The 121,896-nt window shown below is 43.6% G+C and overlaps 4 protein-coding genes across 20 annotated transcripts in view; 2 read left to right on the top strand and 2 right to left on the bottom strand.

Annotated features, from left to right (window-relative positions):
• Positions 1 to 1,655: 1,655 nt before the first annotated feature.
• KRCC1 (lysine rich coiled-coil 1) lies at positions 1,656 to 20,113 on the bottom strand. Of its 12 annotated transcripts, none has more exons than XR_011503890.1 (6): positions 19,857 to 19,995; positions 12,693 to 12,804; positions 7,252 to 7,338; positions 6,693 to 6,798; positions 6,149 to 6,323; positions 1,656 to 3,063 (listed from the first exon to the last, which is right to left on the bottom strand). XR_011503890.1 is itself a non-coding variant. In XM_070511790.1 (6 exons), exon 6 carries the CDS (start codon positions 3,039 to 3,041, stop codon positions 2,271 to 2,273), a length of 771 nt encoding a protein of 256 aa, XP_070367891.1. In that variant the 5' UTR covers positions 3,042 to 3,063; positions 6,149 to 6,323; positions 6,693 to 6,798; positions 12,693 to 12,804; positions 14,873 to 14,925; positions 19,857 to 19,996; the 3' UTR covers positions 1,656 to 2,270. The 12 variants fall into 12 exon arrangements, 9 of the variants coding, with proteins under 9 accessions (XP_070367891.1, XP_070367890.1, XP_070367888.1 ...); XM_070511790.1 differs by lacking the exon at positions 7,252 to 7,338 and adding an exon at positions 14,873 to 14,925 and having other exon boundaries at positions 19,857 to 19,996; XM_070511789.1 differs by lacking the exon at positions 7,252 to 7,338 and adding an exon at positions 14,873 to 14,925 and having other exon boundaries at positions 6,149 to 6,261; positions 19,857 to 19,996.
• Positions 20,114 to 27,737: 7,624 nt separating this feature from the next.
• On the top strand, positions 27,738 to 71,668 carry SMYD1 (SET and MYND domain containing 1). Of its 2 annotated transcripts, XM_014852782.2 has the most exons (10): positions 27,742 to 27,951; positions 44,121 to 44,297; positions 47,512 to 47,725; positions 50,188 to 50,318; positions 52,375 to 52,413; positions 55,508 to 55,697; positions 62,795 to 62,887; positions 64,973 to 65,136; positions 66,121 to 66,289; positions 67,619 to 71,668. In XM_014852782.2, exons 1-10 carry the CDS (start codon positions 27,815 to 27,817, stop codon positions 67,775 to 67,777), a joined length of 1,473 nt encoding a protein of 490 aa, XP_014708268.1. In that variant the 5' UTR covers positions 27,742 to 27,814; the 3' UTR covers positions 67,778 to 71,668. The 2 variants fall into 2 exon arrangements, with proteins under 2 accessions (XP_014708269.1, XP_014708268.1); XM_014852783.3 differs by lacking the exon at positions 52,375 to 52,413 and having other exon boundaries at positions 27,738 to 27,951.
• Positions 71,669 to 80,875: 9,207 nt separating this feature from the next.
• Positions 80,876 to 90,782, bottom strand: FABP1 (fatty acid binding protein 1). The gene is made up of 5 exons (XM_014852779.3): positions 90,624 to 90,782; positions 86,280 to 86,500; positions 84,536 to 84,708; positions 83,144 to 83,233; positions 80,876 to 80,994 (listed from the first exon to the last, which is right to left on the bottom strand). The coding sequence occupies exons 2-5, from the start codon at positions 86,344 to 86,346 to the stop codon at positions 80,944 to 80,946; spliced, it is 381 nt and encodes a 126-aa protein (XP_014708265.1). The 5' UTR covers positions 86,347 to 86,500; positions 90,624 to 90,782; the 3' UTR covers positions 80,876 to 80,943.
• A 28,532-nt stretch (positions 90,783 to 119,314) lies between these two features.
• The window catches only part of THNSL2 (threonine synthase like 2), an 18,212-nt gene continuing 15,630 nt past the window's right edge, over positions 119,315 to 121,896 (top strand). The window contains exons 1-2 of one of the 5 annotated variants that reach the window (XM_044772805.2): positions 119,349 to 119,421; positions 119,804 to 121,896. The exon at positions 119,804 to 121,896 is cut by the window's right edge and continues 1,407 nt beyond it. The gene's annotated coding sequence lies outside the window, so the exon portion shown is untranslated. The other 4 variants (XM_044772804.2, XM_070511786.1, XM_044772807.2 and 1 more) reach the window with 4 other exon arrangements.

Below are 121,896 nucleotides of genomic sequence, written 5' to 3'. Positions count from 1 at the left end.
TGGTGGTCACTGGAAACCTTGACAAGAGCAGCCTCAGAGGAGTGGTAGGGACAGAAACTAGATTAGAATAGATGGAGGAGAAAATCAGAGGGGAGAAAGTGTAGACAGCTCCTGTAGACAGTTTAGATGTGAAAGAGAAAGGAGATAGCTGAAAGAGGATGTAGGGGTCAAGGGAGTTTTTGGTTTTTTTTGAAGTGGGGAAACAGAAGCAATGTTAGCATACTCATGGAATAATCCAGTAAAGGAGGAAAGATTCATGGTGCAGGAGGGAGTCCTTGAGAAGGTAATGGGTGTAGGATCCAGTGCCTGAGGGGAGGAATTTGTCTTGAATAAGAGCAGGGACATCTTTATTGTAACAGGAGGGCAGACAGAGAACACAGTACCTGAGGGAAGTTAACAGATCTGGTGATAGGACAATCCGTCTGAAGGCTTCTGTTTGCTCACTAGAGTGTGAGGTGAGGTCATCAGCTGAGAGAAAAAGAGGCACCAGGAAGGGAAAGGTTTGAGGAGAGAGCGGAGAATATAAACAGACATCTCTCAGAGTGCGAAACTTCCTGGGGAAACTCCGTGGATTGGAGGTTTATGGTCATTAGTTTAAAATAAAATGAGCCACCTACTCTGACTTCCTTCCTCCTCCCCTTCCTTCCTTTCTTCTTTGCTATCTGGGGCCCAGTGAGGTAGGAGGCTAGGTAGGTGATGACCAGAGAGGGGTCAGGACTGAGGAAGGCAGCAGCCCAGCAAGAGTAGGGAGACTGGTTACACACAAGAGGATTGAGGGAGGGGGAAAAATATATGATTTAAAAAATGATTAAAAAGATTTTAGCAAAATAATTTAAAAAATATTATAATAGACATGTAAACACATTGAGGAATGCAAAGAGAGTTTTCTTTTTTTTTTTTCTTTTTAAGATTTTATTTTTTTTCCTTTTTCTCCCCAAAGCCCCCTGGTACATAGTTGTATATTCTTTGTTGTGGGTCCTTCTAGTTGTGGCATGTGGGATGCTGCCTCAGCGTGGCTTGATGAACAGTGCCATGTCCGCACCCAGGATTCAAACCAACGAAACATTGGGCCGCCAGCAGCAGAGCACGCGAACTTAACCACTTGGCCATGGGGCCAGCCCCACAAAGAGAGATTTCATATCACAGAATCTTGTTGTCATCTAAAACATTTTAGAGGCTAGTCCTTCTAGTCATATTTGATAATGAGGAAAATGAAGTTCAGTGACTTCCCCAAAGTCATATAACAACTTGATGGCATAACTGAGATTAGAATCCTGGGATTCAGATTCCCAGGTCATCACTCTTTATATAACAAAACAGTGATGCTCAAATACTTGATATGCTTATCACAAAACAGGGGATTATAAGAATGAAAAGATAGGCTAAGAAAGAACAATCTAATGGAATTTTATTTCTTATAAATTCCTCTTTCTTCAACATCAACTATTTGGAAAAATTGTGGTCATTCATAGATTTATATCCTAAAAACTGGGTTTAAATATGAATAAGCAAGGTATAATAGATAAGGAATTTTTACAACGGTAAGTGTGACCTACCCAAAAGATCTCCCCTTAAGTACAAACTACTCAGTTATTGCTCTTTCAAAAGAAAGTTATCATTGAATGGGAACAGATCACTGACACAGAACAACAAAATGCAGAAATTAGAACAATTTATTATAAACATTTCCAGAATATAAGCTGATTTTGTATAAAGACTCTTTGAAGCTTTAAAACTATATGTAACCTTTATTATTATTAATCATTATTATTATATAATGTATTTCATTTTCCCCACATTCCAATCTAGAAAACACACTGCAAGTTAGATTTAACAAAGGAAAAAAAAATCAATCTAAATTGCTTCATAGAGAAAAACTAATGAATATGAAAATACCCCACCCAAAACTAAAACAAACCCAATCAAGAAATAGACTCTGCAAAGCCTCTTAATCCTCCAATTTAAAATAAATGACCTCCCGAGAAAAAAATACCTCCACTATCATAGCAATTTGATGAATAAAAGCAGTGCTACTCCCATTAAGAGAAATTATATTATATATAAGAAAAATGTAATAACGCTTTTAGAAAATGAGAAAAAGTAATTTCCACGTTGGAGAGTAAGCACACTAAATACTTTCTGTTCATTGGCCTTTGTTAGAAGTTAAAGTATCTGTTCACATGCAAAAAGTGATACGAACATGAACATTATAACACCAAGGTCCTCAACTATTTTTTCAATTTAACCTCGGGAGAACCAACTCAAGAGCTTCAAAATCCAAGGATAGACTGGTCCCAAAGCATCTCCTCCTCTGTTCTTTCTTTGCCTTGTTCCTTTTTCTCTTTTCTATGCTTACGTTCCTCTTTCTTAGAGGCTACATCTCGGCTTTTTTTCTCCTTTCGATTCTTAGGCTTTTCTGTACTGACCCTGACTGTTTCCCTCTCTCTTTCGTTTCTTTGGATGCTCTTGTGTGTGTCTAAATCTATTTCCTCACAAGGTTTTTTCCTCTTATGCTTGGGCCGCTCCTCCTTTGGTTTTTCTCCGCCTTCCCCGGGGTGCCTTTTCCTCTTCTGATGTGTCTGTTTATGACTGGCTTGATGGGCACTGGTACTGTTTTCTGAGCAGAGGTGTTTGTAACCAGATTCTACACTGTATGAGCTATAATTATACTCTTGCTGACTAAGGTTCAAGGGTACTGGTTTTTCTGAGAAACAGTCCCTGGTGAATTGACAGTAGCTCAGGGAGTCTAGTCTCAACCTGCTGTCAGGAGCTGGTAGCCACTGAGGTAACTGGTTTTCCACTGTTTGTGAGATAGTGCAGGATCTTGGGTAGGTCTGGACAGTTTCAGACGGGAGTCTTTGATCAAACATTCTATACCTGGGTCTGGAATCAACCTCTTCTTTGTACCCACGGGTTTCCAAATAGTCCTCTCTCATCTTTCTGAAACAAGTCTTTGGCTCTAAGCCTCTGGCTTTCTGCACTCTGATATAATCTTCAAGTTCATCTTGAAAAGAGTCATATGTCTTCTTTGAATGCTTCATTAGGTTGACAACAAGGGAGTCTCTGTAGAGAAGATGGGAGAAAACTCTTCTTACTAGACTATTTTATTCTGAATATCTCCTTTGCTCTTGAAGAGAGCTTTGAAAAAGAAATCAAAGAAGCCCAAACAAATTAAAACCTAATTCAGCATAAACGTTAAATATCAAGACACCATATGCCAAAAAAGAGCAGGAAGATAGTCAAACATCTCCCAGGCCACTCACAAGTAACTTTATCCTTCTCAGAAGTGGAATGAAGAGGGAAGAAAGGAGCTGACATTTGGATTCTGTTAGGTCTAAAAATGTAAGGCATGTACGGATGTGTGGTACACATCTGTGGTGGATGATGGCCTGATCTAAATGTTCAGATATTTTCTAAAGTTCTGATTAATCAGTTTCTTGTACACTGATTTCTAAGAGAAGTAATAGAACCATAGAGAAGTAATTTGACCTTTAAAATCTTCAGTTTACTCAAACAATATAAAATAAACATACATACTTACCTGACTACAATACTATAAGACTTAGTAATAAAAGGATGTTTACAAAATGGTTTGGGAATGCTGGAAATTAGAAATTCAGCTACGAGATAAAACTACTCTTAGGTATAGGGCACAAGGGAAGGTGAGGGAACAGAGTTCCGGATCTTCTGTACAGGGCTTGGATTTCATTCCGCTGCTTCTGATTGGTGAAAAAAGCATTCTGGAATGCCTTCTGGTTTGTTCTCTCTCTATTAAAGTTCTGGTGGGAGGGTTAAGAGAGAAAATGGAGGTGACAGCTGAGAGGGGGTAGGATTCATGTAGAGAAAAGTTTCGGAAGAAATTTAAACTAGATATGCTAGTTTTTGTTTGCTTGTTTGATGCCTTTTTGGGGGGCCAGCACTATTCCCGAGTCTCTTTCTTTCCCCCACCTCATCTCTTGCATTAGTATAACTATAGCAGAAAATGTACTTACTATGAGATGATAATGCTCTAGACACTTTTGGTGATATATTTTACCTCCAAAAATTAGGAGGTAGCATAACCCACGTAGAACTGAACATTTCTTCCCTTTAACAGAAACAAATAAGCCTGACATAACACTCTAAAGTCACCAATGATCAGCTATCTTTTCTCGAAATTTGAGATTAAAAATAAAGTCTAAATGAAGCCTAATTTGGTGAGTCAGAAAATTTACCTCCTATTTAACTTAAATAGTATATAAATTCTGAGTAGAATAAAATAATGTAACAAATATATGATTAAACATGGGCAAAACATTTAAATAGACACTTCAGAAAAGAATATATACAAATGGTCAATAAACACATAAAAAGATATCATTAGTCATCATGTCAATGCCAATTAAAATCACAATGAGGGGCTGCCCAGTGGGTGCAGCAGTTAAGTGCGCATGTTCCACTTCTCGGTGGCCCAGGGTTCGCCGGTTTGGATCCCGGGTGCGGACATGGCACTGCTTGACAAAAGTCATGCTGTGGTAGGCATCCCACATATAAAGTAGAGGAAGATGGGCATGGATGTTAGCTTAGGGCCAGTCTTCCTCAGCAAAAAGAGGAGTATTGGCAGTACTCAGAGCTAATCTTCCTCAAAAAAAAAAAAAAATCACAATGAGATACCACCAAGCATTCAATAGAATGACTGAAATTAAAAGAATGACAACACCAGTGTTGGTGAGGATGAGGAACAACTGGAATTCTCATACATTACTGGTGGGGATGTTTACAACCACTTGGAAAACAGTTTGGCGGTTTCTGAGGAAGTTAAACATAGACCTACCATATGATCAAGTTATTCCATTCCTAGATATTTACCCAAAGAAAAGGAAATATTATGTCCATGCAAAGACTTATACATGAATGTTCATAGCAGTTTTATTTGTAATAGCCCCTCAAACGAAAAAATCCAAATGTTAAACAACAGGTGAATGGATGAATAAGTCATGCATCACTTAACGACAGGGACACGTTTTGAGAAATGAGTCATGAGGTTATTTCGCTGTTGTGCGAACGTCACAGAGTACTTACACAAACCTAGATGGCACAGTCTACTACACACATAGGCTGTATGGTACTAATCTCATGGGACCACTGTTGTATATGGGGTCTGTCGTTGACAGAAATGTCATTATGCAGTGCACGACTGTAGTGGTATATCCACACAACGGAATACTATCAGTGATAAAAAGAAATGAACTAGTGATACACTCAACAACATGCATGAATCTCAAAATAATTATGCTGAGTGAAAGAAGCCTGACAAAAGAGAACATAATACATGATTCTATTTACATAATGCTCTAGAAAATGCAAACTTATCTATAGTAACAGTGGTTGCTTGGGGACAAAGCAGGATGAGGTGGGAGGGAGTAATATAAAGGGCATTTTTTGGGGTATGGATATGTTTACTACATCTTGATTATGGTGACCATTTTATGGGTATATACATCTATCAAGACCTATCAAATTGTATACTTTCAATAAAAAGTCACTAAAGGATTATAAAGATGTTGATAATTGCTGAAACTGGATGATGGGTACATGAGGGTTCATTATACTATTTTCTCTTCTCTTATGTTTGAAAAATTTTGATAATAAAAAGATTTTAGAATTAAAATATATCATAGCCACTGGGATGGCTATAATAAAAAAGACAGATGATATTAACTATTAGCAAAGAGGTAGAAAAATTGGAAACTTCATTCATTGCTGGTGGGAATGTAAAATGGTGCAGCTACTTTGGAAAACAGTTGGGCAGTTCCTCAAAATGTTAAACATAGAGTTACTCTATGACCCAGCAGTTTCACTTCTAGGTATATACCCAAGAGAACTGAAAACCTATGACCACAAAAAAACTTGTACATGAATGTTCACAGCAGCATTACTTAGAAAAGCTAAAAAGTAGAAACAACTCAATGTCCATCAGCTGATGAATGGATAAATCAAATGTGGTATATTCACACAATGGACTATTATTCAGCAATAATAAGGAATTAAGTACTGATACATAGTACAATGTAGATGAAACTTGAAGACATGCTAAGTGATGAAAGAGGCCAGTCCCAAAAGAACACAGATGATGCAGAGATCAATAAAGAGATGAATGGAACCTTACCCTTATCACGCTGAGAACTTGGTGGAGAAATCTTATCATATTCACCCATTAATTGTTTCAGTTTTCTAGCGTGAACTTTCCCCAAATAACGAGAATGTGCAATAACCGGGGAGCTAAAAAACATGATGCAGAGATTACAAAATCTGTTTTTGTCCAATACTCCACTCCCAGTCACCTGAAACCAAACACAATCTTGTTATACAGATTAAATAATTCAAAGTTTAGAATTACATCATCAACACAGATCAATCATCTGAAAATTTACAAAATCCATCTTAATTTCTTATCATTTGCTTCCTGTAAATCTGAAGTAAAGCTAACTTTTTGAGCATGTATTTGACCCTGGAAAAATAAATATTTTGTTTATTTTAGAACAAAGTGATCTCAAATTTACAACTTTAAATTTGAAGGTAGCATTCATGATTTTGAATATATTTAGTGTGAATTAAGAGCTTAAGAATACAGTTTCACTTGCTTTCAAATCAAAGTATCAGTTTCAGTAGAAATAATCCTATGACTTATAAGCCTTTTATTTTCAACCTACCTCATAATGTGAGATCCTTTGTGATTCAAACTATATCATACTCCTCATACATCTTTCACAAAAGGTATCTGTAAAAAGTTCAATCTTTGTTCATTCAATGTGGTGTCTATGAACACAATAAAGGGAGATAAGACAGAAGATCATGTTAAACATTTAAGGTAATATTTTCAATCTTCAACTAGATATCATTTTACATACCATCTGAAATCTTAATTTCCTAAGTGCCTGCAATGCTTTAGTACTAGCTTTTTGCTCATTAGAATGAAATTTTAGTATGAAAACATTTAGTAAGCCTCTAATATTTAATATGTTTTTATTTAGTCCAGAAAATGCCATTATGAAGGAGAAGTTACTGGGGTACCAGTAGGAGTCTGGACTTTATGGAAATGATCTAGGGTACAAGTATTAAAAGGCTGGGTTAAGAAATCCAGCCTTGGCATTTTGTGTTTTATAGTAGAGAATTTCAAGAAATGCAGTCTACTTTAAGATAGCCACTGATTCTAGCAATACCACTAATGTCATCTGAGAATCACATGCAGGAACCACAAACCATTTTTACCTGTGGTAGGCAAGCATCCCCCATAGTTGGTACAAACACGACCACGAGCAAGGCTCAGTAACCAAGGCTCAGACAAGCCACTGAAAGCTATGAAACATATATTACTTCATAATTAAAAACTCCATAAAAATTTAATTTAAAGGTTCTACAGGATATCTTCAACTTAAGCTTAATTTTCAGTACCAGTGTTATGATTAAAAAGGTTTGCTTAAAAATACTATGTATTCAAGAGTTGTAAATCAGAAACATTTTAGAAAGGACTTGAATATTTTAAAATATTTCTCTAATATATATAGTATCTCTCTAAATTATTTTTGAGTTGTAAAGGGTATAATTTCATTACATTTGACTCTAAAGTCAGCAAGGTAAAAAGTTAACTAAAAAGGCCTTCAGAACCTCCCTTGATTTGGAATTAATAATCACAACCTGACCACGATGATGTGACATGATTTTTCTATTAAAAGTTTTTAATAAGAATAGGTAAATATTGTCTTTTGGTGACAAGCAAAACTTAGTAGAGATGGAAAATTTACTGAAGACTGGTCATTTAGAAGCTCAAGATATCCTAAAACAGAACAATGATTTCCCTCCTGGTTCAACCCTTAATACCAGATTTCCCATTTCTAAAAGCCAATGTTTTAAGCTGACACTGAGCTAAGAAACTTGGAGTCACCTTTAACTCCGTCACCCATCAAGCTCTTACTTTATTTTTCTTTATCTCTATTAAATAGTATCAAATTCCCAAACTCAAAATCTCAGCTATTTTTCTCCCGATCAAGTCCTGACTCATGTCAATTCTAGCTTTATAATGTTTTTTCAAAGCTATCCCATCATTTTTCAAGTCCCATAACACTAGTTAGTTCAAGTTTTCCATGCCTTTGGGCTTCATTAAACTCTATCACTATTAATTGAGTTTTGTCTTCAGGGTACTGTGGTGGGTACTGTGGGAGCAGGATAGGAAAAAAAGAGATGAATATTTATTGACTACTACATGCCAAACAAGATAATAGATTTTTCTTTCAGTCTTTTACCTCTGTAAGGTAAGTAGAATTTGCCACATTTTCAAGATTAATATATCAGGATTCAAAGAAATTAAAATAACTTGCTGCATGTGTTAACTGATAGAGCCTGATCTTAAACTTATTTTTACACAGCTGTTCTATACATTGGGAATTATAAATAAGTGAACAAGACAGTTCCTAATATCAAGGAATTTACAATTTTGTAAAAATGATAGGCAAAGAACTATAATGCAGGACAAAAATGTGTTAAGTGCCTAAGACACAGCAAGGTACAATGCCTTCCTGCTGAGGGGTTTGGGGAAGGTTTTATGGAGAATGGATTTGGATTGATCCTTAGGAGATGGGTAAAATTTAGAGAAAAAATATGTGAAGAAAGGGTATTCTGGAAGAGGGAAGGACATTAGAAAAGGCATATCTGCTTTAGATAAAACAAGGTATGCATCAATGTAGCCAAGGACAGCGCTGTAAAGGTGGAATGGGGCCAGATCATAATAGGCCTTATTTGAGCATTTGGGTTTCATTCTGCAGTCAACAGGCGAAGAGACTCAAAACGGGGATATTGGTTAGGAGGGTGTTGCATGCAAGAGATTATTGGGCTGAACCAGAAGAGTGGTAGTGGGAAGGGAAAAGAATTTAAGACACATCGTACAGGTGGAATCAAAGGAATTTGTGCTAACTGGGGAGAGAGCAGGTAGAAGAGAGGAGAAGCACAGACAACTCTAAGGCTTTCATCCTGAGTAAAAGTTACCTTTGTCAGAGAGGATAACAAAGAGAAAGAGAAGAGTTACTATTACTGTTATTGCTGCTGCTACTATTTCCCAGGAGGAGGGAAGTAGGGAGTGGAGTAGAGAAGCATAGTGTTCAAAAAGATGGTGAATTTGATTTTGGAATAAATTCAGATTCTATCAAATTCCTAACAACTTTCACATCTGTCCTTTCCTTTCCTCTATTCCATTCCTCTGTGTGTTTAATTCCTCCATGTGAAACTGGGTTTAAAAAACTTGCAAATGTTCCATGTCCCTTGAAGTTCCCTTCAAATTAAGATTACAAATTAACATAGTTGGGCACTTGAACTAATTGTATATGTACCAAATTTCTATGAACATGGTGTGCAACAGGAACCATTAGAGAAAAGAAGGCAAGATAGTAAATTCTAGGTGTTGTAGAACTCTTCCCTCAGAAAATTTTGACGCTAACCTTTATTCCATCTGCATAGTGAATACTATTTACTCACTACAAAGCTTGTAGCATTCTACAGTTTGAAGAACATAGACTTTGATTATTATGAGGTACAGTAAAATTATCACTTCCTCTGACCTGGCCACTATTTCCATTCTTACCATTTTATTTAGCTTAGCCTTTTTTTTTTTTTTTTAGCAGGTGTCATATTACAGATTTCCACTGACCTTTGTAATTGCTAAAATCCTAGAGGTAGCATCTCTCCTCCTATATTGGCTATCTTCTCCCATCTGGTATATAACATAACCGATTTCTTTTTCTAAATGCAAGACTTTATACTTCATCTTGTTACGGGCTTAGGCCACCATTCCTATCTATGAAGATGTTTAAATCTTGACATTCGCTACGGTTCCCATAGTTTTTATATGCATTCAGTATATGTCTTCACCCACGTCACTGGTAAAAACTTTAAGAAGGAGAATAGCAGGATAATACCTATGACATGCTTCAAAGAATCCAACCTCTTTTTGCATCTAAGATTGATCCGTTGTTCACTAGCAATCTATGGTTCTAATCAGAAAGATATTCAGGATTTGATAGAATCTGAGTTTATTCCAAAATTAAATTTGGCATCTTTTTGAACACTCAATGCTTCTCCACTCCACTCCCCACTACCCTCCCTTCTTATGGGTCTGATTATTCAAATCTATTTGTGCTAAATAGAGGTCTTATTTTTCCATTTTGTTGCTATTTGAAAGATATTATGACATGCCCTCCCAAATTGTAACCATTCTTTCTACAGCAATGGTTCTAATCTCAATTATTTGACGAAAGCATTCTACAGGCAGGCAGGTGAACTTTTATTGCCAGGAGCTCTAGAGGGTATATAGCCTAAAGAGACCAATCACAAAACAATGCATTTCAAGTTTCATGGTTTACTTATAAAAACTCACATAAAAACTTCTTTTATATAACATGGATGTTTTAAGACTAGAGTTCAAGAAGTTCACTCTAGTCTTAAAACATCTACTTTACATAAAAAATATTTAGTTAATCTTTAAATAAAATGTGCCATTTAAACTTCAAGTACTCCTAGCACACTGCTGATTACCTCAAAAACCTCAGGGAATCTGAGTATCCTCATTGAAGAAATACGGTCCCACAACATTCCTCTGACCTACCAGTAGATCTTTCACAAAAGAAAATGAGACATGACATCACTTGTGGTTTTAGTAAATCCGTGTTACCTTTTAAGGTTCATTTTTTTTTAGGTTCCTTTCAAAGTATTACATTCACAAGTGATCTGTTCTGTAACACTTATCCAGCATCGCCCTTACTACGTATCAGGTACTGTCTAGGCACTCATAAATAGTAATTAATTTTAGGGGCCGGCCTGGTGGCACAACAGTTAAGTTTGCATGTTCTGCTTCGGTGGCCCGGGCTTCACTGGTTCGGATCCTGGGTGTGGACATGGCACCGCTTGGTATGTCATACTGTGGCAGGTGTCCCACATATATAGTGGAGGAAGATGGGCATGGATGTTAGCTCAGGGACTACTCTTCCTCAGCAAAAAGAGGAGGATTGGCTACAGATGTTAGCTCAGGGCTAATCTTCCTCAAAAAAAAAAAAAAAACGCTAAAAAAAAACCTAATTTTATCCTCTTAAGACCCCTATGGGCTAAGTACTAATATTATCCACATATATATTTTTTTTTCTTGAGGAAGACTGTCCCTGAGCTAACATCTGTTGCCAAGTTCCCTTTTTTTGCCTGAGGAAGATTGTTGCTGAGCTAACATCTGTGGCAATCTTCCTCTATTTTGCATGTGGCATGCTGCCACAGCATGGCTTGACTAGTGGTGTTTAGGTCTGTGCCCTGGATCCAAACCCGCGAACCTTGGGCTGCCAAAGCCGAGCACGGGAACTTAACCACTATGCTACTGGGCTGGCCTGTTATCATCTGTATTTTATAAAAGAGGAAACTGAGGCACAGAAAAGTTAAGAAACACGTCCATGACTGCAGTTAGTAAATGACAGAAGCAGTCTGGCTCCAGAATCTGTGTTAACTGTTATGCTCAGCTGCCTTTCTAACTCATGTAAAACTTCTCAGTCCACATTCTAGAATCCACTCCTCCTCTTTTTAAAAATGGAAACATTTTCTGATCACCAGGCTTTACATATCTCTCCATAAAAAAAATTAAAAGCAAGCCATAAAATGAGAGAAAATATTCCCATCTCACATATTAGACAAAAGACATACTTAGAATACATAAAGAACTCTTATGACTCAATAGGACAAATTCAATTTAAAATGGGCAAAAGATCTGAACAGATACTTTAGAAAAGAATATATATAAACAGGCAAGTAAATGTGAATTAAAACCACAAAGAGATACCACTACACCACCACTAGAATCATTAAAATGAAAAGGGCTGAAAATATCAAGTGTTGGTAAGGACGTCAAACAAATGGAACTCCCATACATCGCTGGTTGAAATTTAAAATGGTACTTTACAAAGCAGTTTGACAATTTCTTTAAAAGTTAATCATCCACCATATGACCCAGCCATTCACTCATATGTATTTGCCCAAGAATAATGAAATAATATGTCCATGTACATAGCAGCTGTACATAAATGTTTATAGCAGCTTTATTTGTAATAACCAAAAACTGAAACAACCCTAATGTCTCTCAACAGGTGATTGGATAAACAAAATGTGGCATATCCATACAATAGAATTACTCAGAAATAGAAAGGAACAAAATAGCAATACACACAACATGGATGAATTTGAAAGTCATCAAGCTAAGTGAAGGACACAAAAGAGTATACTGTATGACTCTACTTATAAAACGTTCTAGAAATGCAAACTAATCTATAGTGAGAGAGAGATTAGTGGTTGCTGGCAACAGGAGTGGAGGGAGGGAAGGATTATAAAGGGGCATGAGAAAACTTTTGGGGTGGATGGAAACATTTAGCATTTTGTTCATGACGGTGGTTTCATGTCAAAAACTCATTGAATTGTACACTTCAAATATGTACAGTTTATTGTAAGTAAAATATATCTCAACAAAGAGTACTAGAGGAGCTTAAAAACATATAATGGATGTTTCAGAAAAAGAAATAATTCTACCTTAATTTATTAAACTGGATTTTTCAATATTGGCTTTGTTTACAGAAAGATCATCTACCTAAGAAAGGCAAAGTCACCTATGTGGAACAACTGTCATTGTTGTTTACCTCATTGCTCGGAGGAGCCGGACACAGGGACTCTGCAGTCAGTTCTAGCACTTATCAGCTGTGGCAGCTTGGTCAAGTTTCTCAGCCTCTCTATGCCTCAGGTTCCTCATCACTAAAATAGGGATATAACATATACCTCAGAGCTGTGAGCCTTAAGATTAATATATGTAAAGTGCTTAGAAGAGTGTACGGCATACAGCAAGCACTGTAGGAGTGAGCTATTTTTATTGTTATTAAGAATTTCGTCTATTTAATTGACAGTGAAATGTTCTCTCAACCAGTTATTCTAGTAACTACAGAAAGCGCAATAAAGGAAAGGTTATGTGTAAACAAGGCTGGAGTACGTGACAGGAGTACTTAATTCTTTCTATTTCAAGCTAACTCATGTTTTAGAGGGACTTTTTTTAAATGAAAGTTGAAAGTTGGACTTGATCCTTATTGTCTCTCCTGATTGCTCTGATTCTAAACCAACTCTGAAGATTTCAGCTTATGTCCTGTGTTAATGTGTGCCATAAATACTTAATACCCCAAAGAGTATAGATTATCAAGCAGAAACACCTAGGGATCTTAGCTATTTTACTAGCTATTTACAGGCTAGTATTAGGTCCCAAGCAAGAAATAGTTTGTCTTAACTGAAATTCATCTAGAGTATTTTTCTTAGATGTATCTTCTACAACTCTTGTAAAAAACCTAGCAAAACTCTGAAAACTTGGATTCCTATTTGTACCGCACATGCACCACAAGCCTAGTTATAGATGAGCACCCACAGCGCCATTTACTTGCTCATTTACTTCCAGGAAAGATACCATAGTGTGAAGAGGAAAAATATGGAATCTTTTATTTTGGAGAAATGAAACTATGCAGGTTATTACTCAACAGTTGTACAAGGATTGGTCTTTTCATTTTATGTAACAGTATGTGAAGCTGTCATGAAAGTTAAACTAATAAAAACACTGCACATCAACCAGTGTGTTAAATATGAAACACATTGGGGCTGGCCCGGTGGCACAGCAGTTAAGTTCCCACGTTCCACTTCTCGGTGGCCCGGGGTTGGCCGTTTGGATCCCGGGTGCGGACATGGCACCACTTGGCATGCCATGCTGTGGTAGGCATCCCATGTATATATGTGAGGAAGATAGGCATGGATGCTAGCTCAGGGTCAGTGTTCCTTGGCAAAAAGAGGAGGATTGGCAGCAGTTAGCTCAGGGCTAATCTTCCTCAAAAAAACCCAAAAGCAAACAAACACACGAGTAGTATGAATTACTCATAATTCAAAACTGTCTAAAAGGAGCTTATCTAAGAAACACTGTACTTTTCCTAATTCTAGACCTATCAGAGAGAACTTATTCCATTCTAACCCCTCATTTAGAAATTGCAAAACCTGAACTTTTGCATTGTATGAAATAACACACAAACATTTTAATGTGTCACGTTTGATGAATAAACTGAATTTGACTGAAAAATTTAATAAAAATTTTCATGCCCCACAGCACATTATCTGTGTCATGACATGGCATTAAACATAATACAGCATAAAGGTTTTCTTTTTGAGGAAGACTACCCCTAAGCTAACATCTGCCACCAACCGTCCTCTTTTTGCTGAGGAAGACTGGCCCTGAGCTAACATCTGTGCGCATCTTCCTCTACTTTATATGTGGGATGCCTGGCACAGCATGGCTTGACAAGCAGTGCCACGTCCGCACCTGGGATCCAAACCAGGGAACCTCGGGCCACTGAAGCGGAACATGCAAACTTAACTGCTGCGCCACCAGGCTGGCCCCCCATAAAGGTTTTTTAAAATGTTTATTAAATGTCTTTAATTTTCGAATAAAAACATTTTTGAGCAAAATTAGGATGTTAATTTGGTTAGTTTTAGGTGTAAGTAGCTCAATTCTTCCCGTTTAATAAATACACCAAATAAATGACATGGTCCTATATTTTTAAATCTAATTCACTAAGAAGTATTATATCTCCATTATTTGCATCTTCTTTCTCTCAGCAATGTTATGTAGCATTCATTGTATTTTGTTAAAGTTATCCAACAGTATTTTGTTTTTTGTTGCAATAACAAATAGTATTTAAAAAAATCTCAACTTCTAATTACTTGTTGCTAACGTTTAGAAATACTATTGATTTTGTATACTGATCTTGTATTTTGTGCCCTTGGTAAACTCACTTACTTTAGTAGGCTTTTCTTAGATTCCTTGGGGTTTTCTACAGATGATCATATCCTCTGCAAATACAGACAGTGTTATTTCTTCCTCTCCAATTTGTACACCTTTTCTTTCTTTTTCTTGATTGTACTGACTAGGATCTCCAGCATAATACAGAATGGAAATCCTAAGAATGGACATCCTTGCCTTGTTCCTGCTCTTGAGTTTTGCAATCTTTAAATACCTTTATAATCTTAGGAAAGACTAAGCAGAGCACAGCATTACGTTTTAGGAGACTAGGTAACTGATTGTTATCTTTGCCAAAGCATGTTGTTTCATTCCTTTTTAACCCTGAAGGTCAAACCCCATTTAAGTTTTTAGAGATCTTAACTGTGCTAGAAATGCAGCCATGTACCTGTTAGCATCTTGAATACTCCTAGCTATATTAGTTATTAACTTTGCCTTTCAGGAAATGAGATTAACATCTGACCTATGAGTTTGCCAAGCTCTAGCTATTTCACAATAATAAAACAATCCCCAAAATAACTAAGAGTTTACTGTGGCATATTTCCAATGACCAATACAAAGGGATTAACAATAACTGGGAGTCTAGTTACACGTTTAATATAAAAGGTGTCTTTATTTAAATTAAGTCTTTGAACATCAATAATTATAAGGACTCTATGGCTAGCCAGCTCAAGGATCATGCTTGTGAAGTTAGTTTTTATTTGGATCCAAGCCAGACATTCTACATCAGAATGCCATCAAATGCATGCCATTCCTTCTAAAGGGTTAGTAAATGTGAATGGATCTGTAAAAGGAGGAAAAAACCCCCAATGCTCATGTCCTAATATATGTGCTGAATATAGTAGTGGCAATCTTAAGTTAGTCATTTTAACATACTTAGTTAATATTACCATACTGACACTTAATAAATCCAGTGATCTGAAACAAATAACCATAAATGTCTCTCCAGACATCCTCCTCCCAACCATTCTTCCCAGTTGCCAATATTAGGTTTACAACATAATGTGCTCTGACGTGCCTATAGCAAATACGTTGTGGGCAGAGCACAGATTTATACAAAACAATGAACTACCCATGATATTTCAGGAGTCTGACTAATCCATATTTAAAACTGCATTTTCTCCACTTGCTTTTTTTTTTTCTAATTTCCCTAAAAACATTACCACTCACCTCTTTAAAATGGCTGTGTTTAATTCATCTGTATATCCTTAGTACTGAGCATAGTACCTGGTACTTTAGCAGGAGCTCAATAAATATTTTCTGAATAAATGTAAGAAGGGCTATTAGCTAAATTTTCTGTCATTTGACTTGAATCTCTGCTTAATATCATGAAAACAAAGAAAAACATTTTTAGGCAATTGCTATGTAAATGGGTTAATGATTCAATAAGTCAGAAATGTCCTTCATTCTAAAACTGAGTCTATTTAATTTTTCTTTCTTAAAAAGCAGATAAGCAAGAATTGTTTGTTGTGGTTTTGTTTTTACTGATTTGTCAGGAATATCATTACTTGGTGCAAATTTATTTGTCAAAAGTGTTTGAGAAACCTCATTGAATGAATTAGTGTCCTGGACAATATTATGACACCTTGACCGTAAATTCCATGTATATTTCTTTTCATATAAGTATGGTCATGGTATTTATTTTTTTTGTGATTGGGTTTAATTTCTCAATTTCCTATTTGTAATCTTACACCTTCTATATCTTTCCTGCTTGCCAATTTTTAATCCTTACTGACTTTTGTTCATTATCAAGCCCAATACAGAGGAGCTCCTCATAAAAGTGTTACAGGGGAAAATGGATTAGCAGATGCTCTTCAAATTAGATTTAATGGTCCTATCAGGATGAAAGTAAGAGTGGAATTTTAAGAACCAGAAGCATGACAATTCTTTGGTACCTTTGGAGTAATTTCCTAATAAAGTCTTTTAAGAAAAAAAAAAGACACTGGCTAAGTACCAAGCAACACTTTTTTTTCTCTTCTTGTTTATGTACTCTCTTTTTTTTTTTTTAAAGATTGACACCTGAGCTAACAACTGTTGCCAATCTTTTCTTTTTTTCTGCTTTATCTCCTCAAACCTCCCCCCGACCCCGTACATAGGTGTATATCTTAGTTGCAGGTCCTTCTACTTGTTATGTACTATCTTAATTGGCAATTATTTAAGGCTTTTATAAATATCTAAACTAAAAGCATCTATTAAGTCCTACTAGTGTTTTAAATAGTATATCAAATATTTACATTTGCTAAGTAGCATTTAACTGAACAGTTAATGAAGGATATTTATCTGAAATAAAGTGACGACGTAATTTTTTAGGTAAAAAAATTCTATTTTGTTTTCCGAATCCTAGTGAATAGTCTCAACCCTAACTCAACAGAGATTTCATTACTCTTTGACTGTCATCCGATGGCCATTATAGGTGAAAATTTCATGTATGAGTTGCTGCTCTAGTACAGTTAGCCATGGAGAGAGTATAACAGGAAATTTCAAAATCAGCTCAGAATTTTAAAACTGTCAAGGACCTCAGAGTTTGGTTAGTGCAAGAGTTCCTCAACCTCAACACTACTGACATTCTGGGTAGGATAATCTTTTGTTGTTGGGGGCTGCCCTGTGCATTTTAGGATGTTTGTAGTATCTCTGGCCTATACCAAATGAATGCCAATAGCACCTGTGCTCACTACACTCTTCCTTGCTCAGTGGTGAAAACCAAAAATGCTTCAGATCTTGCCAAATGTCCTCTGGGATGGGGAATTGGCGGGGTGGAGGAGGGGAGTGGGCAAAATTACCTCTGGTTGAGAGCACGCAATTGGGCTGGTCCAATTTCCCCTCCCCACAGATGAAACACTCTAAGGAAAATTTGGGACTTTGAAAATTTGAAGGATAAGTTAGGGACTTACTCAGGGTCATACAGCTAGTGGAGAAACTAGCACTAAAACCTATTACTAGTCAAGACTCCTATTGCAGTATTGTCATCATAGCACCTTGAAGTGGTCTAGAAAGGTTATTGCTAGCATTGTGTGAACTGACATTGTTTAAAGTCTTTAGTAACTGCACATATTCAAAGTCCTTGCAAAAAAATAAACAAAATGCCAGGCCTGACGAAATGCTGTTTTTCCATGAGAAACTGTTTCCAAATCTTCCTGCAATCTGGCTGCGGGTGCCAAACTGAAGTGCAGGCTTGACATCTATAAACTACCCAGGCTCACTTGTTGGTGAGAGGCACGAAGTTTGGCATGAAGACAAAAAAAGTCAGATTTTATTTTTTTTATCTCAGAACAGTGATTGAAGACACTAACTCTAGTCTTCCAAAGGTTGCCTTCACTAAGAGACCAAATGGAATGTCATTTAGTTGCAATGAATTTCTAATTTCCATTTTTAGTGAATTAAATTTATATAAAGTGCTTACAAAAATGTTTTAAGAACTTTACAATATTGTAGAACTTTGTCATTCCTCCAAAGTGAAAGGTGTAAGAGATTATGGAATAGCACACAAAAATAGAATATATCATGGAAGAGGGTGAAAAAATTATTTTTATGAGGTTATTATATTTACTGATGTCCTTCCAGGAAAAAGGAATGTAAATTATTCTACAATATTCTGATTTCCACCATCTTTCACCCTGCAGACAAAAAACAACATAAGGTAACACGACAAATACTAAAAGTTAATTATGAAATTGAAGATGGCTAAATGTTTTATTGAGATCTGCAGTGGGATCACACTCCACCGTCTAAAATCATTCCCCAAACGGCCTTAAAGCCTTTTCTCACAGTTCGGAGCAAGCAGGCTGTTTGCAGGTTTATAGTACTTGTAAGAACTCAAACATTTCCTAGATTGAGATGATCAAGAAACAGCTTTTTTGTGTTAGGGGCAATGTCTTGGTGAGAACTGTAAAAACTTCCCACAGGAACGGACTTGACCAAATTGTAACCTGGCCTCTAGGAGCCTGAGGCTGAATCCCTGGGATGACCCAGCCCCGTTTTGGGCTCCTGTTTGGAAAAGCTCAGGGCTGTCAAAATAAATTTATTGTTTGTTCTAGCCAACACCTGACGATAGGTCCCTGACCTCTTTTTTTTCGAGAATTAACTAAAAAGGGCTGACAATTGTGCATCCTTCCTCTGTTCTTTTGAGATGTCTGTCTGTCTCCCACAACTTCTCAAGGACCTGAAACTCATTCCTTCGAAATGTAACCATCAGGAAGGGCAGTGATTGCCAGTAACAAAGCAGAGCCGACCTCACTGCAGTTACAACCCTCGGTCATTTCTCACCTCCCTGCCTCGACTTGAACCCCACCTCTCCCTCATTCCCTCACTTTCCCTTTAAAATCCCAGTCACTGCGCACATCGGAACGGAGCTCAGCTCTTTCCCCACTGTCCGTAGTGACGGAATAAAATGTTTCCCTCGCCCTAGTGTCCGCCTTTGTCATCTTTGACACGGGTAGACAGTGGATATATTAAAACTCAGGCCACTATGAAGAGAGGCCTGTAAATCTCAGAAGCTTGCTTTACAGGGTGTTATCCTCGAAAAGCAGGAAAACGCCCCAGAGGGATCCCTCGAAAGCCTCCCCCTCTTCCCACGCTCCCTCCGCCTCTCCCCGAGGAGCCTGCGGGAAGTCAGTTTCCAGGATGTGAGTTTCGCCCAGCGCACGTTCACTCCCGTCAACGTCTCGGGCCTTTTCTCTGTCCCTCAATCTTGGCGTTTCCTCGTCGATCCCCTTCCCTTTCCCTGACACTCCAGGGCCACAGCCTTCTAATGGCCGCCTCTCTGTCCCACTCGAACCTCAGCACGCTAAGGCGCCCTTCCCCTCCACACTCCACCGGCGGGCCCAGCGCCCCTTTCCGGGGCGGCGGCTGGGGCGCCGAGTGGAGCGGAGGGACGCTGGCCCCGTCCAGGTCGGCCATTTCGCAGAGTCGGGGCGCGCCCGGCGGGCTGGGCCGCAGAGCTGAGAGCCTGAGGACCGGCCGCCCCCGCCGCCGGGCGGGAACTCACCTTCTTTGAGGCAGGGGCGGGCGTCTACAACTACTGTCCCCCTCCCCGCCAACGCCGCCGGCCGGGGGATAGGCCGAGGGGGAGGTGGCGGAGAGGCAGGGACAACCGCTGCCTCCACCGCCGCCTCCGCCGCCGAGCAGGCGGGGTGGGGGGAGGAGGCGGAGACCGCGCTTCCTGGGGGGAAGTCGCCGCCACCACCGGCGGCTGACTGGACGGCGCCGACGCCATGGCGGAGAGGCGCGCTCCTGCGCGTGCGCGGCCGCCGGGCTCCCAGAAAGCCCCTTTAGCCCCGACTCCCTGTTTGCTCCGCCCCCTTCATCCGCCTTTTCCGGGGCTTCGCTCTAGCGTCGCTCCCCTGGCTCAGTCCTGTGCGGTTCAGGTACCCTGCCGTGGGGAGGGAAGGAAAAGCACGCGAGGCCAGTCGCCTTCGGAGAGTGACTCTAAAACCAACTAAGAAAAAAAGGTCTAGAAATCTGCGGATTCTGCCTCCAGAGTATCTGAAAAATACATCATCTCCTGCTTTATCATTCTTTCCTTTGCTAGGGCCTTTAATACACAGTGTAGATTAAACAGGATCCTTGGTCATGATACGTTGTCATCATTGGTCCGTAAATGATCTTTCTCTTTCTCTGTCAATGTATGTATATATGCATGTATATACATGTATATACACACATATGTTAGCATCTCATTCCCCATCTTCCAAGGAAATCAGTACCCTGGTTTGTAGTCATTTCCTTGCATGTGTATCTTTACCACATACATGTATGGCTAAAAAAAGTTTAGACTGTTTCTGAATTTCATAAGGTTTATCTCTCTCTCTATGCAGTATTCTGGGACTTGTTTCACTCCACCTGTTGAGGTTCATCCAAGCTGTTGTATATAGATGTTACTTACTTGTTTCACTGCTGTATGATATTCCACCCATTTTCCTGTTGATGGGCATGTGTCCTGGTGTACTGTGCAAAAGTATCCCTCCTTTCCTGTCACACTGCCCTTGCCTAATTCCAGGTTCCCAACATCTTTTGTTGGAACCATGGCAATAGCTGCCTAACAGATACTCTTCTTCTGACTTCACCACTCCAATCTGCTCTCTATAGAGCTGCCAAACGGTTCTGTCTAGAAGTTGTCACTGGCTGCCCACTATCTGTTGGAGAATTGAACCGTGAGTTCTACCCAGCTTCTGGGCACCTCCCTGATCTGGTTATCTTCCTATTGCTCTCACTGCCCCACTCTGCTTTCACTTTATGATTCAGCAACATTAAACATTTACTGATTGCTGTAAATACCAAGCTATTGCATAACTCAACTTATTGTATATGCTGGGCCCTCTCCCTGGAATGTGCGCCCTCTAATTCCTAATGAACTCCTCCTCAGAAGTAAATACTATCCTGAAAGCAGCATTTCTTTATACTTTTGCTACGTATGTATGTATCCTTAAGTAACATGAAGTATTGCTTTGTGTGGCTTAAAACTTTACGTGAATGTTATACATACTATTTATTCCTTTGCAATTTGGTTTTTTCACTCACTGTTTTTTTTTATAAAAATGCATGCTGAGATGTGAGGTTCTAATTCATTCACTTTCACAGCTCTATGACCTTCCATTGCGTGAATACACCATATGATATCCATTCTCCTATTGATAGGTATTGAGTTTGTTTTCCATTTTTGCTTTTACAGACAGTGCTACTTTAAAATTCCTCTGCAGTCTCCTTGTGTATACATGTGAGAGTTTCTCTGGGGATTATACTTAGGAGATGCTGCTGCTTTTTAACTAGGAGGCCTCCATAATACCCACCTCAAAGGGTGTTGTGAAAACATATGAAGTAATGTAAGTAAAACACAATTTCAAGCATTTAAACAGTTATTGTTGCTGTTAGAGTAGCTTTCGAATGTACATGAAACACTAGGACATAAAAGACAAGAGTCTGGTGCCAGAATGATAAGCTGAAGAAAAATACGTGTGCTCCTGTAGCTCCCTCGATACCCAACAGATTACACATGACAGCACATGTCATGCTATTTCTTTATCTCCACATCTCTGCTCATGCTGCTGTGTCCTTGGGCCTGAAGGACAGGCCCTTGGGCCTGTGGAAGCCTTTCCCCTTTGCCTCCTATATCTCTCTTTGTAAAGATGTACCATCTTTGCATGCTCTTCCATAATCCTCTCTAAATGGTCAATGTCTTGAAGACAGGGCCTACATTTTATTCATCTTTGTATCAGGGCACTGAGCATAGTGTTTGATACTCTGCTGACAAATGCATGTGGAGCGAGTGAATTTAGGAATTCTTGGGAGGAAAGCAATTTGCAGCTAAAGACTTTTTGGACCCAAGGGAAGAAATATGAAAGCAAGAATGCTATTTTAGTAAGAACGCAGAGACCAGAGAGAGTGTGAACTTTTGTCAATGATGTAATTATACAGGATATAATGGACTATTAAGGAAGGAACCTGCTCCTGTCATCCTGGAATGTGAGTGCCAGATGTGCACAAGAACTTTTTCTTTGATCCTGTCATGGTGATTATGAAATGAGTGAAAGAATCAGCCTGTGAATGCTCTTGGCAGCACAGAGCTCTTCCTGGCCTGTTTAACATTGTCAGGCATTAAGCTATTATTAGTCTAAAGCAGGAGTTGGCAAATATTTTCTGTAAAAGGCCAGAGAGTAAATATTTTTGGCTTGTGGGCCATATGTTCTTTGTCGCAAATATTCACCTCTGCTGTTGCAGTCTGAAAGAAGCCGTAGAAAATATGTAAACAAGTGAGTACAGCTGTTTTCTAATAAAATTTTATTTATGGTCATTGAAATTTGAATTTCATGTAATTTTCCTATGTCACAAAATATTCTTCTTTTGATTTTTTTCCCCCAACCATTAAAGAAGTTACAAACCACTCTTAGTTCATGGGCCCAAAGCCTTGTTGACCCCTGGTCTAAGTGAACCTTAGTTCCAGGTGTGAAGGAGATCGAATTCAGTGATAAAGGACTGATCTTTTATCAGGCCTTCGAAACAATTTAAAATCTTGCAACTCCCTTGATTTGCCACTAGATGGTGGTCCCTGCAGGTGTGTGGTTCAGCCAGTGGGCCTTTCAACAGAGGGGATGATTGGAGTTTGTCCGGGGTTTGATAGATCAGCTGGCGCAGGATTAGTACAGGCTCACGAACTTTCCCGATGATTCAAAAGTTATCACAAACCATTACTCTGGGTTTCATTTATGTCTCCACCTTCACACTTATTTGTACATATTCCCTGAATGGCAACATACCCAACTGAAGGGAACGCAATCACTCTCTCAGGCCTCTGAGATTATTATTTATTTATTTACTTTTAAAGATTTTATTTTTCCTTTTTCTCCCCAAAGCGCCCCGGTACATAGTTGTATATTTTTATTGTGGGTCCTTCTAGTTGTGGCATGTGGGATGCCACCTCAGCTTGACTTGATGAGCGGTGCCATGTCTGTGCCCAGGATCCTGAACCAGCGAAACCCTGGGCCACCGAAGTGGAGCACATGAACTTAACCACTCAGCCATGGGGCTGGCCCCCTTCTGAGATTATTTACACAGAGGCTCAGGATAATAATATGAATACAGGCTGTGGTTAAAGATTTAGGGGCTGCAGTGTGGACTTTTGGAACAGATTCTGCCCGAGATGCAGGTTAACAAGTGGAGCTTATATTAAGAGGATACTTGAAGCCCAGGTCTAGTCTTGTGATAATTCACTGACAGATCTGTCCAAAAGAGCCCCCATTCCTGGCCTCTTCATGTCACCTTCTTGTACCCTTAAGGTGTACGACTGGGGACCCAGCTTTCCCCTTGCTGAGCATGTCGTGCCTCAGTTGCCTCACACCTTATTTAGGGTGTGGGAGTACTGGGTAGCCGTGGTAATGTTCTTAGCATGTGTGTGCGGCCTGAGGTGGGAGGAGGTGAAACAGAGGGAGATAGAGCCATAGCGGTCCTTCTCATCCTCTTGTCTGGAATCTCCCAGCTCAGACCTCCTGGACTAGGGGTCCTTTGGCTTGAACTGTCTCATTTTTCTCCCTTTATCACCACCCTTCTTTATCCAGACACATTAAAAAAGTAGATTAGAGGGCTATTAAAATTATTAACAATAGAAAAAGTTTCCATCTTCTTGGCGTGGAAAAAGGCTCATCTGCAGAAATGTGATTGCGAAGGTCTGTGGAGCTCAAGTCTATGATCTTAACCGCTACCCACATTGTCACATGGTTAGGTCCACTCTGGCACCTCGCCTCTCAGGAAACACAGAATGAATCCACTCCTTCTTTTCTACTTCAATGTATGACATTGAAGAAAACTCTCAAGTCCTTCCTGAATCTTTTCTTCTCTGGCTAAACATCTCCAGCAGGGCAATAAGAAGTCCTTTTAAAACTCTGGATGTACTTTTCCTGATGACTAAGAACAGCAGTGCCTGATGGAGGCAGTTCCATCACTTAGGGGGCATTTTAGAAATGTGGGGGAACTTTTGGTTGTCACAATGATTATGGGGTGCTACTGGCATATTGTGGGCAGGGCCAGGGACACCAAGAAGGATTTGGATCTCTGTGGAAAGAAAAACTGAGGATACGGGGGCATGTGTGCAACAAGGCCAGATGGGCAAAAACTTTTACATAGGATTTTTATTAATTTGCAGCCTAGTAGGGCTCTGTGTCCCATTCCTCATCACTAGCCTGATAATTAGTGCCACCATTCCCTGTCTCATGGATCCTTGCCAGACATGCTAGATGTCTTAGAAAGCAAGGGACATCCTTATACATTGAAGAATCTCTGCCCATTCTTCACAGCCTCAAATATCCAGATGTGCATTTCAGGTACATGAAAACCTTGTTTATAATGATCTGAGTCTAGAACTCTGTTTTATATGTAATCATGAAATAGTTTTTGTAAAGTTTTAATATACTCTAAATTTTTCAAGAATGCAACTTCTTGTTAACTGAAGGAAGATTATTCTTTCTTTCCATCAGAACTTGACTAAGAGTTATTTGCCATTTCAGAAAATCATGTCACAGACAACAATGCCCTGTGTGGTATTTGTGCCCCCCAAATCAACCTACATTTATAGCTCTCACTGTCACAGTGATCCTGCTGAGAGGAGCAAACATCTGACCACTTTATCATGTTTTTTAGAGTAGTTGTGCCCAAGCGTATGCCTAGTGAACACATTGACATATTTAATTTACAATGCATATATGTAGTTTTATTATAAGTTAACTTTCATTTTATTTCTCCCTTATTAGGTTAGGCTAATGTCTTAGTCCATTCAGGCTGCAATAACAGAATACCACATACTCGGTAGCTTATAAACAACGGAAATTTATTTCTCACAGTTCTGGAAGCTGGAAGTCCTAGATCAGGGTGCCAGCATGGGCTGGTGAAGGCCCTTTTCTGGCTTGCAGACTTCCTGTCTCCTCACGTGGTGGAAGAGAAGGTCCTAGTGATCCCTCTGGAGCCTCTTTTATAAGGCACTAATCCCATTCATGAGGGTTCCACCATCATAATTTAGGCACCTTCCAAAGGCCCCACCTACTAATACCATCACCTTTGGGGGTGAGAATTTCCACATATGCATTTTAGGGTGATATAAACAGTTAGATCATAGGAGTTAGTAATTTACATTTTTAAGGTATGAGCTAGTAAATTATATTATACATGAATTTCATTTCAGAGCAGCAAAAGGGATGTTATGTAACGTTTACCATAATGAGAGATAAGTATAATACTTTGTGTGTTAGTTTCCTATGGCTGCTATAACACATTACCACAAACTCAGTGGCTTAAAATAACGCAAATTTATTACCTTACACTTTGGCCCTTTCCTCCATCTTTAAAGCTAGCAATATAGTTTCTTCAGATGTCTCTCTGACTCTGACCCTCTTGCTTCCATTGTCACATCTCCTTCTCTGACTCTGACCCCTCTGCCTTCCTCTTATAAGGATTCTTGTGTTTCCATTGGACCCACTTAGATAATCCAGGATAATCTCCCTTTCTCAAGATCCTTAACTTAATTGCATTTGCAAAGTCCCTTTTGCCTTGTAAGGTAACATATTCACAGGTCTGGGGATTAGGACCTGGACATCCTTGGGGGCCATTATTCTGTCTACCATACTTTGGTAATGTAATACTTGTTGCTCTGATGACGTTGAGATGGACAAACATAACTAAAGCACCGGGCTTGATGCCCCCTCTCTCTTTCTGTTCTTGGGGCAGGTAGATTTCTTCCCTGACCTCGGCTTGGGCTGGACCTGATCCAGGGGTGCAGTGTCTGGAGAAGAACAACCTTATCCCTGCCAGGCTGAGCCACTGGTCCCTGAGGGAAGGCTCTGCTTATTGCAAGGCCCTGAGTTGCCAGGCAGTGTGGGTCTAGGCATTCATTTGAAGCTAACCTGGATTAAAGAACTCCTTTTCTTTTCTTGGGAGCATGCGATGTTTACTTTTTGAGGCACCCAAATTTAAATGTCTTAAGTTGTTTTGCTCTTTGGGATACATCAGAAGTCACTGAGATATTCTCCAGCTCTAGGAGCTATGTGTTCTTACCTAAAAATCAGGATATATGGTCTGACAAAGGATTTTCCAGCTGCTTCCGAGAGTCAAAGAAGTTTTAGGAGATGCAATTTGGTTGAAGACACAGAATTTCTAGCACATCTTGATAGTTCGGGGAAGATGATGTGACAGAATAAATAAAATAAAATAGCTATTGTTGAATGAATTCTTTATGAAGTGCCACACGCTGTGCCGTGTCCTTTGTATATATGATCTCATTTAACCCTCACAACAATCCAGGGAAGGAGAAATGATCACCCTTGTTTTACAGGTTCTGACTTGAAGTCATAGTGGTGGGCTCAGAATTCAGATGCAGCCAGTGCTTGTGAACTACTACACTCACAGAGATCCAGGGCACAGGGTTCTTGTAAATAGATGCATCCCCCAAACTAAAAATGTTACGTGGAAGATGAACCAGATCTGTGAGAGTTTTTCTTTTCAACTGCAGTGAGAGCTGCCTGGCCATCAAGAACGGTGGCATTTAGCTCAACGGGGATTTTAGAACTGTCTCTCCAGTGTCTTCACTACTGGGTAAGAAGGACAGAGCACATTGGTTTTTTTCCTGGCACCAGATATATGTTTAAGGGAGATTTGGTAGCAAGATAGAAATGGGAGTTTTCATTTTCAAGGCCTGCCTCCTCTCTCTACCAGCCTGCCTTCAGCACACCTGGATCCTCAGTGATGCTAAGAGCAGGGAACTCCCAGACTTCCATGCCCTAGGTGGGGGTGCTGTGGGAGCCCCAGATAGTATTGGAGAAGAAGGATGCCCCATGGAGTGTAAATTGTACGGTTATGTAATATGCCAAAGGGGTCAGTTTCACGTCTGCTGCTTTCTGTGAACAGTCCTCCCATGGGAGAGGCTAGGGGGACAAGAGGCCCATCTCACATGAGAAAGTGCAAGCCTGACTGCTGAAGGATCCCAGAGCAGCACACATCAGCTCGCCTCTTCTCTTGGATCATTTCAGCTGTCTGCTTTGGATTGACAGAGGCATCTGGCTGCTAAAAATACCCCACTGACCAAGTAAGTGCTCCCTATTCCAACTAAAGCTGAGCACGGCTGCCATCCAGGACTGAGATTCTTCTTGCAAAGAAAGTTTTCAAAAGTTTTCAGGCCCAATCCCAGCACCACACCAGTCCATGGTCATTTTTCTGCTCTGTCACCTTTGTTGGGTGATGAATGAGACCCTTCCCAGATCACTGGCCTTTTGCCTGCCCCATCCCTGCCTCCAGGAAAAGTGGTGGAGGGGGAGGTGAGGACCCAGTGTCAAGAGGGGGTAGGGAAGGGGAGGTGCTTGTCCATTTATAGGCTTGCTCTTTGGGATGCTGAAGGTGTTGAAATAGCAGCACCGACAAGAGACTTGGCTCAGTGTTAAATATCTGCCCTGCTGCCTGAACGACTGTGAGATGACAATAGAGAGAATGGAGAACGTAGAGGTCTTCAATTCTGAGGGCAAAGGCAGGGGTCTGAAGGCCACTAAGGAGTTCTGGGCTGCGGATATCATCTTTGCTGAGCGGGCTTATTCTGCAGTGGTTTTTGACAGGTATGAAATGTGGGCAGTTGCCTTCTTTTCTCCTGTTGGTTTGGCAGGTGCCAAACTCTAAAATACTTTGCAGTCAGAATCATCAGGGAAGGGATAAAATCCATGTGACCAGTTTTAACAAAATGACACTTCTGACAACTGTTTTCCGGCATAACTTTTTCTGCAAGGAGTCATTGTCAGCCTGATTTGCTCTGGTCCTTGGGAGGGTTGTAAAGGTGAGCACAGGCTTTGCGGCACTTTCTCCCAGCACCAGTGAACTTGTGCGCTGCGTGTGGTAAGGGAAAGGCAGTGGAAGGTGGGTGTGGTGCTGTGGGTAATGTTTGCTTACAGAAGGCTCCACGATTTTAGCTTCTTGGATATAATATACTAGAGGATAAAGTAATTACTGAGACTTTAAAAAAGCAATTGTAAATACACAAGTAACACTAGAATCTATTCACCTTTGAAAAATTAGGATATCACCAATGAAGCTGGAATGTCTTTTTACCTTTCCCGCCTTGCATCCCGGTTCCCTCTATCTTTCCTCAGAGGTAATTTTGTTATGATTTTAATGTGTTTCCTTCTAGAATGTTCTTATACTATTACATATATATATATATATATTTGCACTTACCAAAATGTATAGCTGTAGTTTGCCTAGTTGTTTTTTTTTTTAAGAAATGGTATCCTACTTCAGACGTCACTCTAGAACTTGCTCTTTTCACTAAACAATGTATTTTTGATATCTTTCTTTATGGGAGGTATAAGTCTACAGATACTTCTTTTGTTTTTTAATTTTTTGCTGAGAAAGTTTCACCCCGAGCTAGCATCTATTACCAATCTTCCTCTTTTTGTATGTGAGCCACTGCGACAGCATGGCCACTGACAGACGAGTGGTACAGGTCCACACCTGGGAACTAAACTTGGGCCGCCCAAGTTGAGCACGCAGAACTTAACCACTAGGCCACCAGGACTGGCCTGATATAGATACTGCTTTTACGTCCTCAAAGATCTGTTTCTTTTGCCCACCTGTAGATCTAACCATGTTGATCCGTATACTATATGGATCACCAATTTTAACTGCTGTAAATATTCCATCCTATGAATGTATGACATTTTATTTATCCATTCCCCCATTGAGAGACATTTCGTGGTTTCTAATTTTTCATAAAAATAAACATTTCTGCAATTAAAATCCTTGACCATGAATACTTGTAGCATGTGAAGTTCTTCTCTAGGATACATGGCTATCAGAGGAACTGCTGTGCCATAATGTGTGCTGTTTTCTGTTTAAATAGGCTCTCCACAGTAGCTCTATTAAATTTACATTCCCATTTCCCCACAACCCTGCCTGCACTTGACTTGTAGAATTAAATCTTTTTTTTTAAAAATCCCTACACCACGGTTAAATTATGACGATATTCTCTGGGCGCAGTTTGGGTGACCCGCCTGACATTTATGTGGTCTGAAGCAAGATGGCCTCGCATAATCTAGGCTTTGCAGTTGGCTTACTGTACTGACCATCCTGGGAACGGGCACTGCTTCTCAGAGATATTTCAATTAGCATTCGAATTCTCTTTTCTTCCTGCCTACCGAGACCTACAAGGAAAAGGCAGTGAATGGGTTACGTGGCTGACTACCAACTGAGAAATACAAGGGGCTCAGGTGACACTAATAGCTCTTCGGAGGGAGCTTGCCTTACTTTATTAACTTACCATGTGTGTGTCAGGAGTGGAGGTAAGTGCACTTAAGGAGTCAGTGGATTCAGAATTAAGACATAAAAAGCTAGAAACACAGAGACTCTGAACAATGATCTTGGTGCTGCCACCAAGTTGCCACCTTGCCTTGTATAGAACACCTCCGTGGGTGCCTCCAATTCCCCAAAAGCCAATATAGCCAGTTTCCTTTTCAAGAATGTCTTTACTTTATAAAAAGTAAAGCTTAGGAAGAAAAAAGTGTATCTTCACATAAACATAATCACTCTAATGTTGTTGTCTAGTTCCTTCTATCTTGTTTTAAAATACAGGTTTCATTTGTTTTTACTACACAGCTGGGATCTTATTATATAAACTATGATTTTTTTCATTTAATAATTTAGATGTCTTCTGTGTTACTGTATTCTTTTCAGAAACATAGTATTTAACAGCTGCATGCTCTCCTACCATTCCTTTATACCTGGACATTTAGGTTTTTGCTACTATAAATATGTATACTATACTATAGTGTTTGTATATATATATATATATATATATATATATATATACTATAAATATAAATACAACATATTTTTGCTACTATAAATAATTCCTCATTCATTTGAAGTAATAACTACAAAAACAACCTTAGTGTACATTGCAGATAAAAGGCTACATAAAATGTTATATTCTTATTACAATAGTAATAAAAATTAGGATGACTGGGGTAAATGATCTTTAAAATGATTGAAAAAATCAAAAGAGATACTTTAAAAAGTGATTTATGCGCACTTCTCACTGCAAAGATGAGGGAGCTGCTCTTTCTTTGGGTTTACCTGAGGCAGCCCGGAGAGGCATCCTGTCCTCACTCCCGTTTTCGGTTCCTGGTGAGACACAGCCGCTGTAGATGAGAAAGGTGACAGGGGAGGTAGGACTGACTCACCCACAAAAGTCCCTCTGTGCAAGAGGCACGTTCTAATCCATGTTATTGCAAGCCAGGCTTTCCATCCTACCCTCCAAACCCAAACATGAGGAAAGATTTTATTTTTAGTTGAGCACTGCACTGAATGAAAATTAATTTTTTCAAACTATATATGATATGATGTGCATATAAATCTTTATGTATGTTATGAAGCATAACAATAAATGAATATCCATGAAATCACCATCCAACTAGACTATTCCAATATGTTTCATCTTCCCTATCTTCCCTATCTGTCCCCTGCCTGCCCCAAAGATAACTACTACTTCATATATATATATTTTTTTTTTGAGGAAGATTAGCCCTGAGCTAACATCTGCCGCCAATCCTCTTCTTTTTGCTGAGGAAGACTGGCCCTGAGCTAACATCCGTGCCCATCTTCCTCTATTTTATGTGGGACGCCTACCACAGCATGGCTTGCCAAGCGGTGCCATGTCTGCACCCAGGATCTGAACTGTTGAACCCTGGGCCACCGAAGCAGAATGTGCAAACTTAACTGCTGTGCCACCGGGCCGGCCCCTAGTCTGAATTTTATGTTATTTATTCCCCTGCCTTTTGAATAATACTTTTATCACATATGTACATATTTCTAAACAATATATAATTTGTTTTTATGTTTTGTTTTTGATCTTTAAACAAAGGTGTAATATTATATGTGCTTTTATGCCACTTGCTGCTTTCACTCAAATGTTTATTATTCATCTGTATGGTTTTGTGTAACAAATAAAATGAATAAACTCTCTGTGTGGTTGCGGGTACCACAATTTATTTTTCCATTCTCTTGCAAGTGGTTGCTATGGACATTTTTGTTTCTATCTCTTGGTGAACAGATACATGAAGTGTGTATCCTAAGAGTGGAATTATTGGATCATAAAGGATGTGGTATTCAGGTTTAAAATATAATGCTGCACTGTGTAGTGCTGACTTGCAAGTCTGAATTATGTCTTTGTTAGAACAGACTTAGCTTAGCATTAACAGCGACTATCCAGGCCCTTATACTATAGTCCTCAGTCTGGTTAGGATCTTTTTAATTTTGCTGGTTGGAAAAACAGGTGGCCTGCTTAAAGGTAAAGGAACAAGAATAAAATGGAGACAGTCCTTTCAGGCCTGGCAAATATGTAGCACTTGGGCTACCATGATCCCCAGCAGACATGGCTAATCAATCAGGCAACTCCTTCTTCCTGAACTCCAACTTGGCCTCAGAATCCTTTCAAGCCGGGTGCTCCAGGCAACCACTACCAGTCAATCAAAACTGGTGTTTAAAGGGAAGCCTATTTGCCACCCCTTCTAGGTGTTTGGGTTGGGTGCTGGAAAGGGATGCAGGTGAAGTAGGTGGGTAAGTCTAATTTACCGAGGAGTTCTCTTTCACAGATGGGGTCTTTTAACGCGGATGAGACCCCAAGGGTGGTGGATGAGCTGTTAAAGGTTGCTCTCTGCCCCTCTTGCTCTCTCCTCTGAGGCTTCCCAGTTCTGGGGAGGACAGTGAACCGAAACTCCACTATGCCTTAGCCCGAGTGATCCTGCTTGCTTCTACGTGAGGTGGGGTGAATCTGGGAATTCGTAGTGCTGTCTTGCTCAGATATATATATATATATTTTAGACAATTTAGAAATTACAGAAAAATCAAAGTAAGAAAATAAAAATTCTTAGCATTCAGAGAAAACTGCTCTTAGCATTCTGGTGTATACCCTTTCAATCATTTTATGCAAATATGATGCATATAAAATATTTTCGTGGTCCTGATGATTTCTAGGTAGGGTGGGAGTGGTGGGAGAAATATCACATTAAATTTATACCTTGATCATAAGACGCATCCCTAAGTTCAAGATATTAAAATATGGGGGAAGAGTTTAGTTTACAGTGAAAGGAATATGACACAATATAGTATTTTATCAAGTCTAGGGTACATATTTCATTTTAACATTTCTGAAATCATGATGTATCCTACAATCTGTGGCTCATTATGGCTTAATTGGGAGCATTTCTTTTGTTTCTTAATGGTAAGTAAAAATGATGCATTTATTAATTGACAGTATTTTAGGTTCACTGTAATGTATACATTTCTTTCTTTGAAAAAAGTGGGATTATTGCGTAACTTGTTTTTTTACTTCACAAATATGTTGTGAGCAACTTTCCAAACCATCATTATCCTTATAAACCATTTTTAATGACTGTATAGTATTCCTTTTGTTGACTCATATATCAATTTTACAAGTGCCATATTTTCGATATAAAGGTTGTTTCCTACTTTTCCTAGTATATCTTTACATACGTCTCTGATTATTTATTAAAGATAAATTCCTAGAAGTATAAATTTTGGATTCAGAAGACGTTTGTAAGGCTCTTGATATAGATTTCTAAATCACCCCATCAAAGGCGATTATACCAATTTTTTCCACTAGCAATATAGCATTTGCCTCCTCATCCCAACCCTGGCCAACATTGAAAGCTATCTTTTACTTTTTTGTATTTTCCAACTTAATCTGTAAAAACTTACTTTAGTATTATTTTGTTTTTAATTTTTTTATTATTAGGGAGGTGAAAGGTTTTTAAAAAATATTTTTATGGGTTATTACATTTCTTCTTTTGTAACTTGTCTATTTTCTCTTGATTCCCTCATTTTAAATTATATGTGTAGCTCATTTGCTTTTTAGTCTTTAAGGTTCAGGACTTCTAAAGTGTTTGAATTCTTTTGTATCATTTTGGTTTCTTTACCTTTTTGATTTCATCTCTTTTGTAGTCCTCAATTAGTTTTGTCTTTCTTTAATTTTTCATTTCTCTCTTTTATCTTATTTTAAAAACTATCCATTTTTTATCTTACATGTGTCTTTTAAAATGATGTCTAAGCTTTCAGTTTCTTTTTATTTTAGTTTATTTTTATTCCAGTTACTTACTGTCATTGCATTCTTTCATTTTCCTTTTTTAGCTTCTTTAGTTTATTTTATGTCAAACAGAATGAAAAGATAAACGGTTTCAGTCTTAAGAGTGACTCAGGCCTTCAGCAAGGAGATTAGATCCTCATCTTTTCTCTGCTTGGTCTTGGAAGGACTCTTCCAGCCCTTGGAAGTAGAACCTCCATCTTTTCCAAACTGTAAATCAATCAGTCGATTAACCCAGTTGACCCATAGACTAAGATCCATGGGGCAAAACTGATCACAATGTGAATAAAACCGCATCATCACTATCACCATCATCGTCTTCAAAAGATACCCATAGTTAAGAGATCCAGGGCCAAACTGGAGCAGACTCAGAAGAATGGACCAGGTGAAGGAATTTGAAACATGTTTTATAGTAACGTCAGAGAACTTCTTCTCCTGATAGCCATCTAACAAATAATGATGGTCATTTGCAAGAAAGATGTTTCTGAATTCTTTTTTGTTCATTGACAGAAGGGTGAGAACTAGGCACCTTGAGCAGAAGTTATGGAGTCACATTTCAGGTCAAAATGGGGTGTCGGGGGGAATGCTAGTCAGAGCTCAAGCCATTTAAGAATTAGGTAGGCACTGAAACCCTTACCTCTAGAGGTACCACTTCATGATATGTCAAAATGTAGTTTTTTTCTTTTAAAGATTTTATTTTTCCTTTTTCTCCCCAAAGCCCCCCGGTACACAGTTGTGTATTTTTAGTTGTGGGTCCTTCTAGTTGTGGCATGTGGGACGCTGCCTCAGCATGGCCCGATGAGTGGTGCCATGTCTGCGCCCAGGATCTGAACCGGCAAAACCCTGGGCCACCGAAGTGGAGTGAGCGAACTTAACCACTTGACCACAGGGCCGACCCCCTCAAAATGTAGTTTTTGGTTACCACTTCGGAATGTATTTTTATAACTTTGCTTTTGAAATTATTAATTTCCAGTTTGCATTTCTTGTTTTTGTTTTAAAAAATTTTGGAACTATTAAAAGATGTTAGTCTCAAACCTTTTCCTGGGCTTCCTACAAACTTCTAGGCCCCTGACGCTGAGCCACTGTTGCCTAATAGGTAGAACAAGCCTGTCAGTACTGTCTGGAGATGGAAAGGGCTATCTCCAAGGTTGTGTATTTCTTGGTGACAACTTGGCAGAGATGGTGTATATACAGACTCAGGCAATAGAGGGGAATTGGGTCCTATGTCCCTGAAGATCTCTTCTCGCCTGGGATTCTATAGCTTGCATGATTGCTTCCACATGCAGAGGACTCCAGTGCAGCAAGAGAGAGTGCTAGGCTAATATAGGAATGGAACTTGTTCTGATTATTATTTTATTTTAGCATCAAATACAAAATATGGCACAGGAATGGAGCTTGCGGGTAGTTCTAGGAGCCAAAACTACTATTTAATTATTCTTTTTTTAGCAGTCCCAGATATCTTGAATTTGGGGTTTATCTAGCCTATGGGTTCCTAACCTGGGTGCATTGATCCTTAGCTAGGGAAACATCTATAATTGGAAGGTCACTTATGTAGACGTGCATGTATACTTTTTATTTCTGGGGAGAAAGTTTATAGTTTTCATCACTTTCAAAATGGTCCCCAACCCAGAAGGTTAAACCCCATTGAATTTATTCAATCCTCGCTTACAGATAGGGCAACTGAGGCCTAGTGAGGTAAAAGGTCTTCCCAAGGTCACACAGGGGTAAGTCATGGGGCAGAACTGAGTCTCCTGGGATCCTGTCTAGTCATCGTCTCTTACCGCCTTCCTCCCCCACCAAGTGGGCCCAACATTGTCAACTTAATTTTCTTTTGTTCTTGTCAGTCTGATTATTAATATTTAGTCTTAATAAAAGAAACCGTACTCATCCATCAATTTCAGACGAATCAAAATCTGGTTCTGGGGACTGAGAATGTTTAGATCCAGAAAGTCATAGCTAAGAAACAGGAACATACATGTGATTACACAGGAAAAAAGGGCTTATAACAACAAACCAATGTGTTATTTTCCTACTGCTGCTGTGACAAGTTACCACAAATTTTAGTAGCTTAAACAACACAAATTTATTATGTTACACTTCTGGAGGTGAGAGATTTAAAATGGGTCCACAGGGCTAGGTTTCCTCGACTTTTCCAGCTTCTACATGCTGCCTGCATCACTGACTGTATCTTCAAAGCCAGCAGCATAGAATCTTCTCCTCCTCTGACCTCTTGCCTCCTTCTTATATAGACCCTCGTGATTACATTAGACCCACCCAGGTAATTCAGGATTACCTCCTCATCTCAAGGTGCTTAATCTTAGTTCCATCAGCAAAGTCCCTTTTGCCCTGTAAGGTAACATATTCACAGGTTCCAGGGTTTAGGACTTTGACATCTTTGGGTGCTATTACTCAGCAAACCACAACCAATAATATGAATTTCCCGTTAATCCAATTCATTACCCCAGCATAGTGGACTTTTTTTTAAGGTTTTTAAAATAAAAACTTGACCAGCTCCTAAATGATTCTCTTTAAGTAATCGAAAGTGCATAACAATGTTTTGGTCAACCATAGACCACTTATATGACTGTGGTCTTCATAAGATTAGTACCATGTAGCCCAGGTGTGTAGTAGGCTACACCATCTAGGTCTGTGTAATTGCACTCTGTGATGTTCACACAACAATGCAATCGCCAGAGGACGCATTTCTCAGAACGTATCCCTGTCAAGCAACGCACGATTGTATGTATGTTGTGTGTGTAGGAAAAAACAGACAAGAACATGAGAAAAAGTAGAGTACTTTAAACGAAATTACTGTCAGCCAGGCTTTCTTTGAAAATCAAGCTGGTTATGACCTTCTTCAGGGCAAGTGGAGGCAACTGGGCTTTTAGCCCATTTAATTCTATGTGGGCCTCCTGTGGGAACGCCAAGATGAGCCATGGTATACGCACAAACACGTGTGGCCTTTAATCTGATAACAGCTGGTGGTGGGTGGTGGGGACAAATGATGCTATAAATGGAAATACTTTAATAAAGGGATTAGAAAAATTCCTGAACAGTTAGTTCAGAATAGGAATGAGTAACTGTTTGTTAAAGTATTCAGGTTATAGCCTTAAACGTTTGCGTTTGATGTTGAGGATAACCACAGTAGATTTAGAAATATATGTTTAATTTGACAGTTTCAGCTGTGGAGGTAAGATATATTAATATGTCGCATGACCTGTTGTGAGTTGTAGTGCTACATTTTACTAAATAATCCTTAAATGCAGAAGTTTGGGAATAATCGCCTTTTAAATAGATTAGATCAAATGCCAGGTTGTCTGCATAACAATGTCATCTTCACTCATTTGCATCTGGAGATGTGTTTTGAGCACGGAAAGTGGGATGAGGTCACAGCTAGAGTATGAAAATGCATACAGGTCTGAGTGTGGCGCATGAACCTCGTCATGTGAATTGTGGCAGAGAGAATCTTGGGTATTGCTATTTTAATAAAAGGGATGTTAAAAATAAACAGGCAATCCCTAGGCCTGATCTAAGGAACCAGGACCACCTAACTTCTTATGATAAGGTATGTAACAGTGCCAACGTAAATCTGATGATGCCCCTCAAGGGTTGACATTAGCCATTTAAAAATGACATTCGGTAGATGCCATTGGGAAAAGAAAATGAGTATACCAACTCTGGCTGTGTTTCTCCTCTCTGCAAAAGCCTTCAGTGGCTTCCCTTTCCCTGCAGAATAAGGATGTGCTACTGAGAGTCAGATTCCAGGTCCCCACAGTCTGGTCATCCTTCCAGCATTATTTCCCAATACAATGCATCCTATGATCTCATCAGCAGCTACTCCTGCCTCCTATACATGCTCACCCCCTCCCATAGAAGCCTTGAAGCTTTTGACTCTTGCCAGTGCCTCTCAGTGGAAGAACTTGACACTCTCTGAGTACAACCTCAGCCCATGTTTAGAGGATCAGAACAATGCCTACCCAGCACCTACGTGTTTGCCTTTCCCAAGTCCTTGCCTCCTCAACCTCAGTGGGAATTAGGTCTTCCTTCCTTTAACCCACCAGCGCTCCTGGATGACATGCCTCACCTTACTGACATGTGTTTATGTCCTAGCCCAGGCTGGGGACTGCTCAAAGGTGAGGTTGTGTCCTGTTTATCGTAAGGCCGTCTATCACCTGGTTCCATGCACAGCACGTAACAGATGCTCAATACATACTTGTGGAAGGAAGCCAGGGACAATGGAAGGAACAAGGAAGGAAGGAGAGAAAGAATTTAAAATATTGTGATGTTCTCTAGTTGCTTGAGTTGAGGGATGGGATGTTCTTTAAGAGACATCCCCTCCCCTTCGAATTTTGAGTGGAGACCTCCTGGCAGGCTGAGAGTTTTTAAGCAGCCCAGGAAGCCAGGATTGTTTGTGTAGGCCTCTCTGGCTGTGTTTTTGAAGGGCTTGTCCACCTTGCAGGCGCCTTCTCTTTGCATTTATCTGTCCAGTTACTGGTTATTTCCATACAAGGAGCTGAGCAGCAGCTGCCTTTCCAACCCTCTTGACTCTGACAGATGACATAGGCCAGGACAGGGCTGCAGAGCAAGGAGTGAGAGGGGACCCACTGGCTGGAGCAGGGCCCACTCAGGGCAGCAGGCAAAGCAGGTGGGCTTGGTGGCTTCCTCCGCTTCTGTGCTGGGAGCAGTGTCAGGCATGGGGGACCCCTATGAGAATAACGTCCCTGTGAGGATAGTGGTCACAACTACCCTAAAGGGTTGTTGTGGAGGTTTAACAATAGAGAATCGCCAAAAGCATTTCTGAAAACTGCAAAGCGCATGTAAATGGGAGTTAATATCCTCTTGTGGGGACTCGAAAAATGAGACTAGGTGGAGAAATGAGACTTGCTGAAGGTCACCCTGCTAAGCCTGGAATCTTTCTCCTGGAATCCAAAAAGTGGTTTTTGGACTTCGTGTCTTTTTGACACTTTCTTTCACTGGGGGAAGTAAAGAAGAGGGGGTACTTCTGTCAAGGAAGTACCCTCCCACCCTACAGGGGTTCTCTCCTAACTGGGAGGTCTTCTTCTCTGGCGGCTGCTTGAGAGTTAGTGGATACTGGAGGAGAGCAGGAGCTCAGAGATCACCTCTCCACGTGCCAGATGGATGGTGGACCAGGCCGACGCCTACTGAGAGCCCATGCTGTGCCAGGCTCCCAGCTGGCTCTTTTGCACATTATTCCATTGAACCCTCAAAATCACTGTTAGAGTGGTTACAAAATTACAGATTACAAAATTTCTTTGTAATTTTCTTGCTTGAACTTTTTAAAATAGTAAATACGTTTCATTAAAAAGTAATAGTCTAGGGGCTGGCCCGGTGGCATATTGGTTAAGTTTGTGCACTCCACTTTGGTGGCCTGGCATTTGCAGGTTCGGATCCCAGGTGTGGACATACACACAGCTCATCAATCTGTGCTGTGGTGGCATCCCATATACAAAGTAGAGGAAGATTGGCATGGATATTAGTTCAGGGACCATCTTCCTCAAGCAAAAAGAGGAAGATTGGCAACAGATGTTGGCTCAGAGCCAGTCTTCCTCTCTCTCACACACACACACACACACACACACACACACACACACAGAAGTAATAGTCTAAAAGATATCAAGATCTAAGTGTTGCTATTCCCATTTTCACATAAGGAAACGAAGGCTCAGAGAGGTTGGGGTCCTTGCTCGAGCTGAGAGAGCCAGTAGATACTGAAATCAGGAGCTGAACCCAGCTCTGACCAACTTCACCACTGACCTTCCGTCTGGCCACCAGTGAAGGGAGATGGAGACCAGAAGGACAGGCTTTTTTTCTTTTAAACTTCCCATTCCTGCCTTCATGACATTTCCCTGCATACCCCGCAAAAGGAGCAGGATTTAGATTTTCCCTTATCTCTATATTCTTGCTACTCAGAGTTACAACATCAGCATCACCTGGGAGCTTGTTAGAAATGCAGAGTCTCAGGCCCCACCCCAGACCTACTGAGTTAGAACCTCAATTTTAACTATACCTCTGGCAATGTGTATGCACACTGGAGTTTGAGGAGCCCTGTTCTGCGTCAGACCTGCCCTCCTCCTTCCCAGCTCCAGCCTCGTTTATGGTTAAGCCTCAATGGCAGGTGAGGTGATGAAGAGAAAGGTCAGCCTCATCCAGATCTAAATTAGGAGATAACTCACAACGCCTCTCAGGTTTCACTGGCTTTTAAAACTTACCTCTAGGCCCTAGTAAATTGTAGAATGGAATATAAAAGAGGTGTGTGAGCCTGCAGAGGATAGTTTGGTGGTTAACATTTGGAAGCCACTATGAGAAAAAAAAAATCATTCCAAATTGACCATATTTTCTTTTTATGAAAAGTAATTAAAAGTTTATTATAGCGAAGTGATTGTAAAGAATCTCATGAGACAATATGATGGTGAGATATTGTGGAACAGGTGGTTGAATTGATTCAAGGCCTGATAATTGATTATGTCAGTGATGTTAACATCTCTCTATCACCTAGCCTCCGGCCACGTCTGTAGTGCAGCTTGGGGCTCTGTCTCCAGCCTTCTCCTGGTCAAGGTGGTTATTAGTGACTCTGAGGACACGAGGGGCATTCCACTGGAAATTCTTACGCATATAATATACCTACAGTTCATGGTGGATAGATTATTCTATAATCAGGCTCTGTTAGAAATGTATTTAGTCAGTTAACGGGAGCCTGGAGGTAAGTGTCAGGACAGATGTAGTCTTTCCCTTTGAGCCAGGGTAGGAAAATTTGCCCCAGTGACCTCACAGGCAGTGTGGACCAAGGAGAAGGAAGCTCTGGAAGTCCGTCCCCCGGCCCCCCCAGTGCAGGCAGTGGGGGACATTATCTGAACAGAATTTAAAAACAGTAACAAAACCAACTAAAAGTTGATCTGCTTTTTATTGTCACCATGCACCAGCAATTCTAAACAATGTCAGGGATAAAATACTCTTCCTCAAAAAAAATCTACTTCGGTTTAAGTTCTAAACAATTGCTGTTGAGTAAACTTCACATTAGCATATTTAAAAATTATGTTTCCTTTAATAAACGTTGTGTTCTGCCTGGAAGTTACTTCAGAGGACTCTCAGGTGTATGATCAGCCCCTAACACATGTGCACTCGGCAACATGTGTTCGTTTTGAGAGTAAGTTCTTAACGTTCAGAGTTGTTCCAGCTGACGTTGGCCACAGTGCACGTCTCCAGTCCCTGTGATAGCACATCCTCCTGAGTTTAAGTATATTAGAAATAAACAGTGCTCGTAAAGATGAAGAAGCAGAACCTCTGTTATTCTAGGTGGCCACCTGGAGTTTTTATTTGTATTTAAAATTTAAAACACAATGTGAGAACTGTGAAGTGCAATATTTTTGTTTGGTAAGTACAAAGTCCAATTTTCACATATAATATGTATAATTATGTGAATATATGTGTGTGAATAAAAATATGAGGGTATTATGCTAGAATGTTCTAAAAATATCAACTTGAGTGTAAAATATTAGAGTAGTTCCAGTGTGAAGTTGTTTTCTGCTGGGTGTCCCTGGAGCAGACAGGTGTGGAGTTCCAAGTGACAAGTTCCAAGTGATGGCCAGCACGATGGTGCTTGCTTCTCACTGTGCCCTCTCAGACCATTTCCTGGCTGTCCTCCCTTTCTTTCCTGCCTTGGTTTGTCTCCCTGGTCTGGGTCCTGATACCCCAGAGGTGGGCAATGCTCCTCCTTCCCCTTCCCAACCTAAGACATGCTCAGATTTACAGATGACTCAAAGCTTAGCACAACGGTATAAATGAAGACAGTAAACATTCAAAATGATCTGGACAGTTTGGAATGCTGCATTGAAAGCAATCAGATAGGGATAAGGGTGAAGACCTCACTTCCGGTTAAAAAATTCAGTGTTGTGAAGGAATTTTGGGCAGTTATGGCTATATTCACTATCTTGATTGTGGTGATGGTTTCATGGGTATATGCATATATCAGAGCCTATCAAATTAAACATTTTAAACATGTGTAGTTTATGTGTGTCAATTATACCTCAATAAAGCTGCTTTAAGAATGCAACGTCACGTGGACAAATGAAGGGAAACTCTGACTTGGCTGCAGGATCTTTGAGAAAACTCGGGAGGTTCTAGTGACTATATTTGTAATTTGACATTAAATAAATGTGAATTTTTTGCTAAAGAAGCTAATGGAAACATGATGCCCAGATCCAGGAAGTTGAGTAGCACCACACTTGGACACTCTCTCTGTCCTGGGCCCCATAATTATAAAGTGTTGTGACCCAGGGTCCCACCCTTGAATGGCCAGGAGACAAGAGTTGGAGCCTCATTGGGATCCCAATTACTTGGGTTCTTCAGCAATCTAGTCCCTGCTAATGAATTTTACCTTCCTACCAAAGAATGCAGTCCTGACTTGAGACAGATGTGAGAAATTCCTAGCTCCCTATCTCTGGGCGTTTGGAGATTCCACTAAATGGTCAGGGTCCTGTGTGAGCCCACATGTTCTATTCTGCTGGGGCACTCATGACAAATGACCTTCTCAGTACCCTCTGTGGCATAGTTATGAAGGGCTGTGAATTCTGTGCAATTCTAAGTATGCTAGTGTAATTCTACTCTTCGTCTCTCATTAAGAAACCTTAAGGGGATGCAAGGGAATGAGGAAGACATTATTATAAGAATAACCTTGAATCTGCTCTAACTTGTAAATAAGCACTAACCTTTCATGCCCTTGAGTATTTTATGATGAATAACAAATTACTAGCAATGCACCTCACAGCAGGTGGGACACAGAGGTATGTTGAGCTGGCCACTCAGAGGCTGAAAACTGCCTGGACTCTAGGGCGCCCAGGACACAGCTTAGAGCAGCAGCCTGTGAGGTGCCCTTGGCTTGGTGTTCTACCTTCTCTCCATCTCTTGATGTTGTCCTGGGTCTTTGGGCTGGTCCTTGAGCCTGACGACCTAGCATTGGCCCCTGGATCTTGCTTGATTGCCCTGTTACACTCACCTTCCTTTGGCTTCAGGGATCTGCCGTAGGCACATAAGAGACCCCCAGCATGGTGTGAGATCTCCAGAAACCGTATTGTACAAGCAACTGTTGCAGGAGCTTGGAGTGTTTAACTTGGAGAAGGGAAATGAAGAGGCAACGTGGCAGTGGTCTTCAAATTCTTGAAGAACTGACCTGACCAGGCTTGTTCCATTGGACAAGGATCTAAGAGGGCCAAAATAGATTTCAGGAAGGCAAATGCAAGCTTAACACAAGAAAGAAATCTGCAACAATTAGGACTGGCCAACAACGGACTAACTTGTCTTGGAAACAGGAAGCTCTTTTTCACTATGGGAATTAAAAGAATATATGGTCAGGGATGGACACAAGGGATTTCTGTACGTGTATGTTCTGTTGAAGGTCTTCCTTCAGGCTCAGAGTTCTGTGATTCTAAAAATCTCTGTTTTCTTATACTTTGGAGATCCCTGTTTAGTCTGTCAACTCCAACTTGAGTTTACAAATCCACTTTCTCCCAGGGAGCTCAGCACTTCCCTGCATGTCGCTAAACTTGTTCTCATCATTTCTCTGCTTCAGTGGCCAGGATTTCTCTTCCCCACATTACAAGAGCATGAAGTTAGGGTCTAGAGATATTGTGCATCACACCAGATGTCACTCGTTCTGGGTGTTACGTTATGTCTTGAAATACGTTTCCTTCCTGCTAACCTATGGCCTTTTCTGTTTGAGTGGTGAGTTTAGCAAAGGGAGACAGGAGACTCTCTAACGGGAACACGAGGAGGCCGGAAGCACAGGGTAAGGAACCTCATCTTCCTGCATCTTTCTCCCTCACCCATTGAATGGGCGGGCATTATTCTTCCATACCACTTCTCCTCTCTCTCTGATCCAGGAGAATATACCAGATAACATCAGTGACATGAGTCACCTTGTAATTCTTACTGCTGCAAAACGCAAAGAACTATGATATATATCATAACAGGTAGATCTCATTTTGTGTAAAATATATCATGTTTCATGTCCTATCGTATTCTAGATAGTTATGATTTTTTTTATTCTTTGGGGAAAGGGACAGTATATTTCAACAAAAAGAAGAACACATCAGGCCAAATGCCCCCTCCCATGCCACAGTACCAATAACCTGTGACTTTTGGCAACGGGACCATGAGGAATTTCCACCTACTTCCTCGGCCTAGAAGACTTCCGGGTTCCTCAAGTGTCTTCTCCAATGTGTTCCAGGAATACTCTGTGCCTCTTCTACCATCGTGCTTCCCCTGCTGCATGGTGATCGCAAGTTCAATTTTTCCTCTGGCAACTTGTGGTATTTCCAGTGCCTGACAGATATGGGTTATAAATCTACACTTGTTGAATTAAATTGAAGAGCTTCTATGCAGAGTATAATAGTGTCCCTTACATTGGGTTCACTTAAAAATATCTGCTAAAAGAACACTTACAGCTAGAAGGGATATTTGGAAGACCAAGCCCCTCATTTTGAAAGGTGGGACTTGGAAGCTTGGAAGGACAAGGATAGCCCACTGAGCCACTACGCAAACCCTGGTGTCCTGATGGCCAGTGTGGTGCCCTTTCCACTGTGCCCCCAACAATCACGTGTTTTCTCTCTCCATTTCCAGCCTTGTTAACTTCGTGTGCCACACCTGCTTCAAGAGGCAGGAGAAGCTCCATCGCTGCGGGCAGTGCAAGTTTGCTCATTACTGTGACCGCACCTGTCAGAAGGATGCTTGGCTGAACCACAAGAATGAGTGTTCGGCCATCAAGAGATACGGGAAGGTGCCCAATGAGAACATCAGGTCAGAGCTGGGCCCTGGGGGTGGTGGTTGGGATTCTCAAATGTCAGGCTTGGGTAACAGCAGTGACAGCATTCCCAGGCCCAAGGAAGCTAGGCTGAGTGCAAATCAGGAAGGAACCTCAGCGAAACTGGATTTGGTCCCTTCTTCTGCACACTCCCTTCAGGCACGGGAGCCTGTCTAAGAGGATGACAGGGTGTCTACAGCAGTGGTTCCAAGCTGCAGCCACTGGCTGGAGCTGGCTGCAGACCCATCTGTATGTCTCCCTGAGGTTTACTTTTTAAAAAATTGATCTTCCAACGTTAAAAAATTGGGAAATTTCACATTAAAATAATTAAGGTTTCTGGCTTCTCTTTAATAGAAAAAATCTGAAGATTTGGCAAAATGAGCTGGAGCTCCACAGCAACCACTTCCTTTAAAAAATATAGGCTTTTCAGGGCTGGCCCCGGTGGTGCAGCAGATAAGTTCGCACGTTCTGCTTCGGCGGCTAGGGGTTCACCAGTTTGGATTCCTGGTGCAGACCTACGCACTGCTTGTCAAACCATGCTGTGGTAGGCATCCCACATATAAAGTAGAGGAAGATGGGCATGCATGTTAGCTCAGGGCCAGTCTTCCTTAGCAAAAAAGAAGAGGATTGGCAGCAGATGTTAGCTCAGAGCTAGTCTTCCTCAAAAAGGAAAAAAATATGGGTTTTTAAGTCACCACAGCCCCACCAATCCTTGTGTACTGCCCTCTGCCTCATTACCCCCCAAAGGCATTTGTGTTTGCAACAGTAAGTGGCCTCCCCTGGTGGTCATCACCAGAAATCTTTGGGCCAATACCTGGGGAGCCCCAGTCCAAGAGCTCCCAAGTGCTGGAGGCTTCTCCAGGTAGGGCCTGATACTAGGCTGCAGGTAGGAGCCTGTGAAGGGAAGATGGAGAAGGGAAAATTGGGAGCAATTTCACTGTGTGTGTAGCATGTGAAATTTAAGTACAGAAAGGAATCATCACGTCCTAGTAATTTTTAGGAAACTGCAAAATGAAATGGCTCAATCAGCCTCCCCACCCCGTTTAGTTCCATCTATTGAAATCCAACTTCTTTTTTTTTCTTTGCAATTTAAGTTTTTTAAAAAAATTTAGCTTTAAGAATAATTGACATATAACATTATAAGATATTTAAAGTATACATCATGTTGATTTGATCTATATATACATTATGAAAGAATACCCCCTATCTAGTTAATTAACACATCCATCACCTGACATATTTATCTTTTTTTTTTTGGTGAGAATACAAGTTCCACTCTCAGCAAATTTCAATTATACAACATAGTGTTATCAACTATAATTGCCACGTTTTACATGAGATCCTCAGACCTTATTCATCTTATACCTGAAAGTTTGTACCCTTTTACCAACCTCTCCCTATTTCTCCCACCCCCAGCCCCTGGCACCGCTTTTCCACCCTCTGTTTCTATGAGTTTGATTTTTGGCATTTTTTGAGATTCCATGTATAAGTAAGACTGTGCAGTTCTTGTCTTTCTCTGTTTGGCTTGTTTCACTTAGCATAATGACCTCAAGTTCCCTCCGTGTTGTCGCAAATGACAGGATTTCCCTTCTTCTCATGGCTGAATAATATTCCATTGTAAATATATACCACATCATCTTTATCCCATCATCCATTGATGGACATTTAGGTTGTTTGCATATCTTGGCTATTGTGAATAATGCTGCAATGAACATGGGAATACAGATATCTCTTCGCTATCCTACTTAGTCTTTAAGGCCCAAAGCAAATGTTACCTCGTGAGATGGGGAGCTCACTCCCTTTATCTTCATAGTCCCAGTTGGTAGTTTCTTTTGATACTGAGTTGAAATCTGTCACCCATTCGTCTTTACTCTCTGAGCTTTGTGACTGTTTCCCTAATTTTTGGAGGCAGCAGACACCCTTCCCTGAGTCTTATTTTCCCCAGTGCTGTCCTGAGCTCCATGTGGGGATGCCTCAGTTCTTAGGCACCTGGCACCCCTAGCAGGGCGTCTCTGCAGAAATAACTCTGTGACCCAAATGAAAGGAGAAAGGGCCTGTGCTTTGCCAAGAGGGTACCTCCTCAGGGACTGGGCCTGCCCTCAGCCACCAGCCCCTCCCAGGTGCCTGGCCAGCATGCAGTCAGTGAGTGGCAGAGAGTCACTAAAGTGTCCCTCTGGACAGGGTTCGTCTTGTGTGCATGAGCTGCCTAACGGTTAACAAGGGGGCCCTCTCTGCTCTCACGGTGGAGTGCACCTCCGTGTCTCACTCTCAAAGCCCTGTGCTCTCTAGGGCTTCCTCCTGTCCCATTTTACCTCCTGTCCTCTTCCAGAGCCCTCTGCTCTAGCCAGGCCAGGCCCCTCCCTGCTTCCTACATATGCCAAGCCTGTGGCTGCCTCTGGGCCTTTGCTTATACTGTTTCCCCACCTACACTGTCTGCTCCACCTTCTCTATATCTAATCATTAAGGATACGAGTCAGTTCATACATAACATAGACATCCATTACCTTACTTTGTCTTCCAAATATTCCGTCAGGGAATATACATTCCTTCTTTACTTGCGACTGGATAGCTTCAGGCAGGTCAAGTGATTTGCCTAGGGTCACACAGAAAGAAGTGGAAACAGCCTTGAACTCAGTTCGTTAGACTCCTTCTCCAGTGCTCCTCTCAGTTAGCCATGCTACCAGGAGAGACTCAGGCTGCCCCACTTCGCAGCATCCCCAGGGCTGTCCAGTGGTCCCCTAGACTGCATGTGACCTGGCTCCTACCCACCTCTTCACCTTTATTTGCTCTCCACTCCAGCCACCATGGCCTTCTTGCTATTCCTCCATCCTGCCAAGCTCACCCCTTCTTCAGGGCCTTGTGCTCGCTGCTCTTTCCCCATCCACACACAGCTAGTTCCTTCTGTTTGTTCCACTTTCAGCTCAAGTGTGCCTCCTCTGTGTCACCTCCCCTGATCACCATAGCTTCCCCTCCCCCAGCCACTCTCTATCACGTTACCTTATTTTATTTTCTGCATAGCACTAGTTTGAATTGTCTTTGTAACTTAGGTCTCCCCTTCTATAAGAGGCTTCACGATAGAGGAAAGTCAATCCGTCCAGTTCAAAACTGTGTCTTGGGCCCGACACCGTGCTGGGCATGCATTAGGCACTCTGTAAATGTCCATGGAGTGAACAAATGCAGTGGGGCCTCCCTAACCCTGCCCCCCCACAGGCTGGCGGCACGCATCATGTGGCGGGTGGAGAGAGAGGGCACCGGGCTCACCGAGGGCTGCCTGGTCTCCGTGGACGACCTGCAGAACCATGTGGAGCACTTCGGGGAGGAGGAGCAGAAGGAGCTGCGGGTGGACGTGGACACTTTCTTGCAGTACTGGCCGCCCCAGAGCCAGCAGTTCAGCATGCAGTACATCTCGCACATCTTCGGCGTGGTATGATTTCTCAGAAAGAGGGGTGGCGGTGAGGGTGGGGTGATACCTGGGATTGCCCAACTAAGAAGTTTCCAGAGGCTGCCAGGTCAGGGTAGGGAGGGGAGGCCAAGAGAAGGACTGGAGGGGGACAGAGGTCTAAAACGAAGTGCTCTCATCCGGGTCTCCGTCTTTCTGGACTTGCTTATTGTAAGGTCATTCCTGCCCTAGAAATTGGCATCCCACATGCAGACTATTCATTATCTCTGAATGGTAGATGTGGATGGTGATTTACCTTCTTGTTTATCTGCGCTTTCTACTTTTTCTCCACTCTATATTGAAAACAAAGACCCAATCACCATCCCTTGCCCACCAGTCACTTGGGAAATAAGACCTTTCCTTTTCCCCGATCTGATGGGCAGGATGACAGGAGACCTGGAGCAGTGGGTGTGGAAGCCAGGGAGATGAGACCAGGGGTTTTTTGGAGGGTGCTTCCTTGGAGCAACAAAGTCAGGCCTCACAGGGCCATGAGACTCCAGGAGGTGGGAGCGGGAACCCGGTGGATCAGGAGGCTCAGAACTTGGGCTGTGGGGGTGGATATCTCCCATTTGGCAGGCCCGGCCCCTTCTGTGGTGCTGGGGAGTGGGCTGAGGAGGGGCGTGATAACAGTGGGATTACACTCAACATTTTCTAAGTCCTCACCATGTGCCAGTGCTTCTGTAATAGTCAGAGTTCTCCAGAGAAACAGAACCAACAGGATGTCTATGTGTGTGTGGGTATATATATATATATATATATATATATATATATATATTTACAGTGAGAGAAAGAGCAAGAGAGAGAGAAAGAGATTTAATGAATTGGCTCTTGTGATTGTGGAGGCTTGGTAAATCCAGAATCTGCCAGTAGACCAGCAGGCTGGAGATCCAAGGGAAGTGTTGTGGTTTGAGTTCAAAGGCCGTCTGCTAGCAGAATTCTTTTTGCTCAGGGGAGGTCAGTCTTTATTCTATTAAGGCCTTCAACTGATTGCATGAGGCCCACCTACATTATGAAGACTCATCCGCTTTACTCAAAGTCTACCAATTTAAATGTTAATCTCAATCAAAAAGACAGCTTCACAGAAACATACAGAATAAGGTTTGACCAAATATCTGGATGCTTGTAGCCAGCCAAGTTGACACGTAAAATTAACCATCACAGCTTCCCATATATTATTTTATGAAATCTTTATAACACAAGGTGAAATCTGTGCTCCTAACATTCTTATTTTATAGAACAGAAAGCCTAGGCCCAGAGAGGTTACATGAATTCGAAAGGCCACACAGTGAGCTGGTGTCCAAGGAAGGACTAGAAGCAGTCTGTCTGGTGCCAGAGTTGCTTCTCTTAGCAGTTATGCTCCACAGTGTCAGGGTGAACGGGTGTAATAGCCCAATCCTGGGTATCCCTAAGGCAGTCTTGGGACTACAGCCACAAGATGGCATAATCACCAAAGTTGAGAGCTGAAAGAACCCGTAGAGATCATCTAGTCCAACTTACCCAACCTACAGATGGGAAAATTGAGGCTCAGAGAAGAAAGAAATTTGCTCAAGGTATTAGTGGCACTGAGAGATTGAACTTCATGTACTTGCTGAATGTCCGATGAGAATGAATGGAGAAATATCCAATATTCTCCAATATTTATAACAAATAGCTGTGTAAGTGCAAAATTTGTATTGTATTATATTATATATAGCATGTATTTATATATAAAGCAGAAATTTGTATGCAATTGTTAATATATTCCAGGTTAGAATTATTCTTATGTATTTTTCATACCCTGAGAGCAGATATTTTGGATCTGTTTCTGTAAAGAAGAACTTATTTTTAGGGAAAAGGAAATCAATTGAGTGCCACATACGTACTAACCAACTTGATTTGCTTCGCATTCGGAGATAAATGTTAAATGTTGCACTCATCAGATTTTAAAATTGTGAATAGGGAATATCAAATACTCACCAGACACAAAATAATCAAAAAAAGATGTCAATTTTATTTTATGAGCAGCTGTAGGAGTTGAGGCTGGGTTGACAAAGGAAGCAGGGGAGACACACACACACACACACACTCATACACACAAAGCCGAGCAGGGCACAGAGAGAGAAACCAAGACAAATACTGGGGAAGACTTTTGTGAGATGCAGATATGGGAAAAGAGAGAGACTTCTCAGAATCAACATTTCCATCTTTAATCTTTTCAGGATACGGCTGCCCAAAACTTTCAAGTTGGCATTGCATTTTTGCAAATATGAGACTCTTCCCATGGTACTAACCTTGAGGGTCATTTGGAGACATGTAGAGAACAGGAAACTGTTTTATTTCTAGACTTTCTAAGCATCTCCAGGATGAGATCAGGTCTTCTATTCTTTTTTTAAACTTTCAGCAGCTAGGATGGTGTCCTGTCCCTAGTCTGTGTCTGTTAACTCTCTTTTATCTTTTCGTCTGGATAGATCAACTGCAATGGCTTCACACTCAGTGACCAGAGAGGCCTGCAGGCAGTGGGTGTGGGCGTCTTCCCCAACCTGGGCCTGGTCAACCATGACTGTTGGCCCAACTGCACCGTCATATTTAACAATGGCAAGTGAGTATGTCTTTAACTGGGGGTGAGGTGATGGCAATGGGGAGACTTTATGGTATTTTTTCCACGTGACCAAAGGCAAACCGTTGAACCTGAACTAGCATGGATTTCAAATGGGCAGCAAATAGAAATTTCATCCTAGAGCCGTTGTGGATAGGAGAAAGGTAATGAGGAGGAGAGCAAAGAATTCCACATGGGTAATTTTTGAGCCTTTGCATGTTTCTTGAGGTTACCTAGATATGTTAGGTAAACTTCTAACTACTATTTTAAAACTTGAAGCCTGGGATTATCTGTCTTGAGGTCATTGCAGAAGAGCATCACCTGAGAAGGTGCCTGACAGGTGCACATGTTAGTCAAGTTCTCAGCAGAAATCAGAAGGCACGCTGAGGGTTTACCGAAGAGAATTTAATAAAAGGACAATTTACAGAAGTGTGGGTAGAGCTTAAGAAACTGACAAGGAATAGTGAAGTGTTCAGGGTCTAGCAACAGCGTGAAACCGTTACCACCTCTAGACCCGGAGGGGCAAGTAGAGGAAGAACTGTTTCTGCAGCTGTGGCGGTAAGAGAGGGTCCTTTCCTCCCCCACCCAACAGCTTGGCTGTGCCTGTAGAGAAACTAGGCACTGCTGAAAGCATGGTGAGGCAGAGAGAGATCTAGTAGACTAAATACCCCAAGCTCTCTCCCTCTACCTTCTGATCTCCTCCCGTTGGCCAAACCCCAACCGGAAGCCAGCGGACAAAGGAACCTGGGTGATGAAGCCCTGAGAGGTCAGCCCCCTTGCCCCTAGATCAGGGGACAGAAGAGCAAAGAGCAGATCTTGAGGGTGGGGCACAAATGGAGAAGAGTCAGCCATCAGGCTGAGCCCCTGGTCGTCCATGGCTCAGGCTGGGGAGGTTTGGGGGAATGGGTCCTGAGCAATACTATTTTTTTTGCTCTTAGAGCTGAGTTTTTATGACAGATTCAAGTTGACTCTGAGCCATCAACAATGAACAGTTTTCCCCAAAAAACTTCCTGGAAACCAAAGACAATGGTTTCTGATTCTCAGCCAAGAATTAAGCCTAAGCCCCAATATAGCAAGGATTTTGATTTTCGTTTTTCCTCCGATTTCTGGAAGGAAGGGCCCATATGACACTTGGCTCTTATGAAACTGAAAAAGTCACTCATGACAAGAAAGTGTATTTGGGACCCAGATGATAATCTTTCTTACCATTTGTGTTTCCCTTCCTGAGCCTCTTGGGATCACTGTCCTGGATCTCATGGAATCCACCCCAGAGGGGTGTTTTCCAGGGTTAGCCAGGTTGGCAGAGAGGATCAAATTCAGCCTCATATGAGGCTAGTCTTCCTGAATACCGTTTCCCTAAGCAGTGGTGACCCAGTGCTCCTCTTGTCACTATGTAACAGCCGCGGGAACCTGGGAACCATTTCTTCAGAACATCTCTGGCGTCTGCTCTGGCTTCTTTGCATCTACTAATTCAGAGCAGCCATGTTTTACCTGGGCTTCTTGGCTGTCGTGCAAGACAAGGTGACTGCAGTCTCTGCTTAGCTGCCTGTCATAGTGGAAAGAACAGTGGACGTGGTGTTAGGAGCCCAATTCTAACCCCAACAAATTTTACACACTACCTGTGTGACCTGACCAGTCTCCGTACTCAGTTCAAACTCTCCCCAAGATAGACATCAAAAGACGCGATGCTTATTTGTTCAAGATGCTGGTTAGTGTGATAACAATAGCATCCCACACATTTTTTAGCACGCTACTTCCAAATGCACTGTCTCATGACCATCGCATTACCGGGTTACAGATGGAGAACACTGAGGCTCAGGGAAGAGAAGTGACTTGTCCAGGGCTGAGTACCTTTGAACCTCTCATTCCAAATCCAGTGCACTTTCCACTATCCAGGCTGCATCTTGTCAAGTGAGCCCAGCTAGAAGGGGCTGGGCTGGAGGTGGTTGTGATGGCCAAAGCTTTGATTGCATAACCTGAAATGCTGTGCACCTTTGCTAGCCGTACGGGATCAGCCAATGGTAACGATTTCCATTCGGGTGTCTGTTTTGTCTTTCAGTCATGAGGCAGTGAAATCCATGTTTCACACCCAGATGAGGTGGGTCAGTCTTTGCAAACATCCCTGCTCCTCTGACCCATCTCCCTCACTTGCCCAGTTTGCCGGGGCTGCCCCTTTGCAAGACTCCTTGGCTGCTGTCCATCCATAATGTCTTTCTGCACCCCAGAGTCTCGTCTTTGCCGAACGCTGTATTTTTAATGCATTTGTATTAATCATTTTTTCCTCACCCCCCCGCCATTTGCCATGCCTTTGCTGTACTTTTCTTCCTTTCTTCCCCCTCTTTCACTCCTTACTTCTCTCGCTCCTTCAACCTCAAAGCATGGCAGTCCCTTCTAGTCCACATCATCTTAGCAAAGACCTGCATTGTCCCTCTAAACGCTGCTGATCGTGAAATGAGGGCTGTTGACATTACTGACCTACTAAAAGACTGTGTGTGTTTTCATAACCCCCAACTTCTCACCCAGACTAGGGTCTGAAAATAGCATGCATAACTGTGATATTTTTGGTAAATATTTATTCATAGTATTCTATTTTCTGCTTCTGGCCAACTATGAATTAATGGTTTAGGTTAGATTTTACTTTTGGCTTTTCTTTTTTCCCTTTTTTTTCTTGAGGAAGATTCACCCTGAGCTAATATCTGTGCCAGTCTTCCTCTATTTTGTATGTGGGGATGCCTCTACAGCATGGCTGATGAATGGAGTTGGTCCATGCCTGGGTTCTGAACCAGTGGACCCAGGCTGCTGAAGCGAAATGTGTGCAACCTTAATCACTAGGCCATGGGGTGGCCCCACTTTTGCCTTTCTTAATGACAACCAAATGGCCCCAGATGGGTCTTTTTCTCAGGTTGGACTTGAAAGTACTTGAAATGCTCTTTGGATTAGGAACAAAATGGCGCGAGGGAGTTTGGACTCTGGGAATGCTGGTGTAGGAGTGGTTGGTGCATCTGAGTCTGTGTTGGTGTGTGTTACACGTGACTTAAGAAGATTCATATCATCTCCTGGGCACTTGGTTCCACATCTGTAGAGGGAAGGTCGAGATGAGAGCATCTCTAGGGACCTTCCCAGTTCTAAGTCTCTGTGGCTCTGGTCTCTGTTCCTAATTTCTACAAGAAATACTTAAATAAGTTGCCTACTTGTGGCTCAATTAGCTGAACTGTAGAACTGCAGTGTGTTAGAGATGGAAGGCATCTGGGGTCCAGAAGGAAGTGGTGGTCTCTATTCATCCCATGATCCCCAATTCCAAGTTAGGTCAAACAGGGCATGTGCCTATGCACTTTCTCATGGTTAAGTGACTTCAAATTAATCTGGTCTTGAAATTTCTCTAATAGCATAGAAATAATTTGAGATACTCTGAGACCTTGTAAGAATTAGCCTAACTCTGATGGGAAGCAAAGCTACTGGAAATCCTAGTTTTCTCAGGAAAACACCCAAGATCCACATTCAACAATGGCCCAGAATTTGATGGCATGGAACTATTTAGGATATTAGTAGAGTCCTAAAATCAAGGACTTCAGTGCATTTCATTTCTCCCTGTGTTGCAGACCTGGGAGGCAGACTAAAATCAATCAGGCGAGGCCAGTGGCACTTGAGTTCTGATGTTGACTCTCGTTGCCCAAGTGCTGTGGGACCTTGGGGGAAGTTACTACACGTCTCTGGGTGTCAGCATCCACATTGGTGAAACAAGGAGGTTGATCCTGTGGCACTCAGACATTAGGATTTTAAGCAGAGCCGTGAGTAGAATCACCCAGCCTTCCTCTCCCTCTTGCCTTTCTTCGCTTCAGTAGCAGCTGCTGTGAAAAATTGGGGTGGGGAAGAAAGGAAAGAAGGAACAAAAGGTGAGCAGACACTTAGATTTTGCCAGGCTCCATATGAGTTGTTTTCATATATGTTATCACATTTATTGGGCACGTCAATGTACCCCATTTTGGGAGAAGGTTTTTTAACCTTAAGTGGTCACTTCAGATGCCTGGACATGCATGTCACTGCCATTCAGCAGTTGCTCACTCGATTGTCACCTCAGAGCGTGTGGAAGGTGTTGCCTTTGACTGGGACCCTTCTGTGGTGCTAGGCTCTTGTCCCACCTTTCACACGGTGTCTGACTCAGCCTCTCTGGGAGGTAAAAGAAATGACCATGCTCCAGTCTGCAGATGCTCTCCCCAGCCCTCTGCATCTTCCACTCATTCTCTGGGCAATGGTTTCCCACTGGGCATCGAGGATCCAGGATTCTGGGGAGGTACAGGAGCACAGCTTAGGATCAGCTTGCAGGACTCACCACTTTTCTGTAGCTTCCGGCCTTGTGGCTGGAGGGCGAATGGCTGAGGGGCCCACGGGCTGGTCTCCATTTGTTTGGTTTAGCTGTGTGCCAGTTCTGCAGTGGGCTTTTGTCCTCAGCACATTCTGTAGCTGTTATATGGTAAGGTGTGCAGTGCTGTGGGTAACTGGAGGATCAGGTCTAGGCCAGAAGGGGCCTGAAATGCCATCTGCTCTTGCTATCCACTCTCAACCCAAAACCCATGTCCCCCAATAAACATAAGAGTGTACAATGCAACAGGCTAACAGAGCCAGCCTTTGTTTGCCTTCAGTGATCTCCGGGCACAAGTGTCCTCACATATTGTAGGTCTGAGCTATGGACCGAAGGTTAAGGTAAGAGGGGACTTATAGTTGGATACAGAAGGGGCCAAGACTGTGGGTGACTGAATGTGTGTGTTCCTGAGAGAGCAGTCCCCAAACTAAGTGGAAACAACTATCGAGTCTTCTCTTGTTTGGAGTTTTTGCCTTATTATTTTCCCTTCCTTTGTTACAATCAGTAGCTAAACGTACAGGGATAATTGTAGGCGTGAATGCTGTGTATGGCTTTATGACCAACCCCAGCCCTCTACTGGCAGTCTATTTGAGCTGATTCCAGAGTAATTAACTGAGTGGAGCAGATTAGATTATTATAATGAGTAAACCAGAACTATCCAGGAAACTGTCCTTTAGGACACAGCTCCCCTCTTTGGAGGGAACGGGTGATTTCTTAAGTGCTAGTGTAAGTCGTTGTCTTTGAGACTCAACTCCTTGAACCCTTGAAGAGCACAAATCCCACTCCCACAGCCCTGGATTTGATTTCCTCTTTTCCTTTCACCCTGCTCCAGAATTGAGCTCCGGGCCCTGGGCAAGATCTCAGAGGGAGAGGAGCTGACGGTGTCCTACATCGACTTCCTGAACGTCAGTGAAGAACGCAAGAGGCAGCTCAAGAAGCAGTACTACTTCGACTGCACGTGCGAGCACTGCCAGAAAGGGCTGAAGGACGACCTCTTCCTGGGGGTGAAAGACGACCCCAAGGTACTGGCAGCCCTACTATTGGGCTGTTTGAGGCCACCTTTTCCAGGAGCCGGGCAAGGCTGATGTCACAGCTGATCAATGCACCCTGCCAGTTAGTTACCAGAGGACCAGCCTGTAACCTGTGGAAAAGCTGTATGGGATGGTGGATGGAGCACCGCAAAGATGTCCCAGCCAGTGTCCTGGTGCCACCAATTGCCAGGTGTTTGAGTTTGGGGAAGCTACTCAGTTTTCTCATCTGTAAAATAGGAAAGATGGCGCTCACTACAGAGGGTTGTTATGAGAATTAAACAAGACGACAAATGTAAAGAGAGTGGCATGTAGTGTAGACACAATAAATTTTAGTTCCTCTCCTTGATACTGAGTAATGGGCTCGCTCTGCTCACCACTATCTGGGCCAATTAACCACAACGAGTTAGAGATGGAGAAAGGAAGTTTAATTAGATTAGCCGGCTAATCGGAAGATGGGTGACCAATGTCTCAAAACTCATCTTCAGGGATTACAGAATCTTGAGGCAGTTATATAGGGAACATGGGCAGTAAGGAGGGGTCTGGGGAAGTTGGTCTACAGGTGTGGCAGGCTCCAGGCATTGCATTGTTTCATTCTTCTGTCCGCTGTATGGATACTTTGTAGGTGTGTTTCCCACCTGTGGTCAGCCTGTTCCTGGAGAGAAACTCATAGAACAAAGTTTTAATTTATCAAGCTATCGAGGAGTATATACATAAGTGGAGGCCATAAATCAGGAAAGCATGTGAATGTTTTTAGAGTATGTGCAGAGCAGCAAGTAGTCACACAGAGGAGGGGCTGGGGCCATTTAGCGTAACAAGATGGCCTCACTTATGCTCACTTATATCCTTGCTCCTTCGCGGGTTAAATAATGCTGAGAATTTCATATATCGATGGGCAAAAGAGATTTGTTGTCTAGTTATCACAAAGATGTTCCTTGTCCCATGGAAATGGGCAGTGTGGAGATTGTTAATTGCTTAACTGCAATTGTTAATATGCTTAACTCCTGAGTAGCAGTTGCCTTGTCGATGGTGAGACCATTGAGCAGAGGAAGGCATACTGAGGGGGATGTCAGGAGCTCAGCTAAGCTGGGACAGAGAGCTGAACCGCCAGGTGGAGTAGCCAATTAAAGCACCAAGCCAAAATGAAAGAGTTAGGTCTTTAACCACTTCCTGAGATGGTATAAGCCAGAGGCTAAGACTGGAGCAGGTGCCAACTCCCCCTGTTCCATTTTCCCCCATGGAAAGGCACGCAGGTGGAGGGACAGGTGGATTAGCACGGATGTGGGGGTCATCTCACTGCTGAGGTGCCCAGAACAAAAGGCTCCAGCAGTTTTCTGGACCCTAATGTGGGGAGACGAGGAAGAGAGTGTTGGGGAAGGGCTAGGAGTGAAAAGTACAGGGTGCTGAGTCAGAGCGAGGGAAAGCGTCTTCAGGGTTCCCTCCTCCTCCTCTGTGAGGAGGCCTGGTAGAGGCTCCCGAGAAAGACTTCTGCTCAAGGCCGCAGGTAAGAGACCTAGGAATGAAGGCACCTGGGCTAGGAATGCAACTATGCAAAGAGCAGGACCAGCCAGGGGGACCCTAGTCCTTGACTGCAGCTCCCTTTGGAGACTGTGCACCAAGTTTGGTGTCGAGAGGGCAGTTTTCCCCATGAGGCCTGCCAGGCAGAGCCTTTGTAATTGCTATAGTCAGGTCTGAGAAATCACACGTAGGTTTATAACCAGGAGCCGGATTCCTCAGGGAGACAAACCGAGCACTTCTGTATGACTCACAGACCAAATACACAGAATACTTCTTACTTAACTTCTGCATCCTACGTATGGCAGAAATTTGCCTCTGGTTAGAGCAAAGGCTATGAGAAAAACTGACTTCTAGGTCCAGATGTTGGGGCCGCTCTCAATGACTGTATTACTCCACATATCAGCTAACACTATTTCCCCACTTGACTCATCTCTTTCTTTCACCCCCTGGCTATTCTAGACTTCTTTTTTTGCCACTAACTTATTTTTACTCTTAATATCTAATATTTTTTACCCTTTGACCAAGCAGTTTTACTTCTAAGAATTTATGCTGTAGATATACTTGCACATGTGCACGATGATATACATGTAAAGAGCTACAGGACGGCATTGTTGGGAACAACAAAATAGTGAATAAAACCTAAATAACCACCAATAGGGAAATATTTAAATTACAAAAATACCCTGTAGTCAGTAAAACTAATGAGGTAGATCTTTGTGTACAGACATGGAATGAGCTCTATTTTCTAAGGGAAGAGAACTAAGGGGTCACACATTGCCATGTGTATTAGTTTGCTGGGGCCGCCATAACAAAGTATCCCAAAATGAGGAGCTTACACAACAGAAGTTTACTGTCTTGCAGTTCTGGAGGCTAGAAGTCTGAAATCAAGGCATTGGCAGGATTGGATCTTTCCGAGGGCTGTGAGAGAACGATCTGTTCCAGGCCTCCCTTCTTGGCTTGTAGATGGCTGTCTTCTCTGTGTCTCTTCACGTTGTCTTCTCTGTGTGTGTGTCTCTTTCTCTTCACTGGTGTTCTTTTTATAAGAACACTAGTCCTATTGGATTAAGGGCCCATTCTACTCCAGTACTGCTTCATCTTACCTAATTCCATCTGCAATGACCTTATTTCCAAATAAGGTCATGTTCTGAGTACTGGGGTTAGGACTTCGACACTTGAATTTTGGAATGATGCATTCAACCCATAACACTGCCTGCTGCCATTTAAGAAATTAAAAAGGATACATGCACTCACACACACACAGATCCATGCGCCCACGTGTGTGCAAGCATAGTCAGTACTAATACCACGACAGAAGTAGGAGGAGGAAGCTGTAAGCACCAGATCAAGGATGCTCAATGTGGAAAAGTTGAGAGTCATCTCTCCCACGCAGGATACAAAACAGCTGGGACCCAAGGATTAACATGTTCTTTATAGGAACAACCTCCTTCTCACAGAATCAAAGGTTATGTATTCCAGGAAACGTGTATTGGCGTGTATCTGTGAGGCACTCAGCACAGTACTGCAGGGGCTGCAGAAAAGAATAAGCTACTGTGTCCACCCTCACCCCGACTTTCCAGAACCTGCGGGATAACGTGCATCTTATCTGCAAGCCAGCCAGCTTTCCTTCTTGGTGCCTGGCCCTGAGCATTTGTTTTATATCTTGCTCCCACCACTACTTAATTTTTCTAAGAGGCCAGACTCTCTTTTCTCCTTTCCAAAATTAAGTGAAACAACCATGTAGTGATCTCTCTAAATCTTATGATGTTTACTTGGCAGTTCCAATAGTTGGGTAGGTGATGTATGGCCCTTAGTTCCTGTCCCTTCACTTTAGATATGCTGTTTCCAGCTGGTGACAATATGCCCACGTCTTCCTGTCTGAATTGCAGAGTTGGCATCTCTCTTGATATAAAAGATTGATGATTTCTGGATTCAAAGCAAATGATTTCTATTATTTTTATATCAAGTTGGTTTTCTCTATTAAAATAAACAAATAAAATAAAAATAACAAAAACATTGATCGGAAGAAAATTGAGTATAACTTTCTAAAAGCGAGTGTCTCCTAAGGCATACTAAAAGACCATTATGATATAGAAGACGGGATACTGGAAGAAGAAGTAGGAGGCCAGTGTTCTAGTTCTGCCCTAAGACCCTGGATGTCTGAGCTTGGGTGAATTTCTTCCTTTTGGGCCTAAGTTTCCTCATATGTAAGATGGCGAGTTGGACTAAATTATTAACAGTTCCTTCGAACTTACCTATCTATGATGTCAATGAAGTTGCTTTTCTTTCTTTTCCTTATAACGCCCTATCCCAGCCTGATAAGCCCCGCTCAGTGCACCAGCCTTTGTGACTCATCCTCAGACTTTCAACTGGCATCAAAATCCTTCCTGACTCCTTAATATACGTATATATAAACCTGGATAAAAATTAAAACCAAATGTTTAAAAGATGAGAAAATAACACCAAAACGTATAACATTCCCCTCAGTGGTAGCTTTGGACCCTCCTTGTTTAGGCGGCTTAGGTTTTTCTTTTTCTCTCTTTCCAGCCCTCACCCATGGTTTTCGTTATAGGAGTGTGACGATTTTTCAAGGTTGGGGAACCAGCATCCCTCTTTCCTCTGCCCGTTCTCTGCTGGCTCCTCCCACCTTCTCTAGTTCCTTCCCCTGCTCCACTGGCTCCTCCCCTGCACTCTCCCTCTCTCTTCCTCCCAGTTTTCTATTTATTTTGAAGCTCCTGGAGAGGAGAGTCTCTCTCTGCGGGGTGCCTTAAATCCTTTCTGCAGATCAGATTTTCCTGCCTTTACTCTGAAAAGCGGAGCCAAGTAGAGCAGCCCCATTTCCCTTCTCAGAACAGCTTTATCACATGTTGCATGTGTTAATTAACAACCTTCCAGCCAGGTTGTTTTGGGAACCTTGGCAGTTGCCCTCTTGAAAAAATTTGATTCACTTCCAGAGCTTAAAGTAATGCTCTTCCTTACAGCATCAAATTGAGCAAGACTTCTTTTCTTAGGAAGATTAGCCCTGAGCTAACTGCTGCCAATCCTCCTCTTTTTGCTGAGGAAGACTAGCCCTGAGCTAACATCCATGCCCATCTTCCTCTACTTTATGTGGGACGCCTACCACAGCATGGCGTGCTAAGCAGTGCCATGTCCACATCCGGGATCTGAACTGGTGAACCCCAGGCCTCCGAAGTGGAATGTGCGCGCTTAACCCCTGTGCCACCAGGCTGGGCCCCAAGACTTTACTTAATGCCTAACCACTTGCTATTCCCTGAATCTACCCTGCAAGCTACTGATTACTTCAGAAGATTCACTAAGAATTTTGAGTTTTAAAGATGATGGAACTTAGCAGATTAGAGGCTAGTGTTCATTAACTAGATGTGATTTTATGAGCCACTCCTTGGGCAACAGCTATGGATGAAATGAAAAACCTAGATTTGACAGATTGGTGGTATACCTCTAGACAGCCAGTCACAGACCTCTGCACAACTGGGTGAGACTTGGACCCCCTCTTTCTTCTGTGCTTGATTCAAAAGGGGTTAGGAAAACAGACTTAGATTGAAGTGATTTGTCTGGAACCAAGACCTGATCTGAGTTAACAGAAGGCTAAGTAACACTCTGGGACTGGAAGGCAGGAGTCAGGGAGCCAGGCAGGAAGGCGGCCAGAAGCCAGAAATCTCAGCCAAATCAAAGGTCAAGACAGAGGTTAAGTCAGTAGTGAGACTTGCAAGCAGAAGTCACAGCATTGATGGATGCATCGAGTTGGGGTCAGGCCACAGGACAAGTACAAGTAAACAAAGAAAAGCATTCCAGGGAGGCCCAGTTACAAAAGTCTATGGGAACGAGGCTAGTCAATATTGTAGGGATAGTCAAGAACTCTTCAGAAGCCAAAGTAGGTGAGGTGAGTAGAAGAATAAATATAATGCCCTCCTCCTTAGGAGATCCTGACCCAGAAGCAAGCTATCCTGGCCAGGAGCCTCTCATACGGCAAGATGGACACTGCAGAACGGGCTGAGGACAGCGGGGAGATTGAGGGCAGGTCCTGACCTCCGTTTATACGGGGGGTGTATTTTGATGGGAACAAATGCCCATCCTCTTGCTACTTTTTGAAAGTTTAGTGAAAGTGGCCTCACAAAGCAATGTAAGCAGCAAATCTAAATGGAACTGTTTATTCCAATTCCTTATAGTGAAAAAATTGAACTGGAGAACTGGTTAAGTGGATTATGCTAGCTTCATACACTGGAAAACTCTATAGTTATTACAAGTGGTGATATATTTTTATATTGATATAGGAAAATATCCATAATCTACTGAGTAAAAAAACCAGACTATAGATGGAAATATGATGCAATTCCACTTAAAAAAATATTTGATGCTATTGGCATCTACACACATATGCGTGTGTGCACATAGGACTGCAATTCAGCCAGCATGCGCTGACAAGGCCATGTAGACATACTCGCCGTTGATGGTCAGTGTCTATTCTGATTGGTCACTGCCTTTCCTGGAACAGTTGTTAAATATTTTAAGTATTATTGCCGTATACATTCATTAGAAAGTGTTCCTCAAAATGCCATGTCCATCTTTGGGTGGCTTCTGGGGATTTCTTCTTTTTTCTCCATAATTTTTCATATATTTTAATTTTTTACAGCTTCCATATGTCAATTTTACAGTCAGAATAAATTATAAAAAGTTATTTTCATTTTGGAAAAAAGTTTTATCAGATTTGCCTAAGCAAAAAAAAAAGTAAAAAATCAGAAAAGAGCTTCTGATATGGATAAGCATAGTAAGTAAACTTTTCCTTTGGATTTTGAGAAATTTGCCACTTTTTCTTCAAAATTATGGTGCCCTCATGGGTTTCTTAATTATGGTACTGCTTTGTTTTTTTTTTACAAGATCACTCGACTGCTCAGGCAAATGCAGTAAGCCTACTGAGTCTAGATTTCACCGAGACAGCTGACAAATTCTCTCATGGTATACTTTTGCTCAAGACAAGGAAATATGAACTGGATGCTAAGACTCTTAGAGGGTTTGCATGCCCATAGCCACAAGGGACCTCTTTAATGAACTCCAATGGCAAACTTGAGTTTTTGGTCAAGCCCTAAACCTCTGTCCTCAGCTCTGTCCTGGCCGGTATTTAAATCAATGACTTGAGCGAAGATGAAAATGCAAGGGCATGCCTATAGAATATGTGGTTGACTTGAAGTAAAGAGGAAGAATGGCAAATATTTTGGGTGATAGAAGGAGAATCCAAAGTGCCAGAGAAAATACAACAGGGATCAGTGTCAGATTCTGCACTGGGGTCCAAAAGCCTGGGCATGAGCACAGGGTGGGGATGACTGGCTGGCAGCAAGGCTCTGGGGCTCGGTCAGTGGAAAACACAACATGAGTCAGAGCATGACGAGGGAGCTGGAAAAGCGATAGGGATCTTCAGTAGCATTTACAGAAATGAAACATTCAGAATGAGGAAGACACTGATCCTGCACCACAATGAATGTGAAAGATGGCAGCAATTCAAAGATGCAATGGGTTGTCTCATGCAGGGATCTCTGACTCAATGTCCCTCCCTTTCCCAGCCCTCTCAGGATGTGGTGAAGGAGGTAGTACAATTCTCCAAGGATACACTGGAAAAAATTGACAAGGCTCGAACTGAGGGTTTGTACCATGAGGTAAGAATTCATTTTCTAGGGGAGGAGGGCAGAAAGTTTCTCTAGTAAGGGAGAGAAATGGCCTGGGGTGAAGATGGGGAGGCTACCAAGCAGGTTGTTTTTCTGGAAGATGTCCCTTGGTTGAAACCATGACTCTTCTTGCCCTTAAGCCTTTAGCACCTCTTAGGGGTATGTTCAATCCACTGAAACTGGGTCTGTGGAGGGCACAGGCAGCCTGACAAATGTCCCTGGGGGATCTGTGATATCTTAGGTTGGCATCAGAGATAGATGACTGGACATGGCAGTGAGTTGCTTGCTTACCTAGAGTCAAACGCATGTCATGGCCACAGTTTCCAAGCTCTGCTAACTGAGCATTCAACCCTGGCTCTCGAAGCACTAGGAGTTCTCAACTGGCTGTACACTAGAATCATTGAAAAATTCTGACGCTCACACCCTGCCCCAGGACAATTTCATCAGAATCTCTGACATCAGGATTTTTAAAGCTCTCAAGTGGTTTCAATATGCACCCTAAGTTGAGACCTACTGCCAAACACTGACCTGCAGAGCACTTTCATCGAATTCACCTAGGCAGCCTGTTAGAAAGACAGATTTCTGTGTCTCACCCCCTGAAATGTGATTCATCCAATCTGAAGCAGACTACAGGGACCATGAATCAGTATTTTTTCCCCAAGCTCTTTAAACAGCTCAGACGTGTAGCTGGGTTTGGATGCCCCTAGGGCATGGTAATGTGGGAGATTAATTTCTGTTCATTTCTGTCTGCGTTTCCCTTATCTTCATTCTCCTCCTTTATTCACTCACTCATTGCACATTTTTGAGCCCTTACTTGGGTGACCAAGACAAGACGTGCTCCTTGCCTCCTAGGAGTTCTGTCGGTGGGGGGAGACAGTCACATGAACAAAGTGTTATTGTACAGTAGGGAAAATCTATGTCAGAGGCACTAGGTAGGAGCTGGAGCAATCAGGAGGGCTCTGCTGTTTCTAATCTTTTGGCTTCTCTCTTCCTCTTCATTTCTCCTGTTTTCCATTAGAACTCGTCAGGTGTAGGAACAGGGCCAGGTGTAGGGGTTTAAGAAAGTTGTCTTCAGAATGGATTGATTGCCAAGCTACATTTTGCCACACCCCTCCCCAATCGCCTCATGGGCTTTTGGGAGAGTCTCAGGGCAAAATTAGTTTCCATTCATTTGAAATGGATAGAATTGTGTGATATTTCTCCCATGACAGCAGCAAGAAGGGAAGAAGAGGAGAACAATGAACAACTGAAATCTAGAGACCCTCTGACTTTGTAGGATGCAACCTAAGCCTATGTCTACACATGAATCAGTCGGAAAAGCCTGACTCCAAGCTGATCGGGATCAGGCCCATCTTACTCCTCACCAGGACCAATGTGGCACCCTCCTGGGGGGTCTCCCAGCCTCCTGGGGGCCTCCCTCTCTGTCAATCCATCTTGCAAACTTGTAGTAGGGTATGATTGTCCAACCTCACGGTGCATAACGACCACCCAGGGGCATATACAGATGCCAAGGTCCCTCCCCGAGATAGTTGGTTTCAATTGGTCTGGGGTATGGTCCAGATATGGGTGTTTTTAAAAAGGCCTCCAGGTGATCCCAAGGCACAGCCAGGGTGGAGAATCACAGGAATGGAGATGAAGATAAAGCTCGACTGCTTGGGTTGAATCCTTGCTCCATTGCTCACTACCTGTGTCACATGACAAACCACTTACCCTCTCTGGGCTTCAGGCTCCTCATCTGATAAAATGGGAATATGAGTAGTACCTATCTCATTGCATTGTTGTGAGAGTATCTACACCTATATCTATATATATCTTTCATAACTCCCTGTTACCTACTGACTTATGTATGAAAACTCCTCGTTCTTCCTTGTCAGCCGTATCTCCCTGTCTATCCCTACATCTTAGTCAAATAGAACCATTTTGCTATTAAATCATAAACAGGTGCTTTCCCACCTGTGTCAGCGATTTCCTCAACCTTAAAAGAATGAGTGTCCAATGTCGTTGTGATGCTCCCACATGGGAATTAAGCACGTGCTCTGGTGCAATGGTAATGAACAGGGCCTGTGTCTCCTCTAGGTTGTGAAATTATGCCGGGAGTGCCTGCAGAAGCAGGAGCCAGTGTTTGCTGACACCAACCTCTACATGCTGCGGATACTGAGCATTGTTTCGGAGGTCCTCTCCTACCTTCAGGCCTTTGAGGAGGCCTCATACTACGCCAGGAAGATGGTGGATGGCTATATGTAGGTGACGATTCTGGGTCTCAGATAGTCTCCTGGAAATGTGTCTATGTATATATAACAGACGGCACACATGTTGCTGCCTCTCCTTTCTGCACCCACAGCAGGTGTCAGTATCAATCATGCTCCTTTTCACCATAGTGCTCAAGCAGTAATGACCAAATAATTGGAATTGGTACTCGAGATGAAACCTGTTTGTCCTCCCTGATCTTTCTCAAATCCTCTAGCTCATCTATCACTTGGGTGACATCTTCTGCTTTTTAGTTCCTTAAAGCTAAATCAAGCTCGATTTTAAATACTTGAAAAGGTTTCCTCCCCTAACAATCAACACAGGCAATCCTGTGAGCTTTCTTTTATTATAAAAAAAAAAGAGAGAGATGTCAGCCATCCTTGCTTGTAAATTGTAAGATGCAGTGCCCTTGCCTTCCCTCTTGCCTTCTCTGTCCACAGTGGCATGTGAATTTGCATTTCTGGCCAAATGAGTAAGTTGGCACAAGAAGGTTCATTTTTTTGAGAGGATGGTCCTTATAAGCAAAATGTGGTAAACCTGTACAACCCGCTAAAAGGAAGCTCTGTTTGGAGGGTGCCAAGGAGGTGAAAATACAATTCTGTCCCAAGAACAGTCAAGTTTCTTTTTTCCCCCTGAATTTCCTATTGATTTCCAGGGAGAGGGCTGGATGCTCCTGGGGGCTCCCAGCTTCCTGTACTCGAGTTCAGAGTGCAGTCCTGCCCCCTTTTCCCCGAAAGGACTTGGCTCAGTGTTCTAGGTCAGAATCTCAGCTCTCACAGCCTCACTGAGTGGGGTGTTTGGCAACTCACCCCACCTCTCTGTGCCTCATTCCCCCCTCGATGGACTGCAGATGCCTCACGGTACTGGTGGGAGAGCAGATGGACTTAATCAATGAGGGTACTTTGTAAGTTGTCAAATTCTGTGCAGATATAAGGAAGGATGGGATTGTATTGAGATCATTTGTTATGCCCCTACAGGAAGCTGTACCACCCCAACAATGCCCAGCTGGGCATGGCTGTGATGCGCGCAGGGCTGACCAACTGGCATGCTGGTAACATAGAGGTGGGGCACGGGATGATTTGCAAAGCCTACGCCATTCTCCTGGTGACACATGGACCCTCCCACCCAATCACCAAGGACTTAGAGGCAAGTGGCATCTCAGGTCTGGGCCTCTCTGCCTTGTCTGAGCTCTCTGAGGATGAGAGCTGAGTTCTAGGCTCTGCTTTTGGAAAGCCCATCGATTGCCAGCTAGACCAGAAGGGAATTCAGAACTACTTTAGCCCGCTCTCCTTGTTTTACATATGAAGAAACTGAGGCCCAGGGAAGAGGAGTAATCTGTCCATAGTCACCTAGTGAGCGGATGACAAAGCTGGGACTTGGACCTGAGATACTCCAAGCTTGGACTGAGAAAACCTAAACAATGGCGTGTGCCCCCATGTGTGCAGCCAGGTACATTAGAAACTGTGCTACATAGAGTAGAGTTGGGGAGCACAGGCTCTGGAATCAGGCTGTCGGGACTGAATTCCAGCTTCACCACTTTCTAGCTGTGTGACTGCAAACATTGAATGTATGGGCCTCAGTCTCCTCATCAGCAAAATGGAAAAGAAGGATAGGGTTGTGACGAGGGTTCAGTAAGTTAAAGGGCGAATAGCACTTAGAACAGTGCCTGGTAAATGGCCAGCTCTTAATGGCTGCTGGTTTCCTTTGTGCTTTAAAGGGCTGGCTCATTTAAGAGTGACAGAGGTCAAAGGACTATCCTCAGGCAGTGTAGGAGAGGGAAAGAGGACAGGCTTTGGTGTCATAAAATGTATGAGAAGACTAACTGTATATCTAGTATATTAAGCTTGTCGAAGGCAGAGTCTTTGTCATCTTATTCTCTCTGTACCCTCAGCCCCTCAATAATGTCTGGCCCATGATAAATATTTCTTGAATGGACGTATGGGAGAATGAGGGCTTTTCTACGGGTCACACACTATAATCTTCCCAGCCCATCGTAAAGTACAAAGGAATCTCATCCATTTCACTTGTGGGAAAACTGAGGGCTGAAGGGATTAAGTCACTTGCCTACTAAGGTCCCACGACCTTAGGTGAGACTTCAGTGCAGGAGGCAGCGTTCAAATCCAGGTACCCACTTGGCAGTTCCTGAGAACATTCTCTGCTGAGAACAGTCCTTCAAGCTACTTTCTCAGGGGTCTCACTCCCTCTCCTAAAAAACTGAGCCCCCTTCCAGGACATTAGGCCCCCAGGGAATGAGTGTGTGTGTGTGACAGAGTGTGTGTCTGTGTGTGAGCGCATATATGTTTGTGAGTGTGTATCCTCTAAGGGGGTACAGTTGAATCTTGGTGACTGGGCATCATTTATTCCCTTTCCAAAAGGGCCATTTGTCTGCCCTTTCCAAAAGGGCCAAGCTAGGTCAGGGACCAACATGTCCTGGGGGCTTGTCATCACTGTTTATGGTGTATATGCATCCCACAGGCCATGCGGGTGCAGACGGAGATGGAGCTGCGCATGTTCCGCCAGAACGAGTTCATGTACCACAAGATGCGTGAGGCCGCCCTGAACAACCAGCCCATGCAGGTCATGGCCGAGCCCAGCAATGAGCCAGCCCCTGCTCTGTTCCATAAGAAGCAGTGAGGACCTGCCTGGTGGGGGAGGGGCGCTGTGGCTGGGGAATGGGAAAACATTCTGGAGTGGTGGGCTTCTGGGGAGACCCTTGATGAGGAAGTCAGAGTAACACTCAACCTTGTTGCTGTGGGAGGATACTGTTCTGTGTTCCTCAGTGTCATTTTGGTTTATTTCAATTCAGTTCAGTTCAATTTAACTCTATCCCAGCCCAGGCCAGCCCAACCTAACTCACCCTACAAATGTTTATTTGGGTTGTAGGCCCTAGAGATAAAGAAGCTCCAAATGTGGCTGGGGAGGGAAGACATAAACACTTAAAGCACAGTGTTATAATAAATGCAATGGTAAACTATACGGAGAGAGGGGATGCAGTGGAGGGTGTGTGTCTTGTGTGTGTGTGTATGTGCAGTGGAGCGTCTCATGGAGGAGATGACATCTGAGCTGAGAGTTGCAGGTGCCTGGAGCCTTGGGTGGCTGCTCACCCATCTGTGTAGGTGTCTCTGCGGCTCCTCGTCTCACCCTTGGTCTGAAATATTAGGGTTTGGCTGACAAGGATGGGTGATGTCCATTTTCCTCAGATTAGCGTGGAGTTATGAAGAAGGGGCTGTGTTTGGGCCACTTAGGTTCTACTCAGAGAACTGAAACCTCTTCAGAATGGTGAATATGCAGAAAGAGGTGAGGGCTTTGCCCAAACCGCTTGAGGACTCAGTTTAAAGTCTAGGTTCCAAGTATTATTCTGAAACGGCTTCTAGAACACAGAGAGAGAATGTCTCCTTTCCCCACCCTCACTGCCAAGCCTTGTGGTTCCCTGTGACGTGGGGGCTACTTGGACAATATCTGAGATTTTTCTGGCTGTTGGCCTACCAGGATTGAACAAGTCTTTTCAGGGTGAAGCTGAGGGAGAAACTTGGAATCACGCATACCTGATTACCACAGGTCCAGCAGAATTGGCCTTTGGGCGTTTTATTTGGTTACACGTGCCTGGGGGTCTTAGTAGCTTAGACTTCATCATTGGCCCCCAGTAAATCTCTATTCTTAGTAATGAATAATTATGACTTCCCTTGCTTAATTTCTTTCACTGTCTGTGCCCTGGGGCCTCTGCTCTTCTCACCAAAGGGGACATCTAATCTGGACTCTGCACACCTACGTTAGGATCCATTTGGTGTGTGACCAACTTGCTCTCATCGCCTGAAACCTGCTATGGTTTCCATCCAAAAGTGAGGGTCTTGGGAATCAACCAGTCTGGTTGTCTTGTTATCTTCTGGGATCCCAAGCTTCTCACCAGTGTTTTGGGGGATCCTGGAGCAAAGCTCTCCATTTGGGGGAGTGTCACAAAGTTTTCTTTACCACCAGGGGCCACTCTTGACCCCAGAGCTCTAGCTAACATCTTGAAGTCAAGTGATCCCACCAAGGCCCCATATTTTCATCTCTGCCTAGAGCATTCTCCCCCTTTTATCATCAGAATAACCCACTGCATCCCTGTGAACGTGTCCAGTGGCTCTGCAAATGTGCCAAAAACTTTGTCCAAAAACTCTGCAAATGTGCCACCTCTTTGCAAAATACTTGCACCTGGCATTTGGCTCTTCTTTGAGGATATTTGCTTCTCTAGAAGATTTCACAGGAAGACCAACAAGTAGACCGACAGGTCTTCAGGTCTTCCAAGCCCCCAAACTACAGGCCGAGACATGGCACCAGCCTTCTCCCAGGGACCCAACTGGCACATTGAAATGATCGTTCTTATACCCTCGTATATAGCCTCCCCCCAAACCCTCTTCCCTTCTTTGTCACTGTTGTCTGCCAATCACTGGTCATTCCTCCATATTCACGATCTTGTTTTTTCTCCCCTCTCCCTCAAATTTGGTGTTTTTGAAGTCTACTTACATGAATCATCTAATTCTCTTACTTCACATACTCTTTACTTACTCAATTCCAGGTGCCTTTCCATTTTCTCCATTAACTCTCTCCTGGCCACACCCTGGACACTCATCACTCATTATTTCTCCATTTTTGATGGCTAACTTTCTGGTCATTGTTTCCACCTTTTCACCTCTGTCCCTTTTCTCCAACCCAAATTACTATATGGCCCCTGTATACTCTAGAGTCTCACCCTCCTCCTCGGTTTGTCAGCCTTCCTTCCTTTTTGCCCATTCTCTCTCCCTGCCTGGCAGAGTCCCAACCCTGGGTTAATTCACCTGTCTTGCTTTTCCTCTGCTGCATCTGGAGGTGCTGAGTACAGATAGGGAAGACAGCACCTCTCTGAGCACAGGCCCCTCTATGGACTCCCCCTGTGGATCCTCCCTCTGTGGACACTCAGCTGGCCTTTGGGTACAGCCCAGAGGTGCTTCATGTGCCTCTCATTGAGTCTTGCGCTTTTTCCCAGGAGCTATTTCAGGCCTTCACTTCTGTCTTCGAGTCTTTTGCTTTCAGCAGAACCTCATCTCCTACTTTATGGAGAGTATAGAAGCCAGAACATGGGATTCCCTCAATTTCCTCTTCCACGCATGGCACCAGCCTTCAGAGCATGTTGCGTCTGTGCTCATCCTTGCCTCCCCTCCTTCTCACACCAATGGAACAGGAGCCCCTCTCCTCCTCCAAAGCTAAACTCACCACCTGTGCTCTGGAGCCCTTCCACTCCTATATCCTCAGGGCCTTGCTTTACCCATTATTCATTCTCCACCCTGGATCCTTGACATTTCTCTGTCCACTGGCTTCTTCAATGCAGTCAATAAACTTGCTGGAGACTCTTTGATTGTAATCTTCACAGCTGTGTTTCTTTTTAAATGATTTGTCTCTCAAAGTTGTTACTTGCCTTTCTTCACTTTCCATTTCTTCCTGAACCCACTGAACGCTGGCCTCCTGAACGTCACTAAAATGGCTCTTACCAAGGTCAACTCTACTGGATACTTTTCAGTCCTTGTGTTGTTTGGCTTTTCTGCGTCAGTTGACAGTCCCAGCCCTTGATTTCTGGGACACCACTTCCTTGTGATGATCCTCTGATGTGGTTTCTCAGTCTTCTTCTCTGGCCCTGTTTCTCTGCCTGCCCTCGTAGGTTGGCATTTCCTGGAGTTGGTTTATTTCTTCCGGTCACTCTTGGTTCATTCTCATCTCTCTCTGCACACACTCCCTGCATGAGCTCAGCCAGGCCCTTTATTTAATCACCCCTTGAGGCTGTTATTTTTAAATTTGTATTCCCCGACCTTGCTCTTGAGTTGTTGCCCCACACACCCTCTCGAACAATCTGCAGCCACACCAAACTCAGCATGTACAAAGTGAAACTCTTTCTCTTTTCTTTCTCCCTCCCCCTCCATCTGTTCCTGCTCAGCACACCAGCTGAGAACTCCTGACTTCTGCTCTAGTTACTTCTCAAGTCTCTATTGTATCCTACACTTTAGTCAAACCCACTCACTCACCGGTCCCTGAGTGACCCATGTTCTCCTGTGCCTCTCCTTGAATTTCAAAACATTCTACTTAAAATGCCTGCAAATTGCCGACTCCTAATCATCTTTCAACATCCAGTTTGGAAATCACTGCTTCCGTGAAGCCCTCCCTGAGTGCCTTAGATTCAGCTGGCTGCCTGTCTGAGTCCTCGTCTTACTCTTGAAGCCCCGTCATAACACTCTCCTCATGGCCTTTGAATTGCCCTTTTACTTGTCTGCCTCCTCCACCAGATTGTGAGCTCCTGGAGGGCAGGAGCTCTGGCCCTTCGTCCATCTTTCTATCCCCAGAACCTGGCACAGGTCCTGGAACTTAGCAGGTGCTCAGATAATGCGTGTTGAACGAATGAATGAAAAAGTGAATGAATTTGCTTATCTCAGAACAGAAAAGACCTGTAACTGTGTATTTTGAGTTTTTATGTTACAGCAGTCAACAAAGGCCATTAAATTCTCTGTGTTTCCAAGAAAATATGTGTGGCTTCTTTCTTTCTGACAATCTCTTTAGAACGGTGCTGTCTAATAGAACTTTCTATGATAATGGAAATGTGTTATATCTGTGTTGTCCAGTATAGTACGCACTAGTGACATGTGACCATTGGGCACTTGAAATCAGTCCACTATGAGTAAGGAACTGAATTTTTAATTTTATTTAATTTCAATTTAAATAGCCAGTGTGGCTACTGGCTACTCTATTAGTGCAGTGTTAGAGAGCACTTTAGTACAGTTTTAAAAATTATGGACACTGAGACAAATTGTTTAAGTTCATATCTCAGTGCTCCTAAAATTAGCCGAATGACCTTGGACTGGTTATTTCACCCTTGCCTCAGTTTCCTCATTTCTACCTATCATGTAGAGTTGCTATGAGAATTAGATTTTTTAAAGGTAAAGCACTTAGAGCAGTGCCTGGCCCATCGGAAGTGCTCCATGAGCATTCCAACCATGCTTCTGTTGGGGTGGTCCTTCTCCTAATCAAAAAGTGAAGCGAAGGGTAGAGACAAGCAGTGGTGTGTATGCCAGCTCTCACCGGCTCAGGAGAGCCAACTGTGCACAACTCTTCCCAACTCTGCATTTATCAACATCACATGGATAGCTTGACAGTGGCCACGGTGGGAATATTTACGCCAAGATACTTGGCTTAACTTTAGAAGAATACATTAATCCGTAGGGTTGTCAATCTATAAAAATAGGATTTACTACATGGGAGTAACAGAACAGATACTTAGAAAGCTGATCAAAGAAATCTTTATGTAAACTGGGGTGAAATCTGTGTTCTAAGACCTCTACCCCTCATGGCCATGCCAAACAAGGCCAAGGCCTCTGATTACTACCCTTCAGACTAAGCCACTTGCCCACCGCACCACCCATGTATTGACAGCCGCATGTATTAAAGGCCAGATATAGCCACTGCCTGGGCGATTTGCTCAAGGTTTGCTTCTCTAAAGGAGGCAGAAGGGAATCCGTATAGTTGGGGCAAACAGCAGAGAGAATAGCATGTTTCTGAGGGCAGTCAGAGTCCAAGCTTTTGGACCAAGGTGTGCACAGTTGTGGATGATAACATCCAGTGTGTGAAGACAAACAGCCCTTCTGGAAGCTCTCTTGTCCCCTCCTGGCTGAGCATTACGTACACATTGCCCAGTCTCACATTGCCCACGAGGACCTCATCAGTCTCAGAGAAGCACAGTATGCGGCATGACCGCAGGCCACTGTTTGGGTCCACTAACTCTGGCATGAACACAGTCCTCATTATCAGCCTCGGCCTCCCCAGCCTTGCTTGGCTTGCTCTGAGAACCTTCTGGTCCAGGCACAGTGCTACAGTTTCCCAGATGTCTTTAAGAGTTGTGTTTGTTGCCTATTGTTGCTGTAACAAATTACCATACACCTAGTGGCTTCAAACAACACAGATTTATTATTTTATAGTTCTGGAGGTCAGAAATCCAAAATGGGTCTCACAGGGCTAAAATCAAGGTGTCGGCAGACCCGGGTTCCTTCTGGAGGCTCTAGGAGAAGAGTTTCTTTCTTGCCTCTTCCTGCTTCTGAAAACTTCTTCTAGAATGCCCACTGTTCTTGGTTTGTGACCCCCAGTTAACAATCACATCACTCCTGCCTTGTGATTCCATTGGGCCCACCAGGATAATCCAGGACAATCTTCTCAAATCAAGGTCCTTACCTTAATCACATCTGCAAAATCCCTTTTACCACGGACAGTAACATATTCACAGGTCCAGGGGTCAGCACGTGGGCATCTTTGGAGGCCATCCTTCTGCCTACCACAGCAGACTTGCTATCAAGCCCTCAGTCTAGTCATGCAGGCACAACTACAAGGCTCTGAGCAGTAGACTTGGGCCTTGAATCCTGATTTCCAGGCTCCAGGAGAATGAATCTTCCCATACGTCACACTAACAGCCATGTCCAGTTTGCCTTCTTTTCTTCCCACTTCACCGAGACAGGGTTTGTAAGTTCTCACTTAGTCAACCACAGCCCTGTCTTCACTCCTTCCCTTCTGCTCACGTGTCCTGGGCAGGTGGTATGTGCAGAACCCCTTTGTAGACCCGGCACCTTCCTGAGTATAACAAAGAGCTGGGGAAGTGCTGGGAACTACAGTTTGAATCGGCAGATAGAATTCCAGATATGTGGTTTGTGTCCTTCGGTGGCGCTCACATTTGGCCTTGTAGGACGGTTCTTTGCACTTTATTCACTGCCCGTCTCATTAGAGTATATGTTTCTTAAGGGGAAGGATTTTGCCTTACTCCTGATGGTAGGCACTTCATACTCAACCCGTTTACACCTGAGCTCATCATTTCCCTCCAGACCTCTGTTCCCCATCTCACCATCCACCTAGTTGTCCAAGATCTGGGATATTATCTTAGATGCTTCCCTCTCCTTCACCCCCTGTAGTGGGCTTCTGTAGGTTGTCTTTTCAGGCTAGCATCTCCCAGATTCTGATAAGAGTACCAACTCCTCCTCTAGAGACCCTCCTGTGTACCATGAAGTTCTTAGGGGGCTACTTAGGACAGATCAGTTCAGGACCCAGCCTGACGTACCACGGCACAGCATTTCCTGACACACCTGAGTGAGTCATCAACGCGCCCTGAGTCAATGGTGTGCTGTTAAATATTTAACAACAATGTAGAGAACACCCTTGATTTGTAACATTTGCTGATTTCCCGGGTATAAATACTCCCACCATGGGCAATGTCAAGCTACCAAGCTGTATGTTGAGTTGGGAGTTGGTGCCAGCTGCCTCCAGCACACCACGGCATGTGACCCCAGCTAGGCAATCAGACCTGTGCCAGGGCCCTCTGAACTGGAGAAGGAGGAGTTCCTGCTCTTCTCCGCAAATACAAGCTCTCAATTTGTGACCCCGGAGGTGCTGGTATTCTTGCTCCCTGCTCTTTGGGAAATTCTGGGAGAACATAGCTGGCATTGAGGGAGAAAAGGAAGTTGATAAGGAGAGAGAAGTATTGATGACGTTGTTGTAAGGCTTTGAATTCATCTGTTCTTTCCAGTTACATGAATCAGCGAGCCACATATTCCCCCCTTTAATTATGGCCCAAACCAGTTTAAGTGGGTTTCTCTCACTTGCAACTAACGGAGTTCCCATTGTGCTAGCTTATCTCCATCTGCCCCCTACATCCCCTCTCCACCTGTCTCTGCCCTGCTCTGTGCCCAGAAAGGCTGACCTCTGCTTGCTTGTTCAGCCAATGCGAGGCACCGGCAGCAGATGGGAAGACAGAAGAGTGAGGTGGGGTGTTATTCCCCACCACACCCTCTCTTCCCTGCCGCCTCCCTGCTTAACCAGGGTTCAGCCCCTGCTCAGTGGCTCTCCAATGGCTCCAGCTCTCACTGAGCTCTAGTAACACTCTCCCCACATTGCCCTTCAGGCCTACAGGTGGTAATGGCTTTCTGTGGTTGCTAGTCTCTGGATGCCTCACCTACCTTGTGGGCTCTCTTTACTCAAACCACACCTTTGTAAATAGTGCGTTCATTAAAATCTCAGCAGGAGAAGCCTTTGAGCGAGCTTTATTTCCTGTTGATACGTCCTTGACATGTATCTTCTAATGTACTTCTCACATCTAATCACTATTGAATCACCATTGATTCGCATTCCTAAATGCTCTTGAACGTTTTCTACCTTGCTCCATCCTCACAGTTACTGCCTTGGTTCGGGCCTCCAACACCTCTTGTCTGGACCATTGCTGCAGTTTCTTAATGGTCTCTGGATTCAGCCTTGGCCCTTCCCATTGATCCTCGACACCAGGGCCAAAATAATTTTTCTAAGAGTGTATTTAGGATCAGGTTACTCTTGTAGCTGAAAGCCCTTCAATGATTCCCCACTGTCTCCAGGGTCAAGTCCAAACTCTTCACCAGAGTAAAAGGATATTCATGACAGAGACTCTACGTCCCTTCTCTGCCTTGTCTCTTGCCAAGCCCCCATTTATACCCCACCTCTCTGCCAAGCAAATACCCTTGGATGCTTTGAGAGTTGGCCAAAAGGTCACCTCCTCTGAGACATTTTCCTAGGCAGGCAGGGTCTGGAGCTTGTACACATTGACGTCATGGTGCGGATCATACTGTTGCCGTTATGGATTATGGGTTAGTCTCCTCCCTAGACAGCCAGTCTCCCGAGGATCATTGTCTCCTCCGAGCTTAACACTGCCCAGCCTTGATTTGGCTGAATGAGGCCAGGCTGTGTGGAGAAGACACATTTAATCCTATGTCTCTAAGTTTTTCTAGGAAGAAATACTAGGAAATCATGGGATGGTCAACATGTCTCTAGTATATACAGAAAAAGTGTTCCCAAGATTGAATATAGACTAAATTAGATACCCCCTTAAAAAAAATCACTTTCTTTACGCTAATGGGAATCAGTTAAAAAAGAAAAAAACACCCAGCAAGGTTTCCTTTTTTTGTGACTATAGACTCCAAAAACTGACTCTTTACAAATCAATCGACTCTCACAGGGAAGGAGCACCCTCTGTTAGTGGGCTGCTCACAGGACAGGTGGCGAGGAGGAGGAAAGGTCAGGAGGGAAGAGGGGTCCAGGTAAAAATAGCTGATGCTGTCAACAGCTGTTTATTCAATTTATTTAAAGCAGGCTTCAGACCCAGAGTTCTCTGGGCACCTGTACACAATCCAAATTCAGCATTTAAAATGAATTCTCCTTTTCAGGCAGAAACCTACAAACAATCCCCTCCCAAACCCAGAGTTGTTCCCAGTTAAGAAGAGGCTTTGGGAATTTTGTCAGGTCCCTAGAGGCTTGTTTCTACTACTTTCTTCCACCTGTGGCTTGAGAGTCAAAGGGCCTCAGTTCCCCCATTTATCAGCTGGGTGGTCCTGAGCAAACCTCTTCTCCTCTCTGTGCCTCTCCATCTGCTCACAGAGGTTCTGGCATCACAGGGTTTCTGCTAAACATCTGAATGTCAAACCCAACTGCAGTTCCCTGAGGAATCTGAGTGGCAGTAATGATATGCTTCACTTGAATGGCACTTGCATTATTTCATGGGATCCTTATAAAAGCCACAAGAGAAGGTATTGTATCGCCTATTTCACAGATGAGAAAACTATTGAAAAATCATGGATTGATTTACTACAGCCGTGTCTTCAAGCCCAATATTTTTATTTTAAATAATCTACTTTTAAAAATATTCATTGCTCATTAAAAGAAAAAAGTTCCACAAAATTAGTTCCTTGGAAAAGATTCAAACGGTATAAATAATGCAAAAAGCTCTCTTGACTTTCCACCCAATTCCTGTCCCCATCCCAGGGGTAATGGCTGTTATCTAGTGTTCCAACCGTGCATGGTCACATACATGTATGCATATCGCTATAAATAGATAATTTTGTTCCATGTTGTAACAAAATTTACATGAATGATATTATTGATATTGTTCTGAAACTTGCATTTTTAGAAAAAAAAAAAGCCTTTGTTTTAGAGAGAGTTCTATGACAGTTCTTAAAGATCTACCTTGTTTATTTAATCTTTCATAGGTTATTTCAGAGGATGGCTGTACCACAGTTTGTCTACGCCCTTTTTTACTGATGGACATTTGTTTCCAGTTTTTGGCTGTTGTGCCTTTTATACGCTTCTCTGTGTATGTGTATAAATGATTCTCTAGGGAGAAATACAGCAGTGGCATTGGTAGGTGTTAGGGAATTCACTTTGAAAATATTAATGGATACTGTTAAACGGTGCTCCAAATGGGCTGTACTAGTTTATATCTCTACCACCAATGGGAGAGCCATTCATCACATCCTTGCAAACACTGAATGTTATCAATCTTTTTACTTTTCACCAGTTTTATTTCTAAAATATCTCATTTTATATCCCTCCTCCCTGATTTCCATGAGACTAAGTATATTTCATATTGTGAATTCCCTAAAAATGTCCTCAACCCACCTTTCCATTGACTTATTGGTCTTCTGATTGATTTGAGGGAGGTTTTTATATTCTGTCTACTAACCTTTGTTGTGTGAGACACAAATATTTTCTCCCACATTGTTGCTTTTTTTTGAAAGTGCATTTACAGAGTCTTTTTTCATATAAAACTTTAAATTTTTGAAGTAGTAAAATGAATTAATCTTTTCCTTCATGGTTTTTGCTCTTGTCTAAGAAGGTCTTTTAAACTTTAGGCTATTTATCCACCATCATATTGTAGGGGAGGAAGACATTTCCTCTACCCTCTCTGGGTTCTTCTGGCCAGAGAACGAATTAAATTCACATGAGACAGAATAACAGGAGAAAATTAAACAAAGCTTTATAACATGTATACGTGGGAGAGGCTCAGGAAACCTGAGCAACTCATCAAAATGGCCGAAGCCACCACCTTAAATATCATCTTCAGTCAAAGACAAAGGAGGATGTTGGGGGTGGGGGGAGTCAGTTATGGGAGATTACCAGACAAGTACAGTAAACAAGGGTCAGGTTATTATGCAGATTTAAGTCCTTGCCTTCTGCATTGATTAAGAGTTTCTAGAGATAAGGTCATCCCTCCTTCCTGGTACAGAGAGGGAGACACCTTTACAGATGGAGATTTCCTTTATAATGTAAATGTCTCTTAACAAAGGGGAAGTAAATTCTACTTTTCAGAGTGTCTTTCCTGTCTGCAGTTTTTTAAAAGTAACCAGCCCGAAATAATCCTCATGCCAAAGAGACATATCTTGGGGTGGCCAATTCCAGTCCCCCACAATATCTATTTCTAATATTTCACATTTATTCATTTAGCTTTTTAATTCATCTGGAATTTAGTTTTGTGAATGGCCTATTGTAGTGTGCTACTGGTGGTTGTGGTGGTTGTTTTTTCTGTGTCTCCCAACTCTCAGTTCTTACTGAAGCTCTGAAGCTCTCTCCTTAAGTCTGCCTCATTTCCCCAAATTATGGTCTCCCTTTTTTCCCCAGGACTCCAATCCATGTGGGAGAAGGAGAAAATATCGTGCAAGGCAGGAAGCCTGCATTCCAAGAGACTGGTGCACATAAAATGCCAGAGAGAAGGAAAGAGTGCTCTCAGCTGTGCAATCTAGAAAGCCTTCTTGAAGGAGGTGGCGCTTAAATAGTGAGGGGAACCAGAGGTTGTTTAGTTTGATTGGAATGTTTATTATAGGAAAGGCTGTGAACCTAGGTAAGGTGGGACAGACTGTGCTCAAGCAAGGGTCGGCAACCTATGGTCCACAAGTCAGATCTGGCTGCCACCTGTTTCTGTACAGTGTGAAAGCTAAGAATGGTTTTCCATGTTTAAAGGTTGAAAAAAAAGTGGGCCAGCCTGGTGGCGCAGCAGTTAAGTTCACACATTCTGCTTCGGTGACCTGGAGTTTGCTGGTTTGAATCCCGTGTGTGGACATGGCACCGCTTAGCAAGTCATGCTGTGGCAGACGTCCCACATATAAAGTAGGGGAAGATGGGCACAGATGTTAGCTCAGGACCAGTCTTCCTCAGCAAAAAGAGGAGGATTGGCGGCAGATGTTAGCTCAGGGCTAATCTTCCTCAAAAAAAAAAAAATTGAAAAAAATCAAAAGAAGAAGAATATTTTATGACATATGAAAATGATATAAATTTCAGATATCAATGTCCACAAATAAAGTTTTATTGGGACACAGCCACGCCCATTTGATTGTGTACCATCTGTGGCTGCTTCCGTGCGACAACAGCAGAATTGGGGAAGTGTCCTGAAATTTATATTTTACACAGGAATCAAAATATAATGATGTACACCTGAAATTTATGTAGTGTTATAAACCAATGTTATCTCAATAGAAAAAAAAAAGAACTGGGGAGTTGTGACAGAGGCTGGATGGCTCACAAAGCTGAAATTTTACTCTCTGGCCTTTTATAGAAAAAGTTTACTGGCCCCTGATGTAGAGATTTGAATGCAGGTTTAGGAGTTTGACTCTTATGTGCCAGGCAATGAACTAGGAAGTGTTATGATCAGTGCCGTGTTTAAGGAGGATGATTCCCACTGGGGTGGAGGTTTGCAGGTGAGAGAGAGAGAGGCAGGGAGATGCCAAAGTGGCCTGTGAAACAATCCAAGTGACAAGTAATGGAGTTTCAACTCCAGAAGTGAGAAGAGAGGAGGTGGGAAATGTGACAGGTTCATTCACTTAGTAAGGCATCTCCGTTGAGAGCTTTCTGTGAGCTGGGCACAGACCAGGGAGCTGAAAGATATGATGAAGGAAGAAATGCCCACGCTTGGCAGCTCTTCGGACATGAGGAATGAGCACTGTATGAGTTTCCTGGGGCTGGCATAACAAAGTGCCACCAACTGGGTGGCTTAAACAACAGAAATTTATTATCTCACTATTCTGGAGGCCAGAAGTCTGAGATCACGGTGATGGCAGGGCCATCCTTCCTCTGACGGAGGTAGGGAGGATCTGTACCGGGTCTCTCTCCTAGCTTCTGCCGGTTCCTTGGCTCGTGGCAGCGTAACTTCAGTCTTCACATGGCGTGCCCCTGTGTGTGTCTCCATGTACCCAAATTTCACCTTTTTATGAGGACACCAGCCATATTGGATTAGGATCCCAGCCTGCTCCACTATGACCTCATTTTAACTTAACTAATTACATCTGCAATGACTTTATTTCAAAATAAGTTCACAGTCCAAGGTTCTGAGGGTTAGGACTTTGACATGTGAATTTTGGGGAGATGCAGCTCAACCAAAAACAGCTCCCAGAGCCTGGGATAAAGTGCGGTTCAGAGGAGTCCTCCTTCTCCCTCATTCTGCCTCTGCCCATTGCACGGAGGGAGCTTCCACCCAAGCTTCCTCTGTCCTTCTGGTACCTCTTGTAGGCTCCTTGCTCAGCCCTCCCCTAAGGGGGTGAATTGTCCATTTGGGAGGGTCAGTGCCTGCTCTTTTCGTTCCTGTCCAGCATTCCTCCTCTCTGTCCCCACAGGGAACCACCCTCAGGGCCAGCACACTGCACACCCTCTTGCCCAAGCTCCTTGCCTGTGGGGATGACTAGGAAAGATCATTCTAGGGCTGTTCTACAGATCCAGCCACATCTCGTGTTCTTCAGAGGGTCACCTGAGTCGGTGTTTTGGGATCTGCTTTCAGGCTGAGAAGCTTCCGTCAGACCTGACCCGGCAGGATGGAACATGCGGATTATCAAGGTTTACAAAAATATAGGTGATCAGTGCCCACTGACACCAATAGCACCATCAATGAAAAGCCATTAAGAAGAAAAGACATTTTTTTAAACGAATTCACTTTACTACCTTAGTTTTACACAGTAAAAGAATATGAAATGCAGACTTGTCTAAATTCTCTTGCTGACTCTCTTGAAGACGATGTCGCCCAGTGTCATGGTCTGAAAGTCAGAAAAGAAATCATGAAATGTTCATCTGCTGTTGAATTGTAAAAGATAACTAAGCCTACAAAATAGCCCCAGATATGCTAACATATAAAACAATTCATGGATTCCTCTGTTTTCTATAGGGCCAGAGGAAGGGTTGGCAATTTTTTCTAAAACCTCATGCTAAGTCTCTGTTACTTCACTTCCTCACTTGGAGAGTTATCCTGCCTTTTACTGAATCCCTTTCTATATCAATGCCTGTGAGAACAAGACCATCCAAACAAGTCCAGTCCAATCCAATTTCTCGAAGGTTCATTGAGTGCCCACTAGGTACCAAACATGTGTTGAACACCAAGGACACATGTACGTGGTAACACTTAGGCACCCAGCCTGGAACATGGTAGGTTGTGCAGTTTTCCTCCTAAAGAGCTGTGAAGCACACAAAAACATCAGATTCATTGGATTCATCAGTTTTTGTGTTTTTGAGGGATGTTCCTTTCTCCCCACATCCCTCCCCCTTGCTGGTGGCAATGATGTGGGGGTAATGTCATCAGGATTAAAAAGGAGCCCCTTAGCTCCAGCAGCAATGGAATGGAATGGAAAGATCCAGGTTTGAATTCTGGTTCTACAACTCATTAGGTGGATGACCTTGGACAGGCCAACCTGTCTACGTAATCCCTCAACCTGCCTCCCTCGCAGGAGACGAGAGGATTAGCAGAGATGAAGCATATCAAAGGATGTTGGTCAGGACCGAGTCCAGGACAGGCTCATCTCTCACTCCCTGCTGGTCCCTTTCTACTCGGCTGTGAATGTGCCAGGGTAGGGGTTGGGGACTGTGTGTTTCCTGATTGACTCACACTCTCCCTAGTCGAGGGATTTCTCCACTTGAAAAGGTTATGATGGACCCCTGGGGTGGTGTTCTGGCCTCTGTTATACCCTAAAGCACACCCTGGGGGCAAAGAAGAGCCCAGGGGACATAACTGCAGGAGAAACACTGCACTACTCACCCCCAAATCAAGGACAGGCCCTGGCCGACAGCCAGGCACCAAGGCTGATGTGGCACACACAACTGGAGTGTGCCAGACTGAAAGCTGCTGTAAAATTGTCATGAATATGATTCTCCTTACAAATGCCAAAAGGGCAAAGGCATTTGTTGAGCGCCCTGGGTTTGCAGGGCAGGTGGAGGACTCTGTGGCTTGTTGGTTAGTGCTGAGGCAGAAGGGGAGAGTTATAGCTACTAATACCGCAATCTCATTAAACAGAAAAGGCAATGAAAGAGCCCAACTTTTGGCCAAACAAAGCCTTCCTTGTGTGTGGGTGCTGCGTCAGCGGGAGGGGCTGCTCCATGAATCAGAGGCCCACAGGAGGGAATGAATGGATTTCTGCCCTCCAGCCTGTGAGCGAGCCTTGTGGCTACATCCCAGCGGAGACCTCCAAAGGTGGGCTGGGCTATGGCTCTGCATGACCCTGGGGGTCGCCTCCTTCCGAGCACCTCTCTTACCCCATCTTATCTGGGTGTTAGTGAAGGAAGGGGAGAGGAGACAGGGGATGGCAATGAGGAGAGAAGGAAGTAGGGGAGGTTGGGGGGTTGACCCTGACCTGCAAAGTGGTGGTGGAAGGACAGCCTAAGAGAACTCAGGAGGAACCAGCTGGGGCTGCTGCCAGCACACGTGGGGCCTTTGGTGAATTAGAAAGGGTTGCCTCTTCCTCAAGATACTACACTTCTATCTGTTGGAAAACTACCCAAACATACTGCACTGGTTTTGTCAGAACAAGATGCCTTACTGGCATGCACTGCAAGATTGTAATAAGTATACAAATCTATACTGTCTATAGTGGGAGTGGCTCCCCCTAGGGTTGGGCCCTGTACAACCATGTATGGCAGCCCTGTGAGACAGACCCGGTTCACGGGAACCCTAGCTCTGCCATTTCCTGGCTGTTTGTTGCCTCAGTTTCCCCATTTAAAAAGTTCAGGTTGTTGGGAAGATCAGAGATAACGTGTGTAAACTGCCTGGGACATCACAGATCCTCAGTAAGTGGTAGCAGAGATTGACAACAGGAAAGGCAGCAGGAGGGCTGTTCCTCACCCTTCAGCACCTCCCCCCACCCCGCCATCCTCCCCGCTCCAAGCACTGGGAGCCAAAAGCTCAGAGCACCAACTTACATTGGTGATTATATCACCCTTGAGTTCTGTCACAGACTTGATGCCTTTGATGGTTGACACCAGTTTATCACCTTCCATGTGAGTTATTGCCTGCAGGGGACAGAAGAGATAGCCTGTGAGGAGGAGTCTGGGGAGGGAGCAAGAGCCTTGCTAATGAAGTTGGCTCCCCTGCGTGGGTCTCTGCCTACAACAACCAAATGGCTCATCTTTGTATAATGCCAACACCCTAGTTCTCTGGCTCTAAACAGAGGTGAGGTGCATTTAAGAACTAAAGAGGGGCCAGCCCAGTGGCGCGGTGGTTAAGTTCACACATTCTGCTTTGACGGCCCTGGGTTTGCCAGTTCACATCCTGGGTGCAGACGTATGCGCTCCTTGTCGGGACATGCTGTGGTAGGCGTCCCACATATAAAGTAGAGGAAGATGGGCATGGGTGTTAGCTCAGCACCTATCTTCCTCAGCAAAAAGAGGAGGATTGGCAGCAGACGTCAGCTCAGGACTAATCTTCCTCAAAAACAGAAAACAAAAAAGACACAAAAAAAGCTAAAGAAAATGTCAGGGCTTCTTTTGTCAGCCTTTTAATTTATAGTATGTCATCTAGAAATCAGCATAGATACCTACGTGGTCTCAAACACAAGCACTAAAATACAATGGAGTAAAATCTCAATTCTCCAAGCTAATGGAGGGAGGTCGTAGCAAAATTCAAAATACTGGCCAGTTGGGAGAACACATCTTCTTGCTTTGGTATGTATTATTCCCTCCAGTACATTTATCTTTCCTATTATGGTCTCCTTTTCAAACTTTATGCATCTAGGAAGAGGTAACTGAAACCCAGCAGGGAGCAGAAGACACTGGCCAAGATTAAAAATTTGCCTCCAAAGTGGACAATTGGAAAAGGCCCATGGAAAACCCATGATGGCCTGCCCCTTACTATGGGCATATGGAGAGAATTTCCCTCCTAAAAAATTTATCACAGATTTCCCGATTGGTAATGTTATATCTGGAGGAGCAGAAATAGAGAGCGATCGGAAGAGGTAAAGAGTCCAACATGCTGAGCCCAACGCACGAAGTTGTCTGGAGGGGAGGAGTGAAGACGGCTGCTCAGTGACATGGGTTGGGCTAGGGTGTGTGGAGTTTCCAAGGGAGGAAGAGAGGCTCCTGGATTCTCAGCCCAGAGCACCCCTGGGCAGTCTGAGGAAAACAGGAGTGGCTTCCCTACCAGCTTCTTCCCTAAGAGCTGTCTTTGTCCCTGGGCCTGTCACCCTAGAAGTGGGTTCAGAGATAAGATATCCATGTTGGGGATTGTGAGGTGGGAGCTTTGAGGGAGGAAGTCCCAGGGCCAGCCTCCAGGGAAAGTTCTGGAAGCAGAGGGTGGCTAGAGGGGGCACCTCCTACCTTGACCTTCTCCCCAGTAAAGGACTCCAGCTCAAACTCCTCCCCCAAAGTGAACTCGTGGTGGACCACTTTGGGCCCTGTGGTGATGGTGATCTTGAAGTGATTCCCATTGTGCACGATTTCCGAAGTCTCCTTGAGGTCCTTCCCCTTCTGGATGAGGTCATCGGACATACCTGGTGGAAACCATTTGAAGTTTAGAGACAGGCAGAGGTGGGAGTTGCAAGGTGGTGGTCATAAGAGAAAGAGACGGGGGGTGGGGTGGGGATGCTGTGTTTCCCCAGAGGCCACAGGTAAGCACTGGAGTCCTGTGGGCAACATGGGCCTTGACCTCTGAAAGGAAGGTCAGTGGCCTAGCTTGGCCTGACCTGCTCTGCCCAACAAAGTTGTTTTATAACTTGCCAGTTGGTTTATAAAATAGACACTCCTCTGGCCCGAAGAACCTTTCCTCTGTGAGCACCCTAGCTCTCACTCTCTTGCTCACTCCTCTTCCTTCAGTGCCCAGAGACTTTGCTCTCTGAGTATAAGAATTCCGTCCTCCACACCCATGGGACCATACAGTTTATCTTCCAAGACAGGTCGCTCCTGAGAGAGAAAGGGGGAGCTATTAATAATTATGCCAGGACAACATGCACACACCGGGACTGTGCCGGGCAAACCTCTGTCGTCAAGGCTCTTGAGGAAGATGTACCAGGAGTCCCTTACCCTGGGACAGGGCTTAAAAATGTCAGAGCATGTCCACGCTGTTACAGGAATTGAGGTTCATAAAAACCATGTGCATGACCTCAGAGGTGGAGGGTCCTGTTGCACAGGTGAGGGGTGTGAGAGGCAGAGATGTGCTGGGACTGGCCCTACAGGAGAGGAGCCAATCTCTCGGCGGGCCCCAAAGGTCCTCCTCTCTGCCTTTGCTGTCTTCCCCACCCTTCTCCTTCTTGGCACCCTTCCTTGTCACACTACCTCTTTGCTCACAAGGTTCCCTCTACTTGGAGCACAATCCCCTCCCCCAGTCCCCTAGTGGACACCTGTTCATCTTCCAGGACTCAGCCTAAGGCCCACCTTCACTACCACCAAGACGTCCCCCTGACTCCATGAGCGTCACATCCTCCTATAAGCGACTCTGAGGGGGAAGGGGGTTAAAATGGGGTCTTTGGGAAGCAGTGGCTGCTTTAAATCCCAACACAAACCCTTCTCACCTGCGTGAACTTGGTCAGGATTACTTAACCTTTCTAGGCCTCAATTGCCACAACTGTAAAATGGGAAAAATAATACCCAACTCAGAGGTTTTTGGTGAGGAGTCAAAGGACACTGCATATCAAGGGCTTTGCACAGTGCTTGGCACTGAGTCGGCCCTCAGTACACATTAGGGGATCCTTTATTGCATTGCTTTCTTCTCTTTTTCTCTGGCTCATTGCTATCTGTCTCCCTAGCGTCTGTCCAGCATGGTGCCCAGCAGCTGGTTGGCCTTGAAGGAATGAATGAACTGAGTCACATAGCGAGGTACCAGCAGAGGTGGCTTCAATCCAGATCAGACCCTAGTTCAGAGCTCTCCCTTTATCTATGGGGCAGCCTTGTCCAGTGAGTATAGCACAAGCTGCAAGTGACCAAAAAAGTCAACAACACGGGCCTGGTCCATGTAGACCCCGAACCTATCCTCCAATCCCAACATCGAGACCCTGAATAACCATCATTTGCAGGCCAGACCCTCGCTGCCATGATCCCAAGCCTTGGCGCCCAGCCCAGCACTCACCGACTGCCTTCATGAAGGGCTCAAAGTTTTCCTGGCTCTGCAGTTGGTACTTGCCGGAGAAGTTCATGGTGGCGACGGGGCTCCCTCCACAGCTGATCTGTAGCTCTGCTAGCCCAGCTGCCCGGTGCGGACTGATTTATAGGGGGGCTCCTTCCCTTTCGGATATTGGCCAGAGGTCAGTAGCTGTTGACTCCTTTATGTCCAGGTTCAAACATTAACTCCTGAGAGCAATGGTCAACGATAAAAAAAACAGGATGGGCACAGCAGACGTTTGCTCTAGTTCGGCAAACATTGATGGGTGTCAATCAAGTTCAAAGCCTATGGCCCTGTAGCCTTGAAGGTGCTACTCTCCCATGAAATGTGTGTGCGTGTGCATACATGTCCATACACACACATATACATATACATATATAGACATATATGTTCGTGTGTGCATATAGGTGTGTGTATCTAGATCTAGATATAGACAGAGAAAAATACTGAAGAATCCCTTTAAACTCAAAACCTCACCTTATTTACATAATCTTACGCTCTTTCCCCATCTTTATCATTACGCAAACTTAATTCTTACAAGGTTGTCATCAGCCCCTAGAGCTGTTTTTTTTGTATTCTGGAAATTCCTCCTTGATGATTATAGGCTCCTCCACAGTCAGATCAGTCTCCTTTCTGAAGTGTTAGAGTGGGACATACTAAAGGCAGGGGTCAATCACTTAAACCAGCTGTGTGGAAGAATTAGGCAGAAACAAAGTAGGGTAAAGAAAGTAGGTAGTACCTGCTGGGCTAACCGAACCCGCCAGGGGCGCCCATGACTCCGTGCATGCATTCACGCTGCTCCGTCTCCCCTTCCTTCCCTTCCCCCCATATTCACCTCCTCTATGGATCCTCTGGGCTCTCAGAGCACTTTGCAAATATACTCGTCCCTTGGTATAGCAGGCTATTCGTTCCAGAATCCCCTGTGGACGCCAAAATCCAAGGATGCTCAAGTCCCTTAGGTGGCCTTCAGTATCCATGAGGTGAACAAACCGCGGAACGTCCCTTGGTTGAACCCACAGATGCGAAACTTACGGAAACGACTGTACCTACGTTCTAATTCCTACTGGGATTATTTCTCTATGTATTCTTTCTCATTGTACTTCTTGGTGTGCGTAATACCTGGCACATAGTAGATGTCCAATTAATGATGGGTCAGCAAATAAAAGCCGTCCAAAGATAATGAGGCCACGGCTTGCCTTATTAAAGGAAAATAAGAGATATCGAGTAGTCAGGTTGGCAAACCCCTTCAAATCACTGAATCACTGGGGCTTGGCAGCAAGGAGATTGGGGTGTGTGTGTGTGTGTGTCTGTCTGTCTGTCAAACAGAGCTGCGACTTGGCTGAGAGTCCAGTGTGAGAGGATGTGAACAGGGCTGGCAATCTGTGACCCCAAGCCGGAGAGGCATCTACTCTCTCCCCATCCCTATCCATTTTTTCTCCTTCCTCTGCACCCCTGCTCTGCCATTCTAGCCTGTGCCCGAGTTGATGGGAGATTCCAGACAGAGCTCTCTGTTTCCTGGATGGTTCCCTCCCCTGCCAGGGGATCCCATCTGGAGCACAGTCACCAAGATGCTCACTCACTCATCTGCCAAACAGGCAGTCCCCCGTCTCTGCGCCCTAGAACAGCTGGGCTGCTGGGGTGTCTGCTCTCGAAGACACATGCGCATGAGGCAGGGGACACGTGAGTGGATGGGGGATCAAAGCCACGGGAGCATGGGGAGCTGGGACTGACACAGGCATGTGAGCCCACGGTGCTGGCGCTCTATCATCACAATCTCCTCACACATACTCTCCAAAATCTCCAGAATTTAGAAAGGTGATCGAGAAAAGCACCTTAAAATTCCTCTCCTCCACCCACCTGCTCAATGCCAGAGCCCTTCTCCAGCATCCCTGACAGGTGGTGTTAGCATACACCCCGTCACAGAGAGATCACTACCTTCTGAGCAGCATGGGCAGAGAACACTGGTTGAATGTGCTGTCATGCAGATTCCGGCCCCAGTAAACCTTCCCCTCTAAGTGGAGCGGGGTGCTCTGCTCTGCCCTCCCTGCTCGGTCCTCCTCTGACAGTGCCCAAGACACAAAGCATGTTCCAGGCCATGGGCTGGGCCTGTCCTTGGAGAAGGTTGAGTAGGGTTGAATGCTGAGAACTCACGGCCATTTTTAGTCACCACAAATGCCCTAGCATCTGAACAGGAGCAGGAAAACTGGCTCAAAGGACGATAGGCGCATCCACCGGCTCCTCTCCTCTTGTTTTGAACCTTGACTATGTACCTTTTAACACGTCTCATTGTGTTGCGGGGTCCATATTAGATCCCAATCTCCTTCAGGTGGGACAATAATTTTTTATTTTCATATGTGTAAGGACGAGAAATATCCATTATCTCAAGAACTGGCATCAGAATTTCTCTTGGAGAGGAAACTGTGTGTGTGTGTGTGTGTGTGTGTGTGTGTGTATGAGTGTGTGTGTGTGAGTGTGTGAGAAAGAGAGAGAGAGAGAGTGAAATTGACTGGATAAGCTGCTTGGGAGAGTGAGTGAGACCCAAGATCTGAGTGTCAGCGCGGGCTGAGATGGCAAAGGAAGTGCTGCCATGCTGTGCAGGAGACCAGGAGAGGCCTGGTTGTGTCTTCTTTCTCCCTCCTAGCTGTCGAAGGAGAAGAAAGAGAGCAATGCAGCAAACAGAGAGGAGAGGGGCCAGGGAGAAGGTGTAGGGTGATGGGTCAAGACACCCCCAACGGCAGAGAGGCAGGAAGAGCTTCTAGGAGAGCTAATGTTGAATTTGAAGCTGCTCATTTGCTGCAAAGTGAATCCCCATGCATCCTTCTTTAATTCCCTCCCCAACTGCCTCAAATGCTTCAGTAAAATAGAAAAAAATATATAATACAGCAAAATGTAATACATGAATCAGTATGTGGGCCAGCGGTAGATGATGAAGGTCTGAGTTTCATTTCTGGATTGATGCCATGGGGCTGAGGCAGCATACCTAAAACAGAGTGTCCGTGGGGATCCCCAGGATCCCCAGAGATCTTAGGGAGATTTGAAGGAATTCAAGATAATTTTATCCAAATCCTAGCTTACTGCGCAATCCCAGATGGCATCTGGGTTACGTAGGCTAACCCTCATGGGGTAACTGCTGGTGTGTCTGTCTCATGACTGTGCAGTAGGTGAGCCCAAGGCTAAATTCAAGTCATACCTGAGACCCCACCTACCCCAGCACATACCCTGAGAATTCTTCAAACACTTGTCAGGGAGCAAATCATTAAAAACTTCCTTAAACGGAGAGCATAGAAGCTTTGCAGTCTGAAACCAATGAACTAATCACCAAGGAAATGGCAATGATAAGGCCATTTACCAGCCCCCATCCCCAGCCATCAGGTGCTCTGTCTGGGAGGACCTACTTGCAGTGCCCTGGATGCACCATGCTCTCTCATGCAGCCACGGCCTGCCCAACATCCCTCCTCAGATAAAGGGATACCTGGCACATAAAGTCCACATCCAGACCCTCTCCCCTTGACTGCAGATGTCAAATGACACGCCCCACAGTGCTGATCTCTGGGATCTAAGGTGGAGAGTGGAGGAGGTCGTGAAAGTTTCTCCACAGGGCGTGGCAGCGCCAATCCCAGAGGCCTCTCGGGAGCCTGGATCGGCTACGCCTTTTCTGGTGTCTGAGGAAGAGCAGCCCTGGGAGCCGACCCTCCTGCCCGGCCCTGTACTTCCTGCCTACGTCGTCCAGGCAGCACCCGGGCATGACTGACTCAGGCTGGTCAAGGGGCTGGCACAGACGTTGAAAACCAGACAGCTCCAGCGTCAAATGGACAGCCTGATAGATGGGAGAGGCAGGTAGACCGAGCTGACAAACACGAGGCGAGGACTTCCTCTGTCCCCCAGATCCCAGACAGGGAGATTCTTAGGCAACCCCCCATGGCCTCCTTTTGGCCAGATTTTGCGTGAGTGTGTGAGTCTTCAGGCCTCAGAGGTTGGTGGCCATTTCCAAATTTAACACTTATAAGTAGTTTTCCAGAAAATCAAGAGAGGGTAATGACATCTCCTGCCCACAAGCTAAGTAAACACGAGAAGAGATAAGCTTAACTGCAATGACAAAGTTCAAGTAGCTTTCAAGAAAAAAAAAAGATTCCACTCCCTGGGCACAGCTTCTGATTTTTATCCACCTAGAGACTCCAGCCCCGCTCCAGCCCCCACTAGACTTCTCTTCTCATATTCCCTACTCAGATGAGCAGCATGGAGGTGTGCGAGGGGAGGTGACATGCCTCTTGGTGGCCAGGATATGAGTGCCATTGATTTTAGGCCACGTACCTTTGCACTTGGATCTGAGCCCAGGATGTCTCTAGTGCCAGTCTGCCCGTTTCCTGGATGTTTCAGGAGGTGCCCTGTGAGCCCGTACTTCTGCTACAGGCCGGGCTGAGAAGAAGGGCTGGGTTTGAACTCAGCTCTTCTCAGGATCACCTGATGTGCGATCCTGGACAAATCCCTCAGCCTTATGAAGCTCCACTTTCTTATCTGTTAAATGGTCGCGACATTCTCTGCCTTGCGAAAGCACTGTGTCAACAGTCAAGTCCCTCAGGAATGTGCAGCTCATATCAGAGGGAATCAGAGAACTTTGCATTTGCTTCTGTCAGGTGCTCAGGGCACCCCCCCCAGGACTAATTTTTCTGTTTATCTCCTGTTTGGGGGACAGGTTTCCCTCTCATCTCCCTGGGCCGGTGGGGAGGGTCTCCAGTCCCCCGTTTGCTATGGTGCAGCTGTACTACCAGGCATCTCAGTTCCCACTTTGTATCTGTTGTGGGCCCGTGGCCTTGTCTCCTGCTCCTGAGGGGCATGAAAACCCACACTCCTGGCCATACAGGTCAATTTCCCGGCAACCATCCCGGTGCCCCAGCCCCAGCTCATTGCTTACTGCTCTGACTCTGGTCCCTCTGTGTTCCTGGCATCTGAGGACTTTTCTTTCTTTCTTTCTTTCTTTCTTTCTTTCTTTCTTTCTTTCTTTCTTTCTTTCTTTCTTTCTTTCTTTCTTTCTTTCTTTCTTTCTTTCTTTCTTTCTTTCTTTCCTTCCTTCCTTCCTTCCTTCCTTCCTTCCTTCCTTCCTTCCTTCCTTCCTTCCTTCCTTCCTTCCTTCCTTCCTTCCTTCCTTCCTTCCTTCCTTCCTTCCTTCCTTCCTTTCTTTCTTTCTTTCTACCTCAGCTGTATACCTGAAAACCTGTTACGGTTCAACCTGCACATTCTAGTCATGTGGAAGGAAGAGTTTTCATCAGTTCAGATGGCCATGTCACGGGTCCTGGAAATCTTGTGTTTTTATTATGCGTGGCTTTAAATCCTTTTGGTGGGATTTCAGGATGTACATCCTTCAACAAAAAAATTTTGAATACATTCTTAAGCCTTGTTTTTCATATGCCTATTCTGTCGGTTCTCAGAGACAGAATTCCTTAAAGAAATTCCTTCGAGAGTGCCCCTGTATCGACTGTCCAGTACCTAGAACGGGACCTGCCTTCAAACCGTTCAACATCCTTAGTGTTTTCAGAGGTCTGCCTGCTAGCAGAACCCACCAAGGGGCGAAAGTGCAAATATGTCAAATGAAAATTATGGGCAGTGGTTTGCACCGTAGAAGGTATCACACTACACAGACTCCACAAACAAACGTATTTAGCAAAATTTCCCTTTACACAATAACTTTTTGGAATCTCCTTGTTGTATAAGTAAGACTTTCCTATGATCTACTGTAGGGCCCCCACTAAGTCCTCCTTGACTGGACACGGTAGAGTGGAAAATCCTGCGGATTATGTGACAGGCAGTGGAGATCATTTGAGGCCTGATGTAGTCAAGAAGGAACTCAAAACTTATCTGCAAAGCTGGTTCATATTGTGGCTGTAAAAACTACTAGTGTTTGCTTGTCCCGTGTCCCTGTGTCCTTGTGTCCCTTGCCCTATGAGGGTTGAAAGCTGGTCCAGTTGTCTGCAAAGTCAGCCTGACCCTTCAAGAGAAATTTCTTCCAAGCAATCTTTGGCCTACTTGCCTTCCCCACCCTGCAACCCTGCCTCTTACTGCTTTTAGAGTCATCAGCCCTTCAGAGTCAGGACGGCCACTCTGCTGACACCCCGCAAGGCTCGGCTCCACCGTTCCCCTCCATACAGCCCTCCTGAGGTCTCTGCCCTCTCTGCTCCCCTAGACCAACGTCCCCAAAGGCGGTTTCTATTCTATTCCATTGCTTTTATTGTATCAATAGCGATAAAATAACAGCTTCCATTAATTGGACACTAAGTAGGTGCTTTCTCTGTACTATCTCATTGACTTCTCCAAATAATACTATAAGGTAAGCATTATTATCCCCATTTTTCAAATCAGAAAGCTAAGGTATAAAGAGGTTTGTCACTGCCTCCAGCTACCCAAATAGGAAGTTTCCAGATGGCAACGTGAACCCAGGCTCTTGGACTCTGAGGCTTATTTTTTTTTTACTTTGATTGTTTCCATATTATAATTTTTAAACGTATACCTTGGTTACTGTCTTGAAAATTCTTCTAAATCAGAGCTTAGCAAAGCACTTTCCATGGAGTACATACCCAGAAAATGTTGCAAGGACAATAGTCCAGGAGTTATTGACCTCTTGCGTATTCATGGTTGGGTTACTCTTGGTTCAGAAATGTCCTATTACTCTAGGCCAAATAACCCGATAGTCCATGTGGATAAAGAGAGATCACAGAGATATGAAAGATCTGATATGCTGGTGTTCAGTAGAGGAGGAGTGCAGAGCATATTTTACTGAAATCTAGTTCTTACCTTGTGAAATTCATGCTGGTGTCACATTTTGAAACCACAAAGGAACTCACTGTCTACCAGGGAGCACTGAGGGAGTTCAAGCTACTTTTTGAATAGAATGAAGTATGAATAAACTTTCAAAATATAGAGAATGTTTGAGTTAAGAGTAAAAAGGAATTTTCTGGTCAGGGAAGGGGTCAAGATACTTTCATGAATAGAGAACGAAGCAGACAAAGGCAAGAAAAAACATGCTGTTGCTGAAGAAAGGCACAGAGTTCAAAGTGAAAGGAAAGAGAGGAGAATGGAAGAGTCTGTGAGAGGAACCAGAGATGGAGTTGGAGAGGGAGCCACAGCCGGATAGCGAAGGGGAGGCTGGATGTACTCCCCAAACTAGAGTCTTCCAGAATGGAGTATATATCAGCATGAGAGATGATTTTACAGGGGACATGGATGAACACTTTTGATATTAATAGCTGTGTATTTAGTCGACTGTCTATTAGAAAAATATATACCAACTTATGATCTCATGGATATTATTACTTAGGATAAGGTCAAGTTGTTTTTTTTAAGGACTGACTTAGAGAAAAATAGTACATAACTATAAAACTATATAGCTCTAACTATAAAATATTATAAATTATAACTTACTTTATAATAATCTATAATTATTATAAATTATTATAACTATAAAAATAGTACCTAACATAACAATACAGGAATCCGGTATGAAAAACAGATATTACCACAGGCATTTCAAATGAGGGAATTTAATATAGGGGATTGGTTACCAAGTTGGAAGAGCAGAAGAGAGAAAGGGATTTGAGGTGCTAATGCCTCTGGGCTGGAACCCAGAGGTCTACACTTGCTTCTATAGTGTTGGAGGTTGCTGGCGCCTCCAGTTCTGGATCCAATAAAGTGGTGTCACCTTGACCAGGGCTTGAACTACTGAAAAAAGTGCCACCGCTACCCAGCCTGGAGAATCTAGCACCCTGCACTCCTGCTGACACAACAGCAACCACTAGAACTTCCAGCAACTGCTGCAGAAGGAAGATTACCTCTGACTGTCCCTTACTTCTGACTTCCAGTTTCCCACTGGTTGGGTAATGGGCGTAGCCTAAGTCCTAACCAGAAAGGCAGCTGGCAAAGGAGTCTGGAAAATGTAGTATGTAGACTCCAAGTCCCCCAAATAGAGAGCAGAGTGGTGAGGTGAGGGTAAGGGGCTGAGAGACACATGCAAATAACTGGCACAAGGATATATGAAGATAAGGCAAAAAATAACAGTGAAGCTGATATGCTGGTGACACAATTCTGGATATTGCTATGCTAGGTGGTAGAAAGTCAGCAAAAGTTCTTAAGCAGAGGAGTGATATGATTAGTTTTGTGATTTTGGAAGATTACTTTTGAGGCAGTGGGAAAGATAGAGCTGGATGGGGAGAGATCTGAAAGTAGAGAGATGGGTTAGAAAACTGCAAAAATTCCAACAAGAGAGGATGAGGACTTGAACTTGGGAGGAAGATGGAGGGTATGAATTGGAGAGCTACTCTGCAATTGTAACTGAGAGCCTTTGGGCATCCATTATGAGTGGGCATGAGGGAGTGGGAGGAGTTGCGGATGCTGCTGGATGCCCCAGGATGGGTTCCATGGGGATGTTAATGCCATCCATGTGGGAGGGCAAAGTAGGGAGAAGATAGTCCTTCTGCCTCTTCCCTTTCTCTTTCTCCTAGCTGAAAGTGTTTCCTCCTCACCCTGAACTCTCCTGATCTAGTCTCTGTGGCCCCTTGCTGTCTGCACCACTCTTAAAACCTCACCTGGCTTCATGTCTTCTTTTCCCTCTGGATGGTAAGGTGCTCGGTGGCAGGGCACAAGCCTTCATCCTTGTCTCCCCTACTGGACATTCATGGTTTCTGGCACAGAGACAGGCTCAAGAAATGTTTGATGAACAAAGCAATGGCTGTAATAATGTAACGATGGCTATTTGTGTACTTGCGTGCCATGCCGTCTCCTCTCCTCGACTTCAGTTCCTGGTAGATTGTACATTGCCACATGTCCATGGTGCCCTTAAAATCCTGAGGGCAAAACCCTGCATCTGTGTCCATAGCTCAACAGAAATACCCAGATCAAACTTGTTTATCAGAATTCATTCAGGCTGCCTTGTCCTTCAACTCTTGCGCCAGCACCCACCCACCTGATGGGATTTCGTGGTTTCATAGATGTAGTATGATCTTAGCAAATACTTATTAAACTTTAAAATGTAGCACCTTCTCATTTCACAGGCCTGTGGTCTGTTCTATCCTTAACCCAGAAGTTTGAACTCATTTGGGTTCATGAAGGAATAGTCTCCGCGCTGCTATTTTCTGTGCCGTGCTGTTACACAGTCGCCCACAAGGTGGAGATAACCAAAACATCCACCAGTAGAGGACTGCTTACACAGATAATGGTCCATCTGTGACTTGAGTTACTGTGTAGTCATTAACAAGAATGAGTGAGTTCTGTTCATACTGACTTGGAAATATTTCCAAAGATGTACTGTCAAGGTAATAAAAGGCAATTACAGAAAAATATATACAATGATCTCATTTGAATTTTAAAAACCCAATAACTATGATTACAAATATACATACACCCACATGTGTGTGGAGAAAGTCTGGAAGGGCACATCCCAGACAGTTAACACTGGTTACCTCTCAAGAGAGCAGTGGGTAGGGAAGGTGTAGTGGAAAGGTACTTTTTACTTGTTTTTATTTGATTTTTTTTCCACAATGTATTTCTTGTATGATTAATGATTAATTAGTTAATTGACTTAGCTTATATACTTAATTAATTAAAACAAGGCAGTCATTGCCATGTGGGAAATACTCAGCCCAGCCTCTCCCTCTGCTAGAAAAGGATGGGTCCTGGCCCTGTGGGGATGTGAACAGATGCTGCCCAGTCACTTCCAGATCTAGAACACAGTCACTGTCTCGCTAGGACTCACACCGCACCACTACAGAACCACCCCATTCCTCCAGCACATCCTTGGCTGTTACAGCTACACACAGCTAATAGTACTTCATGAATGTTCACTGTTACTAGGCACATTTATATGAATTATCCCATTTACACAATGCATTAAAACCCATTTTAGAGATGAGCACTCTGAGGCACAGAGAATTAAATGAACTCACTCAAGGTCTCCCAGGTGAATAACAGAGGATCCAGGATTCAAACCCATGGGGTCCTGCTCCAGTGTCTGGACCCATCCCTACCAGTGACATTGATCCAAGATGAGAAGTCAGACTCCGTCAGATTTCTCAAGTGAATCATGATCCATGGGAGTCCATATTCACCAAATTCATAGGAAACTTGTATGGAAACAGGGCAGATGGATCCATTAATGTCAAAACTGTTCTGATCTTCTCCTTACTAATACTGGACCTAGGAGTGACTCCACTGAGGGGGAAACACTGTACATCCTTCGTCAGGATGTTTCCCACAAATGTGCAAACTCTCCAAGCGTTTGGGACTGCCTCATGATCAACGATACTTTGCCAAATACTCTGTATACTTGTTGAGGCTGCCAAGGTCTCAAAGAGCGGTAGATTCCAAAACGTAACCCTGAGCTATTCTGCAGTATTGCCAACAGATTCAGAGATACTCAAGGCTCCATTTGGTCTGAGGCTCAAGGAAAAATCCTGGGGCTCCCTGAATTATCTCTCCCCTTGGGCCTCAAATTCTAGCTGAATTATTAAATTTTTAAATATTGTGGAAATTTGATTGGGAAGTAAAGTTTTCAAAAAACATAAAAAGCAAAATTTCTACTGCTCACTTTCAGCCTATAGATCTATGACCAGGGGATTTCAACTCTTAGGAAATAATAGTCATAGTAAGTCACGTGTACAGTGATAACATTGGACATGGAGGTTTAAGTTTGCAATGACATTCCTATTTCTATTTTCTTTTACTACTTGTACCTTTCTTGAGGGCAGGGACTGTGGTTTTCTGTATCTTTGTATCTTTGGAGCTTAGCAACATTGTTGACAATAGAAGGCACTCGGGACATATTTGTTGAATGGCTGAGCCAATAGATAAGAATAAAATAAATGCCACAAATTTTCCCTACAGGTAACAGTTCTTCCAGCATTTGCCTCCTGGGAGGATCTTTGATTACGCAGGGGAAAAAATGTCTTGCACAGAATGAGGATAAGAGATTAATTAGAGGTCTATGAGAAAGGGCTCGGAGTCTGTTTAGCAATGTCCTTAGAAGTATTTCATAGAAAGTCTAAAGCCTACTCTTGGAAAATTGCCTGGAGAAGTATGGAATTGCATGATGAAGGCAGAACTCACAAAACGCACGTTGTCCATTGAGAGTAGGAGTGAGATGGATCACCCCGTTTGCTGATGGGTGTGTGTTGGGGGGTATTTTTAATCACATGTTCAGCTCTGGCTCAAATTTCTCCTTTGACCAAGGTTTTGACAGTTTGGTCAAGTAAATATCATTTGACTAAACTATTCCCTTGTAACTCAGGGCACTGGAGTTTGCCAGCCTTCTTTGGCTGTCTTTGCTGAAAATATCTCTAATGGGAGCTGTTTTCCAAGGTCAGGGCAAAGTTTTCCAGGGAAGCCCTGGGGTCTTGAGAAAGGGCAGGTTTAGGGGTGGTAAGTGGGATTCAAATCTTCATTTACAAAGATGTGTGGGCCCAAAGGGGACTAGTTGTGTCTCAAACCATTCAGACTTGAGTCCTCTTCCAAATAGGTTTAAGTGGACAACCTCTTGACCCTGGTTTTGGTTGATATCTTTCATTGCACTTGGGGAGACTGATTCAAAGAGACTCCAAATTCCCTAAGGCTAGAATAAAATGCTGTACCTTATCCTGCACAGCACAGCTTACCAAGACTTACTCATTCCCAACCACCTGTTGGGCAGACGCAGTGCAGACTGCAACTCCCATTTCACCAGAGAGAAAACTGAGTCTCAGAGGGGGAAAGCATCTTGTCTGAGGCCACACAGCTAGGAAAGAGCAGAGAAGGCAGCCTTCTGGAGCAATCTTAGAACTGTATCCAGAATGTTCCAGATCCCTTCTCTCTCATTTTCATCCTAAATGCAAAGCAGAGTTTGTATTTGAATGAAGCACACATACTCAGAATTTGGAAATTTCTCTTTTAGTTCATCACTAGCAAGTTTGGCTACTAGACCAGAGAACCAGAGAAATCAGTGCCTGGCACATTGTAGGTACTTAATAACTATCTACTGAATGAAGGAATGAAGGAATGAGTGAATGAGGTTTTAGTACTGCCTCAAAAGCCCCCATGCTGCAGCAGTACCCCCTGGCCTGTCCTATTAGCTCACCTCGGGCCCAGGCTGAGCCGAGGCAGGAGCTGCCTGGTGAGGAGGAGGCTCCGTGGACCTCAGGGCCTGGGTTCACCCCAGTCTCCATCACTTGCTTCTCAGCCACTGAGCCTCACTCGGCTGGTGCTCTCCTTGCTGTGCTGAATGCCAGGCCCCCCACCCCTCCGCCTCAGCACCGAACCTCTAAGGCAGCAAGTGGTTTCTGACTGTCTTCTGCTTCCACACACAAGCAGCAAACACCACCCTGCCCTGTCTCTAAGCCACCCCTTCCTCTCACCCTCGGGAGTGCACATCAGACCCAAGTGATGGGTGTCACATGATCAGAGGAAGAAGCTTGAATCCATGTTATAAAAGGGGAAAAAAAGGAAATTATCAACAACCTTGTGTACTTAATACACAAGCATGACCCATGACACTCCTGGGAAGGCTCTGTTGATGAGGTCGCAAGTGGTTGCGGGAGGCCTCCCTGAGCATCCTGGGATCTCTCCAGGGTGCTGGCTTTCCCACCTTCTCCATCTCCTTTGGAAAGCCCCCACTTGACCGGCAAGTTGACTACCATCCTCTCCATTCCACTCTCCATCAGGGATCACTACATCCTGGCATTGATCCCGGCGTTCAGAGGCCCCTCTGGCACTCAAGTGAGCGTAATAAGACTGCCTCGCGTTGTACCTTGAACCATTCACAGACGTAAACTGCCACTTTTACAGGTTATTGCTGTCAATCATCTTCAGTGACTCTTGGGGAGAGTCCTGGCCCCCACTCTGCATTCTAAATCTCTTCAATGGGCATAAGAAACAGGCATTGCCATCAACTGAAAAGAGTGCAGAATTTGTAGTCGGATTTCATGTATTCCTGGCTGCACAATCCCAGCTTCCCTGAGAGCAATTTTCTCATTTGTAGAATAAGAAGCAAATTACTTATTCACTCATTCAGCGAGTATTTATTAAGCATCCACATTGTCACAAATGGCAAGACTTCATTCTTTTTTATGGCTGAGGGTGCAGTTACCTTTTCAAGTTAGTGTTCTCATTTTCTTTGGATAAATACCCCAAAGTGGAATTGCTGGATCATATGGTAGTTCTATTTTTAAGTTTTTGAGGACCTCCATGCTATTGTTCACAAGTGGTTGCACCAATTTATATTCCTACCAATGGTGCACAGGGGTTCCTTTTTACTGCATCCTTGACAATGCTTGCTATTTCTTGTCTTTTTAGTAATAGCCATTTTGACAGGTATGAGGTGATATCTCATTGTGGTTTTGATTTCCATTTCCCTGATGGTTAGTGATGTTGAGCATCTTTTCATATACCTGTTGGCCATCTGTATGTCTTATTTGGAAAAATGTCTATTCAGATCCTCTGCCCATTTTTTAATCTGATTGTTTCTTTGCTATTGAGTTGTATGCGTTCTTTATATATTTTGGATATTAACCTCTCATCAGATATATAATTTGTAAATATTTTCTCCTATTCTATAGGTTGCCTTTTCATTTTGTTGATGATTTCCTTTGCTGTGCAGAAGCTTTTTAGTTTGACGTAGTCCCACTTGTTTGTTTTCACTTTTGTTACCTTTGCTTTTGATGTCAAATTCAAAGAATCATCGCTAAGACTGATCTCAAGGAGCTTACCACCTATGTTTTCTTGTAAGAATTTTATGATTTCAGATCTTACGTTCAAGTCTTTAATACATTTTGAGTTAGGTTTTGTGTATGGTTTAAGATAGTCGTCCAGTTTCATTCTTTTGTATGTGGCTGTCCAGTTTTCCCAACACCATTTATTGAAGAGACTATCCTTTCCTCATTGTATATTCTTGGCTCCTTTACTGTAAATTAATTGACCATATATGTATGGGTTTATTTCTGGGCTGTCTATTGTGTTCCAGTGATCTTTGTGTCTGTTTTTATGCCAGTGAAATACTGTTTTGATTATCACACCTTTGTAAAATAGCTTGAAATCGGGAAGTGTAATGTCTCCAGTGTTGTTCTTTCTCAAGATTGCTTTGGATATATGGTGTCTTTTGTTGTTCCATACAAATTTTAGGATTGTTTGTTATATTTCTGTGAAAAATGCCATTGAAATTTGATAGGTATTTCATTGAATCTGTACATTGCTTTGGGTAGTGTGGACATTTAACAATGTTAATTCTTCCAACCCATGAGCACGGAATATCTTTCCATTTGTTAGCATCCTCTTCAATTTCTGGCATCAGCATATTTTAGTTTTCAGTGTACAGGTCTTTCACCTTCTTGGTTAAATTAATTCCTAGGTATTGGTAATTTGTGTCTCATCTTTTCTTCTTCTTTATCATTCTGACTAGAGGCTTATCAATTTTACTGATCTTTTCAAATAATCAACTTTTGGTATCATGTATTTTTCTCTATTTTTGTTTTCTATTGATTTCTACTCTGATCTTTATCATGTCCGAACTTCTGCTTGCTTTGCTCTTCTTTCTCTACTTTCTTAAGGTGGGAGCTGAGGTCCTTGATTTGAGACCTTTTTTCTTCACTGTTTAGTGTTATAAACTTTCTCCTAAGATGCTCTAGAGGCATCTCACAAATTTTGATGTTTTCATTTTCATTCAGTTTAAGGTACTTTCTAATTTCCCTCTTGATTTCTTCTTTGACCTATAGATTATTTACTTTCTAAACGTCTGGGGGATTTTCCAAATATTTTTCTGCTATTGATTTCTAATTTAATTCTGTTGTGGACACAAAATATACTTTGCATGACTTGAATGCTTTTAAACTTATGAGACTTGTTTTAAGGTCCAGAATATGGTTTATTTTGGTAAATTTTCCTTGTATACTTGACAACAATTTGTTTTCAGCTTTTGTTAGGTATAGTGTCTCAATCATGGCAAATTGGTTGAAAGTCTTTTTTCCCCAAATCTGCTCTATTTTTGTTGGTTGTTTTTTGTCTATTTGTTCTACCTGTTGTTGAGAGAGGAGTATTGAAATCTCTTTGTATAATTTAGAATTTGTCTAGATCTTCTTGTAATTCTGTCATCTTTTATGTCATGTATTCTGAAACATAATTACTGGGTGCATAAACATTAGGTTTGTCATGTCCTCTTGATGAACTGACTCCTTTATCACTATAAAATTGCCTCTTTATCCCTGGTAATAGTCTTTGCTCTGAAATCTACTTTGTCTGATATAGCTACCTTTTTTTTTATTAGTGTTAATACAATAGATAATTTTCCATCTTTGTACTTTTAAATGATTTGTGGCTTTATATTTAAAGTGCACCACTGTAATCACCAAGTAATTGAAAAATCTTTACCTTTTAATGGTAATATTTAGCCCATTAACATTTTAAAAAACAGCTTTATTGAGATATAGTTAACATACCATGAAATTCACCCATTAAAAATATATAATTAATTTTTTTTAGTACAGTCAGAGGGTTGTGCAGCCATCACCACAATCTAATATTAGGACATTTTCATCCCACCAAAAAGAAACCTTGTACCCATCAACAGTTACTCCCTGTTCCCCCACACCCCACTCTCAGCCCTAGGCAACTACTAATCTACTTTCTATCTCCAAAGATTTGCCCAGTCTGGACATTTCATATAAATGGTATATTGCACAAGATGTGCTCTTTTGTGACTGGCTTCTTTCCCTTAGCGTAATATTGACAAGCTCCATCATGCTGTAGCGTGCATCTGGACTTCATTCCTTTTTATTGCCAAATAATTGTCCTATGTGGACACACCACATTATTTATCCATTCGTGAGTTGATGAACATTTGAGTTTTCCCACTTTTTTGCTATTATGAATAATGCTACTATGAACATTTGTGCACAAGATTTTGTGTAGACATAATGTTTTCATTTCTCCTGAGCATATACCTAAGAGTGGAATTGCTGGGTCATTTGGTAACTCTATGTTTAACCTTTTGAGGAACTGCCAAAGTGTTTTCCAAAGCAGTCGTACCATTTTACATTCCTATTGGTAGTATATGAGGGTTCAATTTTTCCACATCCTCACAAATACTTACTATTGTCCATCCTTTTTATTCTAGCCATTTTAGTGGGTATGAAGTGGTATGTCATTGTGGTTTTGATTTGTATTTCTCTGATGACTAATGAGACTGAACATCTTGTTATGTGCTTATTAGCCATTTGATTATCTTCTTTGGAGTAGTCTTTTCACATCTTTTGCCTGTTTTAAAATTGGGTTATTTATCCTTTTGTTGTTGAGTCGTAAGAAGTCTTTATATATTCTGGATACAAGTTCCTTTTCACATATATGATTTGCAAACATTTTCCCTCATTTTGTGAGTTGTCTTTTTACTTTCTTGCTAGTGTCTTTTGAAGTATAAAAGCTTTTAATATTAAGTCCAATTCATCAACATATCTTTTATTGCTTTTGCTTTTGGTGCTGGATCTAGAAACCATTACCTAAACCTATAGACCACCAACTTTTGAAGTGTTCATTCATATGGTTAGGTTTAAATCTGTCATCTTCTATTTGTTTAGTATTTGTCCCATTTGTTCTTTATTCTCTTTTCCTTTTCTTGTCTTTGGGTTAATTACATATTTTATGTTTCTAGTTTTATCTCATTTGTTCATTTATTAGTTATAAAATCTTTATTATTTTTGTGATTGCTTTAAGGTTTAGAGTACACGTTTTTAACTTATCACATGCTATCTTGAAGTGATATTATACCTTTTCTTGTACAATGTAAGAACTTTAAAATAGTATACTTTCATTTCTCCCCTCCTGACCTCGTGCTACCATTGTCACTCACTTTACTTTTACAGATGTCACAAAAGATGAGCTGTGGCATAGTATTCTTGTGCTTGGCATTTACCAAGCTTCTTGGATCTGGGTTTACAGTTTTAATAAAGTTGGAACATTTTGGTTGTTATTTCTCTAAAATTTTTTTCTGTACCTCCTTCTCTCTCCTCTTCTTTGGTAACTATAACCACACCTCTATTAGGCTGCTTGGAGTCTGGCAGCTCATTGGTGCTCTATCTGTTTTTCAAATTATGTTTCTTTCCTCTGTGTTTTTCATTCTGGATAGCTTTTATTGCTGTGTCCCGAAGTCCCCTAATCTTTTCTTGTAATATATCTAATCTGCTTTTAATTTCATCCAGTGTCTTTTTCACCTCAGACATTGTAGTTTCATCACTGAAAGTTCTATGTGGGTTTAAAAAAAGTCTTTCATATCTCTACTTAACATGGTGAACGTACGGAATACATAAGTATAATAATCATTTTAATGTCCTTTCTTCTAATTCTGACATCTATGTGAGTTAGAGAAGTACAACTGATTGGCTTTTCTCCTGTTATGAGTTGTTTTCTCCTGTCTTTGCATGCTTGGCAACTTTTGATTGGATGCCATCCATTGTAAATTTTACCCTGTGGAGTGGTGGATATTTTTGTATTCCCGTTAATACTCTTGACCTTTGTTCTGGAGTGCAGTTTCATTACTTCAAAATAATTTGATCCTGTTGGGTCTTGCTTTTAAGATTCGATAGACAAGGTTGGAGCAGTGCTCTGACTGGGGATAATTATGCCCCAGTGTGGAGACAAGACCTTTCAGTGTAATGTATTCAATGCCCCATAAATCATGTGGCAGGAACAGGCACTATTCCTGGGCCTGTGTGAGCACCAGGCACTAATACCTGTAATCATTTGCTTGGTTCTTTCCTTGGCTTTGAGTAGTTCCCTTGCTGATCAGTTCTCTGGTGACTACTTTAAGGGCACCCTCTGCAGATCTCTGGGGTTCTCTGCCCGTGCCAATCTCTCCTCTCCAGTACTTTCTTCTGCAGACTCCAGCTGACTGAGTCTTCCCGGACTCTCAGCTGTCTCTCCTCAAATCGACTCAGGGAATTCACTACCTGGGTTTCCCTGACCTGCGCCATAGCCTGGAAACTCTCTCAAGGCAATAAGCTGGGGCGATTGTAACGCTCATATCATTTATTTCCAGTCCCTCGGAGATCAGTTTCCTTCATTGTATGCTGTCCAGTATCTTGAAAACTGTTGTTTCATGTATTTTGTTAGTTTTTTGGTAATTTCAGCAGGAAAGTTAACTTTGGCCAGAAACAGAAGTCCTCTCCCTCTTTGTTTAATTGTGAATGATCATATAATCTTAGAACAATGACATTTTAATTTATTCCCTTCTAATCCATGTACCTATCATTTCTTTTTCTTGCCTTACAGTCTTGGCCAGGACCTCCAGAACTGTGATAACAATAATGGTAATAATAGGTTACCTTGCCTTATATCTAATTTTAAACTCTTCTTAAGTTTTTAACTAAGTATGATGGTTGACATAGGTTTTAGCCAATAAACTTTACTTGCTTCAATCTGCTTCATTTGAGTTCAATGACTCTCCTTAGCACAAATATATTCCAAGTCTTTTATTTTAGGTGCTGGATGTAGAAAGACGCAGGTGGTGAAGTCTTTGAGGGAGAGTTCATAGCTTAGTAAGGAAAGCAGAAAGGCAAGTCAGCTGTCCCAAATGCAGTGTGTTACATGCTGAACAAAAGATATAGACACAGAGATAAAGGGCATATGACTTGTCTGAAGGAAAGGGTGTAGGAGAAGTCAGGGAGGACTTCACAGAGGTGGTGATGCTTAGGCCTAATCTTGAAGTATGAGTATGAATTCAAGAGTCTGATCAAAGGCAGAAGGAAAAACATAAACAAAGCAGAGAGCGGTGAAAGCATGTAGTCAATGCAACGGGAGCAACCAGTGTTTCTGGGAAGGATGGGAGTGGTGAGAAGGGAGATTGGGAAAGCAGACTTGGTTGGGTCATGATGGCTGTAGGACACACTTCGACTTTCGTCTGGAAGGTACCTGCTTTCTGAGTTGAGTAGAGGTGGATCTGTGAATCATATTTATCCACATCTGGGGCTAAAAACTTCAGGTATATTGTCTATTCTCATTGTTTTACGGTTTTCAGCATCAACCAGACAAAGTGATAAAAGAAGTCTAGTGGGATAAGAGGACTTGGGTAGGGGGTACTGAAAAGGGGTGTTTTTGCAATCTTGCTTTATAGCCTGGGGTCCCCAATTTTTGGGTTTAATAAACCAGTAACATTTTCAAAAGAATTTGAGTTACGAAGATGTCAAAATATAACAACAATAATAAGTAAAATAGACTATCATGTCATACTGTACATAACCAAAAAAACAAACAAAAACAGGAAAAGCACAATCTCAGACAGAACAGTTGATAACCTTGCTCTGATACGTTACCTAATGCAGTCATCATGTGACAATGGGATTTTCAGGCTGGGAATGAGAAGAGGACAGCAGGCTGATAAGGGAAATAAACACCTTGGGCAGGCAAGTCCTCTGATGCGTCCCCCATGGTCCCACCCTCCTTCTACCTACAGCCCCTCCCTCCAGGCTGGGAGGAATGATGGACTGTTGTCAGAAGCCCTGTGCCAGTACACATGTCTCAGAGGGTAGCTCACAGCCTCAGTGGCCCTGAGTTTGCTCTTCTGATCTAAGGACTTGCCCTGTGACCATTAGCCAGCTGGTATGAGCTGCAGACTCAGTTAGTTAACCTCACTGGGATTAGGGAAGCAGCAGGAGCCAATGGCTCCTTTGATAAGGCTCCAAATGGTCTGAACTCAGCACTCAATCCAAAGTCCCCAGACAATGGGCAGAGCTGCATCCTGGCTCCTATCTGGATGAAAGGTCTTCCCAGGCTTGACAAAGATGGCTAAAGACCTTTGGGCCTCACAACTGCAGAGATCGTCCCGCCCCTTCTGAGGAAATCTGAGCCCATGCACCACAGCCATTATGGAAATCCTTACCTATCTGGAAAGGCCATTCTTTCCAGGATCTAAAGGAGAAGGGTAGTGCTGGGACCACCGCCCCAGGCTGATATGTTTATCTTTCACAATAGTTTCTGATTAAATGCAACTCTTTTGAGATGTTCTACTTTTTTATAGTCCCAGATGTTCTTGGTCCTTCAGCACTCCCAGGAGGCTTAGCCACTAGCGTCTTGGTCAAGGTGGGGGAGATTTGTCTCCCGTTTGTGTCTGCCAAGTTAGTGATCAGCTTTTCAAGTATGCCAGGAGACCACCCGCAGGCTGGGATTCCAGCTTGAGTCCTGCCCTCTCTCCCCAACCAGCCTGCCCAGAGCGTCCAGAATCCAGATCAGCCTGGAACATCAGAACTGCAAGGGACATGTTCTTTGAGAACATTCCTTCTAAGAGATTGTAACCAAGAATCTAGGGGACCCTGAGGGGCCCAGGAAGACCCTGAAATTGTGTGCAAAGTCTCATATTGCATTTTTCTGATAAGGCTTTCACGAGATTCTCAACCTTCACCTCCTGAAAAGTTCAAGAAGCTCCAACCTAATGTGATCCCTTGTTAACATGAGGAAACAGAGAAGTGAAGTGATTGGCTCCAGGTTCCACAGCTAGGAAAGAGTGGAGCTGGAACAGAACTTGGGGGTCAGCTCCGTCCCACTCTCCACTCATGCTTGGAATCTAGAGCAGACATCCCCAAAGTGGTCCACCAAGGGCCTGTAGGAGGTTAACCATTCAGATGTCTGGGCCCCTCACAGACCTGCTGAGTCAGTCTGTGAGGGGGCACCCAGGTGTTTAGATTGAGAATCTGGGTCCCTGCAAAAACACACAAAAAAGGCTAAGTTATGAAACAGCTGCAAACACTTTCAATTCTTTTAGCTATTTTGTTCTGGTTCTTTTCTCCACATTTTTAAATAACGCATTTTCACTCTTTTTGCCTCTTTTTCTTCCTCCTTCCCTCCCCTCCTTGCTTTTTAAGCTTCAGAGATCATTAACCGTTTCATTATCTCAGAATATTAGGATCATGAGACTTATTTGGTGATTTTCCGGTGTCCAGCTGGGAACACCTCTGCCACCTCTGTTATCAGGGAACGCTCCGGAGGCACAGTTGACGTACCCCATTTCACCTGCCACAGCAAGTCCAACCTCTCCTCACCTGGGGGCACTGGAGAGCTGGTCCATGGTCCATGATCCCAGCTGCCTTCCACAGCTGCTCTGAGCCCACAAGAAACCTAAGAATCCCTCGTAAACCTTCTCCATAGGAGCGTGTGCATAAGAGAGGGCATCTTTGCATTCTCCTGGCCTGCAATGCCGACCTGCTGCCTCTCGGCTGCCCCTCTCCTCCACCCCAGTGTCTGCTGCATTCCTTTGCCTGCACTCTTTTCACTCTATATCATCCCCCTGACTCATGAGAAGTTGATGGAACAGTCCACAATTTTCCTCTGTTGTTCTTGCACTTGCATTCACTTTTTAAAACGGTCAGTCCTCTATTCAGGCATGTGATTGCGCAACATCCTCTGCTCCCCGCACTTGACTGCAACTGTCTCTGAGGCTGACACCACCATCTTCGGCTGTGACACTCCACCCTAACGCAGTGCTTTGCACCTGGCAAATGCTTAATACATGTTTGATGAATGAATAACTTTGCCTTATGAACGATCCGCTGATATTCTTTAAAGCATAGTTTCTCTAAAGTTATGAAGAACAGAGATAGTACTATCTCGGTTAATAAGAAATGAGAATTTTAAACTTATCAGAAGGAGATTACTGGGAAAAGAGCCAGGTGACCCTGGAGATGAAACTCCCATCTCTGTTTTTTACATCTGTAAAATACAGGGGAAATTCTGATCTATCTTCTGATGCTAACATATAAACACGTTAGACACTTGTTGCTTAACAGAGAAGCTGCAGGAACAGGCAAAAGTGATAGAAGATGGTGCCAACCGGAAATCATGAAAACAATTAAGTACAACATCACCAACATGTACAACTGGTACCTGGCCAGGAGATACCGGACACAGTAAGAAAACATAATTCCTCTGGCAAAATTCCAGATTTATCAATTTTCTAGGAAAAAATTTGGCCGTAATTTCTAGTCTAACATGGAGAGCAATACTCTACTAGTAATTTGCTTGATATCTTAATCTTTGAGGGCACATAAATATACATGCCATATGCGATTTGAAGAATTAAAGTAAAATTAAAAAAAATTAAAAATCCCATCGCACTCTCAGAAACCCCTCCTGCCCTCCCCCTCGCCCTCCTTGCTGCCTCCCCGATGCCCCACCCCGTCCCTGCCGCCTCCCCCAGATCCACCAGGATAAACCAAAACCAGAACTGGGGCTGACTGCAATAAAGCAGCTGTAGCCAGCACTTTTAACCGAATACTGCCGTCTAGCGGCAGTGAACGTAAACACCTTGGTTTATGCCTTAAGGTGAGATCAGAGTTGGAACTCAGTGTGGCGATACCAAGTTGGAGACCAGGGAGCCAAACACTCTGTATCAGCCAGATTTCTGCCTGGTGTGAGTGTGTAAAAAGAAGCCCTCTTCTGTTTTACCTATAGCTGCAAACCTGAGGCACTGAGGTTGGGCCAGGGGCCACCTCCTCCATGAAGTTGGCTAGCTCTCCTGAGACCCAGCTCTGTGCTGAGCCCAGCCTGTACTAGATTCCCTTAGAGCCCTTCTCAGTTGGGCTGTGTCTGTCTGTCTGTCCCTCTCCCTCCGCTTCCCAGACTTTGGGATCCTGAAGGGCAGAAGTCCTGCTTTGCGTCTAGAGCCTGGCCCAGTGCCTGCTACTTTTTAGGTGCACAAAATATATGTAATATATTTAATTATATGTCATGTATATGCATATAATTATATATAATTTATGGAATAAAAGGGAGTGAACGGAGGGTAAACGCCCATCATGTCAAGAATGTCAGCTCCAAGGGAGTGAGACATCTACTCCTCTTAAACCATTTTCTTAATGCGGTGGAGCTGTGGTACTCTGCCCAGATCCTCCTTCAGGAAGAAAGAGCTTCTTCCCCAGCTGCTGGGAGCTGCTGGGCGAAGGCCTTCAGCCCTTAGCCTTCTTGGGGGATTGCAGCAGCTGTAGACATTGATTCTATCAGCCTCGTCCAAGGTCACACCTCCTTCTGGGCAGCCATATCCAGTGACCGACCAATGCGGGAGTGTGAAGGCCCACGTTTATAGAATCACGTCCAAGTCTTGAAGGTGCCGTGATGTTTCTAGGGTTGGCCCCCAGAGGCCTATTGTGTCTTCCACTGTCTCCTTCCCCAAGCCCCGAGTAACTTGCCCCGTTTCTACCCCAGGGGAAACTCGCCTCTCTCCTCCCTCCCACAGCTCAGATAACCTCGAGTGTCCCTGCCCCTTCTGCTACTCCTTCAGGCACGCTCAGCTGAGTAGTGTAGATTTTCGAGATGTAGCCTGCGTTTTAAACTGTTCCTCTTGCCTCCGTCCCTGCGTGATTTGTGTTGTCTTCTGGTCCCGGTACCTTCCTTCCTTTCCTTGGCAGGTGTGTTCCTGACTCTGCTTGTGGAATCCCACTGTGAGAGAGGGAGTCAAGTTCCAAGTTTTCCCAAAAGTGTTCAAATATGGCCCACCTTCACCTCTCTGACTGTAATTCTACTTCGGAAGAAGCTTCTAGACCAGGGAGCGCAAACTTCTTCTGTAAAGGGCCGGGTAGTAAACATTGTAGGCTTTGCAGGCCATGTGGTCTACGTTGCAACTACTCCACCCTGCTGTTGTAGTGCAAGAGCAGCCATGGGCAGGACTCAGATGAACAGGCACAGCTGGGTTCCAGCAAAACTTTATCTACAAAAACAGGCTGTGGGCTGTAGTTCACAGACCCCTGTTCTAGATGGTCAATATCTGCTCCCAGCCTGGGCTTGATCTGCGGCTGTTCTGCCTGACTCGTGTTTTCTTTGCCTTCCCAAGATCCCTGGTCCCATGTTGCCTCAGGCTTGTTCTCTGTGACCCAGACCTGTGCCGTCCATACGGCCTGTACAATATGGTGTCAACTTGAAGCTCACCTATAGTGTTCTCTTCACCTGAATAAATTGTGTGTGACCTGATTCGATTTTGTCTCCCTCAAATTTGTTGAAAACCACATGTAACCACACTCAGAGTAGCATTGGTCATTAAAAGGAGTTACTGGTCAGGGTGGCAGTAAGAACCTCGGGCCTGGGGGCACCAGGAAGGGAAGGCCTCAGGGTAGAGAGAGGGACTTCACCACTGCAGTCATGTCTTTCTCCTTAAGCAAAGATTTTATTGAGCATGTACTATATGACAGGCAGTTTTCTAAGCACTTGGCAGAAATCAGAGAATGGACAGAACTGTTCCTGCTCTCCTGGGAGCTTCCATTATGGTGAGAAGAAACCAATGACCCTCTACAGTGTCTGTGGCGGTAAGTTTACACAAAAGAATAAAGTAGAGTAGGGGGATAACTTACAGTTGTTTTAGACAGAATGGTTAGGGAAGCCCTTTCTAATTAGGAGACGTTGCAGCAGATACCTGGCTGCACCAGAGGGAGGACTTTTATGGGAAGAGCATTCCACGCGGAGGGACAAGCGAGTACAAAGACCCCTGAGGTGGCACTATGCTTGTCAGGTGGAGGAGCAGTCAGGCACCATTGTGGCTGGAGCAGAGTCAGTGAAGAGGGGAGAGTAAGGGGATGAAGTTAGAATCTAATGTTCCTCCTCTGTTTCTGACTGCCTGTGAAAACGAGCTGTTGCTCTAGTCCTTTCCTAAAATATGAATCCAGGCCATTTGTCATGGGCGATGCCACGTTCCGTATGAAGAACTCGTGATTTCATTGGCCCATTCCTTAGCTTCTGTGTGGGACATTTTTAGGTGTCTGAACAAAGGCCATCTGCAAACAGCATATCGGGAGCATTATATTCTGTCAACCTTCCTTACCACTCCTGAGAGCGCATCCATAAATAGCTCCCTCTCTACCACTCCTCAAACCCTTTGCTATTTCTCCAGCTGCCATTTGCTACCTTTATTCAAGGCAGCTTGTTAGCTCATCACTCTTCTTGAGTTTTTTTATTACAATGGTCGAATGCAAAGTTTCTCTAAAAATGTCCACAGGCCAGTTGAATCAAAATCACCTGAGACACTTGTTAAAAATAAAGATTCCTAGGCCCCTCCCACTGACCTTCTGAGTCAGAATCTTGGAGATGGAGCCCAGGAATCTGCAGTTTAAATAAACTTCCTAAATAATTGCTACTCAAAAGTGTGGTCTCTCCTGGGAACTTGTTAAAAATGCAGAGTCTCAGGCCCAACCCCAGATCTGAATTAGAATCCACATTTAACAAAATCCTCAGGTGAAGGTTTGCATGTTGAAGTTTGAGAAGCACAGGGCTGGATGATTTTTATACATTCTGGAATGTGAGAACCACTGATCTAACATCATCAAAAGGTGAGAGTATTCTTTTTTTGTAATTTTATTTTTCCTTTTTCTCCCCAAAGCTCCCTGGTACATAGTTGTATACTTTTAGTTGTGGGTCCTTCCAGTTGTGGCATGTGGGACGCCTCCTCAGCATGGCTTGATGAGCAGTGCCATGTCCACACCCAGGATCTGAACTGGCGGAACCCTGGGTCGCTGAAGCAGAGTGCGTGAACTTAACCACTCAGCCACGGGGCCGGCCCCAAGTAAGTATTCTTAGAGTAGGGTCTACACCCAGATTTGGGCCATGGGAAAAAGCATGTTCTTATTCTAAAGCTTGAAAGTTCCTTGCTGACCACTGTTTTCTGGGAATGTTTATCATGGCAACCAGTTACGGAATTTCATTTTAGTATACAACCGACTTTTGCAGGCTGGCTTTTGCTAAATAAGTTACCAATGACATTCAGGTGATTGACAATTTAAGTGAGTCAATTTTGTCTTCCAAGCATTTTATTCATTCATTCAATAAACAGGTATCGAGTGTGGCCAGCAATCGCTCTAGGTGCAGGGGAGAGAGCGGTGGATACAACACATAAGTGCATGCTCTCAAAGAGCTTCCATTAGAATAAGGAGTGGAGAAAAACCGCCAATAGGCACAGGAATCTGACAGCGACAAGCATGATAAAGACAATAAAACAGGGTGACACGATAGTGACTGGGGAAAGGTGGGCTCTGAAGGCCATTCTGAAGTGACACACAGGTATCTATCATCTCAATTCTAGAGCAAAGAAGTGGCTGTCACACCTAACCAGACCAACACTTACTAGAGCTTAAGTGGGTGGTACTGGGCCCCAAGGGTTGTGGGCAGGGGCCAATGGGACAAGGTCCAGTTCCCAAGCAGCTGACATTCCGTTGGGTGGGTAGACAGTAAATAGAACAAAAAATAAGCAATAGAACTTCTAAACTTCACAATTATTAACTGCGATAATGAAAATAAGGGTAGTTTGAGAGAGAGAAACAGGGAAGGGAGAATAGTCAGGGAATGTTCTTTGAGAAGGTGACATTAGTGCTGATACCTCTGTTGTGAGAAAAAGCCAGTCATGGAAGAGGCTGGGGAACAGCATTTTGTCAGAGGGAACAGCAATTCCAAGAGATATGAGAAAGCATGGCTTGTTCTAAAAAGGAAGAAAGCCAAGTGCTGCTTGATCATCTCAGTGGGTGAGGGTTGGAGTGTTTCACGGTGAGGTTGGAGAAATCTCTCAGGGCCACAGGGGCTCAGAACTGAATTCTAATAGTGACAAAAACTACTGAAGAGTTAAACGACTGGTGTGTTACTGGGAGAATGGAGTTGGGTGGAAGGGTAGAGGCAGTAGGGAGGGTGGTGGGTAGGAGGTGGAGATGGTGGGAAGTGGACAAGGAGATACGTTGTATGGGTACAACCCATGAAGCTTGCTGATGGATTGGATATGGGGGATAAGGGAATAGGAAAAATTGAGAATGCCTGCTTAGGAGCTTGAGCAGCTGAGCCGATGGTGGTGCCATTTACTGCTCGAGGGAGGAGTGGGGGCCGAATGGAGAGTTCTGCGTAGAGCCGTGTTGCGTTGAAGATGAGTGGGCACGTCTGTCCATACTCTGGTTTTGTAAGGATTGTTTGTCTCCCTCGTCCCCTCCTCTCCCTTTTTTTGCTTCTCTTTCATCCTGTCAGTTTCTGATGAAAGACATGTAGCAGTTAGGACATCGTTTGGCTCCTGGCAAGAGAACCCCTGAGAAACCAAGGTTTAACCAACCAGTCCAGGGCTGGTTCGCCTGCTCGAGGAAGCCACCAAGGTCCCAGGCACCTTCCATCTTTCTGCTCCTCCATCCTTAGTTTGTGGTTTTCCTCCTCGTGGTGCAAGGAGCGTTCTTCCTCTAGGTGTCAGGAGAAAATTCTCCATGAATATTTCATAGCTCTGCATGGTCCTCACTTTCTGAGCAAAGGCATGTTTGAATAGCAAAGGCCTTGGAAACTGGGGATAATGTCTCCCTAAAGGTAGAAAGCTCCAGATATATTTGGAGAGTTAAAGCCCTCTCTTTCTCCATCCTGGAGACGTTTCTTACATTCCAAGGTAACAAACCTGGTGGATGCCTTCCCTCTCTCCCTTTGAGAAGATTCGATTCATAAGCAATCTCTCTATATGAGCAGGTAACTCATATAGGAGGTTCTCATCGCATCCTCCCCTGGGGCTTGGGGACTGGGAAACTGGTCCTAAGATGCTGCTCTGGCTGCTTTTGCTATAAGTAATCAACTGTTTCTCTGATCCAGAAAACCTCATGTCTCCTGTCAGTAAATATACATATAAACTGTGGCAGGCTTAACTTGTTAGCTTACAAGTAGGGTAATATCTCAGACCCTTTACAGTTTCTGACTTAACACCTAGTAACTAATCCAAGTCCACCAGCTGAGCCTACTCCTCATAAAAGCTGTTTTGGAACCTTTCCCAGAATCTGTGGATTAGATCTCATTGGCCAGAACTTGGTCCCATGGCCATCCCTAAAGGCAAAGAAGTTTGAGGGTCCATGTGAGTTTTCCAGCTTCACACCCTGCTACCTCAGACTAAATTAGAGTTCAGTACCAAGGAGTAAGGTGAGAATGGATGCCGGTCAAGCACTTAATAGTGGTCAGTCCCGGGATGTTTGTAATCTCACTCTTACACTGCCACCTTCCCCAAGCTTTCACAGTTTCTTGTCAATGGAAAGATATTTTCTAAGTTCCAAACACCTTACAGTTACGGTGGGAAAGAAAATTGGAAATGGCATTGGGAGACCTGGGTTGGAATCCCAGCTGTGCCGTTTACAAATGCTGTGCTCTTAGAAAGGTCATGGTCTTTCCGAGTCTCAGCTCCTGAAAGTTGAAATGATGATTAAAAAGTCTCCCCCACCCCAGGGGCTGGCCCCGTGGCCGAGTGGTTAAGTTTGCGCGCTCCGCTGCAGGCGGCCCATTGTTTCGTTGGTTCCAGTCCTGGGCGCGGACATGGCACTACTCATCAGGCCACGCTGAGGCAGCGCCCCACATGCCACAACTAGAAGGACCCACAACTAAGAATATACAACTATGTACTAGGGGGCTTTGGGGAGAAAAAAGGAAAAAATAAAATCTTAAAAAAAAAAAGTCTCCCCCCGACACAGTGACTGAGAGGAAAAAATGTGCTAACATATGTGCAGATTCTTAGTAAACGTGAGTCCTAGCTGAGAGAATGGAAGAGCGAGGGCAGGTCCAGCACTTGTCAGGCAGCGTGGAGCCAGGTCACCGCCCAGAATAAAGCAAGAGCCTGCTCCAGTGACACGATGTGTCCAAGTCCACGTAAGGTTGGCACAAGACCTCATGTCCTTACAGCCAGTGTTAATGTACCCATGACTGCGGAACTGTAAAAGCAATTTACAGTGATTACCACTTTATGGAAACGTGCAGAACACACAGGGTCAGTCTGGACAATGATCTCCAGGTAACAGAAGCTGGTCCAGGCTGTTACTTAATTCTGTTTCAGGGAAGATAATGGGGTAGGTATGTTTCCTGTTTGCGTGAACAAAAGTACCTTTGAACTTGCCACAGACGCTTTCATGCACACAGAGCAATGCTTAGCATGGACCGGGGGAAGGAAAAAGACATGACTGAGAGACCAGCGTCCAGTCCTTGCAACAAAAACCTTTTCTACCAGATGGAAAAGAGCAGCTCTTGAAGTAACGATAATGACAGAACTCTTTGTCCTCCTCTCAAATGTATTCTGCAGGTTTCTCAAGTTATTGAGTAAAACCAGATCTCAGAATGTTAAGGGGCATCTGATTTGTATTAATTATGCAGCATTCACTGCCATTCCAAATAAATTCAGCAATGGAAGAATTTATTTGGAACATTAGGAAGGAGTGCATAACTAATACATATAAGAAGCTTCTAGCAATGGAAGATGCTTGGTTGTTCTTTTCCGAGTTTTTATAAATGATTTCTTAAGTTGTTTCCTAATGAATTAGATCATGTCTGAAGCTAAACCATTCTCTGATGGTTCTGTACTCCCAGGGGGAGCAGCATCCTCCTTTCCAGGACTCAGTCCACCCCTTCAGGTCTTCAAAGCTTTCCTCTCTGGGCGGCTGTTTTGGATAATGGGCCCTGACTCCTAGCCAATCCATTACATTTTTGCAATTTTTATGTTACAACATAATTCACAGAGCATAAAACTCACCCTTTAAAGTTTATAATTCAATGGTTTTTAGTATATTCACAAATTTGTGCAATCATCACCACTATCTAATTCCAGAACATTTTAATCACCCCAAAAAAACCCTGTCATTAGCCACTCATTTCTCTCTCATCTAGCCCCTGGCAGCCACTAACTCTACTTTCTGTCTTTATGGATCTGCCTAGTCTGAACGTTTCATATCGATAGAATCATAAAATATGTGGGCTTTTGTGTCTGGCTTCTTTCACTTAGCATAATGTTTTCAAGGTTCACCCATGTCACAGCACGTATCAGTACTTCTTTCTTTTTATGGTTAAATAATATTCTGTTGTATGGATATACCACATTTTGTTTATCCATTCATCAGTTAATGGACATGTGGTTGTTTCCATCTTGCAGTTACTATGAATAATTTGTGTACAAGATTTTGTATGAAGGTATGCTTTCAATTTTCTCAGGTATGCACCTCAGAATGGAATTGCTGGGTCATCTGATAACCCTATGTTTAACATTTTAAGGGACTGCCAAATGGTTTTCCAAAGTGGCTGCACCAGTTTACATTCCCACCAGCAATGGGTCCTGGTGTGTGTAGGAGGGTTCCAATTACTCCACATCCTCACCAACATAGTCTTTTTGATTCTAGCCATCCTAGTGGGTGTGAAGTGGTATCTCATTATGGTTTTGATACATATTTACCTAATGACTAATGGTGCTGAACACCTTTTTATGTGTTTATAGGCCATTTGTATATCTTCTTCGGAGAAATGTCTATTTAAATATTTTGCCCAATTTTAAATTAGGCTGTCTTTTTATTATCAAATTGTAAGAGCTTTTTACGTATTCTGGATACTTGACTCATCAAATACATGATTTGAAATATTTTCTTCCATTCTGTAGGTTGTCTTTTCACTTTCTTAATAGTGCCTTTGATGCATTAAAGTTTTTAATTTTTATGAAGTCCAATTTGTCTATTTTTTTTTTAGTTGCACATAATTTTGTTGTCATATCTAAGAAGCCATTCTTAATCCACGGTCACAAAGATTTACACCCATGTTTTCTTCTAAGATTTTCATAGTTTAAGTTCTCACATTTAGGTCTTTGATCCATTTTGAGCTAATTTTTGTGTATGGTGTGAAATAGGGGTCCAAATTCACTGATTTGCATGTGGCTGTCCAGCTGCCCCATCATCATTTCTTGAAAGACTCTTTCTCCATTGAATGGTCTTGGCATCCTTGTTAAAAACCCATTGACCACACGTGTATAAGTTTGTCTCTGGACTCTCAGTTCGATTCCGTTAATCTGTACATCTATCCTTATCAGCACCACACTGTCTTGATTACTATAGCATTGTACTAAGTTAGAAACTCAGGAAGTGTAAGTCTTCCAACTTTGTTCATCTTTTACAAGGTTATTTTGGCTGTTCTGGGTCCCTTGAATTTCCAGAAAAATTTTAGGATCAACTTGTCCATTTCTGTAAAAAAGGCAATTAAAATGATGCCAGTCAAGTTTTGCTTGATAATTTAAGACTCTTTATTTGGAACCCTTAGTTACAGAGTCAGAAACTCAGAGTGACCTGAGGGTGATTCCGAGAACTTGAGCTTAAATATTACCCCATCTCCTCAAAAAACCACCACATACATTGAGCGAAACGATCAATCGTGGATTTAGGAGGTAAAAATTGCTCAGGGACAACAGGTGTGTCCTGACTCTGAATGTCATCTTCTCTCCCCTCTGCCTTGCTATCCTTGCCCAGTTTGGACGCTAGAAAAACCCGGAGTGTTGGGCCTCCACATGGCTGGAGGGCTTCTGGCAGGTCACTTTGTCCTCCAGCAGTCCAGGCCCTGTGTGCTTTCTAATCCTTAGGAGGGCTCTGTCCCTAACGCCTGCATCCCAGTGCATGGAGACCATGGTAACACAGTCTTGTAGGTACCTCCCTGAAAAGGCTTTGAAGGGACACACAAAAGCCACAACACTCCAAGGACCCTGGGGCTCTGCTTTGCAGCTCATCGGCTTCAAAGCCAGAAACTACTAAGCACTCTAATCCATAAGGTCAAAACGCAAAAATAAAAATAAAATAAAAGCAATTTTTAATCTTATAAAAATTAAATGTTGATCTAGTGTAGAAGTCTCAAAGAACTCTACATTCCCACCGCTCCTGCTTGGCACCCAGAATTCTGTCTTCGTCAGAGGGCGTGCAGAAAGTTTTATTTTTTGTAGCTGCGCTGTTCCAAATATCCCGGGCAGGGATTCCTAATGAATGAAACTTCTGTTCTCTGAGCCTTTTGCTCCTCTCCTTTCTGAGGGAGTCAAATGACAATTCACGGAAGAGCTGCTGGCCTCTCCTCCTGCTCACAGGATCTTGAAGAAGTCCTGCAGGCCTCTGTGAGTCTGGCAAGGTGCCTGGCTGGAGAACTCTGTGGAAGGTACTTTTGTCCTTGTGATGGTTTTTGAGACTCCATCCTGGTTGGTTTTGAGCACTGTAAGAAACACTGCTGCATGGCATTTTTGCCACCGGCCTCAGTTTCCCTGGCCTTTGAGTGATTAAGTGTACTTGATGCAGAGGCTGGAGACCCTGTGGGGGTCTGGCCTATATCACTCTCTGGGAATGGCCCCCTTGGCCTGGGTGTGAACTCCATGACAATAATCCATTAGCTGAGCAGCGACCAATCAGACTCTTTCTTCCAGAATCTGAGACCCACCCAGACTGGAGTCAGTAAAGGGAGGGTGCATGGACTCGTGTGGACATGTCAAAAGGGCACCATGTGTAGGCCAAAGTTTGGAGAGTAGGTAACTTGAGAAAGCAGAGACCACAGGTTTAGGAGAATGTCATAAATAAGGGGAAGGAAGGTGAACCCTCAACACCAGTGGGTAGCCATCCATGCCCTCTGTCCCCATGAAGCCCACCTGGGCCTGCTGCAGTGACCAGGCCCAGCCCAGAGGCACCAACTAAACCTCAGCCAGCATCTGTCCAGTCCTGCTCCTCAAACTTTGCCACCTCAGCGGGAGGGGACTCAAGAGGATGAATGTGAATCCGCGGGCATTTGGCCTATCTGGAGGACATTCTTTTTAAGCGTCTTGCTTTTTTTCTTTAAAATAAATTGGGGAGCCATTTGACGTTAGAATAGATCCATGCTTAATAAAAAGTGTTCTTCTAGAAAGAATTTTTGAGCTAAAACGATGTCATGTATCCCGTGTATTCTGAACTCCTAATGTACTAGCCCCAGTTTGAGAGACAAGGAGTCTGTCCAGTGTCTGATTTTGCAGACGAGAAGCAAGAAGCCCCAAGCAGATAAGGGCCTTTCTTTTTCCACCTTGCTCTCAGTTTTCTACTCTGAAAAATAGGGTTATATGATATTTCCAGGGCTGCAATGAAGATTAAGAGACTGTGAATAAAGCACTTAGCAAAGTGCCTTAAAAACAGGCCGTGTGAGGAATAAATGGTCTCTCCCTCCTTATTCCCTTTCGCCCCCTCCTCCCCCTCTTCCGATGCCGCTCCTTCCGCCCTTGGCCTCCTCGCCCCGGGGCCCTTCTCATTCTCCCCCCGGAAGCCAGCGCCCCGCCCGCCGAGCCCAGCGCGCAGGTCCGGAGCCGGGGAGCCCCGCTGCGCGCCCAGCCGCCGCCGGCGCCCCGGACCCGGTAACCCCACCAGGCCCCGGCCCAGGCAGACCCCCGACCCTCGGGCCCAGGCCAGCCGATTCCGGGACGGGGGCTGGGGTTCCGCTGCTCGCTCGCCGCGGTGACCGCCCCACGCGTGCGGGGGCCCCGGCGACCGAGACTTCCCGCGCGCTTCGGCCCCGGGTCCCTTCCCTGGGTCCCCTCCTGGCGATCGCGGCACCCTCCCCAGGGTAATCGGTAGCGCTATGTCTGAGCTCTTGAACTTCTCGCGGTTGCGCTCGACCCTGGCTTCAACGTGGTCGTGTCGGCCTCCTTGCCCCCTTTCTGCAACCTCTAGTTCGGGCGCTCAGACTTGGAGGACCCGGGAGGGTTGCGGTTGCCGATGTTTCGTACCCTTCTGCAGGGTTTTCCCTGGAACTGAGAAGTCCGCGGTTCTCAGAGGCTGGGAGTGGAGCCTTACCCTGCAGACCTCATCAAAACCTTCTTGGCCCAGGGTCTGCCTAGCGGAGGACTGGTGCCCAGTGACCGTAGAGAGGCAGGCGCCTGCTTCGGGCCTGCAGGGACCTCCACCCAGAGGGGCGCAGTCTGCGATCAACGATCGGCGGCGGGGCTTTGGCCGCTTGGGGTCCAAGTCCCCGCCCTCCCCCCACGCCAAATCTCTTCACCTCTCTGAGCCACACGGAGGAGCCCTTCCTGAAAGTTTTCCCGACCTTAGGGCCGGCTCCTCTTTCCCTTGTCATTCATCCAGGTTATCGGTCAGAGTTTTTCTGACATGTCTCCACTCTGAAATAGTCCAGAGGAGTCACAAGGGCAAATTATTAAATCTTGGGCGCCAGAGATCACTCCGTCCGGTTCCCGTCGGATGCTTGGAGCGCCCATACAACAGTCCAACAAAAGTGCTTGATTTTCTTCCTCGACCTCGCCACCTTCTGTGGTGGCTACTTCTGCTTCTAGACTGCTCTATTTGGTTTACCTTACACTGAACCTAGTGATAGTTATTCTCTGTAGCTCTGCCCTATCGGCCTGAGAATGCCGCCCAATGGGGTCATTGGACAGAACACGGGCCGTCCTTCCCCTGTGAAGCCAGCTGGGGGCTGCTTAGTGTGCTGTAATGATTAGTGCGGCCTTACACTGAATTGTGCAGAACCCGGTGTCAGGCCCTCGCCTTTGTTCCTGGGCCGGTTTGTGCCCGTCCTCCTCAAAGTGGGGAACCCGCAAGAGAGCCCAGTGCCCAGGTGTGTTGTGGTCCCCGGCACCCAGGGAAGCGCATTCTGCAGATGTTTTCTTTCACAGTCCCTTATAGCCCTGCCTGCCCCGCCCCTGCCCTCATGGCTTGGCAACTTTGGCAGGCCAGTTGTCTCCTTTCCTGTGGTCTGGTCCCCAGAAGTGGCCCGGCAGGATCTCCATCTTGTTACTTTAGGGTCTTAGGCAGTTTGCACTGCGTCTAACCCTTGCCACAGAGTTTCAGAAATTCCTCCTCTTATTGAAGGCACTGCTGGCCCCTGGCCCCCTACCCCTGTTGTGTTCTGTGAAACACTGGGCCTGCTTCCTGCTGCAGTTGGCTTTTTTTTTTTTTTGCTGGGAAAGATTTGCCCTGAACTAACATCTGTTGCTGATCCTTCTCCTTTTTTCCCCTCCTCAAAGCACCAGTACGTAGTTGAATATTCTAGGTGTAAGTCCTTCTAGTTCTTCTGTGTGAGCCACCACCACAGCATGGCTACTGGCAGATGAGTGGTGTGTTTCCACGCCCAGGAACCAAACCCTGGCTGCTGAAGTCGTGGGAGTGCTGAACTCTAACCATTAGGCCCTCAGGGCTGGCTCTGCAGTTGGCTTTTGAAGTTACCCTGATTTAATTTCTTTGACAGACACCCCTATTCAGGCTGACCATATGTCCCAGGGTTGCCTGAGACAGGTCTGGCTTTACACATTGTCCCAGCATAATTATTAGTAGTATCCACTTTTGCTTTCAAAAGATTCATGACTTGGACAATCAAACTTGTCTCTGGTGTCAGCTTAGAAAAAAGAAGCAATTGTAAAACAAAAGGAGACTGTTTATTTAGGGTCTTAGAATTGCAGTTCTGGGAACACGGGTTCCAGCAGCAGCCAAAAAAGTGTCTCCTTGAGGAGTAAAAGTAAGTTTTTATTAGCAAAAAAAGAGAGCCCAGAACAGTTACCTCAGTTTTTTGTTGGGGAGGGAAAATTTGTTACAGTTTCTTGGCTTACTCAAGGATGTCTTGTTGCTGTCAGAAAAAGTATATTTTCGCACAGTCCTTCAGAAAGGCCTTTCTCAGCAATAACTCCCTTTTGGCAAGTCAGCAAGTTCAGCACAATTTCGTATTTTTAACAAGACGGAGTCCAGAGTACCAAATGGAGTCACTGTTGTCTCCTTGTTCCACACTGTCTCTAAGTTGGGTGCTCTTGTATTTGTAGGCGTGGGAGTGGCACACGGCAGCCCACGTAGCACTCGCAATGGGTTCAGAGGTGTTAGAGCCACAG

Source organism: Equus asinus, chromosome 6 (genome assembly GCF_041296235.1).
Source record: "Equus asinus isolate D_3611 breed Donkey chromosome 6, EquAss-T2T_v2, whole genome shotgun sequence".
NCBI classification, from domain to species: domain Eukaryota; kingdom Metazoa; phylum Chordata; class Mammalia; order Perissodactyla; family Equidae; genus Equus; species Equus asinus.
Note: the sequence above shows the minus strand (reverse complement) of the source record. Positions and strands in the feature narration are given on the sequence as shown.

Excerpts from the sequence above, each read along its gene's own strand:
- SMYD1 (XM_014852782.2), top strand. The coding sequence starts at position 27,815 with ATGACAATAGAGAGAATGGAGAACGTAGAGGTCTTCAATTCTGAGGGC. Across the intron at positions 27,952-44,120 it reads TCTGCAGTGGTTTTTGACAG|CCTTGTTAACTTCGTGTGCC; the intron begins GTATGAAATGTG and ends CTCCATTTCCAG. Across the intron at positions 44,298-47,511 it reads GTGCCCAATGAGAACATCAG|GCTGGCGGCACGCATCATGT; the intron begins GTCAGAGCTGGG and ends GCCCCCCCACAG.
- KRCC1 (XM_044772799.2), bottom strand. The coding sequence starts at position 3,041 with ATGAAGCATTCAAAGAAGACATATGACTCTTTTCAAGATGAACTTGAA.
- FABP1 (XM_014852779.3), bottom strand. The coding sequence starts at position 86,346 with ATGAACTTCTCCGGCAAGTACCAACTGCAGAGCCAGGAAAACTTTGAG. Across the intron at positions 84,709-86,279 it reads GCCCTTCATGAAGGCAGTCG|GTATGTCCGATGACCTCATC; the intron begins GTGAGTGCTGGG and ends GGTTTCCACCAG. Across the intron at positions 80,995-83,143 it reads AGGGTGATATAATCACCAAT|ACCATGACACTGGGCGACAT; the intron begins GTAAGTTGGTGC and ends TCTGACTTTCAG.